Source organism: Convolutriloba macropyga, chromosome 8, assembly GCF_964194025.1.
Source record: "Convolutriloba macropyga chromosome 8, txConMacr16.3, whole genome shotgun sequence".
In the NCBI taxonomy this organism is placed as follows: Eukaryota; Metazoa; Xenacoelomorpha; order Acoela; family Convolutidae; genus Convolutriloba; species Convolutriloba macropyga.
This window is the reverse complement of record NC_134475.1, coordinates 48,617,890-48,723,940: the sequence shown is the minus strand read 5'-3', so window position 1 is coordinate 48,723,940 and position 106,051 is coordinate 48,617,890. Positions and strand designations below refer to the sequence as shown.

Below are 106,051 nucleotides of genomic sequence, written 5' to 3'. Positions count from 1 at the left end.
GGGGAGAGGGTAGGATCAAATTTTCTAAAATTGACACTTTCACCTTGAATTACAGACGGTTACTAGTTGCTATGTTGCTATACATTACAAACTAAGCTATTGTTAAAGTCCAATGTTCGCAAACAGAAGTCAACAATTAAAAACGGAGGTAAAAGCCCGAATAGAAAGAAGTCAAAATTCAAGTCATGAACAAACTAGCTTTCTGCTAAAAAAACCTGTAGAATATCAATACTCCACTTCGAGTCGTAAAAACCTGTAGAGTCTCAGTACTCCTCTTCGAGTCGTAAAAACGGTGAAGCAAAAAATCTACATAATAAAGACCAACACGTTTACTATAATTGCTTCAAACTTCGTTCGAGAGCGATTTATAACGGTTTGTGCGCTTTTTTTGACTCAGAAATTACTTGCAGAAGAAGGTTTATCTTGTAGGAATCTGGCAGGAAAAAAATGGAGTTTTTTGTAGGAACCTGTCAGAAAAAATGGGTATCTCGTAGAAATCTGGCTGGAAAAAACGGGTATCTTGTAGGAATCTGGCAGAAAAAATGGTTATCTTGTACGAATCTGCCAGAAAATTCTGGCAGAAGATGCATTGTCTTGTAGGAATCTGCCTGAATCTTCCAGATTCTTACAAGATAACAATTCGTTTTCCACTTGGGATACCTTACATTGATATCAAACTAGAGAAATCTTGAAAACATCTAAGAACAAATTAACCAACAAACAATATCTTTATAGTTTCTGGTCTTAGCTGGGGTCATTAGAACATATCATGATTTCCACTATTAATTGTTACTGAGTTCAATGTCCATCCCCAATCGCCTCTGTGACAACTTGAGCTCCACGTCGAGATTAAAAACGGATCAATATCACCGGAAGGCCATATTCCCGGAGCAATCTTTTCTCTATTTCCTTAACCTCTGTTGCATTGATTGACGGACTTCTATGTAAAAATCCAGGCATACTCGTACTTTCTCAAAACTATTTTGTGCTGATACTCGTAGCAAGAATATAACACAATATAATCGTCTTTTTTGTAATCCACTATGAAAATTGGAACGATTTGTTCCATTGTGAAAAGTCCGGGAGGAAAGTGGAAGTGGAATGAAGAGAAGGAGTCTGCTTGGAAATCATCAGAACTGAGAACAATTTGTGCTGTCTGTGAAATTCGAGATGTGAAGATATTATATCCCTCAATGTGGACATCTGTTGTCATATCACCTAAAAACTCACAAGCATTGAAACGATTCAAAAACTACTATAATCATTTTTGTGAATTTATGGTTACATCAACTTTAGAAGTCGATATAGATGTACCTATTAAACGTTCGAACAATTGTTTTTGATATTATATACAGGAATAATCTGTAAATGTATTTTTTGCCAAAATCTTCCAGAATTTTGTTTCTGATAAGAAAATCTTGGGTCCCACATGCGATCCAAAAAGTGACCCAAATAATATGACAAGGAAAAGATATACCCGCAGAAATGTCTATAAGGATTGCGGATTGCGGTCCGAAAAGCAATGATTGTTAAATGTTTGTCAAAAGATATTGTTTTTGATAAATGAAAATAGACTTATTGCTGATAACTTTTTGGTTAATTTGCTTATTATTATGATTTTTACTACGAGCGCTTTAGTGATCCCTGATTTTTCCGAATATTTTCAGCTGATCAGCGCGCATTTAAAAAATTTTTGATTTCTTTTCTGTTATTTTTATTTCAAAAAACAAACTAACTCTAATTCATTTACTCTAAAAATGATAAATCGCTGTTGCAAGGACAAGTAGCATTTTTTGCTCAACATCAAGCAATATTTTCAGATGCGGTCTCAGATGCGGTGAGTCGGACATGAATATCAAAAAAATTTATCTGTCAAAATACTAGAAATCTGAGATTCTTTAGAAATACGATGAGCACCCGGTTCAAGTTATGTTGCGAACGTTCCAATACAAAAAAGACAACACAAATTATCAGTCTTGTCCGCATTTTGTCTAAAAAGATAGCCGAATTCAAATATTAATCCACCCAAACTTTACAGATCCTATCACAAAAGTGCAATTTAATTACATCTTCAGCCGTAGGAACTTTTGTTTTTATTACAAAGGGATGCTTGCTAAAAATCAGATGCAGAAATTTGAGTGCGATAAATTCTGGTCTCGCATGTCACCAGAATGCTGAGAAGTCAACTAAACCGATTGAGTTAGGAAAAGAGGTGACTCGCAGACTTATAAAAAACTCAGTTCTCTTTACAAAAAAGGAGGTAATTGTTCGCAAAATAGACCATTTTCAGTTACTTATAAAAATTCGCAAACGTCTTCAATTGAATGAAGTGCATGATACGATAAAAATTGATATTCAATTTGGGTTTACACGTAGAAATTGTCCAAAAGTGCCCTTTTAATTTTAGCATTCGCTTAGAGTACAATCATGGTCAAGTTGAAAAGTCATTTTCATCTTTTGTTCAGCTTGCCGAACCGTTGAGCTCACGTTTTTTTAAACGAAACTAAAGGCTTACGGATTTTCCAAAAACGCTGTAAAAAGTTCCAGTCATTTTTTGGTGACAAAACGCAATGTTTATATTTACTGGAGTCTTTTTTGAGAATGGGCTATTATCACCCATGTTTTATTTAAGGAATAGTTTTGGGGCCTCTCATTTTCTTGCGCTACATCAATCACTTTCAGGAAAATTGCAAGAATTCTGGATGTTATTAAGTTCGCTGGTAATTCAAGTCTTTATAACAAATGCAAAGCACTGTCGAATTTTTTGGAGGAAACAGATGAGTACCTCAAGGAAAACAACTTTATAATGAATTCTAATAAAATGGAGCTAATTTTCTTTTTAAGAAAAAATGAAAATTTGGGCAAAATAAAATTAAAACGAGAACAAATGGAAAACACAAAACACGACTGTTATTCAGGAAATGACACCGATTTGAATCCAAGCGATCAAAATCGTCCTTATCAAGTTTTCTTAAAAATGACAGTTGACAAACGATCTATAAATTTTATATTTCATCAAATACCACTTGGAGTACGACTCATGTTGTTGAGGTTTATCAGGTTCTTGGTGCCATTAGAATTAAACTGTAGTGTATTACTCTTTGAAAATCATAACAATCCATCCGTACAACGGATAAACCAACAGCGGAATTCGGGAGTCAAAGTATGCTAAGAGGGATAAAAATTTGAAATGCCAAGATTTATAAGGAGTTGTGACATTTAAACCACCAAAATTGCTTATCCATCTAATGAGTGCCTTGAAGTTAGAAAGTGATTTTTTTCAAGAAGTGCCTTTTTTACAGATAAGTTTTTCCGGGGGAGGGTTAAAGTTGTGTTGAAAAAAATACAGAACAGATCAACTGATCATATTGAAAGCAAGCATGCGTTCTCTGCAACAAAAAAAACATTTGAAACATCATCTGCTCCAACAATTCAAACTTTTATCAATCGAAAGATGCATCCGCTACTTCAAAAGTTACTTTTATTTTTAGACAAATACGAAGCCATCAGTTTTAAATCTAAATAGAATTTGTTTTCATACAAAATTTGCATTGAAAGCAATCGTAGTATTCAACAATTTCTGTTAGGCGAACGTAAAGACTTAGCGTTGATCTTCCGTAAATTTTATGCTGTTGCCGCACTCATCTTAAAATCACCTAAATTAAGTGATATCAAAAGTAAACAAGTGATAAATTAAGTGACGAATCTTTGTTAGGTCAACGCAATAATAAACGCTAATTTCTGTATTATCAATGCTAGAAAACCGCAAAGGTCTGTTTTCTTTACGTGTATCTGACGTTAGTTCAACGCGTTTCTCGCTGGTCTGACAGTTTTTATTCTTAATAATGGCTGACACCGGGGTCCGGGCAAATTAGTGGCATAATAATAAAAATAATGTAATCAATCAAATATTTTATCTAATTTCATTGCTGGACCTTACCCGGGTCGAGGTTTTTGGTTGAATTGTTGTAAAAAAATGCAGTAAATGCGGTGAATTTTTTAAGAATTGCGGTGATTGCGGTGAATGAGGTAAAAAAATAATTCATCGCTTTTCACCGCCTTTCTTACAATTCACCGCAAAATTAACCTCAATTTTTTTGACGAAAATTCACCGCATCAACTTTTGTGGCAAATTAATGTAAAAAATGCGGTGAAAAAAGTTAATTCGCCGTTTTTCATCGCATTTCTTACAAAATTCACGGCAAAATTCGACGCATTTCATACAAAAATTCACCGCATTTGAGTACGATAAATTGTGGTCTCGCATGTCACCAGAATGCTGAGAATTCAACTAAACCGATTGAGTTAGGAAATGAGGTGATTCGCAGACTTATAAAAAACTCAGTTCTCTTTACAAAAAAGGAGGTAAATGTTCGCAAAATAGACCATTTTCAGTTATTTATAAAAATTCGCAAACGTCTTCAATTGAATGAAGTGCATGATACGATAAAAATTGATATTCAGTTTGGGTGTACATGTAGAAATTGTCCAAAAGTGCCCTTTTAATTTTAGCATTCGCTTAGAGTACAATCATGGTCAAGTTGAAAAGTCATTTTCATCTTTTGTTCAGCTTGCCGAACCGTTGAGCTCACGTTTTTTTAAACGAAACTAAAGGCTTACGGATTTTCCAAAAACGCTGTAAAAAGTTCCAGTCATTTTTTGGTGACAAAACGCAATGTTTAAATTTACTGGAGTCTTTTTTGAGAATGGGCTATTATCACCCATGTTTTATTTAAGGAATAGTTTTGGGGCCTCTCATTTTCTTGCGCTACATCAATCACTTTCAGGAAAATTGCAAGAATTCTGGATGTTATTAAGTTCGCTGGTAATTCAAGTCTTTATAACAAATGCAAAGCACTGTCGAATTTTTTGGAGGAAACAGATGAGTACCTCAAGGAAAACAACTTTATAATGAATTCTAATAAAATGCAGCTAATTTTCTTTTTAAGACAAAATGACAATTTGGGCAAAATAAAATTCAAACGAGAACAAATGGAAAACACAAAACACGACTGTTATTCAGGAAATGACACCGATTTGAATCCAAGCGATCAAAATCGTCCTTATCAAGTTTTCTTAAAAATGACAGTTGACAGACGATCAATAAATTTTATATTTCATCAAATACCACTTGGAGTACGACTCATGTTGTTGAGGTTTATCAGGTTCTTGGTGCCATTAGAATTAAACTGTAGTGTATTACTCTTTGAAAATCATAACAATCCATCCGTACAACGGATAAACCAACAGCGGAATTCGGGAGTCAAAGTATGCTAAGAGGGATAAAAATTTGAAATGCCAAGATTTATAAGGAGTTGTGACATTTAAACCACCAAAATTGCTTATCCATCTAATGAGTGCCTTGAAGTTAGAAAGTGATTTTTTTTCAAGAAGTGCCTTTTTTACAGATAAGTTTTTCCGGGGGAGGGTTAAAGTTGTGTTGAAAAAAATACAGAACAGATCAACTGATCATATTGAAAGCAAGCATGCGTTCTCTGCAACAAAAAAAAACATTTGAAACATCATCTGCTCCAACAATTCAAACTTTTATCAATCGAAAGATGCATCCGCTACTTCAGAAGTTACTTTTATTTTTAGACAAATACGAAGCCATCAGTTTTAAATCTAAATAGAATTTGTTTTCATACAAAATTTGCATTGAAAGCAATCGTAGTATTCAACAATTTCTGTTAGGCGAACGTAAAGACTTAGCGTTGATCTTCCGTAAATTTTTTGCTGTTGCCGCACTCATCTTAAAATTACATAAATTAAGTGATATCAAAAGTAAACAAGTGATAAATTAAGTGAGGAATCTTTGTTAGGTCAACGCAATAGTAAACGCTAAATTCTGTATTATCAATGCTAGAAAACCGCAAACGTCTGTTTTCTTTACGTGTATCTGACGTTAGTTCAACGCGTTTCTCGCTGGTCTGACAGTTTTTATTCTTAATAATGGCTGACACCGGGGTCCGGGAAAATTAGTGGCATAATAATAAAAATAATGTAATCAATCAAATATTTTATCTAATTTCATTGCTGGACCTTACCCGGGTCGAGGTTTTTGGTTGAATTGTTGTAAAAAAATGCAGTAAATGCGGTGAATTTTTTAAGAATTGCGGTGATTGCGGTGAATGAGGTAAAGAAATAATTCATCGCTTTTCACCGCCTTTCTTACAATTCACCGCAAAATTAACCTCAATTTTTTTGACGAAAATTCACCGCATCGACTTTTGTGGCAAATTAATGTAAAAAATGCGGTGAAAAAAGTTAATTCGCCGTTTTTCATCGCATTTCTTACAAAATTCACGGCAAAATTCGCCGCATTTCTTACAAAAATTCACCGCATTTGTTTTCCAACGTTTGCTGAATCTGATTTAACTTCACAAGAAATAGCATTGAAGTAAGTGAATGTTGGAGAAGTGGAATAAAAAGTTGAAGGCATATAGGAGGTGAGAGTTTCGAACCCGTGTATGGAATTTCTTTTTTTGTAAGAAAACCGAGAATGCGGTGAAAATAACTACTTCACTTTGATTTACCGCATCCGCCACAAAAGAGATGTAAGAAATACGCGGTGAAATTTTTTCACCGCATTTCTTATGAAAATTCACCACCAAACCTTGACTCGGGTAGCTACAGGGCTGGAGTTTATAGTAACTGAAAAATCACAACATGACCACTACAACGGTAAATTATAGTACTAACTTTCACTGTTTTCAGAGTACTTAAAATTGTTGACAAAGTGAAATGTGACGCAATTGCCCGAGTACTCGGGTGTGTAAAAAGTCCTCGCAGACTCGAACCAAGTGCCCTTTAAATCGTCCAGTTTAATATCTAGTCGTGCTATAACTTCGGGACATTGAGTAACACCCGAAAAGACAGATTTAATTAATATTAGCAAAACTGGAACTTGTTTCATTATACTTGCTTTCATTTGGATAGTAGCATCAAATTTATTGAATGCGGACTACAATGACCTCGACAATTTACTTTAAGTTAAATCAGTTCTAATCCAAATATCAGCAATATTATTGTTAAAGTTTGTTTAAGAAGATTTAGTTCTTTTTCGAACTGCTGTAGATAGACACCATAGACACCACTGTCTTGGCGAAAGTGTTCATAATAATCAAGTTTGACACTGAAGCTCTCAAAATTTTCCGATAACGATGTACTGAATCTTCAACATGAGAAGAAAAACCCACAAAAGTTTACAAAATGACTTCACATAACCAAGTTGATTGGCTTGACTATTTCATGCAGCTGTATTAATTTAAAAAATTTTAATTTTGCTCCTCGATATAATTTTTTTTTCTCAAAATAGCCTCATCCTCCTTCTCCTCAGAGAACGTTAGAAATTGAAGCAAAGGCCCCGGAAATTTTCATATTAAACGGAATTTTATATACCTTGGTCCATTTTCAGAAAGGTTCAAGAGATACAAAGAAAAAAGTTTAGTTGACAGATTTATATCAAATTTTGTTGCCGTTTTTAAATTGAAGTACAGATTAATTAGTCTCCAAAATGACAAAAAGGAAAAATATATAGCAGGACAAGTCCTGACTTACTATTCATTTTTTTCGTTGACTAAACAGTAAACCTAGACAAAGATTGGACTATGAATGGATTGGAAAATCCCGGATTTGTCACTGTCTATTAAAATTCGAGTGATAAAACGCACGCACCAAACCAATCGCTGTTTCAACCCAGTTCGTGTTTCGGCCTAACCAAAATCGTCACACCATTTTTGTACCAAAAGTCATGGAAACGTGTAAACGGATTTTAAAAAGCCAAAAGAGTTCTGGAAGCGACTCGAAGAAGCAAACTGACCATCAGCACTGACCTGATGCAATTCTTACTTAATCACACTAAACATTTTTAAACAATAACAGCAAAACTTACATGAACAAGTCAAATGACAAAAACTCCAACCACATCTTTAAAAATTTAATACGAGATGCGACCTCGAAAGTACTGCCGGAAACAGACTTTGCAATACTAAAATACCAGTGGTTTGCAACAAACTTTCACCAATTGTGACGCAATGTAACCGGATCATTAGGAAAAAACCAATCAAAGTGAGAGTTGATGAAGGAAAAAAAATCAAAGAACACTATTCTTTAGAAAAATAAATCAATTTTTCCATAAAAAATAAAATGAAACTTTGCAGCCATTGTTCAGAAAAAAAATTACATCGTTTGCTAGATCAGTAAACAACTGAATTCTTGCAGAGAAATATTAAACAACAAAGTTTAAAAAACAAAGAAAAAACACTGATAGAAACCAGAAAGTTGTCCAACTTTTTTTCAGTGCAAAATGCCCTGTTTAGTTTTCAACTTTCACTGTAAAGCATTAAAACCTATAAAATTGGTTTGAATGAAAAATTGATCCAGAAACTTTTGTTCTCAAGTACTCAAATTTCTTTAACGAAAAGAAACTAAAATTATGATCAGTCAAAATGAGAGAGAAAAACAGAAATGCTAGAACAATTGATCTTAAGCAAAAATCCCCAATTACTATCAATAATAAAGAATAATAAAAAAAATTGCTAAAGAGCTTTAAACAATGCAGTGGTGAAAAGGCCTAAAACGACAAATACGTATAGAACCCGCGTCAGATGTTCAAAAATGTTTCCAAACGCATTGACACTAGTTTTGGTAATTAAACAAAACATTGAAGGAAGGATTTGAGATGAAACTAAAAAACTGCTTCCAAAAACAGCACCTGATCCAAAAAAAGCTTGCCTTGTGAAAGTTCTTTTCACGCCTACTTTTCTCGCTCTTCTCAAATAAGCAATGTGACCAGAAAATCACCACGGTCTCTTCTTTCATCCCTTCAGCGACACAATATTAGGTGAAAATGTGTGATATAAGGGAATGTGATATTAGGCGAAAACGAGTTTAGGCAAACTCATTAGGCAAAAATTGTGAATTATAAATTTTTGGACAAAAGGGGGATGGCCATTAAAACACTTAAGAAAGGTACTTCGAAATCCATTTGACGCTATAAAGAACTCAAGTGTAAATAATTTTGGCCAATTGGTAACATTCGGGCAAAAGTACTTGAGAAGAAATACCGAGGAAAGTGTTGTAAAAATGTTAAAATATATTCAATTTTTCATTCTAAACTTTTTAAGATTTATGAGACGTAAAAAAATTCGAGAAGAATGGTGCCATAGTTGTTGAACGGAAATAAACAGAGGTGCTACAAAAGCTCAATAACAAAAAATTGTGGCCGCTTCTGTGAAAAATTATTTATTAGGGACACTTGAGTGCTCAATAGGGTTGAATGGATTTTGAAGTATCATCCTTAAGTGATTTTTTTCTCTTCGCCTAATGTGCAATATCTTGTACACACTTTTTGCCTAATGGCTACAAAAAATTTGTTTGCCTGAAATCCTGCGCCCTGAGCAACATGACCCAAACATTCTATTTTCACATATTTCATTTCGTGTATCAAATACACTCCAGCAAAATTTCCCGATAAAAAAAAAACGCTCCACCAATAGTCCTCTTCGAGTTGTAAAAAATTCTAGTGGCATTTTTTAATGCTGCTGAAAATCGAAATTCACTTGAAAATAAAAGTCGAATGAGAAAAGAATTGCCCACCGTCTTTTGCATTGTCTTCAAAACTTTTACATATTTTATTAAAAATAGCTGATGTTCAAAGAAAAACAAATTTATGCCTTAGTGGCTATACTATATCCTCTTTAGCCGCCGAAAAATATTTTCTGAAACTTTTTATGTTTAGGCAAAAATTCTCAAGACTCTAATAACCAGGTGATGATTTTGAGGATGTACATACAAAATGAATAAATTATGACCATTTTAACTATATCAGTTATGTGTTATTGCAGTTTGCCCACATGAACGCATGAAATTGAACGCATAAAATTCTCGACACGAAAGCACGAAAGCCTGCGCATGAACAAATGAAAGACGCTCCAACAATAGTCTTCTTCGAATTGTAAAAAGACAAAAAACTCACCCAAATACAACTAAAAATATTTGATATTAGGGAATGTGATATTAGGCGAAAACGTGTTTAGGCAAACTCATTAGGCCAAAAATTGTGAATTAATAATTTTCGGACAAAGGGGGGGGGGGGGGGTGGCCATTAAAACGCTTAAGAATGGTACTTCGAAATCCATTTGACGCTATAAAGAACTCAAGTGTAAATAATTTTGGCTTATTGGTAACAATCGGGCAAAAGTACTTGAGAAGAAATACGGAGGAAAGTGTTGTAGAAATGTTAAAATATATTCAATTTTTCATTCTAAATTTATTAAGATTTATGAGACGTAAAAAAATTCGAGAAGAATGGTGCCATAGTTGCTGAACGGAAATAAACAGAGTTGCTACAAGAGCTCAATAACAAAAAATTGTGGCCACTCCTGTGTAAAAAATAATTATTTGGGACGCTTGAGTGCTCAATAGGGTTGAATGGATTTTGAAGTACCATCCTTAAGTGTTTTTTTTCTCTTCGCCTAATGTCCAAAATCTTGTACACATTTTTTGCCTAATGGCTACAAAAAATTTGTTTGCCTGAAATCCTGCGCCCTGAGCAACATGACCCAAACATTCTATTTTCACATATTTCATTTCGTGTATCAAATACACTCCAGCAAAATTTCCCGATAAAACAAAAAACACTCCACCAATAGTCCTCTTCGAGTTGTAAAAAAACTCTAGTGGCATTATTTAATGCTGCTGAAAAGCGAAATTCACTTCAAAATAAAAGTCGAATGCGAAAAGAATTGCCCACCGTCTTTTGCGTTGTCTTCAAAACTTTTTACTTGTTTTATTAAAAATAGCTGATGTTGAAAGAAAAGAAATTATGCCTTAGTGCCCATACTGTATCCTCTTTACCCGAAAAATGTTCTGCGAAACTTTTTAAGTTTAGGCAAAAATTCACAAGACTCTATTAACCAGGTGATGATTTTGTGATTTTGAGGATGTACATACAAAATGAATAAATTATGACCTTTTTAAGTATATCAATTATGTGTTATTGCAGTTTGCCCACATGAACGCATGAAATTCTCGACACGAGGGCACGAAAGCCTGCACATGAACAAATGAAAGACGCTCCAACAATACTTTTCTTCGAATTGTAAAAAGACAAAAAACTCACCTCAATACAACTAAAAATATTTGAATTGTAACAAGTAACAGAACAGTTTGCGAGGTGCGCAACACAGTTTAAATACCATCTGATTCATTCAAGATTTGTTTGTAATGACAAATTATATTTTTAAATTCTCCATCAATTGAAAATTATTTAATATGTAATATTATCCTGCAAAACTTCAAATCAATTGGGAATCATTTTCCGCAGGCATGCAAAACAGGCATTGTCGGACCAGTTCAATTAATTTTCCAAAATTTTGTTTAATTGATGCTTCGGGTTGTTAATAAAACAACTGGATGAAGTATACAGTTGAAACTAAGGCAATTGTGAGTTGAAATTTGGTAAATTATATCTTAAGCTGGGAATAACCCTAATAGTTTGAACCAACATTGTTGCTCAAAACTGATATTTGTTCCAAAGCGTACCCAATTTGAGGACCCAGACAAAATCATGTAAGTTCAGAGCGAAGATCAACGCACAGGGGGGCATCGTGCTTTCAATATTACCTATTCTGGAAGCTTTGAAAAACCCTCAAAAGTCTCAACATGAACGCACGGAAGTCAGGACATGAACGCATAAAAACCCTGGACATGAACGCATGAAAGTGTGGACTTGAAGGCACAAAAATCTGGACGGACATGGTCTCAGATAAGTCAGGACATTAACGCAATAAATTTTATCAGCCGTGTTAAAAAAATAACATCTATCAGATTACTTATAGCACTTTTGCTCCAGCGTATATACTCAAGTGGCAGTCTTCATTGCTGCTGAAAGCCGAAAACGACTTGAGTTCAAGATAAAAAGCAAAATGTCGATTGCCAAAAAAGTTGCACTTCGTCTTGTTTAAAACTTTTACTTCTTGTGTTGTAAAGAGTAACTGACGTTAAAATAAAAAAACGAAATCATGCCTTACAGCCCATAATATATAATGTTTAGCCAAACAATTTTTCGCATTGCTTACCTTAAAGTTGAGGCAAAGTTTTCAAAACTCAAACGATTTTGAGGAATTACATACGAAACAAATAAGCTAGGTTTTTTTTCAAGTAATAATTTATTTGTTATTCCAGTTTGTCTGACTTTGAACGCATGAATTTCTGCGCAAAACGAAAGAAAAGCGCTCCATCAGTACTCATTTTCGAATTTTAAAAAGACAAAAAATTTGTTCCATTGCAGTTAGTAATATTTGTATTGTAGCAGTTAAAAGAACATTTTGCAAAGTGTGTGAAACAGTTTAAATACCATCTGATTAATTTATGATTTCTTCTTAAAAACAAATCAGGTTTTCAATTTCTCTATCATTTAAAGATAATTTTGTTTGTAAGATTCTCCTGTAAAGCTTCAAATCTGTTGGGAATCGTTTTCCGCAGGCCTGCAAAACAAGCGTTGTCGGACCAGTTCATTTAAGTTCCCATACTTCGCCTCCAATATGCGCGTCGGAGTTTCATGTTATGTTGTTAATAAAACAATTGGATATTGTATACATTTGAAACTAAGGCGCTTGCAATTGTCCGTTATTACACTGTTTTTTTTCAGTGTTTAACAAAAAAATGGAAGCTGAGCTTTAGTTCAATTAAACCATGATAGCTTTTTTTTGAAAAAATAGACCCTCTGCTTTGTTAGTTAGGCAATTCAATGGTTCGTTCGAAAAATGGTAAATTTTTGCCATCAAAACGAGCAAAATGAGTTATGAACTAACCTGCAACATTCAATCGTGTCATTTTTTTGCTAAAAAACGTTCACCTGTTCATAATGTGAGGAAGTTGCTAAGTTGGGTTGCTGTACAAAATTGAAGTTGAAAAAGTTGACTCAAAAAGTTGACCAGCATTTCCTCGTAACATTTGTTTTCCCCTTTTGTTTTTGTTATAGCAGTTTTTTGTGTTTTGTTATATGCTGCTAGAAATACGTGCTCTGATGTTGGTTGATACAAAGTCGTGTCATAAAAAGGGATCAACTTGATAAAAAACTCTCTCGCTTCTACTAAGGCAGACCCAAGGTGGGCTCCTTTTACAGCTTTAAGCTATAAAGAGCTAGGGCTACTTATTTCTGCGCTCGAAGTAAGCTTACCTATATCTCTCAGACTGATCGACTCTGTAAAACACTGAATATAAACTTCTATTAATACTGTGGTAATACAATACAGAACCAGAGTCGGATGAGTGGTACTCTGTGTAGAAGGAGTGAGGAGTCGTGTTGTCGTTGCGGTGAAGTTGAGACGTGTGCCCCCGTCTGGAATCACTGTCAGTGAAGTGTTCAATACTGTCGGCAGTAAGTTGTCCACTTCAAGTGTGGAGTCAGTAGGGGTGCCAGTTACAGGGTGTGCTGGCCAGTAACGTCAGTCCTGTTAGAATTCCCAACTGACTCTCACTGTCCTTTTGTGAGGATTCATTCCCAGTTGGATGATAGTTTGTTGTCTGTAGTCTTTGTCTGGATGTAAAATGAGGTTTTTGTTTATCCCCATCTGGTACAGGGTTTTACCAGTCGCGGGATTTACACGCTTAAGTTATGGCAGAAATCCGTCTTTTAGCTACTGTGTGAGCTCCTTATTCTTCTAATCTTTTAGTAAAGTTTAGTGCCTTCTCCGACCGGAGAAAAGAAGAAAAGAACTGATCCTAATCTTCAATTGTGGCAAAGAAGAATGAATAAAGAATATTAAAGAGTAAAAAAAACAAAAAAAGATACATAGACGGAAAAGGAAAGAAAATCAGTTTAGTTTGAGTTTTTGAGAACATTGAGTCTCAGAGTTTTTTTGGGTCTGTGAGCCCGAAGTGGAGTGACTGTGGCCTACGTTCAAAATTCAAATTCCAAATCAGGGGCCCAATTGTCCGGATCCCTGAAGATTTCGAGGAAGTCCTTGTCTCGTGCAAGACAAGCGGCGAGTGCTCGAGGGTCGAAATCAACGTTGTAGTGTGGTTGCAACGCCAAGAGGTGGTTGAGGATCTGTGTCTCCTCTGGTGTTGGTTCTCGATTGGCCAACTTGTCTACCATCCAGTCACTGTAGAGGAGGATGAATGTGTGTCCGTACATGCATTTCGTTGCATGCGCCTCCCTCTACACACTGGAGTTATTCAATGAGGACAAGTATCGGGCGATGTGTTTCCGCATAGAGTGGCAAAAACAAGAATTTATTTTTTTATGGGATCGAAGCTTCTGAGTGTTCCCTCGAATTAAGTAGGGTTTATTATACAGCTATAGTTTAAATAATAAAGTGAGGTTAGTTCAGTGTTTGCATATTGAACACGAGAATTCATATGTACAAGTGGGTTTGTCCGGTGAAAGTGGTGTTGAACGAAGAGATAATTGTGGATTGTGTGCAACCTTTTTGTCTTGTTGACTTTGTGAGTTTGGTTGTTTACAACCATCCGTTTGGGATGCAAAAACCAAACTGTTAGTAAAAAGGGTCGTGCTTCTGATACACGCGGTAGGGGGTGACATCTCTCGTGAAGTGTGTATTGAGATAGTCATTTTGACGATGTGCTGGGGCAAAGAAGTACTTTGCGATGTGCCAAAAGCGTTCTGTAAATTGAGGATTTATCGGGAAGTGGAGGAACTCAAATGGGAGGTTTTTATCCCGTCCTTCTTCAGTATTTTCATTTTTCAGCTGTCCCAAGGAATATGAACTTGCTGTCGGTTTCAACGTGTGGTGTGGGGGAGTTGAAACGTAATATATCCTCTCGGGGACATGAATGCTGTAATCCGTTTTTTTGCCCAGAGGATTTGTAAATTGGTGGAATTTAAAGTTGGGCCACGAGGTCTTGTGCATCACATCTTGTGTAGGGGCGAAGGGATTGACTCGACCCTTGGAGGATGAGGGCTGTGGGCCTCTGAGAGGGCTTGCGGTATGCCGTGCAGGGGCCTGTGAGGCCTGCATTGGCTTGCCGCGAACTGAGTAAATCACGTGCGCCATAGCCCTGGGTCAACTTCGCGGGGAAAGATCCGTGCACTTGATAATGGTGGACATAGGCTGGGTTGCTGAGAATGGCGGCTGTGACGCCAACGAGAGAAGCTGTGGTGACTGTGGCACCGTTTGAGAGCTTTATAGAAGTTCTTGTTACGAATTTGTAAGTCTCATTTGTGTTGGAGTGATTTTGTCGCTCTCTATATACAAATGTAATTCCCCTGATGAGAAGAAGAAGTGGCGGCTGAAGGCAGTGAATTCACCCCCGCATTGCTGAGTACACAGACTGTGGCTGTGGAGATGCTTGGGCCATCGTGAATAGGGCTGACGTTTGCATCACGCACACAGGCTCTGGTACTGATAGAGGTAGCACCAAAGGCGTAAGAGGAGAGGGCAGTACGTTGTCGACATCCGGTATAATAAGTTCATATGCCATCGGGTCGACATTTGGCGGGATAGCTGAACCTCCTTCTTGTGTGCCAGGAGTGACAGCCGTGCTGTCGATAAAAAAAATAAAAGTATTAATTACGAGTATTGGTTAAGTTTAAGATGAGTTCTTCTAGGATTTCATAATAATCATTATTATCCTCAAAAGAATCCTTAAAAAGTAATACGGGAGAGGAAAATTTCTTGTAGAAGTTTTCAAATTTTCTGTGTAATAGATTCAATTCATATTGAGAATGCGGAATATTAATATCGAACGAGTGTTTTCATCTTTTGTTAGGTGATGGTGGTTTATATTGTGCAGTGTCAGATTGTAATACACAAAAAATAGTTTGGGAAAATATTCCAAAAAATCCAGATGTGATAATATTAGCTAATGTGATATAAGGGGCTAGGAAAGACTTAAGATTGTACGCGTTCAATGCGCTACGAAACAGTCTGAATAGGCACTGTAAAAATCTAAAAACAGTCCATATAATGGCTTTTTCTTTTAATAATATGGCTAATACCAAGGGTATCCAAATATTCCTATGATGGAATCCTGTAAATAGTTGCCAATTATTAATTCACACCAATGAAGACGGCAAAGCGTAAAATCTTTTCCATTCAAAACGAGTTTGTTAAAATCATTATTGTATTGACTCGAAAATTGTGAGAATTGTGTTTGCAATTGTTCTTGTTTTACAATGTCTGCAAAATTTACGGCTAGTGCTACTTCAAATTTTCGGCGGCGCCATCTACTAATTGAATAAATTTCATCTTATCTATTGAGTTTGTTCAGTCTCTTTGACTATATATGAGATGTTTTTGTGCTGTTAAGTCCGAGTCGTTGAAGTGGTTCTCAACTTCATCAAGTGTGAAAATTGTAACAGGGTTTCGCACTTTAATTGGATAAGGCGTTAAGCGAAGTGACTCATCGCCATATTGATCGAGTGATATTTGTTGATCAAAATTTTTAGTTTTACATGGTGCATGAATTGACCAAGAGAAGGTCTTACGTGTAAATTGATCAACAAATTGGATTTTAGCTTGGTAAAGAAAAGGAATGCGTTCAAAACAATGGTTTTCTAGAACATAAAGAGACAGTTTTACAATGAAAAAATGAAATAACCTTAAAGCTTTTGATTGTAGCGAATTTGTTTTGCTGTCTTTTAATAACATATGCGACAAGTGGAAATTTTTGTGTTAAGAGAAAAAAGGGGGTCTGTTTTAGATGGCGATCAAGATCGCAGAGCTTTTTATAAATGAATAAACTTGTGTGATCCATTTCAGAGGCTACTCTGCTGATCATATAATCGAGTTTAGCATCAACCTGTACATTAGTGTGTACGGCGCCAAACCAATTTTGTTTACGAAAGAGTTCGTATTTTTCAGATTTACGGTAAACTGGTCATTCCGGCGGAATTACTTATCCGTTACGAATATCTGCTTTAGTGTATAGTGTAATTGAGTGTGCTTTGTTTGGAATGGTTAAATGTACATTTTTGAATTCTTGTTATGGCTTTCTTGTGACAATATTCATACCTTCGTGATATTGTATAAAAACATCTTGATAATATGTCGCATAATAAGGGCGATCCTCATTTCATTTATAAATAGGTTTAGTGAGTACTTCAAAACGAGAGAGTGCTGATTCATCTTAAAAGTGGTCTTGAAAACGACTAGTATACATGTATGCGTTGTGTTGATGTGCTTGGTCTGTTTCGTTATTTGCAAGTGTTTCAACAAACCAAAGTTTCTGAAATTCTATCGTGCGTGTGTGAGATCTACCAACATCAATAATTCTACAGTGATTGTTGGATTCCCAAATAAGTCTGGCTTTAATAGCGTGATTTGGAGGGCAATATCCTCTCTTGAGATCACATCTGGTACGTTTTTTCCATAGTAAATACTTTCTGAATTGGCGTCTAAATTAAGTATGATGTTTGTTAATTGAAGCGTGTGTGGATGACGTGATATTCGTGTTCTAGATTTTTGCCGGGACAATTATCCCAGGGATTATCTGTGGCTTTAGGGATTCATTCGTGGTCCCGTCGATTATATACCATGTTCCTCGTTGGAAAGCAAATGATAGATAGCGATCGAGTTGAGAACGGCCTTGTTTAGCTTCAATGTTCGCTTGCGAGCGTGGATCGTTAAGTAAATCAAATTGAAACATCTGTGCGTTGTAGTTAAGTTTACTCATGAGACCAACGCGTGCAAGTTCTCAACGAGCTTCAATTTCTGTGGGAAAAAAGATTTCCTTATTGGTAATATACCAATTATCGTGATAAAACCGGAAGCCTATTTTGAGTGAGATTTTGTGGCAAAAACATTCTCCGTCGCTGAGTTTTGCAAATATGGCGTATGCGCGTACTTAAAGTGTTCAAAACTTCGACGTTTCAAGAGTGTTCAAAAATTCAATTTCTGCGGGAAAGAAAGGTCTTTCCATTTTGTTAACATAGCAATTATCGTATCAAAACCTGAAGCCTGTATTGAGTGAGACTTTGTGGCAAAAGCTTTCTATGTTGCTTAGTTTTGCATATATGGCGTATGCCCGTACTTGAAATGTTTGAATTTGTGAGAAAATAGAGACTAGGGCAGGGAGGATATGAAAGTGTGCCGGTTTGAATTTGCATTCACCAATCTTATTGATCTTATAATACTTCATGTGTGTGATATGCTGTGGGGAGCAGTTATAGTGTGTGACAAATATATCTTGAACCCCTGACTTAGTTGTGAAAATATTCCGGTTATCAATTTTAATTGGTTGCTTTGTGGGAAGTGCTGATGAAAAGAATAGATTAATTAGAAATATGATTATACTTATAATGGACATGTGTCAGAAAATCCAGAGTGTGGATTGCAAAAAAAAAACAAAATATTCTGCAGTGTTTTTTGTGTATCGATCAAATTTATAGTGAATTTTATGGCAAATATATGGTGGTGGGTTTGTTTTTACCCTAAATATCGGCGGATCGGCGGCTTGTGGATGAAAAATTAATTTATCTTGTTCGACTTCAATCTCAACAGAGAAAGTAACTTTAGATTGTTCCAAAAAACCGTGTGTTCTTTGCTTTTGAACTGCCGTAATCTTATATGATTTGGTTATTCGTGGTTTTGCCCTGTTGTGTAGTTGCTTACCTTTATTATGGTCTCCAAAAAGGGCGGGTGGGGAAACAAAAAATTTTGGATCAAACTTTATTGGTAAAAATGTATAAGTTCTAGTCGTGTCCGGTTGTTTTCCAATGCAATGGTGAGAATTTTGATCTTGGTCTGGTGTAGGTGGATTTGAGCTAAGAGTGATTAAAAGTGGAGTAACATGGAAACTGAGTGGTAGTGAGCTTTTAAAGGAAGGAGATGAATTAACTATATTAACTGAGTGATTCCAGTGAATTTGTGAAAGCAAACGTTCAACATTAGACTAAGTGGATCAGAGTTAAAAGCATTAGAGATAAAGTTGATATCTTGTGGAGCAGTTTCTATAGTAGAAACAGTATGAATTGACTGTGGCAATTCAGAACTATTTGTTTTATCTGTGTTAGCCAAAATAATCGGTTGAGTCGAAAATTGTGGTGTATTTGAGTAGTTAAGCAGTTCTGGCTGTGGTGCTCGTGGTGGAGCAGATATAAGTGGTGTCGGTTGTTATAAAGTTGCGCTTGCAAGAAAACCTGAGTATGGCAACAGAAAAAAATCTTTATTGTTAATTTGCTTTTGTAGTTTTTGCGCTTGGTGTATTTGCGCTTGACTTTGATAGGTGGATATCAGATTATTGACTGAGGGGTAAAATGGGGGAGAGTGTCCAAGAGGACGAGGTCTATCTGTAGGTTCTGTGCTCGTGGCGTTGTATTGAAGAGTTTAACTGATAACTTTTTGGGGTGGATTGTTAGGTAGTGTCACTGTTTGAGCAACTCGGTGATTCTGAGACGGGGGAGCACTTGGGTTAGTGTTTGATTATTGATTGGAGGACGCAATTGTGATGCTAATCGTTGGCTCCGATTATAACTACTTTAAATTTATCAAAAAATTTAAAGTAGGCATAATAACTCGGATTGCTGGGAATGGTGATTCTGGTGGGAGGACATTGTGTTGATAGATGAAATCTAAGAAATCTGTAGAAAAAACGGTTAGCAGGCCTTCATTTGTATAATCTTTTCGAATGAATTAACAAATAGTATGTGGGTACGTGGTTTCACTTGGCGATTTGTTGCTTTGCTAGATGTTGGTAATAATCATCCAATTTAAAAACTTCTTTTATATAATTCGTATCATAAGAAGTTGGGTTAGCGTCTAGATTTAAAGTATATTTAAAATCCTTATGGTGAAGTTCAGCTATATTGGGTGTTGACTGTCGTGGAAATTTTGGAATGTAAAAGAGAGCAATATGTTCGTTAATAAAGTTTGTGATGTATTTGTTTTGTTTTAAAGCTTTGATTATATCGAAAAGTGTTAGCGTATGGAGTTCAACGGAACAACACTTCGAGTCTGTGTTGAGAAGTAATTTGCATACCTGTCTGTTGTATGAGGGACGGTTTAAACTTTCAGTGCTGTGAGATTAAAAGTTGTTGATTGTATGGGAATGTAGGCTACTCTGAGCGGGTTTGTTGAACTTAGGTTGCTGTGAACTGTTTGACACCGTCTTTGTAGTTTATAGAAAGAACTGTGCAGTGGGACAGTTCTTATGTTTTGAGAGAGAAAGTGAAAATATTAGCTAGTGAGACTGGACAATTTTTGTGAACTTAGAAATTTTTCAAAGTTAAAAAAGTGAGATAGAGTGAAAGAGAGAGAGAGAGAGAGAGAGATAGAGTGAGCGAAAGAGAGAGAGAGAGAGAGAGAGAGAGAGAGAGATAGAGAGCGAGAGAGAGAGAGAGAGAGAGAAGAGTTTTGATTCATGAGAATTGAGAAAGAAAATAGAAACAACTAAGTTGCAAGCTAAGTGGACTGTGAAGTGATTTTAGATGATGCACTTGAGCCTGACTACTACTTTTTTGAGAAGAAAAAAATTACCGAATCATATCTCGTTAGATTAATTAGAGTGGGGAATTATTTGCTGACCCATCTTTGGGTCGGCTACTGTTTTAACCTTTAGTTAGTATTCTTTCTATTATTGTCGTGGAGAATGGCCTGTAGTTCCTTCTTCTTCATTTCCTGATGAAGGGAATTTTGTGGTTCCGCTAGGGTAGCGGGTGGAAAGATAGTCTCTGCGCTTTGTTAGCTTTATAGAGGGGCTTTCTTTTTTCACCAGTGAAAGTAATTGTTTAAGGGGAAAGGGGTAAAAGAATTATCCGAATTTTCCCTCTCATATAAGAGAACTGGGGAATTGTATTTTTAGTGTATTTCTATTTATTGGCTAATTAGTGTGTTATGATAATTTGTATTCGTGTGAAGACTGACAATTGCCAAAACTATCTGTGGTGGTGATTAGGTTAAACATTTTTGGCTTTTTGGGTTTTATGCCAAAGACAAGTTCATATGTTGAAAGGGCCAGGTTTGTTCTGATTTGTGAGCTAAATTCAAAAGGAAATGTTTTGACGTTTTGTGACCAAGTGTCGTACTGTGATTCTAAAACCGTGCGTAAAAATGTATTGAATTGACTGTTACTATTTTCTATTATTCCATTTGACCATGGTGCATATGGCGTACGTGGTTTAAATTGTACATTGTATACACGGCAAAAATGTGTGAATTCGCCGTTAAAATATTCATTTCCATTATATGTCACTGAGATGTCAGGTAATCCGAATTTAACTATCCAATGGTCACATAGTACTTAATGCACTTGTTGCATTATTTTTTGGAGAGGGGTGAAGAACAAGGTATTGTGTAAACGCATGTACTATGACATATACATAAGAATTTTTTTCTGAGGAAGCGGAGATTGGGCCTTTCGTGTCTATTGAAATTCGGTGATTGAAGTATGGAGAAACTTCTAAAATTTGTTGTTGTGTAGCCATAAAAAGATTTGGCATGGAGTTGCTCGTTTGGCAGTTTAAGCAATCTTGTGTAAAGATTGTGATCCATTTTTTATGTTTTTGAAATAATAGTTTTCTGTAGCGTACCTTTTGATGTGGCCAAGATGACCGGAAAGATCATGTGAATGTGCAATGTGAAAAACTGTTAGAAGAAGAGAGAGTGGTAGGCAAATTTTTGTTGGTTTTTTGTTGAATATAGTATAATAGTTGGTTGGTTTCAATTTTGCTTAATTTGTGAAAGCGTCTATAATGATGTAACAATCCCTTATTTGCTCAAACTCTTAGTGGAGGATGGGAATGGCAAATTTTGTATTTTTTCCAAAGGAGAAATTGTCTTAAAACAGGATCATGTTGTTGTGTTTTGTGTAATAATGTATCATTTTTTATGTACGTTCATTATAAAAATAATTATATTTTTCTGGTGACTTAGATATAAAAATCATCCGTTGCAGGTGGTGAAAAATTGACGCTATATATCAGATCTGCATAGTTTGCATCTTGAGTATCTGAAGTGAACGGTTCTGCTTTATTTGTATTCAGTGTAACATCTGAGTGTTGTACAATAGGATAAGTCTCTAAATGTGCCCGATTTTGTTTCAACTGTAGAGTTTTGTGGTAATGAACATGCTCTAAAGGTTTTGATTTTGTTTTATGTTCTTGATATGAAACGGGGAGATAGAGATTGTTCTCTAACTGTACTTTAAAATAGGTATCTTTGATTTGTTGGGTTATTGGAAAGTGTGGTGATTCTGAAGCAGTTTTCTAATTTCTGTAGTTACTGTTTTTATGTATTCTTGTGATACAGTATAGTGGTAATGTTTGTGGTTGTGTTTGTGAATTATGTGTCAAGAAGAATTATTTTAAATCCGGAATTTCTACTGTTCTTAGACGGTGTTCGCGTTGTGTTGTTGTTGTAAGTGAATGAATTAATAGATCCGGAAGCAAAGGGTTCTTGCTTTCAGTATAAACTATGTGTAAGTTTGTAAATTTCATTAAAATGAGTTGAAACATGTACACTCTTGTGAATAGGCTTGTTCTTCTGTTTGAACAAAAAGAAAATGGGTTTGTGGTCAGTGTAGAAAATCATATTCAGATAATCCGTAAATTATTGCCGAACATTCGCGAAGTATGGTTGAGAGTCTAATTTCAGTGGTCGAAAAAAAACGAGTGTTTGCGTAAAATAATTCCACCTTGCCAAGCTGTTTTTTACGAGAAGTGCAGCTCCGATGCCACATTTGGAGGCATCACATAGAATTTAAAAGAGTTTATCTGAATTAGGATTTGCTAGGCGTAGTGTGCCATCTGTAAATTCCTTGTTTACTCTATCAAATGTTTGTTGGAGTTGTGGAGTCCATTTAAAATCTACCGTGTCTCGAATTAGAAGGTAGAACGGTCTGAAATTAGCCTGTAGTATAAATATATATAAATTTTGAGATAAAAGTGAGAAAACCAACATCGTTTTGTATTTTTTTTTTGGTTTTTTGTGGTTTTAATTTTAAGAAATCGTCTATTTTTTATTTTAATGGATGTATGTGGCTATTTTGTATTTGATGTCTTAAAAATTTGACTGATTCAAAGAAAAAGAAAGATTTATCTGGAGCGGCTGTGAGGTTTTCATCTTTGAGGATTTTGTGATTTTTATCTATTGTTTGTAACATTGTGTCTGTTGTGGTATCTTGGATGAAAACAAGATATGTGACGAATTTATTTTTGCGAATAAGTGGCTTAAAGATGCTGCTCATAAAAAGATGAAATGGTGGCTGGGACAATAGAGATACCTTAAAAAAATGTTTAAAACAAATTTTTTGTCCGGCTATGACAAAATTTGTGAGTAGTTGTGACGGTTTATCGAGTGGCATTTGATTGTAGACACTATTCATGTCGGCTATAGAGAGAAAACCGGACCTTTAATTCGTGTAGGTATTATCTGCATCGGCTGTATTGTCCAATTAGAGTTGGATCCGTCAATCATTGTGTTTAATTGGCGAGTGTCCAGGACAAATTGAAGTGATTCTCCTTTTTTGAGTAAAATTACTCGATTAATAAAGGTGTTTCATGTAAAAAGGGAATCCCTGTTTACAGGTTCATTAATATCAAAATGTGTTAAGATATCGAATGAGGGTTGTAATGTTTTTTGTACTTGCAGAGGTATCCGAGTAGCTTGATGTTTTTTGATCACTGCTGTTTCCTTTAAAATTAGGTTTATTTCGACTTCGATTTTTCCTACATCAAATTTTGATGGGGGCATAGCAATTTCAATCTATGGGTCTATATTGTAATCAGAGGCGTGCGATTTGTTCAAATTGTGTTTGTGCTAATTTAGTGCGTTCAAAATTGAACATTTTGAGAAAATATTTTGTCCGTTTGAACATGGAGATATCAAATTGTTATGTGGAACGTTTTCTGTTGTGTTTTGTATACACGTCCTTCTTCCTCGGTGAGATCTAAGCAATAGAATTTTTTAGTGCCTCTGATGTGCTGTGTGAGATATTTCCAAGTATAGACGTCCATGAATTCTGTGAGTTCATTCACGTGATATTTTTTTGTTTGAAAATCTGTGAGTAAAGTGTCTTGTTGTGCGTATACTGTTAATCATTTAACAAGTGTTTATTGGTCATCTAAAAGATTTTGTATAAAAATTTGAATATAAGATTGGTAAGGGTATTCGAGATTACTTATATTTATTATAGAAAAGAACTTAATTCTACGTAGTTGTATAACTGGGAAATCAGATTTATAAATTATAGTTCTAGTCGCATATTTATGTTTGCATTCGTATGCAGTGAGTGAATAGGTTAGTATTCTGTGCTCGAAAATTTGAAAATAGATAGAATGGTGGCCAATGACAGGAATTAACAGTGAAAAAAATGGAGTTGATTTTGCTGATGATTCATAAAACTTTACGTATTTGATATCATTATTGTGTTTTATTTTAATGTCTGAGATGAGCATTTTATAGATTTAACATATATTTTCTAGAAACGGTGTTTGTAGAAAATAAATTTCGTGTTTGAAACTTAAAAGGTGAGTTTGAAACTTATATTACGAGAAATTCTTTGTTCCGTTACGTCTGGATAGAAATTAAGCTTTACTGTTCCGTTTGATCGTATTTTAGAACTATTTGCTGCTAACAGAAAAAAATCTCTTAGCAGCAAATAATGTCGATGCTTTTAATTGTACTTTGTTGTATTCTTTGATTTCATTCCAAGTGTTTTTTTAAGTACATTAAACGCGGCCCCCCGAGTCTGTTAAGAAATCAATTTTAAGATTTGTTTGAGAAACTGTTTTTTGCATGATCGAGTGTTTCTTGTGTGTATTTCGTTGGTGGTAATACCCAAATATTACGTTTACACTATGTAGAAAAGATGTATTCTTCTGTGAGAGTTTTATATGCTTCCTGACAATCAAAGTTTCCGTCTTGTCTATCTTGATTAAATTCTAAAAGTGAATCATTTAACTGTTGTTCTTGAAGTAATTCTTCTGAAACAGTTTGTGTTTCCATATGTTCTGTGGTAGACGCTGTATCGTCTGTTTGTTCTGGGTCTAAAAGTAAATTTTTGTAGGTTCTAACATTTCTAAGGAGATTACGTAGGAAGGGTTGGCGTGAACGATTGCTATCTCTATTATATTTAAGTGATTGTGGACTTGAGTTATTAGAATAGTTGTTTTTATGATTTTTTAATTTCCTTTTTTCTGAGAATTTGGTGGTCTTGTGTAGGGTGAACCGAACTACTTGGTGGTTTAAAATTATTATTTCCATAACAAGTTTAGAGTTTGTAAAAGATGATGTATTTGGACTTCTGTGTCGAGAAGTGTCTCGGTTATCCCGACTGTGGCTTCTAGAGCGATAGGAAAATGGTAGTGGTTTACCAATCATACTTTTCGATGTGATTTATTTGTTCGGGAGATTTTGGTTCCTTTTCATCGCTTGACTGAAGGTTTCATTTCGGAAGTAAGGTTTATCAAGTGGTCTTGCGTATCGTTTGTCAGGGCAAGTGGAAATACTGTGTCCTGATCGTGAATATTTTCTACAAAATTTAAGGATGAGGTTTTTCCCTATGAAATTAAGTTCATTTGAGTACTTTTGTCGTACTACATTGATCCCATAGGCTATATCTTGTTCCATCGTGTGTGTATGATCTATTGTGAGATTATCGATGTCTAAAGGTATATTATTTGTGGACGAGGAAAAAAAGTTGTTTGAGTTTATTTTATGTCTATCTATGTGTGTTCTAGTGATAACTTCCTTGTGCATTTTCTGAACGAATTGAGCAAAAAGAAGCCGTGGTTCCAATGCAGGTGATTTGTGATTTGCGATGTTTTTATTGATTTGCTATTCGAGCCAATTGTGGATCAAGTGCTTTGTCAAGTGCGTCATTCATTTGTGCAATTCTCATATCTGGAGCAATATTTACATATGCTTTTTGAGCCATTTGTTCAACTCTGAGTGCTAGTGTTTTATTTGTTCTCCAGAAGTATTTGGTATGCTTTCTAGTAAAAGTTTCGCTTGTGTTTGCAATTGTTGGTTATTAAAAGCCTTTTGGAATTCTCGGCAAAACGCTTGCCAATTTTTCTTAACTTCTAATGGTAAATGTGAGTACCATTGCTATGCAGGGCCGATTAAAGCCGTCTGTATCCTGGCGATTTGCTTTAGTCTGTATCATGGCGTCCCATGCTTCATGATACGTTGAATCGACTTGCTCGGTTCCTGCTGTAATTACCATATATGCTGTGATAGCATTTAAAAATATTTCTGTTGTGTATCTGGGGCCAGTACCATCAAACGGTCTTAAGGACTGTTGCATGAGTACCGATCCTCATAAATAAAGATATATCATTTGAGTATTACCTCTAGCAACAGGTGAAGGTGTTTGAGTGGATGCTTCTTGTAAATAGTAAGGAGTGGGAGCATTTGTTGTTTGTTGGTTATTTTATGTGTTAAACTGTCTAACAAAACTTACTAATTGTTGTGGAGTTAGTTATATATTTTGATTTTTGTTTTGATGTTGGTTGATTGGACGTATTCAAAGCGACAAGTTTGTAATTAAATTGGACTGAATTTCTTCGTTTTATGCCTGGTAACTTTGTGTTTGTATTTGGTAACGGTGGTATAGTTGTGTTTAAGAGATCCGAATTGTGTGCTAATTCAAGAAGCTAGTTGAACTTACAGGTTGCCTCTGATTGTCGTAATTGTTTATGCTGTTATTAGAGTCATTTACATTATCCTTGTGGTTGTTATTATGATTTTTATTGTTATCGTGGTTTTCAAGATCGATTATTGAGAGAGTGTTTACTTTGTGTGGAGAAAAAAGTGGTTCATCGTCTAGTAGTGTAGAATTGAAATTTGTTTCTGTAGTTTCGTAATGATTCGTGTCCATTGGTCGTGAATGGACTACAGTATCTAAATTATCTGTAGGTCAAGCTTCATGAGATGTATTAGTGTTTTCTGGAATGTTTGTAAAGGTGAGTGGTTGGTTTTATGCGTTGTAAATCTTAATTTCAATAATATTTTAATCAATTGTTAATTTTTGAATGTTTTCTGATGGAATTTCTGTAATAGTTATAAAATTTTTGGGAAGCCAGTTTGAATCATAAACTTAATGTAGTGTTTCGGGCAATTTATCTATCAAGTGTGAGTATGTGTCGGCTTTTAGTTTTGTAGCCTTAAAAATATGTCTTACTGGGTTTTTTCCAAAATCTGTGTATATATCAAAATTAAAGCATGAGATTATCTACAATCTCATCTTGTGATAAAACTGCGTCGTTTGCAGAGCTTATGAATGTTTTTTAAAAAGTGACTGAAACTTTCGATCTCTTATCTAGCAATTTTATGCAAGCTTTCTTTTCGTAATTGAAAAACTGCAGTATTTAGTGCCGGCGCTAGGCGCGTTAGAAACTCTAATAACGGTTTCCTAAACTCGCCAGCTCTATTTGAGGGTTGTAATGTTGTCCAAACTCAATTGAGGAATTCATATAATGTGTCTGATAGTGTATTAAATAATGTATCGTGTATAAGTGGGACATATTTGTGTTTAATGGATCACAGATAAAGAGAACTGAGCCTTTTTGTTAGTTGAGCTCCATAAATTTCAATTAAATATGAGAGGCAAACTAATCGGGAGATTTGTGAAGCTTTATCTGATAAAATGAGAAGAGGATGTTGATCTAGTGCAAAATAGTGGTATTTAGGTTTTTTGCTGTATTTAAGAGTAATTTTAACTAGTTTTGATGTTGGTTTTGTGCAATTCTAAATGGTGAATTTTCGTGTATAAGAGCTTTGTTCCGTTGTGTAAGAACAGCTAGTTGTAATTCATTGGAATGTGAATCCGATTTTGATGACGTTTCTCAAAACAGAATAGTGTGTTTTTTGTGAGTTTTTTTACGGTTAGAGTTTGTTACCGCACCAGTTAGGGCAGACCCAAGGTGTGTTCCTTTTACAGCCTTAAGGTATAAAGAACTAGGGCTATTTATTTCTGCGCTCGAACTAGGCTTACCTATATCTCTCGGACTAATCGACTCTGTAAAACACTGAAGATAAACTTCTATTAATACAGTGGTAATACAATACTTAATCGGAATCAAGAGTATACATATGGTGTGTCTAAACTATCAGACTGATTACAGTGATTGAAGTTACCGCGATAAAAAAAGAAAATGATGTCTTCTCAGTCCTTGAATGGTTGATCCCACACGGTTAATCATGTGAATACAATTTAAATTTCATATGTTGTCACACATTTATGTGTACATGCTAAATCGTGAAAAAGTACACGATTTTGTTTTGCTTAATCATATGCTTTCTTTTCTCTGATTCACACTAGTTTTTGTGTGAAAGCAGCCCAATTTTTGTATAAAATGACAGTTTTCTTGTGTGAAATTTTCAATTGGAAACACACGAGAAACAGCGTAAATAATCGGCGAAAATCAGGTGCGAATTACGAGATTTTTCCTGTGATTCCACCTGAAACTGTTTGTTGAAACTATTTTTTGAGTGAGATTTCAATTTTTCACACATAAAATTGGGCTGCTTTCACACGAAATTTCATGCGAATCACACGATAAAACAAGAGATTAAGCTCAACAGAATTGTGTAGTTTTTACACGATTTATCATGTAGTCGGGCCTTTCATCGTGTGTAATTTTCCCGCGAAATATCGTGGAATAATATACGATTATTTTGTTTAATCAAACGAGAAGTTATTAGAGTGCACCACAAATTTAATAAATCGAATTTTTTTTCTTTTCACAATTTTTTCCTGCGATAAGTTGTTCTTGTTATCTGATCGCTAGGACTCTATTTGTTTTTCAAAGAAAAACTTAAAGGGTTTCTGAGAGCTATTTGTAACTGTTTTCTATTGTGATAAAAATTTTGAATAATATTTACCGGTTGGTTCCTCTTTTTGCTTCTTTTTCTACCAAACTGAGTTTTTTTTTTGCTAAAAGTTTTTGATAGTTTGATCTGAAATGCACGAACCAGCAAATATATTCAACAATTTTGGTATTGATAGATTGAAAAAAGGGTGCAACAAACGTTTTAAGTGATTTCTATTACACAAATTATAAGAAACACAATACGTGACTATAAAAAATTATAAAATCACGTATTTTAATTTTGCGTTTTGTTTGGCGAATGACAAGCTATTTGTTCTTCCATGTAATCCGCTGGGAAGAAATTTTGAAGGGACAAAAAGATATAGAGCGAACAATGATTTTTTTACCAAGCAACCGAACACAAAATTTTGATTTACTTCGGATTGCTCTCCACAGCCAATTTAAAGATTTTGCCGGTTGATGTGATGTATTCCAATGAATTTCTCCTTGTTTTTAACTTATGTAGCTTGAATTAGAAGAGAAGAGAGACAATTGTGTGTGAGATTAATTGTACTGATTCGTTACGAAACAAAACTTACAATTTTGATGTGTGGGAAATATGAAAATAAAAGTTCAAATTTGTTCAATATTTTTTTTTCCATTCATTATTATCTGGACTCAAGAAAAAATAGAAATTACTGTTGTTGAAAGAAGTTTTGAAGCAAAAAATGATGAATTGGCATACGTTCTAGTTTCAGTAATTGCTGATGTCGATCCGGCAGGAGTACTAAATGACACAAGGAGAAAAAATTCAAAATTTGAGAGCTGTTTTTCACATCTGTCTGGAATTTCGTACCAATATTAAAAAAGTACAAGCACACATGCTAAGGGAACTCAAACATAAGGTAAACACCTAGAAACTGTTCAAACGAAAATACGGGTAACTGAAAAACTCGAGACTCTTTTGAGAAGTTAGCTGCGTTGTTATAATTTTGTTTGATAAAAAATAATGATAAATGTAGAATAGTAAGAGCAATGATTTTTGTCCCAAGAAATTGGCCAAAACAAAATGCATATTAGTTCTTGGATATTTAACAGATCAGAGTGAGAAGCAAAAGAACTGCTGCTTTTACAATAATTATATTTTCTCAGGCGCCTACTAATTTTCAGCGGCTTGAAAGTCAGCGTCTATTAAAAGATTTAACGTAAAATCAGTGATGGACATTTTCTACAACAAATCGTTCTGAGGGTAAGGAACAGAGAGCAAAATTAAATTCACGAAAACCTTGATGCTGTGGCTGCTGTTTAAGTGGAAACAACTTTCTTCTGGGAAATGTTAACTTAAAGAGATACAAAAAATTTTTTTCAATCGCTGGTGACTGAAAAAAGTAAGAAAGTTTTTTATTAAGTTTGATATCTTGTCAGTTTTTTTATTGTATGCTGAACGCGTTCCCATTCCAACACTTCTTAAGAATTACTGTTGCAGGAAAAATAATGATTTTGCGAAACTTATGTTTTTTTTTTGTTAACAAATTGTATGCGGAAATTGAAAACGACGCATTTTTATTCTGGTGTTCAAGACGTGAGAAAATTAAAATAATTTGAAACTTAGATTTGTGCACATAGTTTTGCATAGAGCTTCATACATTAATCAGTTTTTCATGATGTTGCCAATGCTATTGCAAATTTCAAGATGATTCAAATAAACCACCAAAATTGCAACAAAAACTCGACTCTTTTGTCCAACAACGTGAAACTTAGACGTGCTCTTTTAACGAATGATTAGACTAGAGATATGTTTTAAAACATAATTTTGGCGACCATCCGCCTTGATAAAAAGGACATAGAACCTTCTGAATGTAATTTAATTTTTTTTGAAACAAAGAGGGGGGCATGAGCACACCCCAAGACTAATATCCAGGACTACGACAGAGGAAGAGTTTCTTATTGCAGACGAGCCAACCAAAGACGAAGAGTTTTTTTTTCAAGGGTTTTCAGACGTCACCCGACCAAGAAGGCCTGTCATTTTTTTTCTGGTTACAGACGTCACCAAGAGATGATCGCCCGAGGTTCCAGACGTCACCTTAGAAGTCCTTTCCCCGGTTAGACGTATCCAAAAAAACGTGATTTTTTTTGCGACAAAAAATCTCAAACACACAAAAACTGTCCCCCAACGAGCTTTTGTTGATGTTTTATGAATGAAATAGCCTTGAGAAACCATAAGTCAGCAATTAACGAAAAAAAACATAAATTGCACGAAAAAAAACGATATAGCGTTTTTTGCATCGGAAAAACTCAAAAACAATTTTCTCAATTTGTCGCAAAAAATCTACATGAAAGTAATATTTTTATTTGAATAGAACACTTCAGTTGGACCTAAAATCAACTTTATTTTGGTTGAACTCCTTATGTAAAATTTTTGCTCAAAAATTGAAAAAGTCGCAAAAGTGCATTTTTGAGCGTCAAAAATCGAAAAAAAATTTTTCTAACGTTTTATTGAAAACTTTTTAATAAATCCAAAAAACCCATGGATTAGTCCCCCTGGGTTCGTTGGCAAAGAAGCTTCCAAATCAATTTATCGATTTTCCAATTTTGTGAAGAAGCAACTCAATTTTGACAAAAGTTGCTTCCTTGACTACAAAAAATCAAAAAACGTTTTTCTAACGTTTTAATGAAAACTTTTTAATATATTCAAAAAACCCATTGATTAGCCCCCAGGTCTGTCAGAACAATCGCGTCACAGTCAGTTTATCGGCTATGCATTTTACAAAAGAGGCGACTCAATTTTGACAAGAATTGCTTCTTTGACTCAAAAAATTCAAAAAACGTTTTCCTAACGTTTTGAATAAATCATTTAATAGTTCCACTGAAACCCCTTGATTAGCCCCCCTGGTTTTGTTGGAAAACAAGATTCAAAATCAGTTGATTGAATATACAAGTTTGTAATGAGGCAACTTGAAATTTGCAAATTTGCTTCTTTTACTTAAAAAATTCAAAAAAAAATATTCCTAACAATTATTGGAAATTTTCAGTAGATAACAAGAAAGCGTTTCGAAAAGCCCCTTCTGTTTGTTTGAAAACAAGCTGAAAACGTATTTCATCCCCTTGCAAAACTGCAAAGAAGCAACAGAAAAGTGGCCAAATTGTTTCTCTGTTATAAAAAAATCAAAAAACGTTTTTTCTAATTTTTTTTCTTATTAAAAAAAAATCAATCAATTTTCAAAAAGAGCTATTTTATAAATCCCCTCCGTTCATTACAAAACAAGCTGGGAAACTAAATAACCATTCTGGAAAACCAAAAAAAACAGACAAAAAATTCCTGAAAAGCTTCTGACAAAAAAAACCTACAAAAAGGTTTGTGTTTTCCTTGATCTTAATTGCATACTACTAGCCGCGAGCCTAGTTAATGGGGTAGTATGCATTTCTAAGAAAAGCCAACATTTACACTTTTTTGTTTTCATTCGCATACTACTAGCGGCGCATCTAGTTAATTGAATAGTATACACTGAAATTACCTTCTCAAGAGAAATAAAAAAGAGAAGATAAGATCTATTTTCTTTTTTTTTTCTCAAAAAAGGGAAATCAAAAGCTCTCGAATAATTCCCCAATCAAATTAGCTCACGCATATAGTCCCTTTAAGTTGGAAAACTCATACGTCTCTTCTTTTTTGTCCGCGGTTTCAGAAGTTGCCGAAAGAAGTCCCTTTTTCCCCTTTGGTCTCAGTAGTCACCAACTGATGAGGAGTGTGTTTCCTTTGAGTCGCAGTAGTCACCAAAGTAAAAATGATTAATTCATAGGTGGTAGATATTATCCAGAAACGAATACAAGCAGTTTACTGAGAGCAGTTGTCCTTAACTTCATAAGAATCGCAAAACAGAATTTCTTGGAAAAGAGCTTCAAAGTAGACCCATGCGACCCAGCATTTAATCAACCAGTTTTCTCTGCTTTTCTTTAGCTCACGTTGCTTCGTTGCACCGCATTTTAAATTCTTAAAACAAATACCTTTTTCTGCAGAAGTATCTATATAGATTTAATTTGTTTGGTTTTTAGGTTTTATTTGTTCCTAAAACTCCACACGCAAAAGAAGAAGAAAACACTCCTAAAAATTTTTCTGGTACCTTGATTGTGATTAAAGGAGAACAAAAACTTACAGGAGAATCGTTGCAAAGTCATATATGTAAAAAAAATTGAACGCAATTACTTGGTCCTGTTCAACAAATCAACGGTACACACGCGCGAACGCTTAGATTTCCTTTTTTTAAGCAAATTTTTAGCTAGATTTAGCACCAAAAAAACACTTTTAGGACTCTTGTTTTTGTAAAAAGTTGCTTCGCTACTTTTGAACGAAAAAAGCTAGGCTGATTAGCCTACATAAACATAAAAGATTTTTAATTTACCAAAAAAGTCGTCGCTCCGTAAATTTCGAGCCGTTCTTTACCTTAACTTTAAATACGACAGAACCATTACGAGTTGACTACAGCCGGTTCATCAAGATGACAAAAGAAAACAGCCAGAAGTTACAATACGCATTGAGCAAGTTCAAAATGACTGAGCTCAACATGAAAAATCAGCTTGATCTCTTACAGACATCCGTTGAGCAGAGAAAAAGCTTCCGCACTCTTTCTTTGTTGATCAACAAAATCAAGGAGAGCGTTGAAGAGCTGAAGACAAACCTTGACAGCATCATGATGAAAAAAGTAAGCGCTAGTAGCATAAACTCAGTCATGAAACGTCAAGCGAACCTGATCTCTCGTCTAGAAAAGTTGGAACTAGAAGTCAACACTCTCGACGATGATGGTCAATTGAGCCAATCATCAACTCGAGTGCGCGATGACATCAGCTGCGTCTCACAGTCCTCATGAAGACAACTCGAGTTGCATCGATTGACACCGGTTTCCCAAAGCTCAGAGCAAAACAACATGACAGTAAAAAACCCTGCCAACGGTGTCTCGCCTCCAGTGCCCCCAAGACCGGCGAAACCATCGTTTTTCCTTCCGCAAGGTGAAAATAAATCCAACCTCCTCTCAAAATTCCTTCAGAGCAACAGAAAATTTGTGCACGATACTAGAGAATTGACTGAAGAATCAGTAAAAAATTCTATGACGGTTGAACAGATAAATCAATCAATGTCGTTGTTAGCAGCCCCAACACCAGCATCAACCCTATTATCCAGAGCAAACATTCAGGACAGATTTGTCTTGAATAATCTTCAATCCCCAGAACACAACGTTGTTCTCAGAGAGCAAGAAAGCACTTTTAACCAGTATGCTTCACTTCAACAACCCTCCATTCCAGTGAATCAAACTGCAGTTATATTTCCTGTTGAACCTATTGATAACCAGCTGGAATTATTTCACTCATCAATTGGAGAATTGAGCCAGTTCTCAAGTTCAAAGTTGATCACATTGCCCAATATGCCAATGAATCAACCAGCAAGTGTCACAGTTAGACCAAAAGAAAAGCCTTCTGTTCCCTTAAATAACAAAAGAGAAGATCAAAGCATACAACGTCTTGCATTAGATTTACAAAACTCACTTCAATATAACTGCTCAGTTACAAAAACCAATACATACCAAACATCAAGTTCATGCAACTTAAATGATCAATTGCTTCAGCGTCAATTTCATTCAGAGAAAGGAACAAATAGAGTGACAAATGAGACCACGCCAAATCCATATTGTTACGAAGACATTCGTCATAATCTCCTACATTTTGACAACAATCAAAGTGCAACTGCTCAAACCGTTTCAAACACTCAATGTTCAGCTGTTCCAATAAGTGAAAATCAGAACAGCGAAAAATTGGCGTCAGCAATGTCGTTACCAACAATAGCGCAAACAAACGTTTCCCAACAATTTCAGAACTCACATTTCCCAACTGGAATTCATTTTAGCAATGGAAATCAAACGGAAGAACCAAAAAATGGAATTGTTCCCCCAATGCAACAATCAACAACCAAGGTACCAATTTTGTTTGCTGTACATCATCTCAGCCACTTAATTTTCCACTTACTCCGGAAAATCCATTTACAAACTACCAAACAGCCATTCTTCCGACCATTACTCAACATATTGGCCAACCAAGGTTTTCGGGAATTTCGAAACAAATTCCAAATTGGTCTTTTCCTGGAAAGCAACTATTTCAGCCACGAATTGAAATACAAACAGAAACAATCCCCTTTGAAAACATTTTTAATTTACTAAACACAAACAAAAGTTCCATTAAACTTCCATCAATAACAACATCAAATTTCAATGGTAACCCACTGAAGTACCATCAGTGGATAAACATTTTTTTCCACCTAGTTCACAATAATACTAGCCTTACGGATACACACCAAATAACATACTTACAGAACTCGGTCGTAGGAAAAGCAAAAGAAAAAGTTCAAGCCTACTCGTGTGACGCAGCTTACTACGCGATTGCTTTGAAAGAGCTTATGGATCATTTTGGAGATCCGAGATCCAGGCATTGATGTGCACGGTTTCATTAATCAACTGGAAGCCTGGCGTCCGAATAATGACTACAACAAACAGAATTTTGTATCTTTTGCTTCTTTTCTCAAACGCTTAGTGCAAGCTTTTGAATATTTAGGCTTCAAAGCTGACTTGCAAAGTTCAACATTGATGAAAAAAGCAAACAAAAAATTGCACATGATATTCTGATAAAATGGACAGAGTATACAATAACATCAATTGGTAATCAACCAACCGTCTCTGATTTTCAGAAGTGGCTTGAAGTATAGGCCCAAGTATACGACAAAATCAACAGAGAAAATGTTAATAAGCCGTTTAATAATTGGAACACTTTCGGTCAAAACAATAATAACATTAGCCGAATTAACAACAACAATTATAATAGGAACAGCAATGCGATCAATCAATTTCACAAAACTAATAATTCACAAAACAATTGGAGACAGAATTCATTGCAATCAAGTCGCCCTGCAAACCAGCATGGTCAACCACCCTTTCCTCCGCGTAAGGATGCTGATCAGTCAAACAAGTCTTGCAAGAAATGCAAAAAAGTCACATACTCGCAACATGCCCTGAATACCAAAAATGTGCACCAGACCAAAGGTATGACATTGTGAGCAAGAACAAATCTCTGCTCGAATTGTTTAAGCAACAAACATTTTAAGCAGTCATGTCCGTCCACAAAACAATGCCAAACACGTAAAGGATTTCACCACACAACTTTGCATGATCCTTGAAAACAAGTTAAGCTGCCTACCGCTGCTTTCTCAACAGGCAATCCCAATCAGCCGACACAAAATCTAGCAAGCCCCCAAACACAGCCATCCTTTCAAAGACAAAATCAAAACAAAAGTACTGACACTGTCAGCAGTAAAAGAGCCAGCACACAAGATATGGTCAATCGTTTTCTGGTTAACAACAATCACAGCAACAAAATATTCAACGCGCCCATTTGAATGCTTCGAATCCGACCCCAAACTTCAGTATCAACCGAAAAACAATTCCTCCTCCTGAATGGTATGAACAAGTACAAACCTTACCAGTTTCATTTGTAAACGGAAGTAAAGTGTTTGATAGCTACGCCTTGATCGACCGCGGAAGCCAGTTCACCTTCCTGCTGGATAAAGTTACTAGCTTTCTTGAGCTTCCCTGCGAAGCACAAGCATCATCAACTCTGCAGTACCTAAACACTGAACATGAAATGCCACTGTCCAAAATAAGTGAAACAGAGACAGTAACGCCTTTTGACAAAGTCAACCAGCAATTCAGCATTGCAAGAGCCTATAGCACGCCATGTCTCAATGTTTCACCCGCTTCCGCTAACGTTCTTGAACTCAATCAATTATGCGACACCTTCAAGGAACTTAGTCACATTTATTTCCCTGACATAGCCAACGGTGCAATAGGCGCCCTTCTTGGTGTCAATACCTTTGCCTTCACATATCCAGTCGATGTAATCCAACGTAGCAAAAAGCGTCCATTCAGCGTCAAAACAAAGCTTGGATGGACTATCATTGGAGAGTACGAGCTATCTCATTAAACGATGAACACAAAAAAGCCCCCGCGCCAACCATTCATTTACCATGTCTGCCGGAAAGACATTGAAGAAGAACCGTTGGGCGAATTAGTTCAACGATTCTGGAAAATAGAAGCTGAAGGTACATTACCCGAACAAAATGAAGACAGCTCACTAGACCAATTAGCAGTGTAAACAATGGAAAACTCAATCTGTCACAACGGTGAAACATATCAGATTGGTTTTCCTTGGAAACCCGCAAGGAAACTCCAAAATAACTGTTTCTCAGCAGTCAGTCAACTAAAAAGTCTACAAAAACGACTACAAAACGATCCCGGTCTCAATCAGAAGTACAACCAGACACTCCAAATAGACTTGGATAAAAATTTTGTCAAGCCAGTCGAAATGCAAGCACCACCTCTAGAGCAAATATGGTACTTACCTCATCATCCAGTCACTAATCCAAACAAACCCGCAAAAATGAGAAGAGTTGCCAACGCAGCATCAAAGTTCCGCGGTGAATCACTGAAGTCAAATCTTCTAACTGGTCCTGATTTGCTGAAAAAATTAGTTGGAGTTCTGTTGAGATTCAGAAAACACCCGGTTGCTGTTTTGTCAGACATCGAAGGAATGTTTATGCAAATTGCCGTGAGACAAGAAGACCAGTCTGCTCTTGGTTTCCTTTGGATGATAGACAACTCCATTCAACAATTCCAACTCACTAGATTAATCTTCGGCGCAACATGTTCACCATTTTGCGCAATTTATGTGCTCAATAAATGTGCAGAAGACAACAAAAGTAAATTTCCTGCCACCTTGAATGCAATTAAACACCACTTTTATATGGATGACTACATCCAGTCCCTGCCAACAATTTCAGAAGCCAAAGAAGTCATATCACAGACAACAAGATGCCTAAAAAATGGTGGCTTCAGGCTGACAAAATTTGTTTCAAACGAACCAGATGTACTCGCTGAAATCTCTTCCGACAACAAAGACGAAACAAAAGAGATCATAAGCGTCCCTGGTCAAAAATGGAAAATAACAACTGACGATTTTGTCATGTTTCCCCTACAACAATTTCCTAAAGATGCAACATTGTACACACAAAGAAAAATATTCAGTTTGGTATCTTCAATCTTCGATCCCTTCGGCATGCTGTCTCCTCTGACAATTAGAGTAAACATGGTTTTGCAGCAGATTTGGAAACTTGGAAAAAATGGGATGATTTGATCCCACAGGAACTACACAATTCCCTCCAGAGAGTCCTAAACAGCCACTTTGCTATGCCCGAAATCCGAATACCAAGAACTGTTCACAATTTCAGTAAAACCACAAGCAGCCAACTTCATATATTTGTGGATGCCTCAATGGCAGCTATGGCAGCCGTTGTTTACCTCCGCACAACTAATAGTCAAGCCACTCCGCCACAAGTGTGTTTTCTCATGGGAAAGTGCAAAGTCGCTCCCATTAAGCAAATGAGCGTGCCAAAAATGGAAGTAGAAGCCGCTGTTATAGGAGTGCGCCTCCTACAACTGATCCAAAGAGAAATGACAATGACAATTGACCAAAATTTTCTTTGGTCCGACAGTCAAGTAGTTTTGGACTGGATAGCCTCAAATAGGAAGCAAAACGTTTTTGTTTCAAGCAGATTGCAAGAAATTCATAAAAGTTCTTTACCCCAGCAATGGCATCACATCTCAACTTCTCTCAATCCCGCCGATCGCGGAACTCGCTGTCTTGAGACAAACGAAATTCAGCAGAAATGGTTAGATCCACCCCAGATTCTTTGCGAAAATGAGTCGACCTGGAATGAGATAAACAAACCACGCGCAACATGTGCGGCAGTCACGAGAAGTTCCAAGGCAATTAAACCTATAGTCGATCCGAGTAAATTTTCAACAAGGAACAAACTTCTTCTGACAGTTGCAACAGTTTTCAACCTAATTCATCTTGCAAAGAAAATGCTAACGAACAATCACCAATACACAACTGAAGACATTCAATTATCAAGAAATTATCTCCTGAAATTATCTCAGGACAGTTTTTTCCATTCGACCGTTAATTCCTTACAACGTGGAATGAAACTAGATTCCAAGTGCAAAATACGATGCCTAAATCTGCTGTTGGATGAGAGCAGATTACTCAGATCTTGTGGTCGTTTGCAGTATGCACCAACACAACTGGATTTGGAAAAACGTTCAATAATTTTGCACGCCAAGGACAAAATTGTTCGTTTGTACCTGGAACATGCCCATCAAATATGTATTCACCAGTCCTCAGAACCAATAAAAGCATTCATTCAACAGCGTTACCATGTGATTGGCCTTCGGAAAGCGTTAGCAAGCGTACGATTTCATTGTTTCTTATGTCGACGCTTTGACACGAAAAACATTCAACCAATTATGGCTTATGGCACCATTACCTAGTTTTCGTTTTCCAACAGCAAAAACACAGTTCCCTTTTGCTAATTCTGGTGTAGATTTCTTTGGACCCTTCTACATCAAAGATTCTAAAGACATTATAGAAAAATGGTCTGATATGTCTGATATTTACATGCATGGTGACGCGTGCAGTTCACTTAGAAACGTGTCCAGACCTAAACACAGATACGTTTCTCAATGTCTTCAGAAGATTTTGCAGTCGTCGATGCCAGCCCCAACTTCTCTACAGCGACAACGGGGAAATTTTCGTTGGCGCCTCTGAAGAACTGAAGAAAACTGTTAAAGCCTTGGACAATGACAGAATCTACAAAGCTTTAGCAGTAGCCAATACAACGTGGAAATTCAATCCCTCATACAGCCTTCATTTTAACGGTGTCTGGGAGCGTTTGATCCAGAGCGCCAAAAGAACGCTCCTCCTCATTCTAGGATCCAGAGAACTCTCTTTTGACACTTTCCTAACAATGATGGTGGAAACAGAATCAATCCTCAACTCCAGACCACTGACTAACGTTGCTGAGCAGCCTGACAACGAGGAACCTTTGACTCCAAACCATTTTCCTATCCAGCGTCCCTTCAATAGCTTGCCACCGGGACAATTTGGAGACCAGCAACCTGCAAGCTTGAAAACATGGAAGAACACGCAGAAGCTGATGAACCATATATGGCGACGCTTGGTGAAAGAGTATCTGCCAACCCTTAGCCGATTGTCAAAATGGTCAAGCAGCAACAATCGACCGCTCAAAGTGGAGGACAATGTTTGGGTGTTGAAAGACCAAACACCAAGAGGCATTTGGCCACTGGGAAGAGTCATGGAGACAACGCCAGGACGAGATGGAGAAACTCGAGTCGTAAAGGTAAAAACGGCTTACGGCACGATCGTTCGCCCCGTTTCCGGTCTTGAACGCGTTTTTTCTCCGTAGTTTTTTTTTCGATTGTTCTCGCTCCGGTTTTAGGCAACGTGAGTTACTCTTTTCACACAAATTGATGTACTGATGATATTGACAACATTTCAGCCTACAGTCTCAGAGTCAATTTCAAAGAAAATAACAAAAGACTTCAATTGATGCCTCCAAAACCCTTGATGCCCCCTTTGTGCCCTTGCAGCATGTTGCCAATGCTATTGCAACTTTCAAGATGATTCAAATAAACCGCCAAAATTGCAACAAAAACTTGACTCTTTTGTCCAACAACGTGAAACTTAGACGTGCTCCTTTAACGAATGATTAGACTAGAGATATGTTTTAAAACACATGAGACTTTAAATATTTTTTTAGTTTATCTCGCTGGATTCGTTTCCAAAGCATTTTAGAAGTGAATTTTAAATTTATTTGAGATTTATCGACCTCAATCTTCTCAGAAGAAACCAAAGCATAAAGAAAAAAACCTACAGTGATTAATCAGCTTATAAACGGTTTTTACACTTGGATAACTTTTTGTTAATTGTTGCAATGACATTACTACCATCTGTTTAACATCAGTACCTCCAAAGCAAAAGCAATTTTTTCTCATTGCTCTCCAATCAATATTTTTCTCCACTGAAAATTATTAACAGAACATAATATTTTAACAGGAAATTTGACCAAAATAGGAGACCATTTGAATAAAATATTGATTCCAGGTTCTAGTATTCGTTTTTAGTACCTCAGTGATAATGAAACGTGAAAAGGCTAATATTGAAAGGAATAAATGTGAAACTATATTGAGAAATTCAAACCTCATGATCAGCCTGAGAAATCAAAGCACTGAAAACAGTTTTTTAAACTACGATTGTTTCAGTTTTTCAAGCTCTTTGCAACAATACCACTTTTGGTTTCTCTCTGCAGAAGATATCGAACGGCTATAATTATTCTAACAAAAAATGTCGGGCTGCATTAAAGTTTCTAATCAACGAATACGTGTTCGGGGTTGAAACAAGAATTGTGAACAGAGGAAAAAATTCAAACAGAATGTTTTTTTTAAAAATTTTTGTAAAGGACTTGCTGAAACCAAATGTAATTCTTTTTAATTGCGAAAAACGCAAAATCGCAAAGAAATGACATTTCAAGGTGAAAACAAATTCATGCAATACCAGCGTATTTTGCCTTTTTAAGTTTTGCTTCTTTAGCTGAAATTATGACCAAAAACAGTCATTTTGTTTTTCAGACAGTTTATTCCTTAAACACGTATGATTCTCACCGGATGATGTTAGATGCAATGTAGAATCAATGTTAATTGTATTGCATCTTCGTGGCTTCTCAGGCGAATAAAATGTTCTCTTTGATTCGAACCACTTTCCAACTAAATCCTCTTTATGTAAAATAGAGCTTTTCACCACATCAGGACATTCGTGGACATTAGACGCCTTACTGCACATTGCTTCGATAAGTAAAAGTAAGTAGCAAATATTAACTGTTTTCAAAAAATCGAAAGCCATCACAAATGTTTCAAGAAAATGATGATAGAGGATAAAAATTATTTTCTAACTATGAGTAACTTTGCTATTTGTTTTAGTTTCATTTATTTATATTGTTGTTACTATGCTTATTTGCATATTTTTGATTTGACAACAACCTTCAGGGTGTGATTAAACTTGTGTTCAATGAATAACATAAACTCCAAAGGAGCTCAGGATAAATGATTGTTAACTTGCTTTACTTGCCTTGTCTTTCAGTGTATCTAACAAGAATTGACTTGATTTGTAACGTAGAAAACAAGATTGTCCGTTCCAGTCTGTGCGTAGCATTGGATGCCCGGACATCCATTTAAAGCTTGTCAAGAACGTTTTTGCTGCTATTGGAGAATAGATTCCCGGGTCGAACATTCACCCCAAAAAAGATGTAAGATTAGAGGGGTAATCGGGGGAACTTTTAGTCAATTCCCCCACAAAACTCTTACATAGTTCTTTTAGGGTAATGGGGGGGGGGGGGGTAATGGGGGAGTGGTATTTCGATGTAAAGTGGGGGTAAGGGGGGGGGGTAATTTTGGGGGTAAAACGATGTAAGAGTAGGGGGTAATGGGGGTAAAACTATGCAAGATTAGGGGGCAATTGGGGGTAAAACGATGTAAGAGTAGGCGGGTAATGAGGGTAAAACTATGCAAGAGTAGGGGTAATGGGGGTTAAAATGCCCCCTCCCAATTTTACATCGTTTTACAACCCCCCCCCCCCCCCCCCCCTTAATCTTACATCTTTTTGGGTGGTAATATTTGGTGGGTAAAATCTAAAAGTTCCCCCATTACCCCCCAATACTCCCCTAATCCCACATAGTTTTTTTCCCCACATAGACAATTACCCCCTTACAATTACATCATTTTGAAGGAAAATCAGGAGGGTAATTTTGAAACGGGTTTCTTCGAATTAATATAGACATCTAAGATCATAAGATCAATTGCTTTTCGAGAAGCTTTGATTACTTTGCTCTGAGCTGTGAGTAATGCATAAGCTGTGAGATAGTTCAGAACTATCAGTTTAATGAAAATAAATTTTTTAAACTGCAATTTCTTTACTAAAATTTGCTGTTGAAAGTAACAAAATTTTTTGGAAGCTGAAAACCAGAGAACAGTCAATTTGCCAACAAAGACGAAACAGCTAATTTTTGAGTTTCAACTTATAAAAATTTAGTTTAAAAGTTGTTTTTTTATATATGTACTTATTTATATATGTATTTCTTAACAAAAATTTTAAAAAAGTCAGTTATTTGATAATTTAGCAAACTTTAGCAAAACAATATAAGCAAACTTCTGATGCCAAATTTGGAGTTTCAAGGAACAGAGAAACCTTCAAAAACTTTTCATATTTTGAATAACTTGGTTCAATATCAGAAAATTTGTTTTGTTTTCAAACTACACAGTTGAAAAAACTCAAATTGGATTGAGTCATTTTTTGATAAAAATCTGAAGACAGAGCGCAAACTTCATTTAAAATTCCGAGGAGTTCAAATGTAGATGTGCTGTTTAGTTAGATTTGTGTCAACTAATTCCTAAGTGCGTAATCCGCTTACTAATGCATGTAGCATGTTGATAGGATTTCAAAACAGCTCTAAGTTTAAATGTATACATATAGAAGTCGCAAAAGTTTCAGAAAAAGGCCTTTAGGCTTCAAAGTATTTCTTAACAATTTTTTAAACTCTGAGGAATAAATAAAAGTGTTCTGAGGAATAACGAAAAGACCACTTCAGTGAAAATTTATATTTTGAAATCCGCGTGATTCAAAAACATGGACCAGAGATTTGAATTATGAAAAAAGGAAGGTAGTTAGTTCTTCAGTGCCAAGAGAGTTTTCAAATATCTTTACTAAGAAATGGTATTTATATATTAAATGCACATTTCTGTCGATCTTTTTGTTGTCCTCTGTCTGTTTTGCCAGAATGTGAAATCCATGTGTTCACCAAAGTTTTTGGCGAAAGTGAAGCTCTAATCAAGTTGAAATAACTACATGAAAGTTTACCTAGAACTTAAAAAAGGATTAGCTCAGAAACACTCAAATTTCTGAAATCTGGAGCAAAAATTAAAAAAAAGTCTGTTGGAGTGTCTTGATTTGCGGTTGCTCTGACATCGAAATAACAGAGCACAAAGTTATTTTGAAATTTTAAGTAGATTGAATGAATACAGTATTGACGAAACAATCCATGCGGTTGTTTCTGATTCAAATTTGCTCTTCATTCTTTATATCTTGTGAGTCAGCTTCAAAAAAATCTGCGCGTTTGAAACTGAGGAAAATGTGATAAAATTTAGAGGAAATCAAAAAAAAACAGTGAAGCCTTCAGAAAAAACAGCGTTAATTTTTAATTGCCCATTTTATGCACGAGAAGTATTTGAATATTTTTGGCCAATCTTATAGTCTACGAGCTTGTTAAGTTGCTTAAAAGTAGTTAAAGTTAATTGTTACATGCTACCAAGAAATATTTTGTAGCTTAATTTGCCAGTTCAAATGAAATGACAAATTATTTACAACATATGCGGTTCATCTTCGTTTGTGAAAAAAAATTGATAATTTTTAAAACTTTGTCAACCCCACTTTTTACCTTTTGAACCCTCGTTAACCGGAAAAAAAACAGATTTAGTTTTACAAGGAAACAAAACTTCCGGCGAATTTCCATGAATGTCCGCAATAACCTCACTATAATATTCTCAACAGGATTAATTTATGGATATTTTGCAATTTCATAGGAACCAACAAAAGTGATTCAAATCTTTCACCTCGTTTTTCTGAAAAATGTACTTTTCTTCCAAGTAAATATTGAAAAGCGTACAGTTAATTAAAGCGTAAAATTTTGAGCAAAAAAAACCAGCGCAAAAAACAGCTGGATTTAGAAAAAATGATGTAGGCTTTCTTCGGAAAATGTTAGACCTGATACTATCCTACTAAGTTCAAGAAATTATTTTCAAAACATAATATGAAATTATTATACATGATATAACAAAACTGCATGCAGAAAAGATTCAATTTAGATTACTACTGAAAAGTAGCCCCTCGTGTGCCGTTACCATTTCCCGTGTGACAATTTGTTTTTCTCATTTTTTTTTCGTCAACACCTAGAAGCGTTTCAAAATAATGGCGCTTTTTTTGCTCTACGATGCGTACACACAATGTGCAGATAATCAGTTTTAGATAAAATACGGACCCAATTGAAAAACAAAACGTTGGAACAACAAATTATCGCAGAGCCATTTCTTGTTTTTGAACAATTGTTTATTGTTTTTTTTATGCTTCTCCTCTTGAAGTGTCATTGCATTTGTTTTTAATTTGCCTTGTGCGATACTTTTATTCATTATTCCTTGTTCAATTTATTTAGTGCAATGAATTTATATTTGATGTCACAATTTAGTTCATTTTAGTTTGCCCTTCATTCCTAGTTCATCTCCATCTAATTCATTTCACGTTTCCCGCTTCTTGTTCATTTCATTCGTCTCGTCTAGTGTTTCTCGCCTCGCGTTAAGACGCGTCTGATCATCTGATTACCTTTGTTTATCATTTGTTTATAACCACATGAATTATTCTTTTCCTTCATTAATTCAAATTCAGTTGCTTCTCTTTCTCTCTCTCTCTCTCTCTCTCTCTCTCTCTCTCTCTCTCTTGATCCTGCACCGGAAGTTTGATAGTAGAATTCAGTTAAGACATCGCTTAGCGTTATCCATTTCATAAAAGAGTCACGCTGTCGCGTACCAAAAGCATACATCAAATAGGTAGAATACGACATTGCGCAGCCAACTAACAAAAAAACACTGCTCGGAAATGACGCATTCTGGGACAAACTGAAACCCGACCCATCTCTAAGATGGGAGAAATGGAGAGTTCAATACAAACTGTCACTACTCGCCAAAGAAAAAATCATCCTTGGTACTCTCCTTGGCCGGAAACCCGATATGGTTGAACTTCTTTTAGAACCAACTCATGAAGAAACAATTGTTGGCTCATCTGCTCAATCTGAACGGGAACGCAATGCTCACAATGGCCAACGAAAAGAGAATTGGCAAAAAATGTCTAAGAATGATTAAAATTGGATTCATGTGTGGGGACAAACCGCGGCAACTAGCAGACCGATAAACAGTTTCACTACTCTACCTTAGTATTTGCGTTGAAGGGTGCAGGATTTTGAATAACAAAAATCCGCATTTAATCATTCACACATTAACAAGTTCGAGTTCTGAAAAATATTAGAGGATGCGTTCAATCGACCAAAAAATATCACTTTTGATAAACAAGTCTTCCTCTTCACGAAGCAACTTAAAGAAGAAACAATTGAAAACTTCAACCGGACACTCAAAGAATTAGCCGAAAACTGCGACTTCAAGATTAGGGAAGAAACCTAGATCAGAGATGTGTTAATCACACACCTAAATGATCCTGAGATTCAAAAGGAACATCTTAAACAAACGGCTGAGCCCAGACAAGCTTTTGAAGTGGCAACAAACATGAAACTCGGAATGCGCAACCAGCATCAAGTTCAACCAAACAATAAGACCCTCATCTCGGCTAGCTTATACACGATTCAGTATCCACCCAGCATTCAGTCTCTATCTGGTCACTCTCAAATAATTTCCACACGCAAGGCAACCGTCCTCCTCTCTATTGTTCACATTGTGGTGAAAATTGGCTTCTTAATCATCGGGACGAATGCAGGGCAAAACCAGCAACAATTGTTGTTTGTTGGACCACTTCGCTAAAGTTTGCCACAAGCATACCCGAAGAAAAGGCCAGTAAACAACTGGGACGAAGAACCACACCCAGAAGGTTCTGTCCATTTCGTACAGTCATCAAATGTTTACAAAACCGACAATAGTAGTGGCGTGGATAACATGGTGACTACAATAGATAATGAGCTCGCAAAAATAGAACCCCTAAACATGCCGTTCAAAAAAATTGGCAATATCTTCACAACACGTTTCCTTGATTCCGGAGGCGCCCTTAGCATTCTAAATCAAACACTCGCACCGCGTGTGGTCAACAGCAGTTCACTTGCGTTCTGGGTACGCTAAACAGCTAAACCACAACTACGAACTCTCTCAAACGAGCCATTTCAATTTGAAGGAAAAATGCAGACTACCGTATCTAGTAACAGACGGCACACCAGAGCCTTAATATTCACGGTTTTCGCAGATGGTCTGAAACCGCTAATCAGCCGTGTTCTTCTTGATCAGTTAGGACTCGCAGTAACTCAATCATCCTCACAAAAATGTAATCAAGTTAAAACCATTACGTTTTCCTAACCTTATAACTCGAATTGGACGTTCAAAATATCAAGTAGCAAAATCTAAATTGCATAAAAAACTCAACATCGATATAAAAAAGGGAGACGTATACGAATTAATTTACAAGATAAAGTAAGTACAGAACTTAAACAATTGCTTGATGAAAAACACAGAATAAAATTTAAAATTGCTCCGATAAATATTTGATTTCAACGATTGCCATCACTGTCAAAAAAGACCATTCAATAAAACTTGCTCTTGATTCAAAATTATTAAATGAAGCGATCCACAAGAAAAATAACAGTTACAATTAAAACTAGCCCAAATACGTTTACACCGCGTCGCAAATAGCAAAAAACACTACACTTGCTAATCGAAATCCGTCTCTTTTTAAGCACTCTTTACTAATACGGAATAAAAAGTATGCCGCGGGACGGGAAAATCAATTCTATGAGCCTAATTTCCCGCCAGTTAATAGACATTCCTGGCATATTTCATAAAATCAACAACAAAAAAAAATTCAGTGCTTTCAACTCTAAAATTCAACTCTAGAATTCCGTCGCATCAATCTAATCCTGAATCTAATCTCCACTTGTCTAACGATTTTGACATTTATTTTAACTCAATAAACAAAGTCGCTATGCCTCCAAGAAGCGAACCATCAAACTCCGATTTATTGACTCCTCTCGCCCAGCAACTCCATTCTCTAATCTTTTTCCTTCCTCCCGCCCCGCGACTCCACCCTCTACTCTTTCTACTCCCCCTCCCACAGCGAATCCTCTCCTGACCTCCACTACACCAACTACCCCTGCGGTATCTTCTGGCGTTAGCATCCCCTAACCCCAAGCCTAAAAATACTAACTTTTAGTAATATTATTGGGACAGTTTTTAGTAGATCCCTACTAGCATCAATAACCAGTGAAGAAGGGGTCCGCGAAGAGGTGCGCGACTGCCTCCTGACGAACAAAAGCTAATGGTCCTAATGTATTAAAACTCTTGGACATGTACATTGAAAATCACGGAAATCCACGTTCTATTCGTCTAGATCAAGCGAAATGACTTGTTGGCATCAAGTTAAAACCTTCAATAAAAATGATATTGAAGTTACTGAAGCTCCCGTTAACGATCATTGAGCTATCGGTTTGGTAGAAAGATTAATACAGAAAATTTAGAATAGACTTGCATGAATCAAAGAAGAAGAATTGGCTACTAATTCGTTCAATATAGAGCATGCACAAAAGATTATTATTTGTCAACTGCGAATATGTAAACAGAAAACAACAAAGATCTCGCCCTTCGAAGCACACTATCGAAGAAAGCCTAAAACCCTGCTGAGCGTAATCTCTACTAAACCTAAATTGTCTAAAAATCTCATAAATTTTACAAATTACCATTTAGATGAGGACACAGTTACTCCCGAAGCTAATCTGCCGACGACAAGTAGATCAACGGATATCGAGTTGACGTCGAAGTAGAAGAGGGCATGACTCGGCAACAAAAGACGCAAGTGATCGCGAACGACAAAGCGCAGACGTGGTATCGAGATCTCTCAGATCTGGGCTGTGTAGGCCAGACTCATTTCCGAACGAGCAGTACAAGTAAAATTGGCCCGCAAGATTCACGGCAAACGGCTTTCCAAGAAAAAAACTCGAAGGACTCTACAAGGTATTGGCAACGGGATCGAAAATTCTGAAAATGAGCCCTACGACATCTACCATTAGAGAACCCGGAAAATCCATCGTAGCTGTGAGAAACAGCGACATCGCAAAGCTTGGCACCCAGCAAGAAACTGCTGGAGGAACGCATACAGGGCCAAAATAAAGAACACACGCGCAAGCTTAAAGGGGACAAGTAGATGAATTGCCGGCGTATCCTCTTCTTGCTCTAACGTTGCACACGCGATGCGGGAGCACAACTCAAAACTGCTCAACTTTTCTGCTCTGCAGAATCAACTCGAAACTACCTACCGGGATTCAATAAGCGAACTTGTGATACCACCCTCTAGTGCATCAACATCCGCATTACCACAATTTCTTCCCACGACAATTTCTGCACACCAAAACAAGCGTTCCTTCAAAAGAAATGGCCACAGTGAAAACTACGGCTTTGAAAATCTTCTACAGATTTGGACATTTCAACACCTCCAAAGAGACTCCGCAGGACAGGCGATATTCCAGAATTTCCAGCCAAGCAACATTTCGGTGTGGGAAACGGTGCAATCGAGTGCACAACAAAACCCGAATGACGGAAAATATCACCAGTCATTGGCAATGTATCTCCTCTTGATCCGCGAGTTTGTGCATTGGTGCACCAGAGGAAACGGACACTCAGGAGGATTTAATCTCCATTACAGTATTTTAGGCTGAGAATCAGGCGAAATTCGATTTAAACTGTCAATTAAAACTCAGTTAAAACTATCGAAACTAGCGTTCTATCATATTATATCCATATTATTAGATATGATAACCAGTAAATATGTTGTTACTTCTTATTTAACTGGGGACCCAATATTAATTTGAAAATTTTGTTATTATTAATATACTAAAAAAATTGTCCTCATTGTCCATTTTTTTTTTCACGTGAGGGGGTAGGCGATATCTGTATTCATAATTTTTTGTTCAATTTATTTATTGCAGTAAAATTGTATACGATGTCATAGTTTTATTCGTTTTATTCTGCCCTTCCATCCCAGTTCATCTTTATTTTATTTGTTTCACGTTTCCCGCATCTTGTTAATTTAATTCGTCGCGTCTTGTGTTTCCCGCTTCGTGATCTCGACACGTCTGATCATCTGATCAAATTTGTTTATATCCACTACAGTTACTCTTTTCATTCATTAATTCAAATTCTGTTGCTTGTCTCTCTCTCTCTCTCTCTCTAGCTCTTGATCCTGCGTCGCAAGTTCGATAGTAGATTTCAGTTGCAATCGCGCCCTTCAAAATCCAGTTCAAAAAAGAATCACGCACTCGCGTAGCAAAAGCCTGCATCACATCAAATAAGTAGATTACGACACCCTGCTCAGCCTTCAATTTCATTTCTTATGTTGGGGTTGGGGTCTAGGTTTTGGTTTCTGCGCATCTTGGCTTATAAATTGTTCTGAACACACCTGATAATTTAAATTTTAGCTAATACACTGTACATGAGTCCTAGAAGTTTAATGCCTAAACAAGATTGCGACATTAGATTTTCGTTTGAAAGGCGGTTTCAGTGGCATAATCATAATTATTCATTGCTTCCATTTTGGTCCGGAAAACAGGCACTCTTTAAAAAGGCATGATCTTAAAACCCTTACACACTAGTAGATACGAAGCTGAAAACGTGTCAATCTTAAAGTTCAATCTGACAAAAAAATTGAGAGAAAAATAATCATTTTGATATAACTAATTTTGATTAATTATTTAATATACTGAAAAAATTCAAAACAAAAGATTAGAAAACAACTTGTTGTCTCACCTGTTTTACGTTCTTCAGTAGTTTAGTTTTTGTTCAGTTTATTTGCAATTAAATTGTCAACTTTCGTCGCAGTTTTAATGATTCTTTGAAGATCTTTCTTCACCAGTGAAGGTGAGTCGAAATTTTTTAAATCAATTTTTTCTACAAAGAACTCTATTTTCAATAACAAAGTCTATGGTTCTTTGAGGAAAAAAAGCTTATAAAAAAGTGAAAATCTGTTTTTTGAGAGATTTTGTTCTAAGAACAGTATCTAGTACAGATTTTCGATATTGAAATATTGATTGGTTGAGATTGCAACGATTTTGTAACAAAGTCAAAGTCTCTGAATGAGAGCAAAATTTTAAAAATGGCTTGTTATCTGGTTGTGCTGTTATAGCACCCACGCTATCAAAAAATCCATTTTTACTGATCTTCCATTTATATTCCAAAAAGACATACTACTATCAGCTGACGTAAAATGTTTGAAATAGACAGCCGATTTCTGGCCGTATCGAGATAATAGTGGATTGAGAGGAGGCCAAAAACCGGGTAAAACAAGTGAAAAATAACAAGTGTCAAAAATGAGAAAAATGCGATTAATTAAAAAGGTGCTTGTTTTAATTGAATGCTTTACTATGGCTGTCCTACGAATAAGATTAATTGATACCGCAGATAACGTTAACTCTCCTGTAATACTATCAATTATCGATCAATTTACGTAATTGCCAGTGTTATTGGAGATGACGGAACAGGCTAAAAAGGAGATGTATTCTCGTACGTAAGATGTACGTAAGTTGACGTCAGTTATTGCGGCTGAGCTTAACAACTCAGAAATCAAATTGAATAGCGCTTCAAGGCCATTTCAAGCCTTAAAGCTAGAATAGTGTGACAAGCGAAATTTAATGTTACATTCTATCGAAGCCAAACGGATTTGTTCACTTTGTTCAACATTTATATTTAGCAACTATTATTAGTACACAATCGTCATTCATGAAGTCAAACTATAACTCAAACTCGAACTACCTCAACCACAATCAAAACAATACTACGACTTAACAGTATTGCATCAGATTCTTTGCGATTGGATTGCGAATCAACCTATTATTGATACAGAATATTCGACAAAACTTCTACACGGTTAACAAATTTCCCATGACATCAAATTAACACTGAAAAAGTGACGTTATGGAAAAGTGTTCACATTCTGTCGACATTATTATCTACACCCAATCAACAGTTGAATTCGACATGTAAATCCACGTGACTAGCAGCATAAAAGGAGCTTGAAAAACTACCAAAAATCAGTTGAAATTTGCAATTTTGGATATATTAAACTGACATACAGTGCGTATTGAAGCACACCTTCTTGAGCGGTAAATTACTTGTTATCGTGTCTTGTTTCTGTAGATCATATTAGTGATTGTACAGTTTTAACTTTACTTTGACTTGTGAAAAGAGAATGAACTTTGATATTCTCAAAACTTTCTTTCTGAGGAACGAAGTTCCTAAGTAAGAGAAACTTTGTGCAAAGCATAAAGTCAGTTTCTCTTACTGGCTTTAACGAAGCCGATTCTAGTTCAACATTGGTGTTATTGAAACCAATAGAGAGACTTGCTAACATTAAAGTTAGAAAATATTATTATTGTCAGATTTCCAATTGTTAAGACCTACTGTTTTACAACTGCTTACTGCAGCAGGTTGAAACTTTGCATAGTTATAGCCAAGCTATAAGGCTACAATTTGTAGGAACGGGAATTCCTAAATTGGGTTTATAACTTGAGTTATTAACAAAAACTCAACAAAAATTTATTGTTTCAATTTGAATTATTTTGTTATTCTGAGAGAAACAAGTTTGTCATACGGCAAAGCTGAGCGATTAGTTAGCAGGAGTAATTGAGCAACAAGTAATGCAACGGTATTTGACAGTATAGCGGATAATACAGTTCACAAAAGTTAACTGCAAAAACACAATATCCGGACAGATTTGAAACCGCTGAAACGAATTGGGCGGTGTAAAGTTTTCCTTGACTTTGATAGGAGAGCAGCCGTTACATTTGGTCCGCCGACCCGGACAGTGGAAGGCAAACTGCTGTCCAATCTGATGAAGAAAGTGCCGAAGGCACCCCCCAAAGAGAATCAAACAAACCAACAGCGCAACGCCAGTGAGGCAGAGCGAAAGTTGCGAGTGCACTTCACAAATTACGTTGAAGAACTAACCTCGCTTAAAAGGAGCAAGCAAAGCAAAAGGCAATCAGGCAATCCTAACACAATCAGCAGAGAGGAGCTTCAATCAACAGCTCAAAGGTACGACAAGAAGCTCCAAGATTTACGGGAAGAAGTCAACACCAAAACAGGTCTTGGCTACAAAATAATTGAAAATTCAGATCGACCCAACAAATTAAAGGTCCTCTATCAACAGACTGTCCACCTCCTAGAGGAAGAAATACCCAAGCAACTGCAGCGTCGAAACAAGCTTGTGCCCTACCAAGCAAATTTCGTTGAAGAACATCTGAAAGAAGCAAGGAAGTGCAAAGCAAGTTTGGACTATCATTGGCTTTCATATATAAGAAAAGGCACGCAACCAGAAATGAATGCAGAGCAAAGCCACGCAACCCAAGCAGTGAACGACAACGAGATCAACAACTACCAAACAGACAACCCAGTTGCTCAAACAGTGCAAAATGGAGCAACAGCAAGTGGCCAAGAAACGGAGAATGTTTCGGAAACATCTTCAGCAAAGCAAAGGCGAGAGGAAAGGATGAAGAAATTCGATATCGAATTCGAAACCAAGATGCGACTGGAACAGGCACGGTTCGAGCGGAGGAAGCTAGAGCTAGAAATGCAAATGAGGGAACTGGAAACCAAGCATCAACTGCTGGAGGAAGAGCGTGAGCTAGAGCGCAAAGTGAAGAGAACAGCATTAGAGAACGATGATGCTCGTTCCCAATCCACTGGTGCTCGAGACAAATCGCCTTTCAACTGGACCCCCAAGAAAAGAGATGTCTCTGACTGGGCCAGCAGAATCGACAACCTTCTAACACCAGATCGATCAACAGCTCGCCTCGAAGTAACCCCTGAAGTGAACAGGCAAAGTCACTTCTCACGATATCGCAGTTCAAGAGACCGATCCTCAAGTGGTGAAGACCGAGACGTTTCCCCCAGAGCTGGTCTATTACGATACAACACTGGCTATTCAGGTAGTAGTAGCCTACCGAAGCTGAAGTTGAACAACTTCGACGGGAACCCTCTCGAATGGCCGGAGTGGTCTAGTATGTTCATTGCTACAGTGGATCAACGACCAATACCAGACTCAGAGAAGATGAGCCATCTGAAGACTCTACTGACAGGCAAGGCAAGGTCAGCAATCTCTGGAATGGGCTATTCTGGACAGTTCTATGGTGCTGCATGGAGTATTCTGGAGAGGAAATTTGGAAGGCCTCATGTGATCATTGATGCACAACTGGAGAGTCTTCGCAAAGCAAGTCAGGTGAAACCACACGACTCAACAGGTCTGATCAGTTTCTCAGTTATTGTTGCGAACTTTGTGAATGTGCTCAAAGAGTACAAGCAGATTGGTGATCTGCAATCAAGCTCGACACTCTATATGGCGGTAGATAAACTACCCCAAGTTCTCAAAGAGAAGTGGTGGTTCTATGTTGATGATAAAGATGAAGATTGGCCTGATCTGATTATGTTTGAAAAATGGCTATCAAGGATAGCATTCGTGCACGAAGGGTTTTCAGCTTTCAAGGGAGAGCGAAGAGAAGAAGACCGAAGAAGCACAAATAGAGACAAACGGTTCTCGAAAACGTCGAACTTCAGTGCAAGTTCCAACGTGAAAGAAACGAAGCAAACGCAAAGTGATCACTGTCCGCTAGCTGATGGCACTCATAAAATATGGAACTGTCCACTATTCAGGAACATGAATGTGAATGATCGGTACGCAGCAGTGAGAAAGCAACGCTTATGTTACGGATGTCTAGGCAAAGGACATGCAATAAAAGATTGTAAAGTCCATGCGTGCGGCATCAATGGATGCATCAAGAAGCACAACCGATTGCTACACTCAGAAAACCAAATGGACGAGGGCAATCATGCAGTCAACGTAAGCGCAGCAACAATCAACCAGAGTAACGAAGTTACCAGCTTTCTTCAGATAGTTCCTGTCTCAATACAGAGCGGTGGCAACAGGCTGAACACATATGCTTTCCTCGATAGTGGATCAACGGTTTCATTCATCGATCAAAGTGTGCAAGAGAAGTTACGAGCCCAAGGCACCGATGTGACGCTCAACATAGCTGGCATACACGGAACGAAGGATCTGAAGACAGAAAAGTTTCCTCTCAAAATAAAGGGACTACATTCAAAGGTGCATTCAATCGAAGCGTTTGCACACCCGTCAATTTCCTTGGGAAACACAAACTACAATTACAACAAGCTGAAGCAAAGCCTCAACCACTTGAGTGTTTTACCCAACAAAAGCTTCAACTTGATGGAAGTTGGCATCATCCTCGGTCAAGATGCTTATGAGCTACAACGCCCATTGGACTATAAGATAGGAACACGAAGTGAACCTTTCGCCGTTCTAACAGAGCTAGGATGGGTAGTCAGTGGACCCATGACGGGCAAAAGAAGACAAAATGTTTGTCATTTCGCCTTCACAGAAGATGTGAAAGTGGCTGAGAATATCCAAACCTGGTGGGACATAGATACCTATGCTTCCAAAATCAACGTCGTCAGTCAGTCAAAAAAGGAACTGCAGGCACAAAAGATGCTAGAGAGTACGACAAAGTTCACAGGCGAGCGGTACGAAGTGGGAATGCTGTGGAGTGAACCAGTGCCAATCCTACCGAACAACTACAGCTCAGCCCTGGGTCAGCTTTACTCACTGGAGCGAAGATTCCAAAGGGACCCAAACTTGAAGAGTTTGTATCAACAGTCAATAGATACAGATGTAGAAAAAGGATTCGTAAAGATATTGGACGAGTCCGAAGTGAAAGGCACCTTCGGGAAAGAATGGTATTTGCCCCACCATCCAGTGCTAAACACGAACAAGCCCGGCAAAGTAAGACGTGTTTGCAATGCCGCATCAAAGTACAAAGACATATGCCTAAATGATAAGCTACTAGCAGGACCTGATCTGCTACATGGGTTGATTGGAACAATATTCAGATTCCGTGAAGGACCAATAGCCCTAACAGCCGACATCGAATCGATGTTTCTACAAGTGCAAGTTCCCGAACAGGATAGAAGTTGCTTGAGGTTTTTATGGCGTCCAAGAACTAACGAACCTGTTCAGATATACGAATATCAGCGTCACGTATTTGGAGCTAAGAGTTCTCCAACTTGCGCGAACTATGCTCTCAAGCGAGTGGGACTGGACAACGAAAAAGAGTATCCAATAGCAACAAAGGCAATACAAAACAACTTCTACATGGACGATTTCATCAAATCAGTAGAAACCCCGGAAGAAGCAATTGAAGTCTTCAAGCAACTACAACCTCTTCTCTCGCAACATGGATTCGAATTGAAGAAGTGGATAAGCAACAACGAAGCAGTTACCAAAGCAATCCCAGCAGACTTGAAGTCAATCAGCAACACAAAGCAAGTCGAAGTGGAACCCAATACGGAGGGATCCTCAGTGCTAGGACTACAATGGACCGTTACTGATGACAGTCTTCAAGTATGCAGAGGTACAAACAAGGAAGTTGAAGCACCTATAACCCAGAGGAAGATTCTGTCACTGGTATCTTCAGTATTCGACCCGATCGGATTGTTTGCTCCGTTCAGTGTTCATATGAGACGACTTCTGAAAGGCATCTGGACTAAGAATGGACAATATTGGGACAACGAAGTGGAGCCTAGTGAAGAAGAAGAATTCTTGAGATGGAAAGAACAACTTCCAATAGTGGCTGAGACAAGCATCGATAGAAGGTACTTCAACAGATAGAGGGATAAAGCCGAACTTCATGTGTTTGCTGACGCATCTGAAGACACGATGTGTGCAGTGGCTTATCTACGCTCACAACCAAAAGAATACTCAGCTGACTTAGCATTTGTCATTGGAAAATGCAGAGTAGCACCGATGAGGCATCTTTCAATACCGCGATTGGAATTGCAAGCGGCAGTCATGGCAGTGAGGTTGAAAGAACAGATAGTCAAGGAACATGAAATGAAGATAAATAGTTGCAGTTTTTGGTCAGACTCAACTACGGTATTGCAGTGGATACACAGTTCCCATCGTAAACAACAAGTGTTTGTGGCCAATCGAGTAGCTGAGATACTAGATACAACTGATGTTTCACAGTGGAAACATGTGAGCGGTATCAACAACCCAGCGGACATTGGCACCAGAGCAATCAACATTGAAGAAGTCAAGAGAAGTGAGTGGCTCACTGGGCCGGCCTGGTTGAAGCGACCAGAAAGCGAATGGCCACAGCAGGTGAACCTCATATTTGCCTCAGATGAAGAGAATATACCCTCGTCAGTCTTCATGATACAGGCTGAAGATAAGAAAGCTGTTATCCAGTGGGAACGATTCAGTAACTTCAACAGACTAGTAAATACAGTGGCATACGTACAGCGAGCATTGAACAAACACAAACCAGCAACACTCGTAGTCAGCATTGAAGAAAGAGAAAAAGCAAAAGCAACAATGAAATCTCTCAAAGCTGAAAAGGAAATTCCAAAAGTCAGCAAAATTCTACAATTCTCCCCCTTCCTGGATGAAGAAGGACTTATTCGAGCCAAAGGCAGAATAGGCAAAAGTCAGTTGGACTTTAATGCAAAGCATCCAATTCTGCTACATTGGAAACATCATGCGGTTGAATTATTCTTGCGAAACGAGCACAAGGACAATCAACACGAGGGCACTGAGCATGTAAGAAACATTGTTCAGCAGAAGATTTGGATCCTGGGCATACGGAACGCCTTAAGATCAATCAAGAACAAGTGCGTTACCTGCAGAAAAGGCAGAGCACAAACGATAGCACCAGTCATGGCAGATCTACCCGAAGAGCGGTTAGATGCTTCAACAGCCTTTACAAATGTTGGAGTTGACTACTTTGGCCCTTTCATTGTGAAGATTGGGCGAAGGAACGAAAAGCGATGGTGTTGTCTATTCACATGTCTGACTATGAGAGCGGTGCATATAGAAGTGGTACCCAAGTTGGACACAGATAGTTGTCTCAATGCAATAATGAGATTTATTGCTCGAAGAGGCAAACCGAATACGATCATCAGCGACAACGGGACAAACTTCGTTGGAGCTGAAAGAGAGTTTGCGGAGTATGTTGCAGCATGGAACAAAGAAGGGATCGAAGAACATCTAATTCAACGAGGGATCAGTTGGAAGTTCAACCCACCCGCAGCACCTCACTTTGGAGGAGTATGGGAGCGGTTGGTGAGAAGTTGCAAGAAAGCAATGTATGCAGTGTTGGGGAAGAGATCAGTCACCGAGGACGTTCTTTCAACAACGATGTGTATTGTTGAGCAGACGTTGAACGCGAGACCTTTAACTCCAGTCAGTTCAGATGTTAATGACTTAGAAGCATTGACCCCCAATCACTTCTTGCTTGGCAACAAGAACGTTTGCTTACCCTACCTACCATGCGCGGAGGAATTTGTCGATCATCGAAAGCTCTTTCGACAAACTCAAGCCTATGCAAATCTCATATGGGACAGATTTCGCAAAGAATATCTGCCAACTCTGAATAATCGGCAAAAATGGCGATCTACGGCGAATGAAACCCTTAAAGAAGGCGATCTCGTTTGGTTGATCGAAGACAGCAATAAGCGTGGATATTACCACCTAGGTCGAGTTACGGAGACTATCGATGGGTCTGACGGTGTGATTCGATCAGCTATAGTTCGAACGAACGACGGAGTGTACAAGAGACCAGTAGTGAAGCTCGCCCCAGTACTACCTGGAAAAGATGTTTTCGCGATGGAAAACAGGGCCGGCGATATTGCGGCTGAGCTTAACAACTCAGAAATCAAATTGAATAGCGCTTCAAGGCCATTTCAAGCCTTAAAGCTAGAATAGTGTGACAAGCGAAATTTAATGTTACATTCTATCGGAGCCAAACGGATTTGTTCACTTTGTTCAACATTTATATTTAGCAACTATTATTAGTACACAATCGTCATTCATGAAGTCAAACTACAACTCAAACTCGAACTACCTCAACCACCATCAAAACAATACTACGGCTTAACAGTATTGCATCAGATTCTTTGCGATTGGATTGCGAATCAACCTATTATTGATACAGAATATTCGACAAAACTTCTACACGGTTAACAAATTTCCCATGACATCAAATTTACACTGAAAAAGTGACGTTATGGAAAAATGTTCACATTCTGTCGACATTATTATCTACACCCAATCAACAGTTGAATTCGACATGTAAATCCACGTGACTAGCAGCATAAAAGGAGCTTGAAAAACTACCAAAAATCAGTTGAAATTTGCAATTTTGGATATATTAAACTGACATACAGTGCGTATTGAAGCACACCTTCTTGAGCGGTAAATTACTTGTTATCGTGTCTTGTTTCTGTAGATCATATTAGTGATTGTACAGTTTTAACTTTACTTTGACTTGTGAAAAGAGAATTAACTTTGATATTCTCAAAACTTTCTTTCTGAGGAACGAAGTTCCTAAGTAAGAGAAACTTTGTGCAAAGCATAAAGTCAGTTTCTCTTACTGGCTTTAACGAAGCCGATTCTAGTTCAACATTGGTGTTATTGAAACCAATAGAGAGACTTGCTAACATTAAAGTTAGAAAATATTATTATTGTCAGATTTCCAATTGTTAAGACCTACTGTTTTACAACTGCTTACTGCAGCAGGTTGAAACTTTGCATAGTTATAGCCAAGCTATAAGGCTACAATTTGTAGGAACGGGAATTCCTAAATTGGGTTTATAACTTGAGTTATTAACAAAAACTCAACAAAAATTTATTGTTTCAATTTGAATTATTTTGTTATTCTGAGAGAAACAAGTTTGTCATACAGCAAAGCTGAGCGATTAGTTAGCAGGAGTAATTGAGCAACAAGTAATGCAACGGTATTTGACAGTATAGCGGATAATACAGTTCACAAAAGTTAACTGCAAAAACACAATATCCGGACAGATTTGAAACCGCTGAAACGAACTGGGCGGTGTAAAGTTTTCCTTGACTTTGATAGGAGAGCAGCCATTACATCAGTGCTGATCACCAGTTTTACTCACAAAGCTGCTGTATTAAGGAATAAAAAATTACATATATGTGTAAACAAAAAATTATTACAACACAAAATTACAAACATATTACGAACATTGCAAAATAAATATTACCACTAGTTCAATTAAAATTATTACGACTGAAAAGTACTATTAAAAAGATAGATTAAAAACTAAAGTCACTGGATACATAATAAATTACTGCCCTTCAAAACCAACCCAACAGATCATACAAGATTTCGAGATCTTTTTTGATTCAACCCCGAAGTGTTTTTTATGACCCCACTTACAAAGTATAGGTTGTTATATGGCACGTTACTCTGCAATAATAGCACGTCCAACTGGCGTCGTATAAGTTATATAAACAAAATACCCACTAAGCTTCATAATAAAATTAGGAGCGAAACTTTGCAATAATAAAAAGCAATAACTCAACTATCCAGCATGTCAACTAATAGAAAAAATCTAATTTTCTCATAGTATTTCCACATTGACCGAAAGTTGACACTAAAGTTACGTATGCTTAATGTACACTTAACGGCTTTAACCTTTTAAAAACTTGACAATCGAATATGCCCAATAAAAACACATCAACCCAGCTTATTCGGTTTATTTTTCTATCCTATACGGTTATTATATTTCCTGAAAAGGAAATCTCAGTATATGCAACAATCTAGTTTTGGTAAACCCAAGGCAATTAGAGCTCCAAACTGCAGATGCGGGCGCTCGAGGCTATGCGAACATTGCCGAAAGGTTCTAAAATTGTGTTCTAACTTATTATGACCCCAACCTTACAGTTTCTTAAGGCATATAAAGATAATTTGTTGCAAAAATTGAGTTGATTAGTGTCTTTGAAAGAAAGTGAAATTGCAAAATAACCTTCTTTTGATGTCTAAATTTAAATAAACATATGGAGCGCAAGACTTCTCTATTTGTGTTTTCACAAAATTTTTCCGAAAAATTACATCATTTTAATTGGAATTGTAACTTTGGCCACCTGAGGAAATTTTGGGAGATTGATTTCATTATTGAGTTAAAAATGGAGTACAATGGTTTATTATAAATTACTCTATTTCGAGTTTTCATTTTTCGTGAGATCGACAGTCCTTGATGATTTATGATGCTGTTTGTTTGCTGAATACTTGCATGACTTATTTAAACTATGACGAATTAGCATATGTATGTGCAATTTAATTTATGCCTCTCAACTTGTTCATTTACACATTTTCATTTTACAATGTATCTGTTTTGCAAATCCAGCTTTATTCGGATTTTCCAATTTACTGTGCTGTAATTGTCATTTCAATTCCTCATTACAATAATTCATTACATATGCTTTGCATATACACAAGTTTACCTTTATTGTCCTTTAAATTTAGCATTTGCGACGCCTGCCCAGTTTAATTTAAGTTGTGTTTCAATCTCTTAATTCTTTGTGTTGTTTCTTTAAAAAATTGTAAATATATTTCAATTTTCTGTCATGGGGAAATGTGATACATATAAATACCTATGTATATATATATATATATATATATATATATATATATATATATATATATATATATATATATATATCGAAATCTGTATGTGTACTTAATTATCAATTTATCCTCTATTTTATATTCATATCAAAAATGTATCGTAACTAAGGTTATGACTTTTTATTATTCACGTATAAATATGTTCCCGCTAGTCTACTAAATTATTTCATAGTTTGTTCACAATATTTTATTTTAAGTAATCATAATCTCATTTATCATTCTGAAATCAAGTTGCTCTGCAAACGTTTCTAATCTGCGCACGCCAAAGTCTAGCTTGGATTTGCTCCGCAATTCCAATAAGTAAAATTAGTAACGCACACTAATTTTCGTATTCGCTCCGCGATTCGAATATACTTTTGAGATAGTGTATTTGCAACACTATTACAACTCTGTTTGCTAAGCTAAAATACAACATGGCGCAGTCAGCACTAAAGGACAGTGGCAAATCTCCACTCGGAGTTCAACCTTTTTGGGAAAAGGCAACCCTCGAGCCCCCACTTTGATGGGAATATTGGATGACGCAGCTCAAACTTGCAATTCTTGCTCGCGAAGGAATTGAAGTGGAGCTACTATTAGCCGATCCCCCAGAAACTGTTATTCTGCCTCCTGAACCAGCTTATGAAGACGCAGTTGACAACCCAACAGCACAATCGGAGCGAGACCGACGCACCCTTAATGAACAGGCGAAAACAGCATGAAAGAATAATTGTCAACGCATTGTAGCGGTAGGCATACTATGCGGAGACAAACCGTGGAAACTCTGCGACCGAAAAGCATCGTCATTGATGTACTTGAGTCTGGGAACAGAAGGGCGGCGAGTATTCAATTCAAAAAATTCGACTGTTAATCTGGATGAAATTTCAACAAGAGATCTTTGGGATGTTTTGAACACAAACTTCACCCGAATTCATAACATCACTTTTGATCGATACCTCTTCCTAACACGGAAACAGCAAAAGGGAGAAACAATTGAGAACTTTTATGGTCATCTCAAAGAACTTTCGGAGAATTGCGATTTAGGAGAAAAAGGGGATACTATCATCAGAGACGTTTTTATCGCAAACATGCAGAATGAGGATATCCAATAATAACTTCTGAAAGAAACGGTAGAGCCTGACAAAGCATTGGCAATAGCAATCAATATCGAAATGGGTACCCTCAATCAACTCAAAATGAATGCAAACAAAACTGAGCTCAATTCAACCGTTAATCAAGAGCAGCGGATGCGCATCGCGAATGCTACCCCTTTCTCTACTATGAACACTACGGAACGGAAGAAGCCCACAACTTGTCATTTTTGTGGAATGAACTGGACTTCTGAGCATCGCAATAGATGTCCTGCTCGAGGAAAGAAATGCAATAATTGTGGTATTGAAAATCATTTCGCAAAAGTCTGTCGAAAACCTAAAGACCCCAATTTGTACCCAAAACCTAGGCCACGGGTTAATAATGTCGAAAAAGATGACCAAGCTGAGGACGTCAGTCAAATTTCGGTTGGTTTTGATCCCGATTTGGAATCGAACTATTCATCAGATGAAGATAATTGCGTGGCTGCAGTATCTTCGACGGAATTCACAACTTCTGTTGAAGCAATCAATCTCCCTGTAACGTTCGGAAATACGGCAACGAATGTCTTGGTGGATTCGGGCAGCGTATGCACGATCGTAAACGAATCATTGGCAGCTTCAATTGTTTCTCAAGATTCAAATTCCAAAAGGATACGCGAGGCGAATCCCAAACAATTGAAAACTTTCTTCAACGAGCCTATTCATACGCTAGGCATTCTTCAAACTTCAATTCAAAGCAACAATTGGTACGCGAATCCAATAGAAATTCAAGTCGTGACGCATGGTTCCCGCCCACTGTTGGGTACAGATTTATTTCCTGCTCTCGGACTCTCAATTCAACAGGCAAATAATCAAACGACAATTAACCAGGTAGAACAAGAATAGTGTCCAATCAAAAAACAGATTGCAACTGATTTTCCTGATTTAATCTCCAGAATCGGTAAGTCCAAAGTACATATTGTTCGTTCAAAATTTCAAAAAAATTACACCCCATTACACCAAAAAGGTTGTCGTGTCCCTATAAATCTGTTGGACAAAGTATCTACCGAATTGAAAAACATTTCTGAACAAGGACATATTGAAAAATTACAAGAATGTTCCGATAAAAATTTTATTTCCCCTATCGTAATTACCGTCAAGGAGGACAAATCTGTAAAGTTAGCTCTCGATTCGAAAATTTTGAACAAATCAATACAAAAATAAATATTAAATGCCAAATATAGATAGCCTTATCGATTCGATTTGGGAGATAAAGGGGATACTATCATCAGAGACGTTTTTATCGCAAACATGCAGAATGAGAATATCAAAAAAGAACTTCTGAAAGTAACGGTAGAACCTGACAAAGCATTGGCAATAGCAATCAATATCGAAATGGGTACCCTCAATCAACTCAAAATGAATGCAAACAAAACTGAGCTCAATTCAACCGTTAATCAAGTGCAGCGGATAAGCATCGCGAATGCTACCCCTTTCTCTACTATGAACACTACGGAACGGAAGAAGCCCACAACTTGTCATTTTTGTGGAATGAACTGGACTTCTGAGCCTCGCAATAGATGTCCTGCTCGAGGAAAGAAATGCAATAATTTTGGTATTGAAAATCATTTCGCAAAAGTCTGCCGAAGACCTAAAGACCCCAATTTGTACCCAAAACCTAGGCCACGGGTTAATAATGTCGAAAAAGATGACCAAGTTGAGGACGTCAATCAAATTTCGGTTGATTTTGATCCCGATTTGGAATCGAACTATTCATCAGATGAAGATAATTGCGTGGCTGCATTATCTTCGACGGAATTCACAACTTTTGTGGAAGCAATCAATCTCCCTGTAACGTTCGGAAATACAGCAACGAATGTGTTGGTGGATTCGGGCAGCGTATGCACAATCGTAAACGAATCATTGGCAGCTTCAATTGTTTCTCAAGACTCAAATTCCAAGTGGATACGCGAGGCGAATCCCAAACAATTGAAAACTTTCTTCAACGAGCCCATTCATACGCTAGGCATTTTTCAAACTTCAATTCAAAGCAACAATTGGTACGCGAATCCAATAGAAATTCAAGTCGTGACGGATGGTCACCGCCCACTGTTGGGTAGAGATTTATTTCCTGCTCTCGGACTCTCAATTCAACAATCAAACGACAATTAACCAGGTAGAACAAGAATAGTGTCCAATCAAAAAACAGATTGCAACTGATTTTCTTGATTTAATCTCCAGAATCGGTAAGTCCAAAGTACATATTGTTCGTTCAAAATTTCATAAAAATTACACCCCATTACACCAAAAAGGTCGTCGTGTCCCTATAAATCTCTTGGACAAAGTATCTGCCGAATTGAAAAACCTTTCTGAACAAGGACATATTGAAAAATTACAAGAATGTTCCGATAAAAATTTTATTTCCCCTATCGTAATTACCGTCAAGAAGGACAAATCTGTAAAGTTAGCTCTCGATTCGAAAATTGTGAACAAATCAATACATAAAAATAAATATCAAATGCCAAATATAGATAGCCTTATCGATTCGATTTCACAGCACATTAATGACTCTAATCCGGGCGAAAACGTTTATTTCTCAACGATTGATTTAAAATACAAATATAGTCAATTAGTTTTGCACCCGGATACCGCACGTCATTGTAATTTCAACATCATTTGTGGCGACGCATCAGGTACGTGTTGTTTTAAAACAGGATTTTATGGTCTTACAGATATGCCGGCAGAGTTTCAAAAGGCGATGGATTATACATTGGTTGGTTTGTCTAACACATACTGTTTTCTTGACGATATAATTGTAGTTAGCAAAGGAAACAAGGAAACGCATCTCAAATACGTTTATAATTATCTGAAAAAACTCGAGGCCTATAATCTCAGAATTAATTTAAGCAAATGTCTATTTGCAAAGCATCAGATAAATTGGCTTGGTTTCAGATTTCCACAAAGTGGTGTTAAACCTATAGAGTCTGAAACAGCAGCAATTGCGGAAATTAAAGCTCCAAAAACATTGAAACAATTACGGTCATTCTTAGGTAGTGTCCATCATTTAAGTAAATTTATTCCTTATCTTGTCAAAATATGCCACCCTCTTCGGCCGTCATTAAAGAAAAGCAAAAAATTTATCTGGAATGAAAATCCTCAAACATATTTTGAGCATATCAAAACTGTCATTGCTAATGCTACAGAAAATACTCATTTTAATCCGACACTGGAAACGCAAATCAAATGCGACGCATCTCGCCAAGGTTTAGGCGCTGCGCTTGAGCAGTTAGATTGTGAAGGGTAGAAAACGGTAGCCTTTGCGTCTCGTTTTCTTAATAGCAATGAAGAACGTTATAGTATAAATGAACTGGAATTGCTTGGAGTGGTTACGGCTATTGAATATTTTAAATATTATTTTTGGGAAGAATTTTACTGTCTTGACAGATCATAGAGCGCTTCTTTCAGTCTTAAAATCTCACCGTTCCAATAAATCTTATAATAGTAAATTAACAAGATGGATCGATCGTCTGTTACCCTTTGATTTTAACATAGAGCATATTCCTGGCACTAGAATGGGTTTAGTTGATTATATTTCGCGCCAACCAAATCAAAAAGCAAAAAGCATCACTCAATATGATGAGGAATTTATGGTAGCAGCAATTTCCCGCATTCGCGACGCAATTACATCTTTATTTAGTCATTCAAATAAAATTCCTTTCAATAAGCGGCACACAAACAGTAAAAACAAATTACAAGTATACAAGACGCATGTCCACTTTTGCAAACCTGCTAAAAGTAGCACGCATAATTCAAATGCCTCATATACTTCACTCACTACTCGAGCACAAATAAGTATTTAAAATCGAGAATTCATTTCCCGCTTTAATTGCCACGCCAATCATTTGCTTCAATCTGATACTGCACCCGCATCGCGAATCCAGTCACAAAACTCTCCTTGTAATTCAGTAGCAAATTCAAAACAACAAATACTCCACATCAAAATGTCAGTCACTGAGGCATCACAAAGTAATCCACCCACTTCGCCACAAACTCCAAGAGTGACATTCCGCACCCAACCTACCCCAATACAAACTACAAGAGCCGGGCCCAGAAACACCCAAGCCTCATCATAACCTGAAGAATACGACAGTTAGAATATTTGTCAACGCTAATGGGGTAAATGTAGTAAAATTTCTTCGTGATTACGCATATACTCACGGAATCCCGAGAACAATACGTTTAGACCAAGCAACTTGTCTTGTAGGTAAACAAGTTACGAACTATTGTAATGAAAATAATATTAACATTCTCGACGCTCCGGTTGGTGATCATAGAGCTATTGGATTGGTAGAGCGAATGATACAAACAATAAAAAGACGTTTATCTTGCATGAAAGCTGAAAATAAAGATTCGTTTTCAACATCTAAAGCGATTAAACAAATAGTTTCTGATTTACGACAAACTAAACAGAAAACAACAAAGATAACACCATTTGAAGCTCATTTCGGCCGTCCTGCAAATACTCCCTTAAGAAATATTAGCACACTTCCATCGAGTCTAAATTTAACTTATGAAAAAATCATTAATCACTATTTAGATGCTGAAATAGTTTCTGCGGATGATTTACTGGATGAAGCTGGGTGGCTCAGTATTGACAGAAGTGATACGGAAATTGAAAAGAACATGTGTCAGGCATCACTAGACGCGGGTCAGCGCTACCGTGACTCGGACAACAAGGAATCCCGATTTATAACACACCCGCAACTCACGGACCCCATACCGTGAACGGAACAGTCTCTTAAGGTCAAGTTAGCACGGAAACTCCCGGATAAAAAGAGAGCAAAGAGACAGTTGGCAGGCCTTTATGAAGTCCTCAAACCCGGATCTTTCGTGACGAAGTCGTCACCCACAACAACGATCATCAATGAGCCCGGACGATCCCCAGTAAAAGTTCGAGACAGTGATCTGGCCAAATTTGGAACAAAAGCCGAAAGATCGACGAATTTGTGGGTATATGCGCAACGACGTCCGCGCCATATGAAAAAACGACGGATTTCAAAATTGCAAAACATAGCAGGGGCGAAATAAAGATCAGGCACCGTCAATGTGACAATACTTCGGTAGTTTCAACGGTAAACTCAAATGTCTCGCGTGCGCTGACAGTACGAAAACCAACAAAGCCACAGCTCAAACGCCGTCGTAACATCATCCCAGATGACTGTAACGAGAAGGTGGCAGATCTCGAACAACCAGTGATTTCCATTGTACCCACTCCACCTGCACCCACCTCACAAGCTCCGCAAACATCACTCATACCCCCTACACATGAAGATCAAACCGAAGGCCGCAAACGTAAACGACCTCAATTCTATGGTTTTACCGATGCGGATATGTCCCCAACAAGTTCTTTGGCCTCTTCAAGCTCAGCGAAACCAAAGAAATGAAAAAATAAGAAAGATAAGAAAACTTCTGCGACTGAAAATTCGGTAGTAGCTCTCATTCAAGATGCTGAACAGTCAAGAATTCCGCCACCACCCCGACCCGATATGCAATTGGGACAAGTTTCACCATCTGATCCTAGAACTAGATACTTTGAATATGAACAAGAACAAGAAATACCAGTGTGGGATGCGGAGAATGAAATATAATGAGAAATTAAAACATTGCAAACTCTGATAAACGACAATTTCCTCATTTATTTATGTATTTGCCCTGCATTTCCAATTTGCAATGCATATACCAAAAACTTAATTTATTTCATTTGCTGTTTCATTCCAATTTCTATTTAGTTCATGTATTCGCTCCGCGCATCCACTCAAACATGTAGGTGCAATTTAATTTATGCCTCTCAACTTGTTCATTTACACATTTTCATTTTACAATGTATCTGTTTTGCAAATCCAGCTTTGTTCGGATTTTCCAATTTACTGTGCTGTAATTGTCATTTCAATTCCTCATTACAATAATTCATTACATATGCTTTGCATATACACAAGTTTACCTTTATTGTCCTTTAAATTTAGCATTTGTGACGCCTACCCAGTTTAATTTAAGTTGTGTTTCAATCTCTTAATTCTTTGTGTTGTTTCTGTAAAAAATTGTATATATATTTCAATTTTCTGTCATGGGGAAATGTGATACATATAAATACCTATGTATATATATATATATATATATATATATATATATATATATATATATCGAAATCTGTATGTGTACTTAATTATCAATTTATCCTCTATTTTATATTCATATCATAAATGTATCGTGACTAAGGTTATGACTTTTTATTATTCACGTATAAATATGTTCCCGCTAGTCTACTAAATTATTTCATAGTTTGTTCACAATATTTTATTTTAAGTAATCATAATCTCATTTATCATTCTGAATTCAAGTTGCTCTACAAACGTTTCTAATCTACGCTAGCCAAAGTCTAGCTGGGATTTGCTCCGCAATTCCAATAAGTAAAATTAGTAACGCACACTAATTTTCGTATTTGCTCCGCGATTCCAATATACTTTTGAGATAGTGTATTTGCAACACTATTACAACTCTGTTTGCTAAGCTAAAATACAACAGAGATCAAAGACAAGAATACGTCCATTCCAAAAAGGGAAACTAAGAAACAAAAAATTGCAACGTTTAGTGGTTTTTGTGTGCTTTACAAGTAGCCTTTTGTCAAATAACATTACAATCTCAAACAACATATTTAAGTAAACATAAACTCTCTCACAGTTTTTGAGGTGATTTGTTTTGTTTTCATTGCTAGGATTGCCCGAGTTATCAGATTAACACATCAAAATGAGATATTTTAGGTGTTTGTTACCAAATGTCAATCTGGGCAACCCCAGTGTGCTGTGCGACTCCAGTCTGAACGATCAGAACCAGTTTTAGTTGGTCTGGATGGTCGGATCAGTGCTGGCTTGGGTCCCGTACCTCGTCCTGGGTGACTATGTCCCTCATTGTATTATCATATTCTTGCAGTTGAGCTGCACTAGTGAAGTGGTCCAAGCTCAGATCCTTGCTTATCGAGTTTTTTTTAGCTGATCCTGACTGAGAATGTCTTGACTTCCAATTCTGAGCCCCTCTGGTTTGGCAATAAAGAGGAGACGTTTCTCATAGCTAGATCTATTTTCTTTAGTGCCTCCATGAAAAGATAAGTTCAGTTTCTCAGAGGCAGCATTGTCATTGGTATCTTCCATCTGTTCTTTCCTCTAGTATCTGTTTTTTTTTGTGTCAGTCATTTCTCACAGTGAATTTCAGTAGTCAGGTCTCAAAAAGCGCATCCGTTCATCATTTTGATAGTATAAACCCCTTCAAATAGAAAACACATAGGTAGTAGTAATTTTATATCCTTTTGATAGCATTATCACAACGGATAAAAAGGATCATTGGGTAAGGTAATTGGGGATAGCATCATTAATATAGCTGAAAAACACTACTAGAAAGCAGTCTATTTCGATTCGATTCATCAACAAGCAAGCTTGACTTCTATGTTATAAAGGCAAGCGTCTTAACTTCGAGTTTAAAGACAATGCAACAAAAATGGCAAATCTAGCAGTTTTTTGACAGGTCGTAGTCTAAGAAGTTGAAATGCTGGAGTCTACAGGAGTTGAATTAAACCAAACGACTCTGTCCCGATAACGAAACCGTTAATTTTTTATAGTTGTTTGATTCAGGTGTCAAAAGTTAGATTTCTATTGAAGTCAAGTTTTTTTGCCCAAAAATTAGTGTCCTAAAAGAAACAAATTAAGTTTAGGGCAAAAAATCAGACTTTTACTTCTTTAACTCTAATTCAATCTTTCAAGCTCAGCTCGCTGCCTCGAAGTTTTAGTGACCAATAAAATCGTACCCTGGGGTCTCTAATGAACAATTGACGTAACATGCAGAAGTTTTTTGGATTTTGAGCTGAAATTCAGGGTTATTGTCCAGTTTTGCTGGTAGCGCTTCTGTATTAACAGGTCCAAGGATTACGCACATCTGGAAATTAAAAACAGTGGCCTCCAGGTCAAAAAATATCAATTTTTGCAAATTAGAGAAGCAATGGCAATAAAATTTTAGACACTAAAAATTTAATGCGGCTCAACTTAGCCAATTGTTTGCAAATAATTCTTCTAAGTCTAAGTTTAAAACACGTATGTATTAGAGAATCAGGAGTTAAAAAAATCATGCACTAAATCTAGAGGCAGTTCTACTTATTCAATCAGATTAAAGTTAAATCCCAGAGAAACACTTGGAAATTAAGTACGTAAATAATTTCTTTTTATTGCTCAATTTTCTCAATTTTTTGCTATTTTAATCGACTCCAAATTCTTATTTGGTACTGCTATTGGTACTGTGTTGCTCTACTTAAACGCCCCCCCCCCCATCGTAATATCAAAATTTTATCGTTTATTATCTAAACGCCTTAGAACACAATTTGTAGTTCTCCTCGAGCCTTCTTTGTGAACCTGCGGGCCCTCTTGAGCCCTCAGGCACACTCTTGTCAGGCCGATGTTTTAGCTGGGCGACTAAAATTTATGTTCCAACATATAAAGAAGAATCTGTTTTTGCAACCTCCAAAAGTAAAAAAAAATGTTGCATCCATAATCTCTTAAGTCTCACTAAAATCATTGCACACGCTTGTATCGAATATAAATTTCAGTTTTAGCATGATAAGTCACTCGGCAAAAAAATTGGGGACAATTCCTATCATATATTTTGTTTAGGGTAAGTAGTGGGAGGTGGTGGTATGAGTTATGACCATCCATTAGGATGGGGGGGCTATGATGAGAAAGAGCCAGATTTTTGAAATTGTTGGGTTATGGACTTTCGCAAGCGGAATAAAAAGCGTTTTTAACTAAGTAAAAGAATTAATTTCTCAAAAAATGAGAGAATAACAAAATGATATTTTACAGAAGAATTTAGAGATTTACAGGAGAGATCTGATTATTAGATCAAGATGGTGATTTGAATTTGGGGATGAAAAAAGACCAAAAATCAGCTGTATATATACCCATTATCAGTGTGAAAAAGACAAGATACAAAACTAATCTTAGCACCGTGATTTATAGTGGGGGTCGCAAGGCTTACCCAATATGGTTTGCTTCTGCAAATCAGTCGCAAAGGGAACCATAAATGGAATGCATTTGCACTTTTCTGAGAATTCATTCACACTTCCGGAGATATCATCATCATTTAATACATGCTGGGAAGATTTTACATCACTTAATCTAACTCTAATAATAGTTATCTAGATTCACCATTTTGAACCGAATATTGATTCTCAGCACCATTTCTTTGCGATTCATTTATATAATTTCTTTGATCGAAATCATATTGCTTGTCTTTCTAATCTGGTAAGTCAAATTTTCTTTCTAATTCTCACTAAGTTTAAGACTATAGTTTGATCGATATTCTAACACCCCCACTCAGGCTTGAGCTGATTGCGTAGAATCTGCTCCCATCAAAACTGCTCTGAATGTTTCCACTTTCGAAACGGGTAAGGACTTTGTGAAGATGTCCGCTGCCATTTTGTCTGTAGGGACGTAATGAATTGAAATAGTCCCATCCTCCGCCTTGTCACGAATAAAGTGGAACTTTGTCTCGATGTGCTTGCTCCTCTTGTGCATGACTGGGTTTTGGCAAAGTCTGATACAACTTTGGTTGTCCTCTCCAATTGCTATTGGACGTTTCTGTTGGACGCCAAAATCCTCTAAAAGTTGTTTCAGGTAGAGTGCTTCCTGAACTGCTGCTGCCATGCCCTGATATTCTGCTTTTGATGAAGAAAGAGCATCTGTGGCCTGCTTCTTGACACCCCAGCTGAGTGCTGCGCCACGTCCTTTGAGCTTGAAGTAATAGCCCGTGGTTGATTTTCTGTCGTTCACGTCTCCAGATCAGTCTGCATCACTTTCCCCCACTAAATCAAAACTAGCCTCTTTTGTGTAAGTAAGTTTTAAACCTTTTGAACCTTGAAGATATCGCAGAAGTCGTTTTCCGCACATCCAGTGTTGATTGGTAGGTGCATTCATGTGTCTGGACAGAATGTTGACTGTGAACATGATGTCTGGCGTCGTCTGTTTGGCCAGATACAGAAGTGATCCAACCAAGCTTCTGTAGATCCCCTGGTTCACTTCTTCGTCTCCGTTCTGTGCTGTCTGAAGTTTCAAATTCAAATCAGCTGGAGTTCTTGAGGGTTTGCATTGATCCATTTGAAACCGCTCAAGCATTGTTTCTATGTAGCGTTCTTGGTCGACTGTGACTTTGCCCTCTTCTCGTCTGATTCTTAGACCCAGAAACCAGTGTAGTCTACCTCTGTCTTCCATGTGAAAGGTTGCTTCTAGTGCCTTCTTGACATCAGAGACCACTGTCATACTTCTTGATGCTACTATGATGTCGTCAACCCAGACCAAGATGAAGGTGTGATCCTCTGCCTCTGATCTTGCGAACAAGCAGTGATCGTTCCTGCTTCTGGTGAACCCCTGTCTCAGTAGGAAGTTTGCCAGCTCTTTGTACCAGTTGTTAGCAGCCTGTTTCAAACCATAAACTGATTTATTTAGTCGACATACTAACTTCTCCCCATCTGATCCGCGTTTTACAAACTCCTGTGGCTGTTCCAGATACACTTCTTCCTCGATTGGTGAGTGAAGGAAAGCAGTCTTGACATCAAATTGGTGCATCAAATGGCCCTGCTTCGCTGATAGCTGAAGTAGAATACTAAATGTCTCTGGCTTACAGGTAGGCGCAAAAGTCTCAAAGTAGTCCAGTCCTTCCACTTGTTTGAAGCCTTTCGCCACATAGCGCGCTTTGTATTTGTCCAATTGACCACTGGGTCCCAATTTCACTTTGTAGACCCATTTGCCCGGTATGACGTCCTTGTCTGTGGGTGGTCTCACTAGGTTCCAAGTCTCGTTGTCTTGGAGTGCCTTGACCTCGTCCTTCATTGCCCGGTGCCACTGGTCCCAATCGTCACCTTGCTTGGCTTCGTAGACTGTTTTGGGTTCCACATAGTCGCCCTCAGTCACAGCAAGATGGGTCCTGACTTCTCCAAAAAATTGCGGAACATTCCTTTCTCGTGTCCCTCGTCTGGGCTCTGCTCTGTCCGCGTGTTCCAGTGCATCTTCATTGAAGCCAACTGTCTCTAACTGTGAGAAGTCTTCTGTGTCACTGTCTTCCAGTGACTCTGAGTCTCTGTAACTCCCTCTTGTTGCAGTAGATCCTTCATCTAGTGCTGTTTCTCCAACATCTGAGGCCTCTGGTCTCAGTGTTGTTTCTTGAGTATTCACGCTCCTTGCGTCATGCCACTCCTCCTTTATTGCAGTAGATGTGTCCTGTCGTTCTCTGTTGTCATCATCTTGATGACTATCATCTGGGTGCCAGATTCCCAGTTCCGACCCATCATCTAGTAGGTCAGCCGTTTCTTTGTTGCCAGGGATTGAGCCCACTTCAGACTCCTTGATGATCACATCTCGAACAGCCATCACCTTGCGTGTGTTGGGTATGTACACCAGGTATCCGTTTTCTCCTTCAGTGTAACCCACAAGCTTTCCTTCCAGTGCCTTGGGTTCAAGTTTGCTGACTTCTTTGTCCCTCTTCCTCATGAAGACTGTGCAACCAAAAATAGATAATTTACTAATTGAAAGCTTAGGTTTTATACCTGTCATCAGCTCTGCTGGGCATTTTTCTTCTCCTTGTCTCACAACCAAGTTTCTGATCCTTGCTGCGTGAAGAATTTCTGCTCCCCACATCATCTTGGGAAGTCCTGAATCAGTGAGCAAACATCTTGCCATCTTCAGCAGTGGTCTGTTGCACCTCTCAGCTAACCCATTCTGTTGTGGCGTCTCTGGTACGGTCTTTTCCTGTAGAATGCCTGCATCTAAGCAGTACGTCTTGAACTGCTCTGAGAGAAACTCCTTCGCATTGTCTTGCCTCAACTTCTTGGGCGTCCCCACACTGAGAACAAATTTCTTCAGGCTGGCCAGTGCTTCACTCTTTGCCTTAAGCAAGTCCACAAACACAAACTTGGTGTACTGGTCTGCAAACACTATGCAGAACCGGAACCCTGACAGTGACTCTACTCTGAAAGGTCCCATCACGTCTGTGAACACCCTCTCCAGCTTCTCTTCTGCTTGGGTCTCTGCCACTCTTGGTACTGGAGTCTTTGTGATCTTGGCCAATGCACATACATTGCATACATCATCAAGTTCCCCCACTGTCTCTGGTGCATTCCTGACCACATCCGCTTGATTCAAATGACCCAATCGTCTGTGCCATTTCCTTGCACTGTCAAGTTTCACGCTGTTGGAACTCATCTTGAATTCTAGAACGCTGCAGGGTAAGTAAAACAAATTATTTTCTTGTGTTAGTTTTACCCGAGTTCCCTTCTGGAGTTTCATGCAGCTGTTTCCTCTCTCGAAAGTGAAGCTATGTCCCCACTCCGTGCATCTTGAGACTGATTGGAGGTTTGAGGAATAGTCCGGCACACACAGAACATATTTGAGTTCGCATTAGAATTCCCCTTTGTTTGAGGGTATGCTGATCCTCAAACAGCCTCTGCCCACCACTCTGGAAGCCTCTCCGTTGGGATTTCTGACCACTGATTGAATGGGCACAAAGTCCAGGAACGCATCGATGTTCGTCACTATGTGATCTGTACAACCACTGTCCACTAGCATGCCTGCTGTCTTCCACTGGGTAAGAGCTGCCCAGCATTCCTCGTCTGGTGTAGCCAATGTTGGACCCATTGCCACTGACTCATGTTTGCCTCCATCTCTTTGTCTCTTGCATGCCCTGTCTAGTTGACCCTTCTCACCACACTTGCTGCATTGTGCTGTCTCCTTCTTCCTGTAGTCCTTGGCAAAGTGCCCAGGGATCCCACACACAAAGCAGTTTCCTTTCTTGGGTCCCTTCTTGAAGTCACGCTTCACTGCCAGTGCCACTGAACCACTTTGTCCCTTGTGTCTCTGCACCGTGCTCTCATGAAAGTTCTGCAGTCTTTTCCTCAACTCTGTGAAGTTCGTTGCCGGGTTGAAGCTTTCCTGTATAACAAAACTTTCATACCTTATTGGCAGACCATTGAGGACCAAGGCGTTGAAGAGGGTCTCTGAGACTGCTTCCCCTGCTTCTTGTAGCCTTGTGAGCAACTCCTGTCCTCTGATGAAGAAGCTGTCCAAATCCTCAGAATCCTCGAGCTGCAGTCGAGCAAGCTGTGCCACTAAAGTCAACACTGTCGGCGTCTCCACACTCTGAAATTTCTCTTGCAAAAACTTCGAAGCCTTTGCTCCCTCTCCAATGCCATCATCTCCCACACAGTCATGTCTCATCAGCATGAGGGTTGTTGCATCTAGAGTCAGTGCCAGATAGCACCACACATTGTTCCGTTTCTCCTTGATGTCTGCAACTTCCTTCTCATATGCATCCTTCAGCACCTTGTGGTTCTTCTTCTCATCATTGGTTGCCCCATTGGCCAGTGGCGCAGGCTCATTGGGTTGCTCCTCTGTCCCCAGTAGTGATTTGTAGAGTCCCTTCGTCTGCATCATCGCCACAAATCTTGTGCTCCAGATTGGAAAGTCCTGTGCCTTTCCTGTGTAGGTCAGCAGCTTCACTGTCTGTTGATCCATTGGAGTTTGAGCAGGCAAAACGGTTGTGAAAAGAAAAGGTACTAAGCAGAAAAGGATTATGACTGTCAACAAATTAGTTTTTTTTGGAAATTAATTTTATGACTTAGAAAAATGCTGGGCCCATAACCTGTTGGGGGGTCTATTCAGATGCAACTACTGTGAAAATGGACCAGTACTGGATTCGAACCAGCATCTCTTACTTGCAAGCCTAGTGTGCTACCCAATTACACCAACTGGTCTTAAGCTCTCGAAATTGGGCGTCTCTTATAACCCATTCTCACTTTCTTTCTTGTTCCTCAAGGCTTCATTTCGCTAGCCAAGTATACGTTGAACAAGTAGAGCTTCTTGTCAAGCTGTGTCAAGCTTATCTTGTGCACAATTTACATTAGGTTGTTCTCTTTCAACCTTTTAACACTCCCCCTTAATTTGCGCATCCTCTCTTTCACAGTTTCTAACTATATTGTCTCTCTTTTGCGGTTAAGCTCAGAGACTAGGGTCTGGGCCCTTAACCTGTTGGGTTATGGACTTTCGCAAGCGGAATAAAAAGCGTTTTAACTAAGTAAAAGAATTAATTTCTCAAAAAATGAGAGATTAACAAAATGATATTTTACAGAAGAATTTAGAGATTTACAGGAGAGATCTGATTATTAGATCAGGATGGTGATTTGAATTTGGGGATGACAAAAGACTCAAAAATAAGCTGTATATATACCCATTATCAGTGTGAAAAAGTCAAGATACAAAACTAATCTTAGCACCGTGATTTATAGTGGGGGTCGCAAGGGTTACCCAATATGGTTTGCTTCTGCAAATCAGTCGCAAAGGGAACCATAAATGGAATGCATTTGCACTTTTCTAAGAATTCATTCACACTTCCGGAGATATCATCATCATTTAATACATGCTGGGAAGATTTTACATCACTTAATCTAACTCTAATAATAGTTATCTAGATTCACCAATTTGAACCGAATATTGATTCTCAGCACCATTTCTTGACGATTCATTTATATAATTTCTTTGATCGAAATCATATTGCTTGTCTTTCTAATCTGGTAAGTCAAACTTTCTTTCTAATTCTCACTAAGTTTAAGACTATAGTTTGATCGATATTCTAACAGAAATTGAATTTCTTCAATATGTTTTTGATCATTTCCGATATTTGTTTTAACCAGGCCATAACGAAAAGAAAATTTTGTTATTTTTTGATGTTCGAGTGACATTAATTTTGTTTAAACCTTTATAATGTCATATATAAGCTCAAATGATTAGTCCGTCTGCATTTATTATCTTTCAGGGGGTGGGAAAACAATGAATCAAAAAAGATGCATCAGTGTTTTCACACAGTTCGTATATGGACCTCGTGCAAAGAAAAAAGAAACTACCCGGGCCGAGGAATTTAGCCAAAATTGTGTAAGATCAGCGGCAACTAGCGTTGACAAGTCGGAAAATTCACCGCAATTTTCTTAAATAATTTTGCGTTGAATGCGTTGAATTTAAAGACAAAAATTCAACTCATTCAGCGCAAATTTATGTAAGAAATGGCGGTGAATTTTCCGACTTGTCAACGCTAGTTGCCGCTGATCTTACATATTTAGCGTTGAATTTAGCGTAGATCTTACATATTTAGCGTTGAATTTAGCGTAGATCTTACATATTTTTGCGTTGAATTTAGCGTTGATCTTACAAAAAATCAACGCGTAGAACTCTGGGTATAGGACTCGAACCACTCACCTCCTGTTTACTTGTCGCCTCTTCTACCATTGCGCCACCGTACCTTGGTTTCCTTAAGACCCGAAATCCTTATAAAGCGTAGATCTTACATATTTTGCGTTGAATTTAGCGTAGATCTTACATATTTTGCGTTGATTTTAGCGTAGACCTTACATATTTTGCATTAAATTTAGCGTAGAACTTGCATATATTTCGTTGAATTTAGCCTAGATTTTACATATTTTTCGTTGAATTTAGCCGAGATCTTACATAATTTCAACGTATTCAACGCATTTATCATGTGGGAAGTACTAGGAAAAATTTAAGAATTTTTTTAAGTTGTGAAAAAAATTTGAATTCCTAAAATGGTCTGAAATGGTTTTTGCGCCGTAAGAGAGCAAATGGTTATTTTTTGCTGACTTCATTTTTCTCAATTGTGCAGTATAGGGGTCGAAACAGTAAAAAAATTAACTTTTCGAAAAAAAACTTGAAAAATTTGAAATCTTCAAATGGTCTGAATTGGATTTTGCACAATGAAAGAGCACTAAAAAAGATTTTTTCTGACTTCTTGTTACTCACCTTTGGAGTATAGGGTTCGAAATAGTGAAAAAATTAAATTTTCGAAAAAAAAACTTGAAAAAGTTTTGAGATCGTAAAATGGTCTGAAACGGATTTTTGCACTAAAAAAAAGCACTAAAAAGTGATTTTTCTCACCTGTGCAGTATAGGGTTGAAACAGTTAAAAAATTAACTTTTTGAAAAAAAAACTTGAAAAATTTGAAACCGTAAAATGGTGTCAATTGGATTTTGCACTATAAAAGAGCACTAAAAAATGATTTTTCTCTGACTTCACATTTCTCACCTTTGCGGCATAGGGGTCAAAACAGTGAAATTGATTTTTCGAAAAAAAAACTTGGAAAAGTTTTGAATTTGTAAAATGGTCTCAAATGGATTTTGCACTATAAAAGAGCACTAAAAAGTGGTTTTTTGCTGACTTCGCTTTTCTCACCTGTGAAGCATAGGGGTCGAAACAGTGAAAAAATTGACTTTTTGAAAAAACACTTGAAAAACTTTTGAAATCATAAAGTGGTCTGAAATGGAATTCAAAAAATTCAACCTTAAATTTGTAAGATCTAAGCCAAAATTCTACGCAAAATATGTAAGATTGGTGTTGAAAGCGTTGAATTTATGTAAGATCTATGCTAAATTCAACGATAAATATGTAAGATCTACGCTAAAATTCAACGCTAAATATGTAAGATCTACGCCAAAATTCAACGCTAAATATGTAAGATCTACGCCAAAATTCAACGCTAAATATGTAAGATCTACGCCAAAATTCAACGCAAAATATGTAAGGTTGGCGTTGAATGCGTTGAATTTATGTAAGATCTACGCTAAATTCAACGCTAAATAGGTAAGATCTACACTAAAATTCAACGCTAAATATGTAAGATCTACGCCAAAATTCAACGCTAAATATGTAAGATCTACGCCAAAATTCAGCGCAAAATATGTAAGATTGGCGTTGAATGCGTTGAATTTATGTAAGATCTACGCTAAATTCAACGCTAAATATGTAAGATCTACAATAAAATTGAACGCTAAATTTGTAAGATCTACGCCAAAATTCAACGCAAAAATATGTAAGATTGGCGTTGAATGCGTTGAATTTATGTAAGATCTACGCTAAATTCAACGCTAAATATGTAAGATCTACGCTAAAATTCAACGCTAAATACGTAAGATCTACGCCAAAATTCAACGAAAAATTAAGTAAGATTGGCGTTGAATGCGTTGAATTTATGTAAGATCTATGCTAAATTCAACGCTAAATATGTAAGATCTACGCTAAAATTCAACGCTAAATATGTAAGATCTACGCCAAATTTCAACGCTAAATATGTAAGATCTACGCCAAAATTCAACGCAAAATATGTATGATTGGCGTTGAATGCGTTGAATTTATGTAAGATCTACGCTAAATTCAACGCTAAATATGTAAGATCTACGCTAAAATTCAACGCTAAATATGTAAGATCTACGCCAAAATTCAACGCTAAATATGTAAGATCTACGCCAAAATTCAACGCTAAATATGCAAGATCTACGCCAAAATTCAACGCAAAATATGTATGATTGGCGTTGAATGCGTTGAATTTATGTAAGATCTACGCTAAATTCAACGCTAAATATGTAAGATCTACGCTAAAATTCAACGCTAAATATGTAAGATCTACGCCAAAATTCAACGCTAAATATGTAAGATCTACGCCAAAATTCAACGCTAAATATGCAAGATCTACGCCAAAATTCAACGCAAAATATGTAAGATTGGCGTTGAATGCGTTGAATTTATGTAAGATCTACGCTAAATTCAACGCTAAATATGTAAGATCTACGCTAAAATTCAACGCTAAAAATGTAAGATCTACGCCAAAATTCAACGCAAAATTATGTAAGATTGGCGTTGAATGCGTTGAATTTATGTAAGATCTACGCTCAAGCGTAGATCTTACATAAATTCAACGCATTCAACGCCAATCTTACATAATTTTGCGTTTTTTAGCGTTGACACCTCGGCCCGGGTAATGCATGTTTTACTATGATTGAAACAGGATAAAAATAGGCTGTTGAACCTACGAATTTGCCTGATCAATGTTCACTTTTTCAAAGAGTGTATATTATGAAATTCAGCTGAAGGGAGAAAATAGAGACTGGGATAACTGTTTCCCAAAAAAATAGGTATTTGTTAGAACAAAAATCTTAGTCACCCGAGGGATTTAGTGCCCTGACACGAGGGCGCTTGTGTCCGAGTGCTGGAATGAGGCTCAAGAGTGACAAAGATTTTGTTCTAACGTATTTAGAGAAACAAAGAGTGCGAAAGGCTTGAATTTCATTTGAAATTGAAGTTAAGAGTACAATTTTGCAGATTCATGAAAGAAAAAATTTCTTCTTAAAAATTTACAGGAGTTGAAGTAAACCAAATGTCTGCGTCTCCAATAGCGGTGTGATTCAAGTGTCGAAAGTTAAATTTCTAACTAAGTCTATTTTTTTGCCCTAAACTTAGTTTCCTAAATTAGGATATTTGTTAGGGCAAAAACAGACTTTTTCTTCATTAAATCTAAGTTTGATCTTTCAAATTAAGCTTTCTGCCTCGAAGTTTTAGTGACCGATGAAATCGTACCTTGGGTCTCCAATAGCGATTGTAAAACCTATATGCTGAAGCTTTTAAGAGGGCAAAAGTGTCGGATGATAAACCTACATTTAACCGTTCAGTGTAAGGTTGATGTTCAGTTTCCTACTCTGTCGTTAGACTTATTCAATCAAAACAGAAAGGAGTCCTTTTTACGTTCACTGCTCAAGATACAATATAAATAGTCTTATAATTGTAATTACAAAATTAACCTGTACTTGTTTTGAATTTGTTAGACCTGATAATAAACATATTCAATTCTTTTAGTCTGGGTAAAATCAGTTTTGAGTAAAAAAAGTTTTTCTCGCTTTCTTAACAATTTATTCGTATATTAGATTAACATAGTTACAAATTGATCATTCACATCAATTTAGTTCGTTATTTTATTCTTCATGGTATCCATAATATCTATGACGTCATTACTATGTCTGGTGCTTATTATGTTAATGTGTGGTAATGTGGCTAAGGGTGGGAGTGGCTGTTCCAAAGACGAGGACTGTGGGGATGGCTATTATGACATGTTTTGTGCCTCAGATGGGAAACAGTCGGGAAAGAGGAGCTGTCGAAGGATTGAGTGCGATTCGGGTATGATCCCGGGTTACCAACATAGAAGAAACTTACTAATCATAAAACGCCATATATGAATTTTAATGGGTTACAGTAATTATAAGACAGCATTTTAAAACGCTTTTTTCTCTGTCCACGCAATAGCAGCAGAAACACTATCCAGGACGATAGGTCTTCTCAGCTGTAGTATTACGAGAGCTGTTACAAATGAGCGGATAATTAATCCCGCATTAGAGCGAACGTATAAAGGCGCTAATTAACCATTCTTTCGCCGCGCGCTAAACAAACTAACGCTTATTAAGACTACCAGTACACAAGTATTTAAACAACTCAGTTCGACTTATTTAAATAAGACAACTTTAGGCCTGGATCTCCTCGCTTATATCCAGGATAGAAAATGTACGTTGTTGAACGTAGGCGGCCTGTAAAACCACAGTTTCTTTTGATTTAAATTACTTCTGCTTTTGACAGTTGCAATGCAGATCTTCCCCCCCAAGTTCAATAAAGATGAAGCAGATTGCTTCAGGGGAAAAGACAATAGAGTCTCATAAAAAGCCCCCAAGAAAACCATAATTGTTGCGGTTTTAGAAGAGGGGAAAAGCAGAAAACAGGCGCCTACGAAATCAATAATTGATGCTCTCAGCTTTTTAGATTTTTATTATTTTTTGGAGTTTCAAAAATTTTTCCGTGAGATAAAAAAGAGTTAATTCTCTTGCCTTCTCGGCCAATAGGAAAATTAAGAAGCACCTCACTATGAACGTGAGTTTGTGATTCGCTCCCTATCGGCCCAAACGGAGCTGAGAGGGATTTATTGTTTCTCTCAGCGAAGTGGGACGGAATAAAATTAGAGAGACAGAAATCACACCCAGAAACAAGCAGCAGACAACTGCTTTCATTTTTCTCAAAATTTAACTTCACTTTAACAATAAAATAGTCAAACAAAATTGTTTAATAACTTAGACAAATAATTCCAGATTTGATTTTATAACTTTCTTTTTCGACAAATAACATAACTGAAGAAACACCCAAGTGAACGATCGCCCAACAGCTCACCTCCAATTCACCACTACACAACTGGTAATTAGTAAGCTGTAATTTTATATTTACTCTTTTATAAATTTAATACTTTCAGCCCCCCAACTATTTTAAATTGAGACTTATAGCACAGACAGGTCTTAGGCATATATCTTTGCCTTCGATTTGTTATATCTTTTGTCAAGTTTGACTGGCATACATAAAGAGATCCCGTATTGTGTGATCTGTAGCAGCCCAGCCAAATTTGATACACCTCGCTTGGGTCCATTTTATGACCGTTTTTACGCACAAAAGATGTAAACTGCGTTCAATGGTCCCCCCTAATTACCGTAAATATATTACAATAGGCGCTAAACCGGACTCAAAACTTGGTAGTTATTCGCCAAAAAAATATAATATCTGTGTTAGGCCTTTCAAAAAGGCTTAACACAAATATTACTTTATTTTGGCGAATAACTACCAAGTTAACATCCTCTTGCAAGATCTTGCAAGATTAACAGTGTTTTGCAAGAATCTTGCAAATCTTGCAAGATTAACATATCCTGTCTCGACTAGGGTACCTATTTCGGTAGCTGCCAAAGTTTTTAATTCTAGATTGTTATTGATAACTACCGATGTTTTTTCTGCTTCTTTAGGTAGACCATGCACCGATGGCCAGTGTGACTACCAAACGTGTTTCTCTATTGGCTTCGGAGACATGAAGGGAGAATATTGCTATGGAAGGTGTGTAGACTAATTGGAACCCTGCTTGACCGACATTGAATTGCCGCAACATAAAAATAGACAAGAATTACTCTGAGAGAAAAACTGTTCGAAGAAATGCGCAGAGACAGCATCAGTCTTCCCTTTGTAGCCCATCACCCACAAAATTATAGCACCCATTATGGTATATTAATAGAGGGGGATACTTTACATGACCACGAAGATGGGGGCTATAATTGGAAAGACTATAATTATAAATATACATAATCAAATCAATACGTGAAAACATGAAACAAAGCATTAATGCAGATATATTCATTAACAGTATTTTGTAAAATACCTGGAAAGCGTGAAAATTTAACTTTTTTAATAGCCGCGAAGCGATAGCAGCTATTATTGGGGACATCGTGGTTTTTTACAATTCAAAAAATTTGAATTGTATTGGGTCGCTGTCTTTTTTAAGATGTGTTCACACATTTTCATGATTTTTGAAGTCATATCGGAGTAGTGATTTTGATCACGACGAAACAGGAAGTGGAGCGAAAAAGCGAGTCGTTTTGCGGCGTAAAATTTTTTCACTCTATTTTTAAAGTAATTTTTTTCAAACTTTTTTGATCTGATTTTTTGGGAATGGTTTTTCCAACTCACTCATAGTCCGTTCTGGGTCTAGTTTTTGTTTAGTCAATGAAAATTTTCTGCATTGTACGTCAGGACCCGCCCTGCTGTTTTTTAATTCGTCGTCTCCATCAATGATTCTTGCGACCTGATTTCTTGAAATTGACTTTTTCAATTTCAGTGACGTCTACTGCTTTGCAGCTTAAATTTGTGTGCGTGACGTCATTTGTTCTTCTTTTGGTTCAACGGCGTGACTTACCTCATTAAAAAATGACTTCTGAAATCACTTAACGAACTTTGATTTTTATGAAAATGTATTAGTTGAAGATCAATAGTGTGTATCTAAAGAGCGCCAAACGTATATGCCATAATTCTTGAGTATTATAGTCTTGGGTTTGTGATTTCGAAAATTTATTTCTTTAGTTCTTTTGTTCTTTCAATTCAAGGAAGGCCACAAGCGTGGAAGATACGCAAAATTTTTTTTGTTTATTTTTTGGAATATTAGTTTCTTTGGATATATTCTGTTTTACCCCCACCCCAGCTTAGAGGGCTTATAATTTTTCTGCCCCCAGGTGCATGTGTTATTATGCATAGTAACGTGCTATATGACAACGTAATATTTGTAACTGAGAGGCGTAAAAACACTGGGGAGGGGGGGCACAACAGAATAGATCCAAAATTTTTTGACCTGAACGTAGTGTCATAAACCGCTATAAATAATTGATGCTTCACAATGAAAGAGGGAGAAGATTGGTTTATTTCAACTCCTCTCTATATTTAAGAGAACTTTTCTCCAACTAATCTTCGAATTTGTACTCCTAACTTCAATTTCAAATTAAAGTCAACACTTTGGTTCTTCGAGTTAGAACAAAATCTTGGTTTCCCCTCGGATCTCGTGTCCAGCACCCGGGCGACTAAAATTTTGTTCAGACATATACTTAATTTGAGACGAGAAGCATTGGTTGACTTGTGAAACTCGTTCCGGGCGGTGAATTCAATTTCCGAATTGCCCGTCTGCTCTAAATTCAATTCAAACGATTAAATTTAATAGAAACGAAGCGATAGCGGCTAATTTTGGAGAAATCATACTGTTTTTACAATCCAAAGCATTTGGATTTTATTGGTGCGCTGCGTGTTTTTTGGAGATGTTTTCACACATTTTTCGATGACTTTGATCTTTGAAAACGGGATATGCAGTTAAATCCCAGCAGTCATTAAGCTTCATTATAAACCTAAAGTGGGCTTTAAAAGTCCTTCAAGCGTTTAAAGTGGTGCAGCTGCTGTTATGGCCTCAATTTAAGCTTAAATTTTAGGAGTTTTTGTGCTCAAAATGGTGCAATTTATCAAGCTTTTGTTTGTGATATATTTCGTTTTTTTGGTTAGTCTTAGGTTGAAGTTTTTAAAAACTTATGAAGGCCTTTTGCGAGATAAAAGTACTTGTTATGACCATTTTATGCGCTATATGTTTTAGTAATACAAACACAAACACGCAAATCGATTCTGATTTTGCAATTTATTTCACGTATTTTAGAAATTGTTGTCTTTGGTTAGTTTGCCCAGCCTCAGGGGCCAATGAATCCTCCTTATGGTTTAACAATAGCGCATTGCATAGCTTTTAATAACATTGGAAATGTTTTCAGGATTTTAATGCATCGAATATTAGCATTTTTTTGAAAAAATCTGCAATTTTTTTCCTAAATTTTTTGTCAACTTTTGATATTTTTCCATTCTCAAGTGGCAGATAACATATTCCACGGTTTGATTAACAGTTACTGCTGGATTGTTAGTGCTAATGGAATTGTTTCAAACAATTTGACATTTCGAATTTTTGCGATTTTTTGATAAATTTTTTCTAAAAATTAATGTTTATCGATATTTATGAGGCACTGAATTTTTTAAGGCTTGGAATTGGGTTGAAGAAGACATGGTGCACGTTTTCATTTTGCACCCTCCTATTCAGATTAAAAGAGTGCATATCCACCAAACGCACATGGAATACGTATTAATTGCTCTCAAACAAAGATTCTAGCAATTATCAGTCCTGGGGTCTTTTTTTAACGTGATTGACAGCTTAAATGATTTTTTGCTTGACTGATTTTTTCCTCTGACCCATTAATAGTTATAACTCGGAGGCCTCCTAACTTCTCTTAGAATCCTAAGCCTTACTACACTCTAAGAATGTGACTCACCAAAACTGGTTTAAGGAGACAATTTCAAGGTGTGAAGGGCAGTTCGTAAGCTTGAAAGTTTGACTCCTCAACACTCCCCTTCTCCCCGCTCCTCCACTTGTCGATTTGAACCCTCTCTCATCTAGCTTTTGCAACCCTACTCCATTGCTATACCCCCATCACTTGCCGCCCCCCCCCACACCGGTCTCTTCACCCCCCATAATAGCGTACCTAGCCGAAGCATACTACTCGCCTACTGTAGCATACTACCGAAGCCAACAGCTCGCCAGTCGTTTGAGAGCAATTTGCGCGACGTTAGTCGGTTATGTTAATGTCTTTTATGCAATGGTTTGTTCTTTGTAAATGGTAAATTGAGGGTGCAACATTTATGGCAGTACAACAAAAAAAATAAATGATCAAATTTCTTGTCTTTGGATTTGAGTGCAACAAATCTTATATGTATTCAGAGCTCAAAATAGACTGTGAAAACTATTCTCTGTGTAAAACTCATTTTTTCTAGCAGAGTTTCGAGCTGGTAGGTGAGAAAATTAGTCAAATAGAGCTTGACAGTGGCGTAACTTACCCTTTTGAAGTACGCGAGACGACACTTGAAGAGAATTGTTATCTTTTTTGATTATTGCTTCTCAGAATGATCAAACAGTTCAGCTTCGTCTCAAAGTGCATTTTTATAGTTATAAAAGCTCCTTAATAATGATTAAATCTACGCGGTTGTGATCGTCATCGAGAAGTTAAAACACGCACGTGCCCATTTTAAAATGCCGAAAGTCTGCAGTGCCAGAAGTTAAAAAGCCACAAGTTCCTACTTCGCCAGAAGTTGATTTCCGATGACTTTCGTCATTTTAAAACGTGCGCGTTTTGTTTTTTAAGTAATGGTTAAGTGACTCTGCTTGAAGTCACTGAGAACTTCTAGCGTTTATCGAGAACCGCGAAGCGGTTCGACATTTTAAGTCAAATTTTCGAATAGACTTCTGCAGAGTCACTTAACCATGCTCACAACACGAAACACACACGTTTTAAAATGACGAAAGTCGACGAAATTCAACTTCTGGCATTTTAACTAAGTAGCAACTTCTGGCATTTTAACTTCTGGCACTGCAGACTTTCGTCATTTTAAAATGTCCATGTGAGTGTTTTAGGAATGATTACGTGACTCTGCAGAAGTTACTTTGTAATTGTGATTCAATATCTCGAACCGTTTCGCGGTTCTCGTAAACGCAAGAAGATCTCCGTGACTTCAATCAGAGTCACGTGACCATTACTTGTCAAACTTCAAGGTTAAGCCAAGTATTTAAATAACTTCGAGAGGGCGATACCAACCCAGTGGTAATCTTTTTCTTCACCGCTCGTTGCAATTTGTAGCATTTGTATGACTTACTGAGTTAATAACTTGGTACAGCTCAATGAACACTTGGAAAACCTGAAACGGTGTTAAAACTCCACTGTGGTATTAGGCTATTTTTCAGCCGCTCTTTTAATTTTTTCAAAAGCTGCTACCGCTTGATATAGTTGTTGGCCCAAACGAATACTAGACTAGAAACAAGATCTGAAACGTGGAAACACTCATGGGATTGGGATTCATCTTCTATGATGCTTCCGTCACTTTATTGCCATTGTGTTCTCTTGTGCACAGCACCGTGGAGTGAATTGTCTTAATTTTTTGCTCTAAGGGTAACCTGTGATCAAACTCTCGTGTGTTAGATGCTTAATTCAATTTTCGTGCACTGGAAGCCGCATATAATGTATAAGTTACGCGACTCTGCTTAAAACAGGCACTTGCGAGATTAAAAATGCCAACAGCTTTCAGTGCCAATAGTTAAAATACCAGATGTTTCTATATACATAGCCAGAGTTTGACTTCCGCAGACTTTCCCCAAGTTGCGTGTCCTAAGTAAGGTTACGTGATACTGCAGAAGATACGCAATTCCCCCAACCAAAAAGCACTAGTTCTCAAGGATTAAATTTAACAAAAGTTGCAGTTGTGATACAAAATGAGAAAAATTGTCTTTAAGTTTGTGGCTATTGCGTGATAACGGCACACAATTATGTTACCCCTGCAGCAAAAAAACTAAGCTGTGCAATCGTATTGATGTTCGTGGGATTGATATCTGATCTCACCTCGATCAATGAAAATGAGTTTTTTCTAGTTTTTTATTAAAAACACCCCAGTTTTGTTGTGACAATGTAGTTTAGGAACTGCCTGATTTATAAAAGAACACCAGAACATGAAATATTTTGCACGTAATTTTTAAATATATGGTTACTAAGAACTGAAAATTTATATTTTTTTATCATGACCATACTAATGTTCTGACAATTTTCATATTGATGCAAAAGGTTGATGATATTTTCATGTTTATCAGAAACCAATCGTCATCCTACTATGTTTGCTAAGATTCCATAAAACCATATATGACCTTGGGTGATTACTAAAAGTCTTTTAGATGCTAAGCCCGGGTTCTCCATAAATACTTGAAATTCTCAGGGACTTCAAGCAGTCACGTAACATGTACTTGTAGTGACTGTATCGGGTTATATGTTTTTGCAGGCGGGATAAAAAGAGTTTTCAACTAAGTAGAAAAATTAATTTCCCAAAATTAAATTTCTAACAAAAAAGATATTGTACAATAGAATTTAGAGATTTACAGGAGAGTTCTGATTATTAGATCAAGATGGTGGTTTGATTTTGGGAATGGAAATAGTTCAAAAATCGGCTGCATATACCCAATATCAGTGTGAGAAAGTCAAATTCAAAAAAAATCTTTCTTTGCTCTTGTCTTTGTCCTGTTTTTGTCTTGTTTTAATCTTGTCTTTGTAATCTGGTAAGACAAATTTTTTTCTATCTAAGTTCAAGACTAAAGTTTGATCAATTTTTTAACAACCCCACTCAGTCTTGAGCCAAATGCAGAGTCTGTTCCCATCAAAACAGTTCTGAATGTTTCTACCTTCGATTCGGGTAAAGATTTCGCGAAGAAGTCGGCTGCCATTTTGTCAGTAGGAACGTAATGAATTGAAATGGTGCCATCTTCCGTCATGTCCTGAATGAATTGAAATTTTGTCTCAATGTGTTTGCTCCTCTTGTGAATGACTGGGCTTTTGCACAATTTAATACAGCTCTGGTTGTCCTCTCCAACTGCTTTTGGATGTTTCTGCTGGATGCCGAAATCCCCCAGAAGTTGATTCAGATAAAATGCTTCTTAATCTGCTGCTGCCGTGCCCTAATATGCTGCTTCTAACAAAAAGAGAGCAACTGTGACCTGCTTATTGACACCCCAGCTGAGTGCTGCGCCACGTCCGTTGAGTTTGAATTAAAAATCTGTCGTTGATTTTCTGTCGTTGATATCACCAGAGCAGTCTGCATCACTTTCCCCCACTAAATCATAACTGGCTTCTTTTGTGTGAGTAAGTTTTAAACTTTTTGAACCTTGAAGATATTGCAGAAATAGTTTTCCGCATAGCCAGTGTTGATTGGGAGGTGCATTCATGTGTCTTGGCAGAATTTTGACTGTGAACAAGATGTCTGGTCTTGTCTCTTTGGCCATATACAAAAGTGATCCAACCAAGCTTCTGTAGACCTTTTGATCCACTTTTTTGTCTTCGTTCTGTGCTGTCTGAAGTTTCAATTTCAAATCAGCTGGAGTTCCTGAGGGTTTGCATTGATCCATTTGAAACCACTCAAGCTTTGTTTCTATGTACCGTTCTTTATCGACCGTGATTTTGCCCTCTTCTCGTCTGATTTTTAGAGTCAGATTCTTAGACTAAGAAAAGAAAAGGTACTAAGCAGAAAAGGATTATGACTGTCAACAACAAATTATTTTTGTTTTAGAAAATAGTTTTAAGACGGAGAAAAAGGCTGGGTCTATAACCTGTTTTTTTCTGAGTTTTTACAAGTGGAGTAAAAAGAATTTTTGACTAAGTATAAAAACAATTTCTCAAAATGAGAGAATAACGAAAATAATAGTTTACAATAGAAATTAGACATTTACAGAGGAGATCTTTTTATTAGATCAAGACGGTGATTTGATTTTGGGAATGAAAAAATCTCAAAAATCAGCTGTATATATATCCATTATCAGTGTGAGAAAGTCAAAAAACAACAGTAATCTTTCTTTGCTCTTGTCTTTGTCTTGTTTTTTCTTGTCTTTGTAATCTGGTAAGCTAAATTTTCTTTCTAAATAAGTTCAAAACTTTAGTTTAATCGAATTTCTAACACACTGAGAAGTTCTAGCATTTTTCTGGAAGCGCCTCAAAATGTGAAGCTGTAACTTCAAAATGACTTCTGTAGAGCCACGTAACCGTGCGGAAAACGAGAAACATGCACTTTTTGAAATGATTAAAGTTTATGGAAGACAATCTTCTGGCTAAGTATATAGCAACTTCTGGCATTTTAACTTTTAGCACTGGAGACTTTCGGCATTTTATGACGTGCACGTGCTTCTTTTAATTGACCCGCGTGCCACTAAAACTGATTTTAATAGCTTGGGTTTGAAGGTTTTTTGACCAGACCCTCGTGCCTGCAAATTATCCTCAGACAAGACGAGCGTGCTCACGTTTGCCTCTAATCAGACCATCACAGACCAAAATGACCGATGATTCGAGCATATGCAGATTTTCATGCACTCCAACTTTTTCCGACGGTTTGTAATTTGAAAACACGACGCGCAGGTGCGCGCGCGAATTTGGTCTGTTCGCAGATCGCTTTGGTCTGGGACCGGAACCTCCGAGCGCATGAATTTTGTGTCGTCGATGGCGACAGCAGCCCTGTGGTAATATTCATGAGTGGAGTTTAGATCACTCACAGCATGTCTGAGCAAAAAAATCCCACGTGACGCAAAACAAAGTCGCACAAAATTCGTAACCCTCTCAATGAGCAGTTCTGAAACCAATTCGATTACAACTGCACGGAGCAAAACCATTCTAAGCGTATGTTAAATAAAGTACTTTATAGTCTGTTCTCATTTCCCCCCGTTGAAAAAATTCTTAAGTTAGGTTGGATCTATTCTGTCCCCCCCCCCCCCCCCCCAGCTTAGCATAAATTTTTTATGACCCCCAGGCGCACGTGCTATTTTCTTACATAGTAACGTGCTATATAACAACATATAATTTGTAACTGGGGGGTCATAAAAAACACTGGGGGGGGGGGGGGGAGGGGGGGGGGGTGAAACAGAATAGATCCGTTGGGTTAATAGAACTGAACGCATTGTCCAAAAACACGGGGATGGTGAGAGGGATAAGACAAGAGGATCTGTTCTGCCCCCCCCCCCCCCCCCTCGTGTTTTAATGACCCAAACACTAAATTTACATGTTATATAGCACGTTACTCAGCAAAAAATGGAACGTGCGCCCGCGGAGGCCTAAAAGTTGTATGCCCACTAAGTGGCGGGGGGGGAGCAGAATCCGTTATCTGACCAGTAAGCTTGGGTGGGGGGAATATAATGGGAAAGACCCGCTTTTCTTTCAGTTCCTGCATTTTGGGGTAGAGGCTCTTTGTCATTCCATTTAGTTCTGTTGCCAAATGGAGAAGCCACCCATGCCATATAGCCATTTGCATACCGCCAGAACCCAGAACCCCCTTCCCGCTGTTACTCTATTATAATGGCGGTAGATATTTCCGTTTGTGCCCCCCCCCCCCCCCCAGTACGTCATGCAACCCCCAGTTAGAGATTCACGTGCCATTACATGGTAAATAATTACCTAAAAATTTTGAGCACGTGCGTGTGGGGGGTGCAAATAATATGTACCCACTAACCGGGGGGGGGGGGGGACCCATATTTTATATTTTTAGAAGGTGAGTTATAATTCTAGAGACCACAGTCAGGGTGGTAGACTGGCTCAACTAATATGGAGTCTTTAAAATTACCCCCCCCCCCTCCCCCCACCAGCTCAGTGGTCATATAACATATAACATACACCCAATACCGTAAATATGACAAAGGTGGTCTATGATCTTTTGGGGAGGGGATCTATAGATCCCTTAAATAGATCCCTTAAATTTAGAACGGGTTTCTTAATTGAACAACAACATATTGAACAGCATCGACCTATTCAACTTTCATCCAAATCAAATCAATCGATTTATCTGGAGCATCCAATGGGGAGAAAACAGGGAGACTGTGACGGCCCTTACCAAACGGGAGCAGAGACTAGATTCTACTGTTTGGCCATGAACATATCACAGGATGAAGTCGCTGAACACTGGACCTCAGTCCGTGATCGGATCCAGAAAGATATATCAAGGATCAATACTTTGAGGAATCTGATTTATTGCATATTGATGTCTTGTATACTTCCCGGGTCATCGATCGTGCCACTTTCTTACTAGGCCATATATATTTTTTAGTAATCATTCTAGGTTTTATATATATATATATATATATATATATATATATATATATATATAAACACACACACACACACACACACACACACACACACACATATATATATATATATATATATATATATATATTCATTAGAAGTCGGAAAAATTTCGTGGAAATCATACAAGGACATATATGACTCTTAAAACTTCGACTGTTGCCAAAAATCCTGTATAGTATAGTCAGAGGGCTTTTAAAAATACTATTTTGTGTATGTGGTTTACATTTGACTGTTGGGGTGCGCTAAAACAGTAACTCTGCATTTTTTTGTGTATTTAAAAAAATGGTTTAAAAGTAAGGCGCAAAAAATTCTTCTTGTCTCTAAAAAGTGAGAAATTTTGAAAAGCTTTTGATTTATATAGATGGAATTTGTGTTAAATATCGCACCTCAAGAATGCCGGGGATCAATAATTGATGCTGGGGATTCAAATAGGTGATACAGTATCAAGAAAAAAGAAATCGTAAATTGAATGCGAAAAGGATGTATGATTATTGGCAATCATACTGGGAACATATATGAGTTCATGGAAATCTTGCGACGATCATATACCCTTTCTTTGGTTTCATACTAGGATCGTACTAAGAAACCAAGTAGAGAAAGTATATAATCATAAATTATACTTGTATAAAACCAAAGAAACTTTGTTTCGATTTGCTCTCTAACGAGATTTGATACAACTTTGGTCGTGCGTGTCTTTTTTAGGCAAAAATTTTAATTAACCGTTTTTGGGAGACCCATCTTGAACTTTTTGAGTTTTGTTTTGCGTGATCTCAATGTTAAGTGACTTTATTTGCCATACGGAGCCATACGGAGCACTATCAACATAAAACCCCGATCCCCCATTTTGTTTTCTGAAGCTAATAAAACAGAATCAGTGTTCAAGCCTTGACACCTCCATACTATTGTAATAAGTACTTGAATACCTAAAGCACCTGATCAAATGCCCTTAAAAATGAATTAAGAGTGAAGAAAGATTTCTAATTTTAAATAGTTAAGTTTTTTCCGCGTTATTTCGGCTAGTCGACAGCGGTTTCTAATCTCTTCAAAAATTATCCAAAATGGAACCTGCGATAATTGATCTTGTAAAGTTTCTCCATCTCCAGTTTTGTGCCAGAAATTTTACACGATTAATTATCACAGGTTCCAATGTCGATTTTCTGTGGAAAATTAAAACAAAGGCTGCCAATTAGCCGAACTAAAGCAGAAAAACTCATCGATTTAAAATATAATTTCTCTTTTGTTGTGATGAATGATGTTTATTATTATTAGGATACTGAGTTGGTTTATTAGTTTTCGTGTAGTTACCTCCTTAAAACAGTCCAAAACCTATAGTAATATTGCGCAAGCGATGCAAAATATTATATTAAACTTTCATAAAAAATGGTTAGGAAAATTATAGCTAGAGTTCTCGAGTTAACTAACATATTATGTGTGTTAAATTAAAATGCAATTAAATATACAAAAAAAAACACTTATGAAAGACGCAATTGATCTCTTGGGAACAACAAAAAGTACCTCGTTTTTACAAAATCAGTGTAATTGTTTGTTAGGATCTTTTCCGTTTGCGCCCCCCTAACGTTGTGCACCCCCCTCAGTGACAGAGCACGTGTCATTACACAGTAAATGATTATGTAAAAATATGGCACGTGCGTCTGGGGGGCTGCAAATAATATGCACCCACTAAGCTGGAAAAGATCCGTTTGTTAATTGTTGCTTTCCTTTCGTTTGGTAGTGAAAGAAGAAGGCCGCCACTTACAAGGGCCTGCCTCAAAAGCTCTCCAAAGTGAAATACGAAGCAAACGACAACAGGATTACTTCCGCGTTGTTCAAAATTTTTTTAGTGTTCCTTTTTCGGCACTTATTGTTATGTTACTTACGAAAGTTTGAAAAAAAACCCTCGATTTTGTTTAAGATTGATTGAGTTTTCATTTGCGCTGCAATTTTGGTTAATTTTTTACTTCGTTCAGAGGTAAGTTTATGTTTTTTTCCATAATTCTTTTGCAAGAATCTTGAAAGATAACCATCCGTCTTGCAAGATCTTGCAAGATATTAATCGTCTCGCAAGATCTTGCAAGATAACCATTTTTTGCAAGATTCTTGCAAGATCTTGCAAGATAAACATTTGGTCGCGTCCAGGGCTGAGCTCAACTTCCAAAACCAGAGAGATGAGTTCATTATTTGTGAGAGATATGCCGATCAAATTTTCAAAGCCGATCAGCTCAAAACTCTCTGAAAATTTTTTAGAGTATTAATTGGCGTTTTTTGACATCGTACCGGATATCTCCCTTTATTGAGCGAAGTTTAGTGATTACATAACATGACGTGATCACAAGGAGTGACAACAGGGCGAAGCCCAAAATAATTGGAGTGATTTGGTAGTGTCAATCGAGATTATGGTGTGATGGCGAGATACAAGCGAATGATAGTCTTAAAGTAGGCTAAAATAAAAAAAAACCCTCAGTTTGGAGAGAGAAACAAAAAAAGGTCAATGAATTGTAGCGCTACCTTATAACTTCATAAGATGGTGTTAAATTGTAATTACACCATGCTTAAAGCCAATAAGTTCTTTGTCATTTGGTTAGCAGATTTAATCGATGCAAATCAAAGAACAGATCAGATCCAAGTACATAAAAAATCATGGAGGGTGCTCAAACAGACTCACAATGTAACAGTTTTAACAACTAAATTTCTTTTTTTTTTCGAAATTTATAGAGAAAAGAAAAGTACAAACGCAAATAAACGTCAGGACTAAAGATGGAAAACCTGTATAAAAATTTTGATGACCTGAAATTTCACAAGAACTTTGAAGAGCTAATGAACGGCATAGCTGGGTTGAATTTTTGAGAGAAATGTACTAAGTTTTAGGCGCGGACGATTGCAAGGAAAGGGGCAACTCCGCTCATTTCTTTTCAAATAATATTGTGTAATCGAGGATACAGGAACTATTTATATATGGAAAGTTTAATCAGTTTCCTTTTTTGATGACACAGACGAGACCTTGAGACTGCGTACAACACATTTTGTTCACTCTATCACAGAGACAGAGGGCGCATTGCACAGTGTCCTTCAAATATGACAGATGCTCAAAACAAGTAAAGATATAAGACTTAATTTTATTTTCGGCCATTTGTTAATTAATTATTTTTTTCTCATCGCATGTCATCACATATAATTGTAGCCTTTAAGAAAACAGTACACCTGGCACAGTGGCTGACCGTAAAACTTTTAGGATCTGTTCTGTCCCCCCCCCCCCCCCCAGCTTAGTGAGTATAAATCTTTTATGACCCCCAGGCGTACGTGCTATTTTTTTTTACATAGTAATGTACTATATAACAACATATAAGTTGTAACTGGGGGTCATAAAAACACGGGGGGGGGGGGGGGGGGGAACAGAATAGATCCAACTTTTATTTGTTTTATTTTTCATAAGGCAGCTGACTTCTCACTGACTTATCGTAGAAAGCGTGGTCAGCCATTAAAATGCAAATCTTTGCTTGTAGGCATGCAATAGACAGAAAAAATGGAATTTGGAATTTTGTCTGTAATTAGGATGAGAGAAGCAGGAAGCAGTGATGAAGAGGAGAAGGCAGAGAAGGAATATGAGTCATCAGTCAGTCTTATGATACGACTAATGGGTCAGTTGTAATATGTCATATTGTTGAGTATGTTTGAGCTGACATCGGGGGGTTTGTGCAGCAAAAAAAAGATGAACGGTAAAAGCGCTGGTTAAATGTCATTTAGTTCTAGGACCATATCTGTATCAAAGCTAAATGTTGGCCCCAATGGTCTTAACATAACAGTCGAGACTCTGAACTAACGAGATTCGGATCCTAGAGATAATTTTAAACTTAGGAAAGCGGAAAGCCACGTCGATGGCGCCATTCGACAGATATTTTGACAAAAGAACACAGTTTCGCAAAACAAGACTCGCGAAAAAACCCTAGCCTATTTTTAATTCTGGGTAGGAACCAACTTCTCTAATTTTTCGGCGGGATATATTTCACTTTTTCCCTGGCGAATGCTCTAAATCGTCAAATTGCTTTAATATCTGAGCATCAGGAGAGAATGAGAAATGATAATTCTAAAAAATTCTTCGACATTTTTTGGTATAAATAACGTCAAAATTCTACAAATATTTTGGGAAAAAAGGTTACTTCTCTCTCCATTTCAACATTTTTCCACAGAAATGGACAATCAATTATATTTTTTTTCTTTTCCCTGGAGTTTCAATTACTGACGGGAAGCTAACCTGACAACTGGAGCTTCAAGAAAACTGAAGGGAAAGGTGGTTTTCCAAAGAAAGGTTTTGGGGGAAATTACCATGAAAACAGCAGTTTCAGAGATATAGATTTGTTTAGGATACCACAGAGTGTTCAAAAACATATTTCGCACTTTGCAAAAAAACCAAATTGATTGAAATTTAGATATAGTTCAATGTTTTTAATTAAAAGTGTCTTATCCGTCAATAGTTTTGGGGGAAAATGATTTAAGATTGTTGATATAAAAGATTTTAAATAGATCGATAGAGTCTTTTAAAACATATAACCAAACAATTTCTTGTTTTCGTTTTATCAAGCTTATAAAACTTTTGCAACCCGTTATGGCAATGTTCCAGAGAAGAAAAATTGGAGTGGGGTCTTGTAGTTGTTCAGGAGAAAAAGTAAGTTTACTGACAATTTTATCAGCCCCCTCCCACACACCATCAGTTAGTTTTCCAATTAATTATTCAATCTTTTTTTATGTTTTCCACTACTTCCAAATATTTAGACTCCTAGAGAAACCAAAACATCTTAAAGCCAGGATCAGAAAAACTCTTCCCAGCGAGCCGTCGACTAGTGAAATAGAAACAAAATGGCGAGATATATCAAAAGTATCCCAAATTTTTAAAAAATTTCAAAAAAGTTCTAAAAGCTAACATATGAAAACCTTATATTGACCCACGACTATTTTTTTAGACTCAAAATCTTTTTCCAAAATACAATCTCAGATTAAAAATAGGTACTCTTAGGTTTTTCTTATCCTCCATACCAATACGGGGAACCTACGAAACAATACAGAAGATTAAAAAAACGCAACAATTTCTTTCTGCTGCTTGATGCCGTCATTAAATTGCGATAACAAAGCAACTTAAAAATTCTGACATTGTCATTTTTTCCAAAAAAGAAATTAAAAAATGGTCAAAAAATGAATAGGTTTTAACATCGAAATTTGTATCAAGTTATTTTTTTTATTTCTGATATTTCTGTTATTTTGTTTTCTTTCGCCAAAACTGTGAGCATCTTTGAATTCTGTTACATAACTATAGAACTTACTGTGATCACTGCATAAAGATTGATTACCTGTATTTCCAGGTTGAAAAAATGGTTCTGTGAGCTTATGGAAAACGGTTCCTAAAATTATTAATTGCTCTTGAACGAAGTTCATAGCAATTATTGTAAACGTTTGTGTCTTTTTTATGCAAATTTTTCACTTGACAATTTTGCGCTTTTCTTCTAGAACATTCTTTGACTTCTCAAGTGACTTTTTCACGCTTTCGTTCTTCATTTTTGATTGATCTCTTTTGCTTCGAAGTAAAGCTAATATAAAGCCGGTTGCAGAATAGGAGAGTTAAGTTATCTGCAGCGCAGTGGTAAGTGCTTGTGGCTTTGGATTAGGAGGTCAGTGGTTCGAATCACATTTTTGATGTCGAAACCTTATAAATGAAAAAAAATTACTCTGGATTCTAAAGAGTTGAGAATTATAAAAACTAAAATTTCAAAAAATTTTTGCTATTTTTTCGAACGATTGAAACTATCTGCGGAAAAAACATCCTTTTTAAACTTCTCTACCTAGTGTGCTAATGTGGGTATTTTTCAGATAATTGCTAAACAATTTCCCACAAAAACAATAACTTCAAATTTTTTGATATAGTAAACTTCATTTTTGTATTCGTTCAAAAAATCGTTAACTGATCCAGCTCAGGAGAATCAAAGATGATGCTAGCTTGGAAGTTACCGCAATATTTAGCGTTTGGTGCTTTTTTTGAGCTTGAATCTTTCCGTATAAAACTTGCAGTGGAAAAAACTTCCTTTGAACCGTTTTGTTTATCCAACTATGTTTTTATATTTCGTCAGAAAGAGGTGTGTGTTATGCGATGTGTGTTTATGTAGACTCCATCACTCACATCAATAAGCAGAAAAGTAGACTGATGTTCCTCTCCAGCTCTCTCAGGTGGAAAGTGGAAGAACTAAAAGCAGCCCTAAAAACTCAACAGGTTAAACTGCAAACAAGATTACCTATAAAAGGTATAACGTACATTTGCTCTGGTAAAATTAATCGAAACTGCTGATATCCATATTGCTCTTAACAAGGTATCGGTTAGGAATACATGACAACATACCCAATGCCAAAATACGCAGTATTCCAATACACCCAATGCCATCATACCCAATTTACGCCTTTAGTCTTTTCGTGTTGATCAATAATCCAATCCAGCACCCGCTTTAACAAACATGTTTCCTCATAATTAAGCGGATTAATTTAATCCCATGTGCAGTTGTGATAGCTTCATATCAAATGTCACGTGACGCTGAGGCATGGTCAAATATACTACCTAATTATTACGCTAAAAAAATTGTTCTGCTAGTTTCGAAATAAAGATAAAATATTGGGTATATTTTGGTTTATTTGTCACACTACCAACACGATTGGCTATTTGTCTTCTTAATTCACTAATAATCGATCCGAGGGCCTTTTATACAATTGCTTGAAAACTAGGCTTTCTTTGATTAAAGTCTAATTGATGGTGTCATGACGGAATACCCATTGCTAATATACCCATGGGTATGTTAGTATTGGGTATTCCGTCATGACACCATCAAGTAGATTTTAATCAAAGAAAACCTAATTTTCAAGCAGTTGTATAAAAGGCCCTCGGATCGATTATTAGTGAATTAAGAGGACAAATAGCCAATTAGCTTGTATCGATAACATGGTCTGTGACTACAAGCTCTACAGTTATAATGAAGGCCTTGAGGAAAAGGAAAAAAAAGAGATTAAGTTTTATAAGGGATTCACAATTTCATGAGCTTACGACCAGTTGGTCCAAACTTTAGCACACTATGCTTGCGAGTGAGAGCTATGCTGGTTTAAATCCACATCTGGTCAGAGACCCACGGTCATGTTTACATCAATTATTTAGAACCCTTTGAAACTTGAGATCACGTTGAGATCACCAAAGATTCTATAATTTCAATTCAAAGTTAGTTTTCCCGCCTAGTGATTTTTTTCCTAGGCGTATTTCTAAATGCTAGAAATGCGATTTATAAATGGTCTGAATAATAATCAGACGAGAAAGCTTCAATGCTCGTTCATTGAAGTCAAACCTAAACAAAAGCGAATCATCGCTCCAACTAAAGACCAGGTAAAGGGGGATGTTTTGGCTTCAAACAGTTAACAAAATAAAAGCAGGTATGACTTGATTACATCTTTGGTACTTAAGTACTTGCACTTGTACTATATTATTATACCCTCTACAAGATCTGATTTTGCAAGACATTTCCAATGATAAAATTATCACTTTGGTAAGTTAACTTATTTATTTCCAGAAAGTTTGTAAACATTATTTTACAGTTGTCCATACTTATTTCAAAAACTACAATCATAATCTCAAGTTCTCTGCTGAATTCAAGTTGTTTGGCAAACCCTGTTCATTTACAGCCAAAACATACTGATAGATGTATGTACTGATATACTCACCGCAAATCCATATACTTAGAAAAGTTTGTATTTCGTTAAGCAAAATCGTAGTTCAAAATACTATATTTAAAATAGTATTTGACATAAAGTTCACAATGCCAACTTTCCTTTTTTTAATCTGGGAAAAGTGATGTTTTTATAGTTTAAGCGCTCCCTTTTTAATGCCGTTTATTTCGCTCGAGTCATTAGAATCGAAGTTTTAACCGTTATTTTTTTACTATACATCGGAACACCATCGTAATGGGACCTTAATAATGATATCGTAAATGATGAATACTTGAAATGTGCTCCGCCTATTTTTGAACGAGGAAATCAACTTTAGCACTCACTCGTTTGAAAATTTTAAGAAAGATTGATTTTTGTATAGTAAGTATTTATCAAAGATAGCTGAGACTTCAATTTTAGGCTTACTGAAATGGATTTGATGTCTGCTTCTATTGTCTGTTGAAATATGCCGAGTTTGAGTTCCTATCTCAACCAGTCCGAAAGAGCAATGTTTGATGAGGCACTTCAAGCCATAACTCTGCTGTGCAGCATTGCTCGTATCCTAAGTCGAGATCCTAATTTGTTGCGCTGAACAGTTATGATACATTGAAACAATGGTTGCATTCCTGCAGACATTTCTCACGCTAGGGGCCAAAAACAGAAAGGAATGAAATGATATTGTGAAAATTTGGCGTTTTCAGCGGTCATTTTCCGATTCTCAGAGCGCTTGTTAACGAAAAGCGTGATTTTTGTTCATACTACTATTTTCGAAAGAGCGAGAACATGAGGCTAAAATTTCTGTGAGCGAGCGAAATGAAACTTTTTTGTTCATATGCAGTTTTTTAATACAGTTTTTATTGGCCAAGGGGTTTTATAATGAAGCATCATTATAACAGCATTAGTTTTATGGTTGTTTTGATAAAAGTCTGAATGTTTTTTTGTTGATTTTGAGTTTTCAGCTATTTTGCTGATTTTTTGGCAAAAATTAACCATTCTTAGCTGATTGCTTTGTAATAAGGCCTTAACAAGGATTTGAACAGATGCCTATTAACTTCAGAGTTTTAAGATCTCAAGTGAATATAGTTTTATTATAAAATGTTTTTAAATTTTAAAAAATGACAAAAAAATGAGAAGTTTTTAACTTTTTTCTTTTAAGTTTCTGGTGTAATTTGTTTTTATCTATAATTGTAAACTATTTTCTGAGCCTAATATGGTTTGCTTATTGTTTTGCGAGCGATTTATCACTCTCAGTTACTTAAAAGGTTTGTTTTCGGCCTGCACCCTATGTAACCGTGTATTATACAAAATTCTTTACTTCTATTTTTTTTGTTCAAGTTGTTCTATAGAGCTTATCTTTTCTTACTGATTTGAAAAAAAAAATGTTTTTGAACTCTTATGAGTGGCTTAGCTAGGTGCCAGTTTTTTGATGGGATTGTTTTTTTGTTTTCCGGAAAATTTCAGCTATGTTGCTTTTGTACGATCTATTCAATTAATTTCATAATTTTTGAAGTCAAAATCAAGTGATGATTATGTTAACGCCAAAACAGTGATTATGTTCACTCTGTCTTTGAGTTGGAGTAAGATGAAGATGTTTGAACAAAAGTTCGCTTTCTTTTTAGTAGTTATTTATTCACATGCGGCATTTTGTCTGTAATTTTCAGCAATTTTTTTAACCTGATTTACGTTTTTATGACTAGATTTTTTCTAATTGGTTTTTCTATTCAACTCATAGTCCTTTTTGTGTTTATTTTTCTATGGAGGCACTGAAAACTTTTTGAATTGTAGGCCAGGAACTTTGCTGCTATATTTTTCAAAGTTACGAAAATTGGGCAATTTGGAGCGGTGATATTCTGGCACTGATTGTAACGTGCACTCAATTTTGGTCATTGAGTTGATTGGAAATTGAAGAACAAAAATCTTACTAGTTTGAAAAAAGTTCATCCCGAGTTCCACAATTGAAAATTTTAGTGCATAATTGTCTGACATTAATGCGTCTACTTTTTTCCTGAAAAATTATTTTGGGTTTCAGATAACTCCCCCAAGTGACCCAAAACTATCTCCCCGTACTTAACGCCAAGTCAATATCAGTACTGGGCAAGTCTAACTCCAAGTCTAGGTATCAGTACTGATTCTGAGCTATGATCATTTAAGACTTGTCAAACTTGGTCAAGACTTGGCAAGTCTAAGCCAAGTGCGACAATAACGTTCCGTACGTTCATCGAACCACCTTACTGCGCCACCAAGACTGTTGGCAGCTTGTCTTTTGTGCCGTTAAAATACGCTTGAAAGAAGAAAATTTCAAGCGAGAGATCGAGCAACCTATTTTACATGGGACACTTAAGTTTACAATTGCCCAGTTCTGATTTACACTTGGAGTTCGGTACGGGTCATCTGATACCGAATTTTGTAAGAACTTAATATGGCGGCTGCACTCTGATACCTTTGAATTTCTTAATTACATTCAAATACTGTTTATGATTATTTTGCCCGGGTTTTGAAATAAGTGTAAATGCATATAAGCGAGTACCTATAAATTCATTGGATGAATATATTGAAGTCACGTATAAAATGATCTAAATGTACTGAAAATGTTTTTTTTTCAAGTGCTGAATGTGCCTATTAAAAACATCTTTGACACTTTGAAACTCAGCTCTGACAAAAATTCATCACATATTTAGCACATCTCATACATAAACTCCACTTATGAACCGTTTTTCTGGGTGTTTTTTTTCCAAAACAATTATTCCTTGACAGTTTTTATCCAGAGTATTCCCTATTTGACTTGAGTGATTAGACTTTTAATCAAAGGAAAATTACACAAGGGGGCTCAAAGGCACGCACAAGGAACGCACAAGGGGGGCATTAAGTTGCCCAGGCGCTCTTTCGGATCTACTATGCGCCTAAGTGCAGGGTCTAGCAAAGCTGCTGAGGAACAGTTGAGGAGGCAGAAACTAATGGTGTGAAGGGAAATTTCGAGAAGTTCTTTTCAGGTCAGGCAGTTTTATTTAGTTTTGGTTGTCTTTGTATTGCCAGGTTTTCATAATATCGACGGAGAATAATTGAAAATGTTGTTTTTTTACTCAGGGATTCTTCTACGAAATGAGGGGAGAGAATTACAGCCAGGAAACAATCGAAGAAGCAGAAAACTTCCTCAGACAGTTCTCCTATTATCCCCAAGAATGACAAGGGAGCCAGCAACTTCTTTTCAGCTGCAGAAAATTTCGTAATGAAGACGTCTTGATCTCAAACCAAGCATGAACTTCCGTTTCTAAACCAGATTTTTTTGCGTAACTAAGAAGCTGGAGATATACAGAAAAATACAATAAATATCATTTTTTTTCTGCTCAATTTGTCCGCATTATTTTGCAGTTTCTCTGTGCCTGGTCCGAAATTTACGTTTGGACGATATTTCTACCATAAATTTTTACTCTTGAAAATTCGATGCTTATTTTTCAATTCAGAACTAGAAAAAATTAGCCATAGAACAGTTTTGTTGATTGATTAATATATTCAGAACTTGTAAATTCATCCAAAAAATGAGCTGGCTCGAGATCTACCTTTTGTCTGCGATGAGAAGGGATTAGTCATAGACTCAAGGTTTTATGGTAGGCCTTGAGGAATTCCTTGTTTCATTTCGGTTGTTTGGCTGTTATCTGATAGTTTCATGCAGAAAATTTCAAGTCAAACCAGTGTTGGCAAGTATAAATATCAGCTGAATTTGAAAAACGCATCTTCCTTCCACAAACCTCAGTTTCGATTTTCCGAGATTAGAGAAATGCCAAAGTTATCGGCGTATGTTGATGTAGATGGGTTTTGCCAAAAGAACTGGTGCTCCATCATTTCAAGGCTCCATTGCTAAATTGAGACAGCCAACATACCATTTTTTTCAAAATGCTTGTAACTGATCTTGAAAGTCCTGTGCCTGTGGGTCGTGTAACCGTCATTATATGGACTTATCAGAAAAGCAAGTTCTGCTTAGGAAAAAATGTGAATTACTTGAAACAAACAACGTTACAAAGCGAGTGTTTTGCTTAATGTTGCCTTTTGCAGAGCCTTGTGTTGCTCCATGCAAAATCCCGGGCTCTGACTTCAAAGTTCGTGTCTCTCCGTAGGTCCTGTCATCTAGGTTTGAGAGATCATATAGCATCTGATCTCTATCTTCCCACTCATTGGATAAGACCAAATTGTTTTCCATGAAACCTCAAGTTTCTTGTCCTGCACAGGATGCACTTTTAACATTTTTCAATTACATCAATTACTTTTGCAAGCTAGTTATTACTCTTTTCCCTGTAGATCTGAATGACTGAAGATCTGAGCTCAAAACTGATATCAAGCAGAAAAAAACAATCAAACTGACGTTTAAAATCAATGTATCTCATTTGTTTTCAAATAATTAACAGGCTCGGTAATGTGCGTCTGCATATAATGTTCCGACCCCGCTCATCCGTATAAATGGCTACCAAATGAGGAACAGAAAAAACCCTCAAAATGCAAGATTCTGTCAAAAAAATGTATTAACAAAAAGATCGCCTCCAACGCAAAAAAACTCAGTGGACTGAAAAATGCCGCATTAGATTAATGAGATCAGCTATTAGTGAGGAAGCAAGTCAAGATGAACAACAAAATCAAACAACAATAACAACAGACGTTAATTACAGAAGATTTATGTCCATTTCTTTTAAAAAAAGCTGATCAATAAGGTCAAAAAGCGTCAGATGAAACTGAAACTAAACAAATAACTCGTATTTCATAAGAAAAAATAAGGGACCACTCCATAATAAAGCTGGGTAACAATTAGACAAAAGAACAGCATAGTTAAAAAATTGGCTTAGTTTTCATAAACACGTAATTTAAAAGTAGTGTAAACAAATAGAAATTTTGAAGACATCCAACATGTTTAAGAACTCACAAGTCTCTATAGGTAATAAACCTGTCAAAATTTATGCGGTTACAAAAAGAACAACAAATAGAGACAACAAGCACCAATTCAATTACAACTTGCGAGAAAACGCTGTCGAAGACGTAAAGCCATTTTTTGCGTCTCAAAAAATATTCCATTGAGTTTTCCTCGAACGCCAATAATGTGATATGCGATCTCTCATTTCTGAGAATAGGTAAAATTACAATCTGAAATATTTTCGAATTGTAACAGTTAAAGATAGGAACAAAACCAGCCCTGCTATTGCTGTTCTTCCATTAAGAACGCTCAATTGTTGCGAATGTCCCAGATCTAGATAATTTGTTCGTTAAAGTAACAAAAATTAAGGCTGCGTTTTTGATAATCATAGAGTAAAAAAGCAAAAAACGGCAAATTTTTTTTTCAGGAAACCTCTCAAGTGAAGTGGAAGTCGAAATAGCTCCTTCTGTAGTTTAAAAAGATTGTGTTAGTTGTATTTGGGTTTGTACTTCCGGCAAACTTAATCGAAGTGGACTAAAGAAGCTTATTTTTGGCAAGTTTTGATGAAAAAGGCTGAAAAAAGAGGAAGCAAAATTAAAGAGAAATACTTTTCTGTTTTTTGTAAGCAATTTAAACGTCAAGTATAGACAAAAATCAAAATTAGCTTTTTTTAGCGATAAATCTGTGTCGAAGCAAATAAATTCATAGGGAATTATCTAAGAACAATTTTGTACGCGTACACCATTTTTTGAGGACAATAATTTCATATGCGACCAGTAATTAACGAGACTAGGTAAAAAAAATATATAAATAACAACAAAAATGCGAAATTCAAATGTTTTTTTATTTCTATAGACAATTGTTTCAAGTCATGAAAGCTATCAGCTATCTACTCTAATCAGAATATAGACCCCTTTAGTCCTCCAAAAAATGGGGCGTGCCATTGTTCAGTATTTTTCCTTCGGCTAAAAGATAAAAAAAACGACAGTTAAAGACAAATGTAATAAATTCAATAAAGTTTTTCAAGAAATGGCTGTCGAGGCCGATAAAACCATTATCTATGCCTTTAGAGACGTTTATGTGTCGAATTGTGCCTTAGTTTGAAGGCCAGATGTGTAATATGTGAATAGTCACTAATGTGATGATGTGACAAAACGAGAAAAAAGCTTGAAAAATGGAATCAACATCTAAAAATCAAAATTTTGGGAAATCTAATAGTATCAAAGCAAGCAAACCAAAATTTAACGCGTAAAATTGCTAAAACAATTAAATATTAATTCAATAGAAAAATAAGACAAAGCATTATTTCTTTGCTGAGACTAAGCTGCAAGTTGAACAAATTAAATGAAAATTATTGACA

General features: G+C 36.8%; 2 protein-coding genes across 9 annotated transcripts; one reads left to right on the top strand and one right to left on the bottom strand.

Moving 5' to 3' along the window:
* Positions 1-756: 756 nt before the first annotated feature.
* Positions 757-86,413, bottom strand: LOC142344163 (uncharacterized). Of its 4 annotated transcripts, none has more exons than XR_012759247.1 (2): positions 86,257-86,413; positions 757-1,218 (listed from the first exon to the last, which is right to left on the bottom strand). XR_012759247.1 is itself a non-coding variant. In XM_075395693.1 (2 exons), exons 1-2 carry the CDS (start codon positions 41,570-41,572, stop codon positions 941-943), a joined length of 516 nt encoding a protein of 171 aa, XP_075251808.1. In that variant the 5' UTR covers positions 41,573-41,959; the 3' UTR covers positions 757-940. The 4 variants fall into 4 exon arrangements, 1 of the variants encoding a protein (XP_075251808.1); XR_012759246.1 differs by lacking the exon at positions 86,257-86,413 and adding an exon at positions 68,907-69,706; XR_012759248.1 differs by lacking the exon at positions 86,257-86,413 and adding an exon at positions 6,703-6,815.
* Positions 86,414-90,520: 4,107 nt separating this feature from the next.
* LOC142344162 (uncharacterized) lies at positions 90,521-103,137 on the top strand. 5 transcript variants are annotated; one of them, XM_075395690.1, is made up of 6 exons: positions 90,521-90,614; positions 91,689-91,943; positions 95,063-95,164; positions 95,622-95,707; positions 98,222-98,356; positions 102,879-103,137. In XM_075395690.1, the coding sequence occupies exons 2-6, from the start codon at positions 91,783-91,785 to the stop codon at positions 103,019-103,021; spliced, it is 627 nt and encodes a 208-aa protein (XP_075251805.1). In that variant the 5' UTR covers positions 90,521-90,614; positions 91,689-91,782; the 3' UTR covers positions 103,022-103,137. The 5 variants fall into 5 exon arrangements, with proteins under 5 accessions (XP_075251805.1, XP_075251804.1, XP_075251802.1 ...); XM_075395689.1 differs by having other exon boundaries at positions 90,522-90,614; positions 91,726-91,943; positions 98,222-98,325; XM_075395687.1 differs by having other exon boundaries at positions 90,522-90,614; positions 91,726-91,943.
* Positions 103,138-106,051: the final 2,914 nt, after the last annotated feature.

Bases quoted from the DNA above. Each gene is read 5' to 3' on its own strand.
- LOC142344162 (XM_075395687.1), top strand. From the start codon at position 90,558: ATGAGCAGTTCTGAAACCAATTCGATTACAACTGCACGGAGCAAAACC. The intron at 90,615-91,725 runs GTATGTTAAATA...CATATTGAACAG, and splicing joins GGAGCAAAACCATTCTAAGC to CATCGACCTATTCAACTTTC. The intron at 91,944-95,062 runs GAATCTGATTTA...TTGATGACACAG, and splicing joins TCAAGGATCAATACTTTGAG to ACGAGACCTTGAGACTGCGT.
- LOC142344163 (XM_075395693.1), bottom strand. From the start codon at position 41,572: ATGGCTTTCGATTTTTTGAAAACAGTTAATATTTGCTACTTACTTTTA. The intron at 1,219-41,334 runs GTGAGAATCATA...GTGAGTTTTTAG, and splicing joins ATTGCATCTAACATCATCCG to GTGATATGACAACAGATGTC.